Consider the following 144,179-nt stretch of genomic DNA (forward strand, 5'->3'; position numbering starts at 1 on the left):
ATCCTCTCTCTCTCTCTCTCTCTCTCTCTCTCTCTTTGAGATAAGTTCCCCGGCTATAAAAGATATCCCTCTAGATAAATGCTCCCCAGCCATAGAAGATAAGCCATAAAGAAGCATTATTGCATTGTTACTGATATTGTCTCTTGTAGAGATTCTCTCTATCTAGCTCATGCTGAACATTTATCACCTTATCTTATTCTTTGAAACACCTACTTTAATCAAAGGTCCTACAATGGACAATAATCATGGGAGTTGTTTCCCATTAATTCCTAAGACGTTTATTAAATGTCACTCTTACTTCCCTTTTCCTCTTGTGACCACCGTAGATTAAGAAAAAAATGTCACCTTGTTTTTCTCTGAAGGACACCTGTCCGGTTCAAAAGCCCCACATTAGTCAGACAGGTGTCATTTAAAAAGATGGGGTGTCACCATTTTTTGGTGCAATCACATTGCACCTGATCCCTAGAAAAAAAAAAGTTTTGGGATTTGTTAAATAACGAGTAAAATTCTCATGAAAATTTGAAATTTGTATTGTACTTCTCACGTTTTTATTGACGAGATATATGTGAAAATGAACAAGTTAAAGAATTAAGGGAAATATTTTTTGAAAACCTCTCTTGTTTTCATTGTCCATGTCGCCAAAATATCACCCATATTTTTTTTTTTGGAAAGGCAGACCCCTTCCAGTTATACAACTATACCATTGGGTTTTGAACCTGCAACGTCCCAACACAAGGTGACCTGCATTAGCTGCTCCTACCAGACAAGCGGAAACCCCGTTGGTCGGTCACCCAAGGAACCATAGACTAGATGGAGAGGTATCCTGCTAATAATTTGAGTGCTAGGTTAAATCTCTTTTTCATACAAAGCAGAAAAACCACCCTCAGAATCAGAGATCTGGTCGCGCTGAACTCACCTACGATACCTGAAGTCACTGTCCCAATAGTGTATGCCCATGGCACACTCCCTGACTTTTAGGGTGCCCCCATTGCTTTGCCTCATTGAAAGGAGGTGTTCTCAATATGGGGACTCAAACTTGGGGTAGGGGAATATTTCCCTATCACCGATCGAGCCTGAGACCATGTGAGTAGGGGTGTCAATAGGTCGGGTTTACTCGGACCAAACCCTATAGGGTCCGGGTATGGTAACAAATAAGAAGACCTGATTAAGACACGGGTTCGGAACCGAAGGTCCCATTAATACATGGACCCGAGTATAGTTTGTGAAATTTTATACCCTGAGCCCTACCCGAGTTCTCATTAAGACCCGCAAATTTTCAATGTAGAAATGATAAAACATATTATTTTACCAGGTCTTGTTCATGTAGTTCTTATTGGGTTCGGGTATGATTTCTCTTATAATAGACCTGATTAAACCCAGGTCCGCACCCGATACTATACCCAAAAATCTGGTCCAAGTATAGTTTCATCTGAGTCCGAACCAAACCCAATGGCATCCCTACATGTGAGCAACCCCATTGCTAGGTTAACTTTAAGACAAAGACAAAGGTTAGCGATCTTGTTCCATTCCTTTGTTCTAGCTGGTACAATGCCTCAGTAATGTTAGGAGTGGCAAAATCTGACCCGACCCGCCAACCGGCTTCTTAGCCGGGTTAGGGTTTGGCTTAAACGGGTTCATGTCGTAAACGGGTCGACCCGCCTAACCCATTTATTAAATAGGTCGTGTTCGTGTTAGGATATGCCAACCCACCAACCCGTTTGACCCGTTTAATAAACGGGTTAGGCGGGCGGGTCAACCCGTTTACACGAACCCGTCAACCCGCAACCCGTTTATATATATTAACTTTCTTTTATCGTGTCTATGTTATTGGGTCAACCCGTTTACACGAAATGTGCGCATGTGCGGTTATTGTGTCCATGTTATTGGGTCGACCCGTTTAATAAATGGGTCACTGTGTCGTGTCGACCCGACCCGTTTATTAAACGGGTTAACCGTGTCGTGTCGGGTTACCCATTTAAGAAATGGGTCGTGTTCGTGTTTGCCACATCCGACCCGTTTAATAAACAGGTCATGTTCGTGTTGAGGTATTCTAACCCGCCAACCCGACCCGATTGCCACCCCTAAGTAATGTCATAGGAAGAGGGCAGACATAAGAAATTAAATAGTTTAATACAACATTTTTTTATATGTTTGTTGGCAATATTAGACTTAAACCTATCTCTTAGCCAAGATTCCAAAATCTAGCTTTTTCGATCATTCATTGAGTTACAATGATTTAGTGTTATGGCACAGACAAGGCATTGGCCAACAAATTAAAGTGTGTAAACCGGGGGAAAAACGGATATAAGCTGTGCTTTGCTTTGTGCTCCATGATGCAATGTCACAATTAATTCACATCAGTGGATGAATATATATGAGAGGATCTGGATACAAGATTATTAGATTCGGTTTCTGATGGATCCAATTAAAGTATATAACCTAATAAATCCGACATGTTGGACTTTAAGTCGAACTTGGATGTGAGGGTGCTACAACTGAATCTGACTAAACGGATATCCAACCTGTACCCTGTCTGTTCTTCAGCAATGAAGTTAAAATATGATGTCAACTTTTATAAATGGCCCACGATCAGCCGGCATTACATGACCCACTTTTGAAAGCTACGGACACACCAGTGCGACAGCAGCGACAGTGGGGTTTGATCCAGTGCCTTCATCTCAGCATCCTCACAACCACCGCACTGGCCTCTCAGGCGACACCGCGGTGGTGATTGTGCTCGATATAGTTAATTTGAAGACACATCTATGGCTTGACAGAACATGTGAAAAGATCGTCACACTAGACCATTTGAGAGGAAAGTTTTTTTCATTAGAGCTCAATCCACTAACAACTTTGTATCCATGCTTGTGGTCTTCTCACTTCTTGAGTAGCGTACTTAATATGCTTTTATAAAAATTAGTGACATTGTGACTGTGTTTTCTCGGCCGCAATTGATTCTTCTTCTTCAAATAAAATTCTTTGTTTTTTCCTTTTGCCACTAAAGACTTTAAGTGCACTCAAAAGAGGAGCTCCAAAAAGAGTTGTTTGGCGGTTGGGTATGATTTTGCTGTTAAAAAGCTATAAGTGGGGAAGATTAATAGCAAGAACAATAAAAAGAAAAAGCAACTGTGCATCTTTTAATTCTTTGACAACCATTGTTTTAAACCACCGACTTGTTTCTTTTGCTTGAAGAGTCAGACATTGACTGTACTTTTCTTTTATTTCTGTTTTGACTTGCATCCAGCTTTCACGTTAGGGAGGTAAGAAGAATAATTAGTCTTATATATATGGATGGGAAAAGTGATAGCTGCCTATCACTTTTTGAACTTACTACCAGTTAATAGGTGTTTTGTGGTTATTTTTGGCAAATCCTACTCTGCAGATGTGTTTGACATGGTTGATGTGTCTCGATAAAAATATGATTTTTAAGTATTGAATATTTTTTAAAATTGTAAACCAATTTTTAAATCTTATGAAAACCCACCTGTATGTCAGAATTGGATGATCCAAGAGTCTATTCCTATAAAATCAAGCAGATCATTGTAGGGTGCGATTTTAAAACAAATAGGAAAAGCTCATTCAAAGCCCCGTAGAAGGCTGACGGTATGCTATGAAAGTGGTATGCAGCTACCACCTTTTCTCTCTCTCTCTCTCTCTCTCTCTCTCTCTCTCTATATATATATATATATATATATATATATATATATATATATTGTTCCTAAAATCGACCAGATGGTGTCTTTTTTTCCTTTTTACCTTTTCTCCTAGTTATTCTTCACAAAAACACTAGATTTTTCTCTGAAATGAAATGTAACAATTATATTATTTAAAATCATTTTTTAAGAAAAACCAGCCCTTCTTCTTTCTCGAAGATGAAAACTCGAAAAAAGCCTAACCCCCTGATGCCTTGACCACCCATCTCCGCCGCTGCGGGTTTTTCCAGCGTTGACCCGCCGGAGTGGAGGTGCTTATTTGGCCGGCAAAAGTGCGGGCTTCTGGCGATGACGCACTCCGACAGAGCTGCAGGCGATCTCCGGCGAAGTGTCGCCCCTCACGACGGGGCCCGATGCCCCTTTAGGTGGGCTGCCGCCTTTTACGGCGGGTCGAGCACCTCTAGCGAACCAGTGAGGCGTCGACCGACTGTCTCTCCCAAGCCCTGGGTTTCCTCCGCCCCTTTCCACTTTCTCTCTTAGAGCGATTTAGCCGCCACCCCTCCTCTTATCCTTTGATTGATGGCCCTACCACCTCTAGTGGTCGTGTTGCACCGTCGATGGAGGGTTCAGCGGCGCCACTGCAAGGGTGTCCGCCTCTTCGAATGGCCGGAATGAATTGGGCGTGCAGAGGGGGTTCTACTTTGTGGTAGCAACCGGCGTCAGATACGGCCCTACCACCACCGGCCAGATCCCTACGGGTGAGAGGTGACCGAGCAACAGAAGACTAAAAGTCCTCTGTGTTTTTTTTTTAATGTGCAGGGAAAACCCTTGTGGGGGCAGTGCACCGGTTCTTCTCCTCTCTCTTTTCTCTTTCCATTTTTGAATTTGAGATTGTAAAATTTTTATATCACGAAAATCGGACACGGTGGATCTGTGTCGCCGGACATGGCTCCACCGATTTTCGGTGATGGGTCTAGATGATCGCCGATTACCGAAAAACACAGGATATATATATATATATATATGAAAAACTTTACCCTGATAAACCAGTTTTCCCAAACAGTGATTTCTGATGATAATGCAAAACTGACCTTAATGGCTTCTTTTTCCTGTTTGAATTATTTGTTTTTCTTTTTTTTTTTTTGTGATGCGTGAGATATTGACTAGCGTGGACATGATTACCGATAGAGATCTGTCAAACCTGCTCTAATACTAATTTATGAATCTACAACTGCTAAAGCGTGGATTTGATGGGTTAAAGTGTCTGCAGTAACGGAATCGCCCAGGAGATCCAATTCCTCAACCGTCTTATACGGTGTGCTTTGTTTGTCTGTAAATCAGAGAACTCTGTTTCTCTTTGCACAGTTCTTTCCTTACATGTGAATTCATGCGTATTATTCTTCGTTTCTTTGAGCCTTAATCTGTAAGGGGTTGAATTTTGGGACAAATCTTTCGAAGAAATCCCTTCAGCCCAAGAAACACAACTCTTGAAGTTCATACATCTAGTTGTATGTAGTATGTAAATTAATTTAGTTTAACTTGTTTTATTATTAATTATCACATGTATAAACAGCCGTTTAAGAGAGACTGATTGATGAAATTGCCTCCCAACAGTACTCTTATGGCCAAACGACCTTTCAAGGTAGGTAGGTATTTACACACACAAAAAAAAAGAGAAAAAATTGTTCACTTCTAACATGGTACCACCACCAAGAGAAAGGAAAAGAAAATGATTGAGCATTTTCTAATGAAAGTTGCATGAAACATATGAACCCTTAGTTATTTTTATTCAATAAATGTTTGTGTCCACAAAAAGCATTGAAATGTTCAGTAATTTTTTTTTTAAAGATGCCATTGAAAAAAACAGAGGTAATGGAGGGATGTGTTGCATTTTCTGTCAAGTACCTTGCAAGTTACTTGGTCCGATTCATTTAGCTCGCATCGGGTCAATACGCGGTTCAACACCACATCCTACGAGACAATCCATTTACTTCATGGGGCATATCATACAAAGATTGTGAACAAAGAGCGTGAAATTTGTGAATCTAATATGAAAACAAGAACTTAACATGCAGAAATTGTTGGAAGATGCAGCCTCTCCAAAAATCAACTGAGCTATAAATCACATGGCTTTAATATACTCTCCAAGACTTGTTGCTTCAATGCATGAAGATGGTAAATAGAATTATGGCCTACATACAGTGTGTAGTAAGATAAGAATTGCTTCCTGCAACATAAAAAAAAACACTATTAAAAAAGGTTAAACACAACACAAATACAAAGAATTAGAAAAAAAAAGCATTGAATACTTATAAGGAGATAGTGACAAGTGATGTGAAAGATTGTTGACTAAAGTTATTGTTATAAACAGGAAGAAATGGAAAAACATGATTTATAAATGGATCCCATGCAGTTGGGATATGGCACGACGATGATGATGATGATGATGATGATGATGATACAATTTGCTCTTAGCCTATTGCATCAAAATAATCACATTCATGTGTTTGTGAAGGTAGGCGTGCTTTCCAAGATTTCATTATATTTATCCATTTAACTTGTGGATATATATAACCTCTCCAATGAAAACGGTCCCAAACTTACCCAACGAAAATTTTTAATTTTTTTTTTCAAAATTCCGACAGTACAGGTGTTTAGCATGATTGATTTACTAAAAATCAATACTTGAATCAAGAATTTTGGATAGAAAAAAAATGGTATTTGGAGCCTCAAAAAAGTATGAAAATTGTACGCCATTGATTTTTTATTTGTAAAAACCTATCCATGCATTGTAATTAAATGCTCCAAAAACTTATTGTCAGAATTTTGGAAAAAACAATAAAATAGCAATAAAACATCCATTGGTGGGTTTGGGAGGGTTTTCAATTATGTAGGTTTTCATTCCTCTCTCTCTCTCTCTCTCTCTCTCTCTCTCTCTCTCTATATATATATATATATATATATATATATATATATATATATATATATATATATCTGTGGCTTGATGTCTTTCTTCGGGCAGAGAGATGCCACGTTGACCATGGACCTAGTCAGTCTTTGCAGTGCAAAACTCTACCAGTACTCTCCCTTTGACCACTCAAAACAGTTTTACATTTGAGCTTTGGCCTCAGCAACTAATGTTTTTGTACAGTTGCATGATTTGTTTCAAACTCTAGACCTCCAACTTCAAGGCCTTAAGCTCCCACCCACCTAGCCTGATGTGCAGAGCCCCTGTTTGTACAGTTGCATGAATAGTTTGACAGAGTTGGCATGGACCAATTGGCTTAATTAATCTCCTGTAGGCGTGGTCAATACCAAAGCCCCATATTGGGAAGGACCATTTTAGTCAAAGTGTTCATCACTAGGTAACTTCGGTGGCTATAGATTTAATACCAAAGTGTTTATCACCGGGCAATTTCTTCATTCGAAAACATGTTATTGATGAAAAAGCATTGCAGTTTCTTTGGGAGCATTTGTGTCTGTCCTCGAACACAGATTGATCCAGCTTAGCCAAACAGTTTCAGATTTCCCATCTTGGCTGATGGAATCTCCAGGCTTATGATGATCATTTCTTCTCACCCAATAAATTTTCCTACCAATGGCGCTGTCAAGCAACCTTTATCCAAATCTGTTGGACCATCTTGCACTCAAGGAACAAGTGCCGATCACTCAAGGAACAAATGCCTACATACAAGGTGCTATCAGGAGATCAATTGCCCCAACATAGTCCACGAGATCTTGCAAGCTGCAACTTTGGTATGATGCACTTACCATCCGTATGACTGATTTTACTAATGGTTCTTCGTTAAATGCTCACAAATATGTCCAACCTATAGGGCACTCCATATTCCCATTGTGGCGCAATGCCATCAAAAATTAGGCCATCACACTTGCCAAGAGCTTGGTTAATCTTGCCCGTGCTTGTCCCGCGCTCAAGTTCGGCGCAGCTCATCCCAAGCACAAGCCGATCCCGAAACCTCATCAAATCGAGGCTAAACATCATCCCGAGCTCGGCTCAGAGCCGTTAAAGCCAGTATATCTGTAAATATACGGTGGCAAAGACCAGGATAAAACCATCACCATAAGCATTCCAACTTGGATAATCAGTTCCTGGCCCAGCGAAATAATTCCTCAATCCTCAACCAGTCAAGATTATAGACTGGCAGGCTCAGACCAAATCATTTACAAACCTAAGCGCACCATACACCTTTAATCAACAATAAAGAACGCCTTCTGCAAGAACGTACCAACCAAGTGCTACAAAGATATAGTCCCTAAATACACACACCAAGTAATGTTATCAAAGGCTTGATAAACCCAACCCCAATTAGTGGATCAATCAACCAACCAGCACACTGATCCCTGGAACATAAATTCGATGAAACCAAACCAAAGACGAATCACCGAATGGATCGAGCAAACCAAAACACTGGCTATAAAATATTCTAAAAGAAAATTGAAAGAAAAATAGTCCAATGCCACCAACAAAACCAAGTTGGAACAGCTTAACAAAGTCTATAGCCCACTCAATTTGTAAAAAAGAAACGTCTAATTTGTTAGTCGCTTTCTTAAAGCGAAGCCACCAAGTTCTTCAAGTTTGTATCCGTGGGCTGCCTCGCAACTACGTAACTGGTGGATCACCCAATCTCTTTTTTTTTAAAGAAAAATATTCATTCAAATGGAGCATGATAAAAACATACACCAAAGTTTCTCTAATGGCAACCACATAAACAATCGTTTTTCTTTTCCCTTGGTCTTTTTTTTTATTTCTATAATGGCAGCACGTCTAGATTCAAACAGAAAATATAAGATAACAGGACACCCAGAAACATAAAAATTTTCTAACTTTAAATTCAACCTCAAAAATCACAAAAGCACACAAAAACAAAAGCAGACGAAACAAGTAAGCTATTTAAAAGAAGCGCCCAACAAGCGTTCTTCAAAGATTCCACCAAACTACAAGCCAAGAACAAGATACAAGATCAACCAGTCCTATAATTTTTTTTCCTTTTCTGATATACAGCTAAAGGCACCATCGATCCTACATTCCTCCGTAGCCACAGAAATTAAAACAAGAACTGCAAAGGCGCACTAACTCTGCTAGGCATTCTTCAGAAGTGCAGAAGAGGAATCCCGTTCCCCGTGGACATCCATTTCCAAATTCACAATCTGTTTCATAGAAAACAACAATGAAGTACAAGTTACCAACAGCTTGTTCATGGCAACAAGTGGAAGAAACAACAAAACAGAAGGAAAAGGATAAGACCTGGATGAAGCAATCACCTTGTTTAACACTAAAACGCAGTCGTCAAAGGCTGCAGCGCACGGCATGTAACCATCATAACCAACCTGAATCCTAAAATGATGCGCTATGGACAAGCCACTACACCAAGGCAGAGAACCAAATCGTGATGAGCCAAGTGAAGAGGGAAAGAAGCAAAGGTATGGGCAGAAGAAGACGCAGTATCACAGAACATGTCAAAGGAGGCAGAATCCTTCCCAGCTTCCCCTTTCAAAAAAAGCGGGAAAGAAGGGGAAAGACGTGCGACCCGTTTGATGCTCTTCGAAACATTCAAAAGAGTTGGAGATTAGCAGAAGGTTTGAGAAAAGAAAAGAGAAGGAAATCACGGTTAAGAACGCCCATCACTTAAATGGTTGAAGCTAGGGAAGTGGTAAAGGGATAAAGGGAATACATTTAGCAAGTTGGATTACAAAGTAGTGGGGGCAAAAAAGAAGAAGAAAGAAAGGAAATAACCAAAACCAGAAAAGCTATGAAACATACAGAAACTTCGGTCATCTACTTGACTCCTACACAGTAAAATTAGCAAGAATATAACTCGAAAGATAAAATTTACTAACGCATGAACTGATACTAACTACTCTATGCTACAACTAACTACCTAATGGTTTCAACAACCCATGGCTAAATTGGCAAACAAGACATGATAGCACTATAGCTCGGTCGACAACCAGGTAACCCAAGTAAAGCCAGTAGATGATCATTATTGCCACATATACATCCTAAAGAGTAAAGACCATAACCAACCAACAGAGAAATCAACTCCTATGACCAAGAGGGGTTTATTTACAGAGTTAATGGAGTTCACTCGATGATTTAATCATCATGAAGATCAAGATGGAGAATGCGCCTCAAATCTTTCGTTGCAAAAGCAGTGTCCAGAAAAAAACCGCTCCCAGACAAAGAAGAATGAGGAACCCTAGTCGGAGATGGAGGGGCAGATTTCACATGTGTCTTTGGAATTTCGGATTCTGGACCCGGCAACTCAAGCGAGACACTGCGTTTCTGCCGCAGAGAAAATTTTGGCATGGGCAGTGAACTTGGTGGTGGAGAGTTGGAGTACGCTGGCCCAGCCCAGCGCTCTGAACTTGGTGAAGCAGGGAAAAACTCAGTTTCAGCAAGTGCCGATGAGAGTCCATCATCTTCATGCCTGCATTTAGATCCAATTGGGATTGGACTGCTGCGCCGGCTGCTCTTGACTCTTCTATTCTTGGACGATCTATCAGTTCCACGTGTTGGTGTATATGAGCATAGTGGTTCCATTACACCATATCTGCCATGTTCTGAACCAGAAGAACCACTACTGAATACAAATGGAGAAGAAAGGATGCCTGTTCCTGATTGATAACTTCGGCAATTTACAGGATTCTGGTTCTGAATCTCCTGTTGACGGACATGTCGTTGATGAACAAAAAGAACAAGGGTTTCCATTGAAAATGGAAAAGATTCAAGCGTCTCAAAATCTCCAAAAAGTGGCACACGGTCAGTGCAAGTGAATACACAAACAACAACTGCGAAATTATATATCTGGATGTTCTGGAAGCAAAGCTATCTTACACCAGATATCTGAGTCCAGGCATTCCCGTATTGTAGTCAAAGATAAAATAGAAATGGACAATTCAAGCAACCAGAAAGAAAATATGGATCAGAAACAGATTCACTTGTCCTCGTAAACCAAAACCAATTCCACCAAACCTTAACCATCAAACTGTACTATATTTCTGAATATCCTGAGCCCAACTGATTCCTTAGACTTTTTAATCTGTGCCTACTGAACCAGAAGTAAAATTTCATCGGCCAGAACCGCTTTTCCACTTTGGAGAAGCTCCTCAAAACGAGCCCCGTAATCTTTAAGAAAAAAGCTTGTTCAACTCGACATGCTTTCTTCAGTGCAAGATCAAACCAGAGCCACTTCCCTCTCTGTGACTGAAACAAAACAAAAAAACTGAATGAAAAATAACAGAGAGCAGGAGAAGATTAACATAGATCAAAGCCTTTCACCACAAAGTTGAACATAAAACGACGAAAGAGCATTCATTAACAAAATATGCTTATTCAAAAGATTTAAAAAGAAAATCTAGCACTTGCAGTTAACAAAAAAATCAGATATACATTATTCACGAGATTGTCATTAACTGAAAACGCTAAAATTTCTTTTTCAAAGAGTGGGGGCCGAAATCAAAGGACAAGCCTAAGGAATCTTAGTAAATGAATGCCATAACGAATGAACCACGAGAACTACATTTTTCACACACGAAATCCCTCAAACCTAAACATCTCTCGGGTCATATGCCAAGAAATACATCTAAACATCGAAATCTAATTACAAAAGAAAATCCAGAAATTCCTCACAAGAAAAATAAATAAATTTACTATAAACACCAAAAAATCAACCATAAGAAAACCGAAAAGATAAGATCTTCCAATATCTTCACCACTTGAGAGTAAACACTAACCTTCAGTCCGAAAACTTCCAGATCCGCTTTAAGAGAGAAATATTCCAACTTTCCGAGTCTCTCTTCTTCTAGATCTTCACAATCAATCCCTAATCCACCAAAAAAAAACCACAGATCATAAGATTCAACTCCGTTCCTCCCGATTCAAGCATCCAAACACCAGAAATCGAAAATATACCGGTAATTTCCTAGACCCAAGCCTAGAATGCTCTGAGAAAACACAGATGGAGAAGAAAATCTACTCGACACCTCTTTTCACGGAGAAAACAACGAGATCCCCAAATTCCAAGAGAAAATCACCGGAGTTACGGAAAACGTTAGAAGAAATGGAGCTTTCGGAGATATGCTAACGATTCCGTGATGGAACTCCCGTTATTTCCGACGGATTTCGCTTCTATACCGCCGTGGAAGCTCCACCAGAGAGAGAGAGAGAGAGAGGAAGAAGAAACAGAATCACACGGACTTGAAATGAGCACAAAACCGGATTTAAATATCGAACGGGACACTCTTTATCGGAGCCGCCCCTCAGCTGGCCCCTCAAACACAGAAAATGCTCTCCGTTTGGTTGTTAATTACTACAACACCCCTCATCACTCAGGGAATTTGGCCGTTTATTTACCTATATGACTAAAATGCCCTAATCCGAAGAATTTATTTTCATTTGCTTAAAATATGCGGATTATTTTTTGCCGAGAGTAGTCTTTTAAGGCTGTGTTTGGGAGGAGGTATTTTGAGGGTTATGAATGGAGTTGAGGAGGGAATTGGTTTCTAAGGAAAATTTTGATTCTGTTTTTTGTTTGGAAGCACTAGAAACTCAATTAGGCTATGTTTGAAAACCTGTGCTGAAGGGAGTTGAAAAAAATCGGGAAAATACAAAAGAGTTGGCGAAGTACAACTACTCGATTTAAAGGAAAATGATTAAAAAAAGTTGTGGACTCTTTTGTTTGAAAGTATAAACAACTGTTTCAAAGATACTACTCATGATTCTTCACCTTCTTTGAGAACCAGTAGCATAGTATTTGAGTAATAAAGAATGTAAAGAAATTCAATTATATAATTGACATTAAAAATTTGTTGACAAACAAGTAATATTTAAATCATTGTTTTATATAAAAAACAATTTTACATATAATATGAATTACAATTGAATTGAATCTTATGCACACAAAAATTAGACATACTTTTAAAGCTACTAAGTTTTACCCAATCAAAAATTGATGTGTTCAATTTTAATAAAAGTAAACTAATTGAAAAATACAAACTAAAATAATAACAACCATTAAAAAAATAAAATAGTTGATTGTTTATCATTTCAATCAACTATTTAATTTGTTAGGCCCACCCAAATATCAACCTTAAGCTTCCTAATAACAATGGCCAAAAAAGCTTATATCTACAAGCTATTGATGAATTGGATTAGATTTAAATCCAACCATATATCTGATTTCAAACAATGATTTAAATTCAGAACACTTTGAATATGTAGATCTAATCGATATAAAAAACAAACCTTAGGTTCCAATCAAAGATTTGAATAAATTCAATCCACTTTTTTCCCTGTTATTAAGAACCCAAAGAATTTAGATATGGTCATATACCCAATTGAATATGAGTTCATTAAGCTAGATTTGACAAAAAAAATATATGATTGCCAAAGAATTTAGATATGGGTCAGATATCCAATTGAATATGAGTTCATTCAGTTAGATTTGACAAAAAAAATTATCTGATTGATATTCATCCTAAATATGAATTTTATATAGAGATTCTAGGTCCAAATATAACTCCAAATCCAAACCGGATGCATCAATGTTATGGAGTCAATATTGTTTCTGATCCAAATCCAATGTATGTCCATTAAGTGGGATTTGGGTTACCTAAATCCAAATGAATACTAAACTACTAACATGAGAGAGGTGAATGTCTTTTGATAACTACCCAACTGAGGTGACCTAACTGCCCCCACCGAAATCCCTTCAAAGTAAGTAGTTATAAATATCTCCTCACTGTAAAAAGAGTTGAAAGAGGGTAAAAGTGATGATTTGTAACCTCTTGAATCTCAACCTAAATTCATGATTCCCAACATTCCTTCTCCCAAACATTCTCCAAATTTTTTTGGCATAGTTCAACTCAAATAACTGTCTCTTACACCTTACTTCCAAACACAGCCTTAAGGGTGTTGAGGCATTTTGCATTTATATGGACACATGTTTCATATAGACGCATAGGGAATTGATGTAGAATCCTTTTTGAACAAGTTGTAAATACCTCCTCATTCAAAAAATAGTTGAAACTAATAAAATCAAAGATTTGGGAGCTACTGATTCTTAGGAATCTTTCAAATTCATTCTGCCAAACACCAGGCAAATGCATTGTGAATGATTAACTACTTGTAACTGCTTCTACGCCCTCTCATTCCCTCTCATGCCACCCTCCCAAATACATCCTAAATTTCAAAAGCCTAATAGTTTGTAATTCCCCTAAGTTAATACTTAAGTTAAACACACTCAATTCTTAAATGTGAGTCTAAAAACTTTTAAGGTGTATTATAATCTAGTTTCTTTCATTATTTGGGAAGAAATTATTAACCATTATTAGTTAAAATACCAATTAAAGATCTCAACAACTGGGTCACTTCACAGCATAAATGATGAATTACAATGTTTCTAGAACACATAAATCACTACCTTAAGCTTATAAGAAAAGCTATCAAGTATATTATTAAGAACCTTGTTTAATTCTAGATCAAGCCTATAAAGGCCATTACTAGGGGTTTTTACTACTAATCATATACCATTTGTCACAACTCACAAGCCAATAAATTAAACAATGTATAGTTGGCTATCAATATCAAATATAAGGGTGCGAACGGGTCAGATTCAGCCAGATCTTAATCAAATCTGAATTTTAAACAACCGGAATATGGATTCAGATCTAAGGAGATAAGATTGAATCTGAATCCAAAATATATGTGGTAATATTGTATCTAAAAGAAAGAAAAAAAAAAGAAACTATTTTACATGTAAAAAATGCAATCTAGTCAGATTTTGATTCAAATCAACTCCATATTCGACTTAAAATGCTGATCTGAATCCGACCCAATTCTGAAAGTAAACCAATTGAACATATCCAAATTCGGTCCAAAAGCGCATTTGGATTTTAACTAAAGGATCCATACCTGGAAATAACGCATTGGACTCGGATAGAATATCCAAACATATCTGATTCATTTGCTGCCCTAATCAGATATCATCTATATATTGGCTACATTTCATGAAATTGTCTATAAATTAACATTTATTACTGATTTTTAATTAGTGTGCTAATATATTAAGTAATTATTTCAAACAAGAAAAAAAATTATGTGGTTAACGTTACTAACTTTTAATCGTGCAAATAAAACAACACATGGACCTACGTCTATTTAGATCATAACAGAAACTTAGAAAAAACCCGTTAAGTTCTAAATTCAATCCAATATCTAAACCTAAATTAATTAATTATCAATTAAAACCCTTAGAAAACTTGATTGGTAGCTAAATTTATATAAAATATGAGAAAAATCTCAAATAGATAAAATATTATTAAAACTAAGTGGGGGTTTAACTTTAAAGATCATTAACAAATTTTTTTTACTTGTATATTTTGTATCGAGTAGGTTTTTAGCTATCCATTATACATCGAGTTTTTTTCCTATATATAAGCCAATGTGGTTAAAACGGTTCACTAGGTGAGGTGAATCGGTTTCTTTTGAAAAAAAAAACAAAGAACAAAATGGAATACTTTTCAAATCAGAAGATTTTTTTACTAAAAAAAAGAAAAAAAACAGAATTTGGCCAATTCTAAACCGATTCTACTTCAAATTGACCGATTTTGGAGCGGGTTGAATCGACCCTTGATTTCGAGGGCTGATTTGATCAGACAGACCGATTTTGACAACATTGATATAAGCAATATTGTTGCTATGTCATACTTAAACTGTAAGACCCATAATCTTTTGAGAAAAATTTAGGTAAATAAACTTATGTTTTTGAAATATTTTTTGAAAAAGTTAAAGTAAACTAAGGGTTTGTGAAGAATGTAAGTCGAAAAATTTAATTTTGTGAATTGAAACCTACAGGGATTTGGATCTTGATCCAATACAAAAAATATCTGAAATCTATTAGCTATGGAAAATGGATCCAATTCCTGGATCTAGTTCATAGGTAAATCCTATATTTAATTAAAGGATATAGAAAAAACATTATATATGGGTCAAATTTTGGTAATTGAATCTGGATTTTGATAGGATCCAAATTAGATCTGGATCCTAAGATTTGAAATCCAAAATAATTTTCGGTATGAGTATGAATCGAATACATATATAGGACTTAATCCAACATGGACACCAAATATAATGATATAAAATAAAGTGAAAGTAGTATTAGATATCAAAATTTAATACATAAAATAGATTTAATAAGGTATGAAATAATTACATAGTATATACTTAGGAACATATATATTAACTAATAAAGTGAGTATACTTTAAAGAGAGGGGACGTTTCCAGTGGACCCCACTTGAATTAAAGAAAAGAAAAAAAATAAATAATAAAATATTAGATAAAATAAAGCCATTAAAAATAAGTTTTTAATGAGTAGAGGTTACACCTAAGTAGAAATGGTGGGCGGTAATGAGTAGGGGTTACACTAATTAGAAGTGGTGGGCTGGGCCAGACCTTCATTCACGTGAATTGGGGGAGTTACAAAGTATATATATAATGGCTTTTGAGTTCCTGAACCCCCAGCCCACTTCTCTCTCTCTCATTAACCCTCCCATACGTGAACACCATTTGAGCTTAAGTCCCTCTCCGTTACATTAGAAAAATGACTTTTGAAATATGAAACCCCCAATCTCCTCTTGTAACCCCCATCCCCTACCCCAATCTCTCACTTAATTCTCTTGTAATCCCCATCCCTCCCCTCCCTCTCTATATAAAGCTTATGTGAGCTCTCATTTCTCATACTCTTTCATATACGTCTCTCTCTATTTTAGTTGGATTCGAGGTCGACCGCTACATCGATTCGAGGTTTTTTGCTTTAAGGTAGGTACTCTGACTTAGTGTATGTGTATGAATTTAGGTTGTGAATGTCGATTTTTTTTTTCATGTTATAAGTTCCTAAAATATGTATTTTAATCAGCCATGTTAATGTTTGTCGTTTTTCCATATTGTAAATTTCTGGAACTTTCATTTTGATCAGCCATATTATTGTTTGACACAAAAAAAAAAGTTATTTTGTGTTTGTTGATTTTTCCCTTATTGTGAATTTCTAGAAATTTTATTTTGAACAACCATGTTATTGGTGGTTGTCGATTTTTCCATGTAGCATACATGGGTTACTGTGGGGAATAAAACTTTTAGTTGGTAGTTTTCTTTAAGATGACATGCGATATCGTTAATCGGTGGAGTATACATGCAATTAAATTCATTTTATTTGTGTAAGCATAGGCTATTTGATTAAAGAGATTTTTTATGTTTTTCGGGATTCTATGTGAATGCGCAAGAAAGAAAAAATAAATAAAAAAGAAACCGAATTGTGCTTGAATCATTTTTTATTAAGAGTTTAGGACGGGTTTTTTAAAACAAGATTAGCGAAATATAAACTACGTTTTTCTGAAAGAGTCCAACCAATGTTGGTTTGGTCTTATAAAAAAAATGTGTAAAACATGGTTATTTTTAAAATAATGATTTTTGTTAAATCGGACTTATAGATAAGAAAAAAAGTCACATATGATGCAACTTATGACCAACATTTAAAATTTGAGTTCTAGTAAACTCAAATTTGATTTCAAATATTCATTTTCAACTAGTGATTCAATGTGTGTGTATATATATATATAGATAGATAGATAGATAGATAAGCATTTTATGAACTACATAGTGACTTGCAATTTAAAATTTGGTTTTTTGTAAAAAATGATATCTATGTATAATGTCAAGCTTTTTAATCTGTGATTTTAAAGTATGGGTTTATGAAAAATGATATGATAAAATCAATAATTTAAACTATATATAACATGTTAAAGTTAATTTGGCTGAAAAATTAATCACGCTTAAATTTGGATTTTGTATATGTTATAAGTTTTAATGAAATTTGGTAACATTTGTCTTGCTTATGGGTTTTAAAGATGCACATTTTCATTAAGAGAAGATTAATGATTATGTTAGCTTCTTGTATATGATATGCATTTTTGACCTGTATGAATTGTTAAGGAATATTATAAATATTATTTGATGAATATGATACGAATATTGTGTGATGCGGACTTAGCACAAGAGCCGATCCATGATCCAAGATCCAACTGGATCTCGACACACGCAAAGGCTATCAAAATGCAGGCGAATCTGAGTATGACTCTGGAAAATAGAAATTCGGAATCCAAACACTCTGATTTGGCAAAGGTGGTCAAAATGAGAAAGTTGCGCGATGTGCACACCTTTCTAATGGACCTGAGAACACTGGAATCAGATCTGAGATATCCAATCCACGGATGAATGTCTGGACCAGTGAGACTGGTCTTTGACAGATTGACTTAATAAGGGAGGCAGACTATTTGAGAGGGACTTTGAGCCCTCTGATGAAAGAGTTTAAGAAAGCTCCGAACAGACAATTTGTAGATCGCTTTGTGATCTTTTCAGAATGTTGAAGATTGAAATTTTTGGACAACCCCACAGGATCCTACGTCTGTTTAAAGTTGAGAGATTTTTTGTCCTAATTGTTTTGAATAGCAGAACAGAGCAATCAACATGCAATTAAACAAACACAAATTTTTTGCCACCAGCAAATCAAATCACCAAAATCTTTGAATGTGAAAACCCTAAACAGTATGTCTACTTTGCAAGAAATCAAATAGATCCACAAAATATGTAGAATTGAGCAAAATATGCCAGATAGAACGAAATATAAATTCTAGATTTGAAGAAAATGAATTTAGTAGAGATTGGCAGACAGTTTTGACCAGCAAAGAATCAGATTCAACGAAACTGCTAAACATAAAAAAGGTAGATCCAGATGCTAGCTTTCCGACAAGCTAAGATTCAGACTTTTTTGGCCAGTTGTTTGTGAGAACACAGCAAAATACCAGCAGCTGTTGGACAGACCGATGTCTGGACAGGACTTGGGTCATGACCCAAAGTTAGATTCTTGACCAAATTTTTATCTGCTTTAAAATGCAGATTCTGGCCAAACGCACAACACGAAAGATGTAGCCTAGTGCCTTGGCTTTCCAACAAGAGAAAGAATGCATGAAACATACTAGTATTGAGGGAGATACAGTCCAAACTTTGAGACTATGTCCGACAGTCCAGAGTGATGAGAACGAAACGAATGCAAATCCGAGACTCGGCATGATGCAAACTCAAATCCGAACAAGACAATTTCATTAAGAGCTTAACAATGCAAGAAATGATTTTTATGTCACTTAAATAGATCAAAACATCAAATGCTTTCAACTAATCTTGGACAGGAACAACTAACATTCATAAGTTACTGAAACTACAATATTCAAAATGAGAGAAAAACAAGGTTAGAAGTTTGTTTATCTCCTTTGCAACCTCAAAACAAAAACCAGCTCGGCTTTAATGGCATGAATACGATCAAGCTGATGTCTTAACGTCTTAAACACGAGCACCAAGGTTTCCAAACCTTGATCACATGACCAGCAACACCCTCACATGCACAGTCGCACAAGGCTTTGCATCACCTTCTTCCTTGATAACGTCAACAGAAAACATGTCTAGGACTTTAGCAACTTAACTAAGCCAAATCAATCCAAATGGTAAACAACCAAACTTGTAGAGCATGATCTTAGCTTTCCAGCAAGCTAAAGATCATGCAATTTGGACCAGTATCTAGGGAGATACGGTCAAAATACAAGGAATATGTTCACCCTTCAAACAACCTCTTCTTATCTCTCATCACCATTTCGAATTTTCTTCACCACAAAATTAGCCAGCCAAAGGCCCTTTCACTATTTTTCTGCTGGGATTTACGGGGCTCAAAAGGAGCAAAGCTCCTCATTGGCCACATGAGAGGCAACCTCCCTTGAGGCCAATGAGGGAGCTCTTTTCAAAGAAACTTCACCAGTCGTTGCACCTCAAGTTGGCCCAATAGCACAACACACTTTTGAATTGATTGGACCAGCTATGTGGCACCTCAATTATGCCCAATGAGGATGGGCTGATGTGGCTGGTCAATGAAAGGTTGAATATCATTGACCCAGGTCCATATTGGTTCAGCTCTAGGGCACCAATATGGATCCAGGTGGTGGTATTGGATCTTGTTATAAGATCCAATACTCAAACTTGATCTTTACACACATATTACTTTGGATTCAACATTAAAATTATAAAAAATAAAAATAAAATTACCCAATTACCCCGTACACCCTCCAGTGCCATAAAAAGATCCTACGGGGTATTAAAACTATCTTGATCCATAAATCTGGTACTTAAGAAAAACAAAAAAATATATATTTAATATGATTCCTTAATATAACAAAATAGAATTGGAAAACAAAATTATAATCTCTGAGAAGATAAATGCAAAATATCTCAGAATTTGAAATGTGATATTCAACATGGATTTGCATTGACAGAGATCTAATTGGACCCAAATAGTCTTGCACGATTGGATCTGCCATGTATAGCATCCTGAATCGGATCTTGTGAATTGGATTTGGATCTAATTTGTCTCCAAAGCTCGGATCTTCAAAATGCTCTGCATCATTGTGCCTTATGAAATGATGCAATTATTTGAATAAAAAAAGTTAACTTGTGATGCATATTGTGTGACAACCAAATGTGTGATCAGTGCATGGTAGATATGAATTGTTTATAATGTTAAATGCATCATGATGAAATACATGCATGTTAATTGACAAATGCAAAGAAAGTATGTACTAAAGCATTGTTATGAGACATTTTAGGCATAATATTAAAATTGACTCACATGACAGTGAGAAATGCCATATGTGCTCAGGACATATGAAATGAAATTGTATTGTTTGTGCCCCAAAATGTGATAAGTTGAATGAAAATCATATGTACTTCTTCCCTGTGGAGGCCCTTGAAAGTTTGTAAATAATGTTAAGTATGTATGTCATAAGGATTAACTAATGAAGAAAGTGAATGTTAATTCTCATGTTGCTTATAATGAGAGAGTAAGCTGGTACGATTAGCTTCATGGGATGTTGTCAAGTACAGAGGGTTATTTTTCAGCTACGGAGATAGGGGATAGCTACCACTGGGGTCATAGGGTGGTAGTGAATAAGGGTTCAGCTGAATGAAATGACTGATATATCAGGTTGAGGGTGTTGAGATTTCTCTCTCGATAAGATTTGTCTCTCACCTAGGGCCGAAAAGGATATTCAAGGTCATAATAATAAGACACAAATTGTTTGAATGTATTCTTTGGTTGTGTCTTTTATCTAGATATTGTCTCTGTAGTACCCACAGAGATTGTTAACAAGAAGAACAAAAGTGTATAGAGCATTTTATCAAAATATAACATGCATTATTTAAGAAAAATCACCTAAATAAAAGAATTATAAGTCACTCATGTCATAGATGAATAATCTACTACATCGATAAGTCATGCATATTATACTTGATCATGCATAAGTATTGAATTTAGTTTTTCCATAGTTCTGTGATATATCAATGCAATAATATTTGTTTATGTGCAAAAAATGATATTTCATGTATGTCTGCTTTCATATACATGTACTTTGTCATTATATTCCTACGGAGGTGTTGTTATTGACCCCTACACAATTACATGCACTGAACGATCTATCGGGGCGATGATGGGGAGTTGTGACGAAGTTAGGAAGTCAAATCATTCCCTTTTTTAGAGACTAAATTTTTGAAACTTTTGTTATTTTGTTTTTATGAATTTTAGTATTGATTATTTGCATGTTGAATAATACTTCATGTGCTACAATGAAAGTTTAAATTGATATGTTTCTTTTTATAAAAATTCAGTACTAGTGTGATTGACTGACCCATAACTCGCCCAAGGTTTTTTATCTAAGAAGTTGAAAAATATTTTCGTTGATGAAAAAAATTCTTCAAAATTTGTGGGTTAAAAATCTTGAGGTGTTACACAAACCTATTTAAAAAAAGAGGATGACACCAATGACCGAGAAGTAATGCTTTAACCACATTTTATGAATATGAATCCTAAGAATAAATGTTTTATCAAGGTATGTTCGGAAGAGAGAAACTTTCATAGGAAAAAAAAGTTTTGCTTACTAGAGTTTTTAATATAAAAAGTTTTTTAAAAGGAAGTTTTTCGCTTGTTTGTGTAACATGAGAAAAGCAGAGTAAAAAATGTGAAAAAATGAGAGAGAGGAGGAGGGTGGTGGTGACGGTGGTGAGATGGGTGGTAGGGAGTGTAAAATTAAATTTTGTCTTGATAAAAAACATTTTTCCACCCTTTGTGAACTAAGGTTTCCAATCAAAAAGTGTATTTTTTAGAAAAACTCAGCAAAAAAAGTTTTATTTTTTGAAAAAGTAAAAAAATCTCTATCGTTTTTTTCATTTTGCATCACTTTTCTTACATTTTTTTTTGCTTCCGAATGTACTACTCTAAAGATTGATGGTCTCGAAGGAGCAGTTAGTGCAAGTTGGAATCCAAGATGGTATGGTTGCATAACTGGTCGGGGTCTGCCCAGATATTTGGGATTTCCCAGAGTTCTAAGCTTTTGTGTGAATTTTATTAAATTTTTGAAATATAAATTTAAATTAGATGGCTTATGTTGTCTTTGACTAGGAGAGATGGGGGGCCTGTCTGTCATTTGAAGAAAAGAGTAGAATTGCATCATTTTGCTTTGTCAGGTTTGTTTCTTTCTGCGGTGGAGTTGCTTTATTTATGTAAAAGCAAACCCGTACAGATAAAAGGGGGATGCCTTTCTTATTTCGGCCTCTGCCTGTAGGGATATTTTCGTCAATTTTGATATTATTCCGTCAGGCGGAAGGCGACAGCATCCACTCACGTTTAAGGGCAAAGTGGTAGTTATCGCTTCCATGGCGGATTCAAAGAGCTTATTAAATCCAGATAATTTATCGGGAACAGTAACCACAGTGAAAGGGTTCTGGATATCGCCTTCACCTGCAACGGACACGTGGTGGAGAGGAACTGGTAGAGGCAAGTCGGTTTCGAGCGGGTGTTGCGGTTGGTGACCCGAAATCGGCGGTTTCTCCGGTGGTGAGAGAGAGAGGGTTGGTGGTAATTAGGAATGGCGTAGTGATGTTTGATTGTAGGTACGTGTGCTCTTACCTGACAAAAATACCATTAATTAGACGGAAAAGAGTTTTCTTGTTTGAATAAAAAGACTCAAATGCCCTTGAGTTTTCTTGAGCTCTTTAGGTGGGCAACCGGCCAGGCCGGCCTGTCAGGTGCCGGCTTTTAGTCATTAATTTAAGTTTCGGTCTATTAGGGTATGTTTGATGCATCGTTTTCAGCGTGATTCAAAACGAAAATCTTGCAGGAAACGATGATTTTCATCAAACATTGAACGCAACGGACAGCGTTTTTCCGCATCTGCTGCATCCTTATGCTCTTTTCGTTCCATCCTCCCCCTGGAAGCAGATCAGGTCACGCTGAAAATGACATCGTGGCCATCCGATTTGCATTTTAAAAGGTCAAAAGTCAACAAAACCACGTGGCATTCATCCAAAATGCAAACAGATGGCCACGATGTCCGCATGAGCAAAAAGACTCATTTTCAGCATGACCTGATCTGCTTCCTCATCCGCCCTCTTGTTATTTTGTAACAGGGAAACACAACTTTTTTGATGGGCGTACCTGTTGCCTAAATTTTTTTTGACGGGCCTGTGAAGAGGTTGTTGTGAGGAAGAAGGCGTATAGGCGGGGCAGGAGTCTCCCTTCGGCTAGCCTGTGGCACAATTTGGGTGGGAAGAAATGCTCGATTCAATAGCAATATAGTTTTGATTTTGCCTACAATTTTTTCCTTAGGATTCCTCTAGGGTTCAATCCCTCCAAAGGCTTCCCCTCTTCACTTGCAAATTGATCCGTTGTGTCGAATGTGACTCGATGGTGCTGGCAAAGCAGGCGGACAACGACGATGGTGGGTCAAAGAGGTGCCATGTGAAGGAGAGCAAGGTCCATAGCAACAACGACAATAATGAAAAGACCATGATCATCAATTATAGTTACGATGAGGCATAGGCTCTCACGAAGGAGATTGAGGAGGAGTCTCAGATTGTGGGTGAGGTCCTCAGGATTAGAGCAGCGTTGGAGAGTCCTGATGAGTTTTAAGGATTAGTCCTTTTTTTGTTACATTGGTGAATTTTTTTTTGAGTTTTGGATGAATGGTTTTGGGCAATGAAGAAATTGGTGCTTGACTCTCCTTGTTTATTTATTAGTCTTGATGGTGTACATGTTTTGATCAATGGGTTTCTGCAAATGCACAGTGAATTGTTTTGTCTTTTACTGTTATTGATGGTCGGAGAGATGAATTTCTCTTTTTGGTTTCATTGTTTTAATTTGAAGGGATGAGTTGAAGTTTTTTAGCTTCAAACGACGTTGCAATTCTTGATTCATGATGTATGTTGTGTATAGTTTTTTTCTGTCAATTGGAAGGAAAATGAGACGGTGGGCTAAAATTGTTTTCTCTTGTGCACTTGTGATTGATGTTTTGCTTTATTTCTTGAGCATGGTACTCTCTGCAAAACTTTTTTGTGCTTAGAAGATGGTTGTTTTTGTTTTCTATCATAATTGAGTATTTTGTCATGATGTTGGTGTCTGATTTTCTATCTTGGTGTTTCTGTTTTGATAGTTTGATGCTTGTTCTACTCGTTGAGGAGACTGCAATTTGATGGAGCTCTATGTTGACACCTTGAAGGTGGACATAGCATGATCTTTTGGTCCTTTTCTTTCTATTAGTTTGCTTTGGCAAGCATGATTGAAGTGAAACTTTGGTGAATTCTGTGTCCTTTTCTCACGCCACAAAGATTGGAAGAGTTGTTAGCATATTGAAGAAGCATGGGTCTAAGTAGATACAAAATCTAGCAAAGACCATTATCGGGTAAAACCAGTTATTCTTTTCGTTTGAGATGCTTCTAATTATTCCCAGTAATTGGATCTATATCCAAACAAAAACCCATAATAAACTAGTTAAAACAAGTAAAATGGTGAATTGATCGGGTCATACAATCCAAAACAAAGTAATTTGATCCATTATTCATGACTGCCCAAGTTAACTCCACATCATCGTCAAACAACAGACATTTAGAACATAGCATTTGAGTATGATCCAATCAAACATTGGACTTGGAATAATTGTTACTGAACGAACAAAACCAATGTTTTGTTATGTTCTTTGTGTTCATTTTGTCCAACCCTGGATAAGCCATCAAACATACCCTTAAGTATCGTGCAAAAATGACTCGAGCTGGAATAGATGGTCATGGGTTATTTATTACTTTTTTAATAATATAAATTTTAAAAAATGAACTATTATATAATAACTTGAATAATTAATATTATTTAACTAATTAGTTGCATGAGAACTTATTATTTTGTTAATTATTAGTATTTACTTAATTAGTTGCACTAATTAAAAATTTATTGCATAAAAACTTTTTATTCTTTAGTTAACTCATAATTTCAGTCAAGCATTTATGCATTTTAAGATTGGGTCAAGCTGGGCCAGGCTATACCCAACCTGCTTCACATTAGCCCGATGAGCCAGGTCATGAGCTTCTCTTCAAACTTGAGCCTGTTATAAATCAGGTCAAAACTTGGCTTGTTAGTAAATGAGCTGGACAGTTGACTGGGTTGACCGCCCGATCAACTGTCCAATCAACCCGATCAATGGTTCGATAGGCCCAGTTCATTAGCTGGCCGAGCCGGCCCGATGCCCACCCCTAATAGACTTTCGTCTGTATAGTATTTTCTGATAATCGGGTTGGACTTTCTAGGACCATTTTTATCCGGTTTAGCCAAATCAGATGCCAAGAGTAGAAACCACAAAAAATAGCTCTTTTTCTTTCCTAGACTTAAGGCTGTGTTTGGAAGGAGGTATTGGGAGGGTTTTGAAAGGAGTTGGAAAGAATGAAATTACAATAATTCAAGATTTGAAGGAAAATGTGATTTCTGTATTTCGTTTGGAAGCACTAAGAACTCAATTTTAGGTACTAACGGGGGCTCCCCTGGCTGGAGCAGTTAGTTCACGTCACCATGGGACGTTGCAAGTTCGAAACCCAAAGGGTATGTCTGTATAACTGGTAGGGGCTGCCTAACCTAACCCCAGGTTTCTCTGTCGAAAAAAAAAAAAAAACTCAATTTTATGATTCCTGCTTTCAGTTCCTCTTCATTTCTTATCTTGTTTGAAAACAAAATTTTCACATGCATGTAACGTGGACTAGGCTAACAACTAGACTAACGTCTGGTTATCCATTTTCCTTGTTCATCTCAAATGACTAATCAGTCCTTTGGAATGAAGCTTAGCGAATTGGGTTGGGGCATTTTGGGTACTTTAAAAATTGGCATGCATGTCACAGGCACACCCGGACACACCATTTCGTAAGCATGTCCTTAATGACATGAGGGGACATGGTGACACGGACACGACAAGTATGGTATTATTTTAATAATTTTAATTATATTTTAATCTTTTTATATATGTTCAATAAAACATGATTTTAATTATTAAAAATCAAAATTTAGTTTTTTATTTAAAAAAAAATCTATGCCCCATTTTCTAAAAAAAAAATCAAACTTGTGAGTCACCATCAACTGTTCTCATGTCCACGATTTTTTGTGACAGTGTCTTACAATTCAACTAGATGACTACTATGAGTCCGGATCGGATGCAATATGATGGTACAAAAATTATGCATTAAGCACTCGATCACCCTCTGTCAGGTCTTGGGCCCCACACCTGATAGGCCCTACTCCCAAGATAGAGGGTAATCAGGTACTTAATGCACAAATATTTATGACTTCTCCTATTGACAAAAAAAAAAAATCTTTAATCATCCTACATAGGCATCTATGTAACACCAGCTAACAATATCTAGCATTTTATGTGAGTCCGGATCGGGTGCAATCATATGGCACAAACTCTACAACTGACAGGCCCTGTCTTTAAGATGGAGGGTGGATCAGGTGCTTGGTGCATAAATATTTGTGCATTCATATTGCACCTGATCTTTTCACATTTTATGTGATTTAATTCAAAGTTTCTTATTAGCCCAGTTTTGAACGAGGAATTGTAGCACCGGCTAACATCTACCATTTTTTAACGAGGAATTGTAAATACCTCCTTGTTCGTAAAATGATGAAATAAAGGACTGGGGTGCTCCTTGTTCCTAGCTGAAATCCATTCTCCCAAACAACAAGCAAATACGTTGTGAGCACCTAACTGCTCCTAATGCCCTATCATTCCAGCCTAATAGTAATTATGATCAATTTTTTCTTTGATAATTTGGAGGTTACATGGATTATACTTATTTTGTACAAATACCTCTACAATTTCTTATTATGAATATATTTCAGTACTAAAATATCTTGTGTTGGTAGTGAAATGAGATCCCCCAATAACGAAAGACAAGATATTTATGATACAATTGAAGATAAATGAGCTTCTCCTTGAGCTTTCAAAAAAATAAAGGTACATGAACAGTCATTTGATCTCCATCGAAGCATGCATTGAATCCCTTACAAACCATCACCTAACGTTCTATATCTAACTTTTAATAATATTGTGTAAAAATGGATACAGCCATGCTAAATATTTGACCAATTTGATCTAAAAAAAAGATTAATTCTTGAATCTGTTTGTATTAAAATCATGTTTATATATACATAAACATAGGGCAAAATTTGCTAATATTGTAATAAGAGCAGTGTTTGAAAGTGCTGAAGAGGTGATGGTAGCAGAGAAGAAAATGAGTGATGAGAGTGGAGTTGGGTAAATGGGGGTAAGTAGTATTTATTAACTCCTCATCTCCCCTCCCATCTCCTGCTCCCAAACAGAGCCTTATTATTTCTTTATTTAGATCCAACCCTATAGATATGGACCGTCCACATAGTTTCCTTAGTAAAAAGAGCTTGTTTTAAGTCACCATACATAGACAAGTTTTACAAAATAAAAAAAAATCATGTTAACGCAACTCTACCCAAATTGTGTTTCTATTAGACCAATAATGATAATCACATTCATCACATCAGATTAACTATCCAACCAATGACCGCTCCATATCCACATTCGGTTCATATTGGAGGGATATGAATGTGGATCAGCACCATGCTATGCCATACCCAACCAATTTCCATCTTAAGTGTTTCCTTTTGTTCTTTCAAGAATGAAGGGTTATACTAATCCCTTCTTATAAAACGGGTTGGATGCAGAGTTGTGCTGTTTTGCTACCTGACTCAAATGAAATCTGGATCTGACCGTATTGCAACTTAGTTGGATTCAGTTTACCATTCCAGATCAGATTGACTAAACAGGTTTAGTTTTAGAACTTTATATCTTAATTCGAATCAGAATCCACTTAACATCCAAAGCTGAACATGTGGAAGTGTATCCAATTAGTTTAATTAGTCGTTCGATCAAGATTTGATAACAACTTTTCCCTAGGATCTGTTGGGAGCCTGTCATCGGAGGAGTTGAGATGTAACCGAAGACACTTATATGGATAATTGATCGACGTATGGGAGGAGTTTGAGGGAGGAGAGATTTTCCGCTAGGAATCAGCCGACTCCAACTCCTCCAAAATACCCATTTGAACTCCTCTTAAAAAGAGGAGGTATTTGCAACTCCTTGAATCACAAAGATTGAGGTGGGTTCCTAAATTTCTGATGGTTCAAAAATTTTACCCAAGTAAATCCTATTTTCACCTATTTTACCTAGGATTTTACCTCAATAAATCTTATATTTTATGTTATATATATACATTATATATGTATACATATTATTTATGTGTATACACATAATATATATGCGTACATAATGTATATATATATATATATATTATAGAAATTATATATACATACGGGCTGAGCTGAGCCGCAACCCAGCCTACTTCGGGCAGAGCTTAGGGCTAATTTATAGGCCCTATCTCGACCCAAATACCATGCTACATGTTCCCAAACATGGTGAAGAATAAGTAGTTGCAAGCCTGAATCCATTTCTCTTGAATTCCAGTGGTTCTACTTCCTCCGACTCCTTGCAACTCCCTCCAACACAGGTTCCCAAACAGAGCCTTAGGCTATATTCGATTATATGAGAATCAGTCTTGCCTACATCCAAATCAAATGCAGCCTGCTTAAGCCCTTAGACATGAACTTGGATGCAGATCCATCCAGAAGTTCCCATATCAATAACTGACCCTTGTGCATATCCTTTTCCAATTAAATGGCGTGGATGTGGATCTCTCATCCTACCAATGTCTGACACGTTTTAAGCCTTGCATTATGGTCTGTAGGCAAATAAATGTTTACCTGGAATGAGTAATCCTTGCAAATTTACTCACCATTGCCAAAATAGGCTTCGATGGGACCACCTTAGTAATTTTTTTCCTGATATTTGTTACAACTTGGCCTTTGGTGCGTCAGGTCTCATATGTTAAGTTGGCCTGTGCATCTGCCAACAATCATTTTTTTGTGTGTGTGATGGGCTAGCTAAGGTTAGGCAGACCCCACCAATTATACAAGATACCGTTGGGTTTTGAACTTGCAACACCCCCAACACAAGGTGACGTGCACTAACAACTCCTACCAAACAAACCATCAGGGGGCTCAGCTTGTGTGGTAGGAGCAGCTAGTGCAAGTCAACTTGTATTGGGACGTTGCAGGTTCAAAACCCAATGATATAGTTGTATAATTCACTCGGTTGTCACCTTTTTTCGGCACCCTAAAATACAAGGCAAGTCATGAAAGAGTAAACATGACTTCATTGCATGTAAAGTATATCCAATTGACTAATTGACTCTAATTTGGTGTTACATTTTGTTTCCATCACACTCCAAAGTCGATTAGACTACATCTGATTTAGTCAGATTCAGAAATACTTAGATCTGAACTGAGTTAGACCCGTTGTCCTTGTATCACACTCCAAAGCCTCAAGAATCTCAATCTTTTCTTCGAACCCCAACTCCACCAAATTAACCTTTTTTGGTGTTCAAGATTCCCGGATCGGGTCTATTATGATTGTACAAATATTTGTGCATTAAGCACGTGGTCGCCCTCCATCAAGCCTTGGGCCCCACGACTTGACAGGCCCTGTCCCAAGATGGAGTGTGATGAAGTGCTTAATGCACAAATATTTGTGCAATCATATTGCACCAAGATTTCCTTTTTGCATTCAGCTGTCACAAGTGGAATACTGATGTAAATTGTGGGGCCCAAATTATGAGAAAACCAACTACGAATTATTTAAGAAAAACAAGAAATAAATTTGAAAATAAAAAAATTTAAAATAATTATAAATTAAATAACATAAATAACTGAATTTTTCTTATCTCCAAATCAAAACCAGTGCAGGAATGGAGTCTGGGATGGACTTACGAACCCGAAGTTTTTGTCTTCCTTTTAAGCAACCAAAATATCTCGATATCTTCATTTAAACAAGATCATTTCGACTATAACATGATGTTTACACACTTGTATTGGCCTTATCTCCGAAAAAACGTCAGACATTGTTGATATATTCAAGATAATTACGTATTTGCCTATTTTTATATTTTTTAATGTTTATTCTTCGTTACATGTTTTCCTGATCTTTAATTTTCTTTCTGATATTTTGTCAATAAAAACACGAAAAAACCAGAAAAAAATTCAATTCCTCACGTGAGATTGGTTGCCGTTATTTTTTCGTTTTTATCGTGTCACTATGCTGCTGTATAAATAAAAACGCTCTCCCCAGAAGCCTCTCTCTCTCTCTCTTGGTTCTTTCTTCCTCCCGTTCTGGTTCGATCGACCGAGAGAACAATGGGAGAGGTGATGTTGGAGCTCGAGCAAATTCTGGGATCGAGCAAGGTTAGGGCTCTCTCTCTCTCTCTACTTTGGAGTTGGATAGGGGTCAAAAGGAAGAAGTTGGCTCCGATACGGTGAAGAATGATAATTATACATTTTTTCGGAAATTTTGATTTCACATTTCTGATAAATCACTGAATTTTCTTCTGCTGGCATCCCTGTGATTACACTCTGTAACTCCGTTTTCTAATAATCGATAGCCGGAGAAAGAAGATGTAAAGCAAACCCTAGTTTCCCTTCTTCAATTTGTTCTCCGTTTTTAGTATGCAAACTTGGTTCTTACGAGTTCCCTTGTTGCTTATGTTGATCTTTTTCTCTCGGATTCGGGTCGAAATTTTTTGATTTTGTGGAAATATCTTGGTATTTAGTTTGCGGTTTTGGAATTTGAATCTACAGGTTTCAAGTTTCAAGTTTTTCCTTTTTTGGTGCAACAGAGAATGGTAAAGTTGTTATGTTTTTACTGGTAGGAACTCCTGCGCACTAATATCTTTTAAAGGGATTTATTTTGATATGGGGACCGCCCAATAAATATTTCAATGGATTGATAGTGTCTCATTCTTTTCGAGAAAGATAAGGAGAAGATTAGAACTTTAATTAACTTCTAATGTTTTGACGTTTACTGCACTACCATTGTCATGTTTAGCAGCAGTATCTAAATATTTTGTACTTCAAGTCTTCAATTTTTAGTTGCTAGTCATTGAACTGCTGAATGTGTAATATTAACGTAACTGACGCATAAACAATGTACTTGTGGGGTGTGTAAATGTGCCTCTTTCTTGTAACCATAAGGGCTGCTCTGCTTTTGGTTCTGAGAAATGCTGCGTGAGTTGTTTGAAATTTAACGTGATAGATTCCTTGAACATTGTAACGGATTTGCAGTGTTATTGGTGTTATTGTTGGATTCGTAGGATAAATTGACACAAGAAGAGGTGCATGTGTTTCAAACTTGCAAGGGAAAGGCAGTGAGAGACTTTACTTTTGGTGCTTGTTTTGCATCTGGGATCACTTGGGCAGGTAGCTAAAATAGATTACAGTTTATGCACTCAAAATTTTCACATTGTATAGGATTGTAATGTGTGTAGTGAAAATTCTTATGTTATTGGGCCTGTGTGTGCGTGTGCACACATATGTCTGTACACATTCATATATTATAGTGACAAACACAGGCAATATTTGAAAATACACTGATATTATCACAATACATTAGAAGAATGATTCAGAGGTAAATTATTGTGTTATTTCAAAAATATCACCATTTTAAAAATGTTGATATTATCATGGCATTTTGGTATACCTTTTTAGTTATATATGTACATAGTTTAAATGTGATTCTCTTTCTACTCTTTTTTTTTACATTTTATTTTTCTGCTCTATAGAGTATAGACATGCAATAAAATATTAAAAATCTAATAGGGCCTGATATATATAAATATATATATATATATATATATATATAGAGAGAGAGAGAGAGAGAGAGAGAGAGAGATAGAGAGAGAGAGAGAGAGAGAGAGAGAGAGAGAGACCATCCAAGCCATGGAAGGTTTAAACCTGTTGAAAAAATATTTCACTCAATGGGTAAAGCAATTAAGCTTGAACCAGGTGCACTCAAAGGCATGTGTTATATGTGATATCTTTCATGCGATATTTTCCCCATTTAGGATTAAGTTCTTGGTGCACTGAGTATTCTTGCAATTCCGCTCCCAAAATACAATCGAGCTTTCGCCTTCTCTCGAAAATCAGATCACACCCTGCATTTGGTGAGACCGAGTAACTCGACATATTCCACTTGGAAAAGCCTCTTGACTAGATAAAGTTTGACCTAGGCTCGACTATAGGCTAGACCCTAGGTTTAGCTTGGGAAGGGATCCTAGGCTCCAATTAGGAAAAGCCTTGAGCAAGTCAAGGTCTGAGCTTACTAGGGAAAGAGAGAAAGCTATAGTGAGAAAGAGAGAGAGAGAGTTGGGGTTTATAATTTTATATAGACCCCAGCCCAACAACCACCAGTAAAGGTCCATAAAGGGCATTCAAGGGGCCCAAATGGCCAACAATAATCGGCCTATGGCCAGCCTTGATGGACCAAACGACAAAGGAAATACATGGGTAAAGAGTCTAGGTTAGTTGGAGAACCAGGGCCATATTAGAGTCAAAACTATTCAAAACCAGGGTCGTGCGCGGTCTATGGTCAACAGGAAAGGGTGTTGATGGACCGTTTGACCATAATTTTCCCTTGCAAGGACGTTGGTCTGGTTCTGGTCAAGGTTCAAAACAAATCCAACATGAATTAAGATCGGGTCAAAGTTCATAAATAGGTCACTCAACGGTCGGTCTTAGACGCGGGGATTAAAATCGTCCCAAGTGTTAAAAAGAATGTTCAAAGACCAAACCAAATCGGACTGGATAAAACGGAACCAAGCCGAGCCTTACTGAATCCAAAACCGAAATTCGAATCCAAATCCAAGTCTAAGTCCAAGATCCAAAGTTCAAATTGATATGCCCCCCCGTAAGGAAATGAGAGCCTCCAGCGATGTTCATCAAATCACCAAAGTGAACATGCAAAAGAGCCACAACAAAGTCAACCAAAATACCAAAGTGAACACACAATAAGCCACAAATGGGCTCACACACAAAACCCACTAATGGGGTCAACACAAGAGGCTAAAAATAATATTTTATTGATATAAATCCATCCAAGAAGCATACATAAAAGTGGGAGTTTCACCCCTATATATACATAAGCAACAACCTCTATGGAGACTTTGGGAGAGGCCCCAACGGCTCTAAATAGAGTCGTTGGGCCTTTCCTAGCGTCTCTTGGTTTTGAATTTTGACTAGTCAACATAGTTGACTAGTTTGCTTCTAACAAAAAACAAAGATACTAAGTTTGCTTCTAACAAAAAACAAAGAGACTAACCCTAAAGAAACTAACCTAGGTACTAAACCTAGTTATATATATATATATATATATACATTTTTAACACCTCCAATGAGCCTTGCCCATAAGGGCAACACCCCACTATATAAGGCCAAGTGAAGTTCTCACACTCTTCAATGTGGTACTAAATTGTGGAAAGAATAAACAACCACTAACTGAGGTAAATGTAAGATAATATGTAAGAAACCTAGATGGTTTTAAGCCAATACTTCGACAATCCCCCATGTGGATCAAAACTATAGAAAGGACTCAAGAGGTTGTTCGCGAAGATCCGGTTTATAAATAAAAGGTACCTTTTGGGTTTGAACCTCCACATTAGTGTTACTTAGTCTTAGTCAATTTAGGAACCCAATAGCGTTAGCCTTGAATTGAAAATCCTAATTAACTTTTCAGACATTGTAACACACACTTTCACTTTAGGTGGTTGTGGTGTGTCTACCAGTATATAAAAGCCACACATTAAGGGTCATATGCTATATCTGAGTTTCATAGGTGCTCTAGAGACAAAGTCCAAGTCCTATGGAAGGCAACCTCCACCTCTACACTCACATAGTTAATAAGCCCATTTGGTGTAAACCTATTTGAAACACCTCAGTCGTAAGGCCTATGAATTTTATTAAGAGTTCAGTTTGAACTCAACCTCCTTATACAAGTTTCGAGCAAGTGACATTACATGAAAAAATTAAGTGCTCAATCAAATCACTTAGTGACATGTTCTTCCCATTGAACAATTAGACTTGGTTTGACCCAGGGTTACCGGAAGCGCCTAGCTAAAAGGGGAAGCGCGAAACCTCGCGCTTCCGAAGCGTGGGGGGAAGCGTCCCCCTTTTTTGGGAAGCGCGTTTCCCTTTAATGGGGGACGCGCTTCCCTTTAATGGGAAGCGCACTTCCCATCACGCTTCCCCCACGCTTCCCCCTCGCTTCCCCACGCTTCCCTTGTTTTTTTTCAAATTTTTTGTATTTTTTATTTTTTATTTTTATTTTTTTCGCTTCCCCCTCGCTTCCGAGACGCTTCCTAGGTCGCTTCCGAGACACTTCCCGAATCGCTCCTAAGTGGTCCCACGCTTCCCCGCTTCCTAAAATTTTAAAAGTGCCTCGCTTCCCGCTCCCGCTTCCCGTATCGCTTCCCGCTCCCGCTTCCTCAACTGGCAACCATGGTTTGACCCTTATCATGTGGTTGAGTTTCCATCAATTATGATTGTTTTTATAGACTTTAGCCTCATTCTCCTGATGCCTTAAAGACAAATTCTCGAGAAAGTCTCCACTAAGTTTTATCAAGATTTCACATATTCAATAGATATTAGTCTGTCACACAGACTCGACTTGGGAGACGACGCACCCGCATCGACACGCCCCGGCACGGGTGCTGCTTCGGACAAGGGGGGAAACTTGGTCAACAGGTGTCGGACTCGGTCAACACACCTGGACTGAGTCTGTCCATATTTTGGACTCGGTCAACTTTGACCGAGTCTATTTTTGTCCTTTTTTTAGGACAAAAAATGTATAAAAACTAAAAAAAATTTATCTTTTATATATATATATATATATATATATTTTAAAATATATATACTGTGCAGCTGCACAGTCTGTCTTTAGCAGAAATAGTCTTTAGCAGACTGTGCATAGCACAGTCTTTAGATATATTTAAAAAAAATATATATATGCATATATATACCCGTGTCCTCGTGTCCAAATTTTTTGAAATTGAGCTGCACCCGTGTCGCACCCGCACCCGCACCCATGTGACATAGATATTAGTCTTTTCTTGAGTAAATTGTTCACATAATTCTGCTTTAAGCTAACATGCCTAAAATTTCTACTATAAATATTATTTTTTCCTTTGTATATAGTTGTTTGACTATCGTAATGCATAGCTATCGGGGGTACTAGCTTATCTCCATTAAGAGATTTTTTAGCTACTCGACTACCATACTAACTGAAGCTAGTATTATTAACTCTGCTTTCATTGTAGAATGAGTTATTATAGTTGCTTCTTAGATCCCCAAGTAACTGCTTCAGATCCAAGGGTAATTTTTTAACCTCTTGTAGATAATAACGTATTGGAATCAAAATTTTAGTTTGCATAATTATACCCTTTAAGTGCAACATGTTCTTTTTTATAGAATATCTCATAATCTAGAGTTTCTCTTAAGTACTTCAGGATTCGATAAATGGTATCTCAATGCTCTTGTCCTGGATTACTTGTATATTGGCTTAACTTGCTTATGCAAAAAGCTTTGTCTGGTCTAGTTTCATTCATATCGTACATGATACTGCCAATACTTGCATATTCTAATTTAGATATACTTCTTCCAGTGTTAATCGATAGCGTAACACTAGGATCTAACGAAGTAACAACAAACTTACAATCATAATGGTTATATTTTCTTAAAATTTTCTCAATGTAGTGAGATTGAGTTAATGCATATTCATTTTCATGTCTAATCAACTTATTACCAAGTATAACATCAACTAAGCCCATATCTTTCATGTTAAATTTAGATAAAAAAATATTTGGTATTATTTATGCATTCTGCACTATTGCTCATAATTAATATATCATCTACATAAAAGGTAAATAATTATAACATGTCTATTCTCTACTTTACTACATATGCATTTATCAAAGTTATGAGTTTTAAATCCGTATGAAATGATCACTTCATCAAATTTCTCATGCCACTGATTAGGTGATTGTTTCAAACCATATAAAGATCTTAGTAGTTTACAAGCTTTCTTTTCTTGACCTAGTATAACATATCCTTCAGGTTTTCCATATACATCTCTCCCTCTACGACACCATTCAAAAATGTTGTTTTAACATCTATTTGATGGATTTTATGTTTAAAAATCGATGTTAAGGCAACCATAGTTCTAATATATGCAATCCTACTTCCAGGTGCATAGGTGCCAAAATAATCTAAGTCAACGTTTTTGTTTAAAACCTTTAGCTACAAGTATAGCTTTATACTTTTCAATAAAAGCATTGATTCGAAGTTTTCTCTTGAAAATCCATTTGCATCTCAAAGGTTTAAAACCAGAGGAGTAAGTCAACTAAAATCCAAGTTTTATTTTTTATGATAAAATTTAATTCACTCTCTATAGCCTCTTTCCAAGAAGGGCATCTAAAGAGGTCATAACTTTTGAAAAGAAAACTGGGTCTCTATCTATCATGTGAGAAAGAGGTTCCACCAATCGAAAGTTAAAAAACCAAAGTCATGACCAACTATGAAAAGAAGTAAAAAGAATGAAGAATGATATATGCTAAGATTATGTCTTGGTTCATTAGTAATGGAGATGTTAAAAAATGCTCTAGCCTTGCCAAATTCGAACAAGCAAATAAGGCTTGCGAGCTATGTCACACAGACTCGGCTAGGGGGTCGACGCACCCGCGTCGACACGCTCCAACACGGGACATACATGGTCAATGAAGATTTAGACTCGGTCAACGCACCGGGGTCGAGTCCGTTCACGTTTTGGACTCGGTCAACGTTGTCCGAGTCTATATTCGTCCATTTTTAGGGTAAAAAACTAAAAAAATGATTTATATATATATATATTTAAAAGGTGCACAGGCTGTGACTGTGCAGTGTAAAAGGTGCATAGGCTGTGATTGTGCACACAGCACAGTCTATATATATATATAGCCGAGTCCCCGTGTCCAAATTTTTTGAAATTGCGCTGCACCCGTGTTGCACCCGCACCCATGTGACATAGCTTGGGAGTATCTTAAGAGAATGTATTATCTTAAAGATATTGCACATGTGTGTAACGTGCAAGATAGAGTTCGGACTATGACCTAAGTGTTAAAATAGTGTATATATTTATACCTAATTGATATACATATATTTATATAATATACGTATATCAAGGGTATTTTGGTCATTTAATAATATGTAATTTAGTACAGTCCAATAGGGATTGTAAAGTCTTTTTAGTTTTATTTATTTTTTGTTTTTTTATTTGTATATTCAATAGACTGTCAAGGAGACAGTCCACCAATGGTCATTCCCTTCATTACATGTGAGGCTCTATACCCCTCTATGTAATACATGCTTTTCTAAAGCATTTTTTGTGCTAATACAAAATCTATTTTTCTATTGTGCTCTTGTGGAATTTGTGCTTTTGTGTATCTCTTTTATGAGATTGTCATCGGTCCATTAAAGACCATAGTATATTTGTGCACTATTGTTTCATTACATGGTATCAAAGCTAGGCTCTTGAAGTGGTGAAAGCTATATTGAGATTGCTCTCTTTGTGGTGGTGCTCTTCAACCTTTAGTCCTCAAACACAAGTCTTCTTTATTATATGAGAACGAGATTCTGCCTCCGTCATCTCCTGCAAGCTCAACAAAAACAACTATTTGATGTGGGCGACCACTATGAAAAATTGCATCAAAGGTAAAAAGATTTGGGGGTTTGTTAGTGGAACCACTAATAAACCTCAACTTAAATTGACAAAAGGAGAAGAAAATCAAGACAAAGCCCTATTCGAAGAAGAAAAAGAGAAGGCTTTGGGATCGCTACCAACATCATCAAATTTAAAAGGGCATGTGATGCATGGATTTTCATAAAGAGCATTTTTATTCAAAAAGATATGGCTAGGCTATATTATCTTCAAGACAATGTATGTAATACCAAACAAGGAGATAAAAGTGTAAGAGACTTTTATGGTATTTTATCTCCTATTTGCGATGAACTAGCTATGTTAGAACTAAAAATGTGAAGGTTTGGCTATTGAAATGAGAAAATTATAAGTTGAAAGAGAAAACCTTTTTTCTTTTCTTTATGGTCTCCGACTGAAATTTGAGCAAGTTAGGTCATCCTTACATCATAGGACCTCGACTCCTTCTATAAGTGTGGCTCTTGCTCAAATTTGCCAAGAAGAAACAAGACTTTGAATGTATAAGTCTAATGATGAGGTTTTTGCCGTATCAAGACCCAAAATTTTTGTAAAAACTTATAAACCACCTCACTTTGAAAGAAAATTCAATGGAGAAGGCCATAATGAGGGAGGATACAAAAGCAGATACAAGGGTAAAATTACTTGTCATCATTGTAAAGAACCGAGGCATATAAGACCAGATTGTCCCAAGCTCAAGAAAGTGGCCGCCGTAAGTGAAGAACCTCAATAATCAACGAAAGGGGGGCAACTTCAATGATTTAACAATTTCTCAAATAGCGAAGGACGTCTCACAAATTCTTAAAGCCACTTCTACATCCGGCGCCGCCATCTCATCTTCTTTTCCTATGGGTAAGTCTTCTTGGATTTTGAATTCGGGAGCCTCTTTTCACATGACTCATAATGAGTCTCTATTATCCGATTGCACTAATTCATATTTTTCATGTGTATCAACCATCGATAGTGTAACACTACAAATTCATCACAAAATTTTCAACCATTTTTGTTTTTTGTCGAAACACACGATAGATTTGGGCTCGTTACACACAAATAGCTGAACAAACCATCTTATTGAAAAATTCAAGTTCATAATTTAGGAATCAGTAGAATAAGTCTCAAAACATAACAAAACAACCCCAAAACCAAATCCCTAGAGCAACACACTCGTCGAGCCTTGTCCAACGCCTCGCCATCAATCAGAACCTGTAACATTTTCAACGGAGAGGTTAGCCTCTCAAAGTACGATAGTAAAGATCAAAGCATATGAAAACATGGCATTAGAGAAATCATTTGTATGTATAGAAATATGTTCAATTACAATTTCATTTTTTTCCATGTCCCTGGTCCACAAAAGTTAGGATTGACCATTAGTCAAAACCCAAGCCATCAATTCCAATAGTCACATACAGAGGACCGCGGTACCCACGGCCGTTGCTCCCACTAGGGCGATCCAATGATCGGGAGGTCCCCTAGTGAGCCTTTCAAATTGAGCTCAGTCAGTAGGGCTAGTCACCGGGCTTCCCCGTGTAACTATCCAGGTCCCCCTAGGACTACCGGGCTGGGTGGACCGAGGAGACGCCTTGCTCTCCCAAAAATACAACAAAAATCCCGGAGCCTGGTACCACCTACCCTCTCCGTAGGCAAACAGAAATCCTGACTTATTATACTCCCTCAGGAGGAGTTCCACTTCCCCATTTAGGGTACACGACATATGTACAACTTGGTCCAGGTACAAGGGATAAGGTGTTTTCACAAACACAAGAGATTTATAATAGAGAAACAAAAGTATAGCACACACACAAAAAAAAACACATTTTTTTTTTCGTGCACATTATCCAAACACCCCCATATAATTTGCCATTTGGGATTTTGTTTCAAATTTCCTACTTTATATCTGAACCAGAATGAATCGCTTTCAAATATACAAAACCTTTACCAGAGATTTGAAAACAACAACTTTGGTCATTTTAACATAGACTCATAAAAACCTAGTCAATCGGTCATAACTGAAAAAAAACTGCACTTTTCAAAAACCTTTAACAGTTTAAATCTGTCCAAAACAGAGTCTCTTGAAAAACTTCTAGAAAGGCTATGTTTGCTGAAAGTTAGAACTCAAACCCCTTCAACATCACTCAAGGAACCATTAATGAATATTTCGATGTTTCCAATGTGCCAAGGCATGCCATAAATTTCATCGGATTGTTGAGATTTGCATGTCGCAAGGTGACCTAAGTTGTATTCATGTTCCTACAGTCTAACAGAAACCAGGATGTCCTTAAAACCATACATGACTCAATCCGGTCTGTAAGCATGCTATCAACGTCCCTGCCATGCTAAATCATCTACCATCATATGCTATTGATATAATACCCAGCCATCTAATTAAGGTAATACAAAGTACGTGTATTCACTAATGTACTAGTGATACTTATAACTCACGGCTACACAGGAAATCTATACTCATCAAAACAGTTATGTCATAATCTGTCTAAACAAGATATCTCTTGATAACCTCTAAAAAAAGACTATATACAAATTTTTTTGTGTTATCTGAAATTTAGAAATTTCATTCTTTTCTTAGTTTCATATTCAAGTTTTCATTAAAAACTATATATATATAACCTGAATCTGGTCCGAAATCATGAAATCAAGCCTCTGTAGTGTTAACCATCCACCATCATATCTTATTAATACAGTACTAAGCCATCCCACAAAGTTAATAAAATGCTTGCCTTCACTAATGTAATAATAATAATAATATCTATATTTAATACATGTTTGCAACTGTAATGAAAAGAGGCGGAAGCACCAATAGAGCAAATGTCACTCTTAAAGAGTGACCACTAAAGCCAAGAAAACACCAAATGTGCACACACAAAACTCTCAAATATGGAAATGACTTAAAGTCATAAGTTGGATTTTATTGAAGAAGAGAAGAGAGAGGGGTATAAAACCCATACATGAGAAGGAGAACACCTCCTCTATTTATAGAGGAGGGAGGCTCTAAAGAAGAGACTACAAGGGGGCTCCCTTGTAGTCGTTGGGAGCTCCAACGGTCAGAAATATGACCGTTGGGGCCCCAACGACTACAAGAGTGGGGCCCCTTGTGGTCATCCTAAAGTGAAAAAATAAAAAGACAAAAAAGTAAAAAGCAAAAAGGAAAAAGGAAAAAGATAAAAAAGAAAAAGAAAGGTACAATGACAGAATTACAATAATACCCCTATCGGGTATTTCAATAAATTAGAATATGTATATATATACATATATGTATACATATACTTGTATATATACGAATGTATATATATAAGTATATATATATATATATATATATATATATTTTAACACGCCCCCTCAAACTTTACGGGGAGAAGACCGAAAGTTTGCTAAGGAGAAACATGAATCGTGGAGTTGGGAGCGCCTTGGTGAAGAAGTCAGCTAGTTGATGCTCTGAAGTAACAAATGGTAATGAGATAGTCCCTCTGAGGTATTCGTCTCGAACATAATGGCAGTCCATTTCAATATGCTTGGTCCGCTCATGAAAGGTGTGATTACTAGCAATGTAAATCGCACTTTTGTTGTCACAGCAGAGCTTGGTGGGAGTAGAAATGGGGACGCCCATGTCAGCAAGGAGACTTCTGAGCCATACGATTTCCATAGTTGTCATTGCCATGGCCCGATATTCAGCTTCAGTGGATGACAGTGAGACCTTCTGCTGTTTATTGCATCTCCACGAAATGAGGGATTCACCTAAAAAAATACAAAGACCGGTTATTGAGATACGATCATTGGGATTTCCTCCCCAGTCAGCATCAGTAAAAGCAGTTAAGTCAATAGAGGAGGAAGAGGATAAGAAGAGTCCTTTGGATATAGTATTTTTGATATATCTGACAATTCTCAATACGGCTGCCATATGAACTGAAGTAGGTGCATGTTGAAACTGGCTTACTGCATGAACCGCATGAGCAATGTCAGGACGTGTGATGGATAGATAGCTGAGAGATCCGATTAATTGACGGTAGGGGGTTGGATCCTCGAGAAGAACACCATCTTCAAGTCTTAGTTTTGCATTAATGACTTCAGGAGTCTCAACTTTCTTTTCATCAGATATTCCTGATTTGGCACAAATTTCAGCAACTAATTTCATCTGAGATAAGATGTATCCTCGTGGGGAATAAGCCACTTCAATCCCTAAAAAATATCTCAAATAACCAAGGTCAGACATATCAAAAGTTTCTTTTAACATGGTCTTTACATTATCTACTCCCTTTTTGTCATTCCCAGTGATGATCATATCATCAACATACAGCAGAAGCATAATAATGGAGTCACCTGTCCTTTTAACAAAAAGAGCAGTGTCAGTATAACAAGAAGAAAAACCTAAATTTATTAATACATTACTAAACCTATCATACCAAGCTTTGGGAGCTTGCTTAAGACCATATAAGGCCTTTTTTAATTTCAAAATTTTTCCATTTAAATCCATACCCGGAGGCGGTTCCATATACACTTCTTCATTTAAATTACCATTCAAAAAGACATTTTTGACATCTAGTTGAAAGATTGAGCATTTTTTAACTGCGGCTATAGCAATAAGAGCTCGAACACTAGTCATTCGAGCAACGGGGGCAAAAGTTTCATCATAATCTACCCCATACTCTTGGGCATATCCCTAGGCTACCAACCTAGCCTTATATCTTTCCAATGAACCATCACTCTTAGTTTTCACTTTAAAAACCCATCTACATCCAATGGGTTTCTTGTCATTGGGAGGATCAATGATTTCCCAAGTTTGTGCCTTTTTAAGGGCATTAAGTTCAAGTTGCATAACATCATTCCAATGAGCATATTGCTTAGCATCATTGTAATGAGATGGTTCATGAAAGGAGTGAAGAGCAAGTAGACATGCTCGAAAATTAGGCGAAAAAGAGTCATAAGAAACATATCTATTTGGTATTTTAGAAATCTGATTTGACCTTCTTTGAGAAATCTCTTCGATGGATTCATTTTGGGAAAATCTTTCAAGGGCACAAGGAGGATTCCTTTCATTCCTTCTAGAGTAGACTTGTATTTGTCTTGAAACATTTTGTTCTAAGTTTTGATCATCGCTTGGATGTTCAACAAGATCTTCACTAAGGGATTCATTAGGATCAATATGATCATCTTTAGGCAATAAGTCAAATAAGAATGAATAATCAATATTTTCATTTGGTTGGTGCGAAAAACCACTTTCCTCTTCAAGGAATGTGACATCTTTAAAGATATAAAGCTTGTTTTTAAGTATGTCAAAACATCGATATCCTTTTTGTTTTTCGCCATATCCCAAAAAAATGCATTCAATAGCCCTAGGGGAAAGTTTATCATTCTTGTGGGTTAAAACAAAACATTTACATCCAAAAATTCTTAGTCTTTTATAATCGGGAGACATATTGTAAAGTTTTTCAAATAGAGAAAGATTTTTCAAGGAGGACGAAGGAGTTCTATTGATAAGATATGAAGAGGTTAGAACCGCTTCGGCCCAAAAAGATTTTGGAATGTTTCTTGAGATTAATAACGTTCTTTTAGTCTCTATTATGTGCCTATGCTTTCTTTCCGCAAGGCCATTTTGTTGCGGAGTGTTGGGGCAAGAACGTTGGTGAAAAAATCCATTTTCTTTCAAATAGGTTTGAAAATCATTGGACATATATTCGCCTTCCGAATCGGATCTAAGAATAGATAGATTTACCAAAAATTGGTTTTTGACCATTGCATGAAATTCTTTAAAGAAGAAAAAAACTTCGGATTTACGACTTAGGAAGTAAATCCATGTGAATCGAGTAAAATCATCAATAAATACCACGTAATACGAAAAACCACCTTTAGACAAAATAGGGGAAGGTCTCCACACATCAGAATGAATAAGTTCAAATGGCCGAGTGGTAAAGTAACTTCTTTGTGGAAATGGAATAGCTTTAGATTTCCCAAAAATGCAATCTTTACAAGTCATGTGATTGTCTTTACAAGTATTGTTCAAAAACGGAAAAAGAGACATTTTTACAAAATTTGGATGGCCAAGTCTCTCATGCCATATTCCAATACTTTTGTCCTTTACAAGATTGCACGATGGCTTAGATGGAAGAGTCAAAAAATCCATAAAATAGAGGTCACCCCTTCTATGGCCTTGCCCAATCAGCTTCCCTGACTGGAGATCCTGCACGGTGCAATCCTTGGGTGAGAAAGAGACTTGGCATCCATGATCGGTAATTTGAGATACGAAAAAAAGGTTTAAATTTATTTTAGGAACGATTCTTACTTTGGGAACAAAAAAGTTTTTAAAATTAAGAGATCCAATACTTTCAATTTTTAATGATGTACCATCGGCCGTTGAAACACAAGAAGATATAGGTTCGGAAAAAATATTTGAAAGAGAATTTTTATGAGATGTCATATGAAAAGAAGCACCGGAGTCTAGTATCCACATACCTGGAGGAGATGAAGAGTAGGCAATGGTGGCCTCGGATGTTGAAGGAGAAGCCTTGAGTAGATGTTGGAGAACTTCGGAGATGTGATTTAGAGTTTCTTTGATATCTCCTTCTTTGGTGCTTTCTTCCTTCTTTGGGGAATCTTCTCCAACCGCGACAACTTTTCCTTTAAGCTTTGGGCAAACCGGTCTTATGTGCCCCGGTTCATTACAATAATGGCATATAATCCCCTTTCTAGGTCCATAGTTATTTTTGTTAAAGTGGGGAGGTCTATATGCTTTAACATTAGATCCGGGCCTAGTAACGGCCAAAACATCATCACTCTTAATGCTCAAACCAAGTCGAGTCTCTTCTTGACATATCTCGGCAAGGACATCTTCAATAGGTAGGGCTTTGCTTCTATGGAGAAGAGATGCCCTTGTTCAAATTCCGGGCGAAGTCCATGAAGGAATTGAAAAAAGTGCTTTTCAATTTGTTCCCTTCTTAGCTCAATATCTTGTGGAGCAACCCACTTAGGCTCAAGAAGAGCAAGCTCATCCCAAAGGGGGGTTAGAGAGCTAAAGTAGTCCCGGACACTCATGTCCATTTGTTTGGTAGAACGGATTTTCTCTTGACAAAAAAATTGTCGAGCAAGATCCTTTTGGGTATACATACCCTTAAGGAAAAACCAAGCCTCATTGGCCCTTCTAAATTTGGCAATATTAGCACAATTTTTAAGATCTACATTGTTCATAAACCATGCCAAAATTTTGGCGTGGTTACTTTCCCAATCCTCGATTTTGGATTGATGTTCATTAATGGCTTTGATGCGCTCATCGCCATCTAAAGCCTTCTCAATCTCATTTTCAATTTTGGTGAGAACAAGAGAGGGTTCGGGAGTAGTTCCCATAACAAAACCCCAAAGTTTCTTACCTCTTAGGTGATTTTCCATAGCGGAGGCCCACATGAGGTAGTTGGACCCATTTAGCTTAAAAGAGAGCTCCACTTTAGAGTCACGTTCCATCGGCACCGAATATTCTTCTCCTCTTCAAAAACTTTGAGAGGCACGCGTTCCAAGATGATAAAAGAGAAGCCCAATCACCAACCGAGCTCTGATACCATGTAATGAAAAGAGGCGGAAGCACCAATAGAGCAAATGTCACTCTTAAAGAGTGACCACTAAAGCCAAGAAAACACCAAATGTGCACACACAAAACTCTCAAATATGGAAATGACTTAAAGTCATAAGTTGGATTTTATTGAAGAAGAGAAGAGAGAGGGGTATAAAACCCATACATGAGAAGGAGAACACCTCCTCTATTTATAGAGGAGGGAGGCTCTAAAGAAGAGACTACAAGGGGGCTCCCTTGTAGTCGTTGGGAGCTCTAACGGTCAGAAATATGACCGTTGGGGCCCCAACGACTACAAGAGTGGGGCCCCTTGTGGTCATCCTAAAGTGAAAAAATAAAAAGACAAAAAAGTAAAAAGCAAAAAGGAAAAAGGAAAAAGATAAAAAAGAAAAAGAAAGGTACAATGACAGAATTACAATAATACCCCTATCAGGTATTTCAATAAATTAGAATATGTATATATATACATATATGTATACATATACTTGTATATATACGAATGTATATATATAAGTATATATATATATATATATATATTTTAATAGCAACCACTACTCTGTACAGATCTTTATTATTAGAATACCTACATGACTTCAAACACGGTAGTCTAACTGCACCTAACGTCAAACCAAGGTCTTATGTTCTTATTATTTTTTTTCTATGTTTAGTGACATTTGTACCAACTTAGACATATGTGTACAAAGTCACCATCATACTGAAAACACACCCTAACGTATGGTCTAGTATCCATTAACGTGTGGGTCAGACCTTTATTTTTCATTCTTTTGAAACCCAAATGCTTTAAATGCAGACTTACGTTTTAAAAAAATTAAGTAAATAACACAAAACCTTTCATTCATATACATGCTGCACATAGTCATAAACCTCAATCTAAACTGTCGTACCTTATTTTTTTTCTTCCAGATCGAGCTCCAGTTCTTCGATTCCCTATGCAAGAAGATGGCGCACAACCCGTTTTGTTGCACCAGCTCCTCTGTTGATCTCAGATTCTTTTTTTCCCCCTCTCTCCTTTCTTTCAAAGCTTGATTGAGGATGAAATCTATTTCCCCTTCTCTCCTTTTTTTTTCTGTTTCCACGTTACATCCTTTTCACCACTATCTCTCTCTTCCTTTATGATCACCTTTCCTTTACTTTGTTAATTCTATGAGTCAACCCAATCTTCCAGCCACCTCCTTTCCTTATGCTAGCCATCAATAAAATCTTATTTCATAAAATTTATTGTTGTAAAGAATATAAAATTTCCCTTGTTCTTAACTACAATAGCTCCCTTTCTAAATGTATTTTTTTCAAAACGTGTGCTACTTACCTCCTTAAAATTCAACCTTCTATATTCACCTACTTAAATTACGTTTCATTCAATCACTAACCAAATCCAGATTTAATTACTTATTTTTAATGGATCAAACAAGGAAGGAAAGGAATTTACTATTCCAATCATACTGGCCAGAATTATTATAATTATACAGATATATATATAGGTATATTTATTACACTCATAAACCTTAAAGACGATTTTACCCCTCAATGGTCGATCCATGTATATATATATATATATACATGTGAAAATTCCTAATATGGTTTATGTGAGTTTTACCTCTATCGAGATTCGAACTCCGAGCCTCACCTTTGCTTGTCTCGGTGGTCCACCAAATGGTTGCATCCACTCTTGCTGATAAAACTTCCTTATTAATATAATTAACTTAATTGAGATATAAGCTCACCAAGTCAAGGTCTAGCTCCATGCCTTAACTATCCTCTCAACATATCGTCGTAACAATTACGCCTCTGCTAAACAATGTACATAAGAACTTAACATTGACAATTAAATTCATAATGAAAATAAAGAAAACCACAATGAACATCGGGTTTTTACAGATAGTACTTCTTTAAAAGTTAAAAGTATAGGAAACCTCAAAAATATCTCAAAAAAAAATTGTTCCAAATGTGAGGGTTATTCTAAAAATTAGATTTAAACCTTTTTTCGGTATCTCAAATTTTTGATTATGGGTGTAAGGTATTCTTCTCATTTAAGGCTTATTGGGTGCAGGATCTCCAGTCAGGAAAGCTGATTGGGCAAGGCCATAGAAGAGGAGATCTTTACTATATGGATTTCTTATGTTTACCCGAAAACTCTTTTTGTAATCATATCAAAGACATTAATTTAGATCTTTGGCATAAAAGATTAGGACACCCAAGTATATCCAAATTATCTCATTTTTCATTTTTGATTTTTTTTTGTAAGGATAAATAATTTATATGTGAAGATTTTATACTTGAAAAAATGTAAATGATGCCTTTTGGATCTAGAACTTCCTTGACTAATGAAATCTTTGAATCATAGTGACAAACGTTTTTATCGACAATTTCTCGTTTTCCAAAAACTCGCAAGAAATTGAAAAAAATCTATAAATCTTGCATTTTGGCAAAATCTCGACAATAAAAAAATTAATTAAAAAATATAAAAAATATTGTTTATAAGAAAATATTAATAAAAATTATTTAAAAATAAAAATACATGATTTTTTGTGATAAATAGCCATTTAAAATATAAATATCATGTTTAAATTGCAGTATTTATGTTTTTTCATAAATCTCACGATATTTTGTGAATCTCGCGAGAAATTGCCGTTTTAAACTTTCAAGCAATTTCTCGCAATATTATCACGAGATTTTCATAAATCTCGCGGTATTTGTCATACTGCTTTGAATTAGTGCATTCAGATGTATGGGGTCTCTTTCCCGTTATGTCAAAAGGTGGTTATTCATATTATGTTACATTCATAGGTGATTTTAGTAGACACACTTGGATCTACTTAAACTCAAATCCCAAGTTTTTTCGTGTTTTAAAAATTTTCATCATCTAGTTAAAAATCAATTTAAAATAAATATTAATGTATTCCGCTCCGACTCAGGGGGGGAGAGTTCTTTTCAAATGAATTTAAATTCTATCTAAAAACTCATGGTATTTTACACCAAAGATCTTGTCCTAGGACCCCCCAATAAAATGGTATTTTCGAAATAAAGCACCGTCATATTATTGAAACTATTAAGACCCTACTCATTTAAAAAAAAATTCCAAAAAAAAATTGGGCCGAAGCCGCTCTCACCGCAGTATATCTAATAAATAAAATGTCTTCTCAAACTTTGGAAAACAAATCCCCTATTGAAAAGCTTTTTAAAATCTCTCCCGATTTGAAAATACTAAAGGTATTTGGATGTAAATATTTTGTGCTTCTTGAAAAATATAACAAACTCTGTCGTAATGCTATAAAATGTGTTTTTCTTGAATATGCCGAAAATAAAAAGGCTATCGATGCTATGATGCAACGAATAATAAACTCTTTCTAAAAATGTAATATTTCTTGAAAATGAAAATGGATTTGATGTTGAAAAACCTAAGGAAGAATCTGAGTATGCCTTCTTATTTGATTTGTTACCTAAATCAATAATAATGATATTGATAATTTTGAGTCTATTAATGAACCAAGTGAAGAAAGAGAACCAACTCATAATCTCTTACAATATTCTAAACGAGATAATGGGGAGTATACATGTGCTTTTGAAAGGTATAATCAACCAACAAATGTTGAAGAATCTAGTGTTAGAAGATCTGAATGGATACATAGGCCTCCAAATAGGTTTGTGTCTTATGAATCCTTTTTTCCATAGAAGAGGAGATCTTTACTATATGGATTTCTTATCTTTATCCGAAAACTCTTTTTGTAATCATATCAAAGACATTAATTTAGATCTTTGGCATAAAAGATTAGGATACCCAAGTATATCCAAATTATCTCATTTTTCATTTTTGAATTTTTTTTAAAGGATAAATAATTTGTATGTGAAGATTTTATACTTGAAAAAATGTAAATGATGCCTTTTGGATCTAGAACTTCCTTGACTAATGAAATCTTTGAATCATAGTGACAAACGTTTTTATCGGCAATTTTTCGTTTTCCAAAAACTCGCAAGAAATTGAAAAAAATCCATAAATCTTGCATTTTTGGCAAAATCTCGACAATAAAAAAATTAATTAAAAAATATAAAAAATATTGTTTATAAGAAAATATTAATAAAAATTATTTAAAAATAAAAATACATGATTTTTTCGTGATAAATAGCCATTTAAAATGTAAATATCATGTTTCAATCGCGGTATTTATGTTTTTTCATAAATCTCACGATATTTTGTGAATCTCGCGAGAAATTGCCGTTTTAAACTTTCGGGTAATTTCTCGCGATATTATCGCGAGATTTTCATAAATCTCGCGATATTTGTCACACTGCTTTGAATTAGTGCATTCAGATGTATGGGGTCTCTCTTACAATACTCTAGACGAGATAATGGGGAGTATACATGTGCTCCAAATAGGTTTGTGTCTTATGAATCCTTTTTTCCAAATTATAGAGTTTGCTTTCTAGCAATTCATTTATATCACGAACCATTTAACTACAAAGAAGCTAAAACCAGAAAAGAATGGGTAGAAGCTATTAAAATGGAATTATATGCATTACATAAGGCTCATACTTGGGCAGTACAACCTCTTCCCAACGGAAAGAAGTCAATAGGATGTAAATGGGTATTTAAAATCAAAACAAAGAGTGACGGGTCCCTAGAAAGATATAAAACAAGATTAGTTGCAAAAGGATATTATCAGGAATATGGAATAAATTATGAGGAAACATTTGTTCCAGTAGCTCGCATGACTACAATTAGGGCTCTAGTTGCCGTAGCTGTTAAATTATGTATCAACCTTGTAATCTCGTATATATATATTCATATATATATATACATATACATATGTACTATGTATATATGTATATGTATCTCTATCTGTATATATAAATATATTTATATATATTTCTTTTTTGTCTCATTGTCCACCCGAAAGGGTATTTTTGTAAATACCTATTTTACGCATATTCTATTTTGGAATATGATCCTAACTTTTTTAATTCCTTTATTTTTCTTTCTTTTCTTTTTATTTTTATTGTATTTTGTGCCACATAGGGAGGCTCCCCAACCCCAACGACTCTCTTGGGAGTCGCCTATGTGGCTCCTTGTTTGATTATAAATAGGGGCTTCTCTCCTCTTGTATTCTCATGGCTTTGAGTCAAAGTCCAAGCCTCTAATAAAGTTCGAATATTTATTCTTATGCCTTTGGTGCATTTGTGAGAGTTTGTGATTTTGTGCTTTTATGGACAAGTGTTCTAAGTGTTCTTATTGTGCATGTGTGCACATATTTGTTATCAAGAATATTAAGGTCTTGATCTTAGTATCTTGTTGAAGATACTTTCACATGGTATCAAAGCCTTGTTTGAAGAAGAAGAATCGTGTGTTTTTCCATTTTTGAGTGTCTCGAAAAACGTGCCTTCAAGCTATTGTTTTTTTTATAGTGGATCATCCTCTTCGGGCGATATTTTAGAAGCCTCCTTTATCAAGAAAGACTTGAGAAACCCTTGATGTACGTATTGTTTTTCATCATCTCTCCTCTCTAATGGGTGAAAAAGACTCCCATTTTTCTCTTGGGTTCAAACTCAACGGGTCCAACTATCATGTTTGGGCCGGAAATATGGAATCTCACATCAAAGGAAAAGGGCTTTGGGGCTATGTCCAAGGCTCGATTCCCGAACCGGAACCCAAGATAACCTCGCTAGAAAAATGAGAGATAAAAATTCTTGAAGGTGATGAAAGGACCAAGGCTCTTGAAGAATATACAAAAAAGCATGAAGAATGGAAAATAAGAAATTTTAAAATCCTCTCTTAGATTTTTTCGTCCGTAGAAACGAGAATTAATGCAAATATCATCAAGTTCAAAAAGGCTTCTCAAGCATGGGAATATCTTGAGAAAATGTACACCTCTAGGGACTTATCTCATAAGTACTATCTCCAAAAAAGGGCGCTAACGCTTCAACAAGGGAGAAGCCATAGAGCTCTCTTTTATTTGGGACGAGCTTGCTATGCTCGAACCTAAGTGGAGTGGAGAAGCCATAGAGCTCTGCCATAAACAATTGGAAGAAGAAAGATTTTTCAACTTTTTGAATGGGCTTAGGCCCGAATTTGAACAAATTCGATCTTCTCTTTTATCCGCTTTCACTTTCCCCTCTCTTGAAGATGTAATTATTAAACTTAGTGGGGAAGAGACTTGGATGGGTATAAGCAAGAGCAACCCTAGTGTTCTAGCTACACCTTCCAACAATGAAGAAAATGAAGGTGTTAATGCCGTCTCAAGACCGGGGAGCAATTTAAGGACTTACAAGCCCCCTCACTTCAAGAATCAAAACTCAAGTGGTCAAGGAGCAAAGAGGGACTATAGCAAGCTTACATGTCATTTTTGTAAAGAGCCGGGGCACATTAAACCTATTTGTCCAAAATGAAAGAAATTGCTTGCAACAACTATGACATCTCAACCGGAGGAACGACCTTCATCGTCAAATAGGTATCTTTCCCTTCAACAAATTGTAGAAGCTTTACAACCTCTTCTCAAAGGAGGGATTTCCGGAGCCGCTATGTCTACTTCCTCACCACCTGGTAAGACATCTTGGCTTCTAGATTCCGGTGCATCCTTTTACATGACCCCGAGTGCTTGTTCTCTTTCCGAGTTTTATAAAAATTCTCTTCCATCTTTTGTCTCAACGGCGGATGAAACACCTCTTGAAATTAAATGAATAGGTAATTTTGAAAAACAAGATTTCTTTATTCCAAAAATTTGTCTTATACAAAAACTAAATTTAAATTTACTTTCGGTTTCTCAACTCTCGGATCATAGTTGCGATATAAAATTTTCTTCTAACAAATGTTGGATACAGGATCACTGGTCCGAGAGATTGATTGGGGAAGGCTCTAGGAGATGAGACCTCTATTATGTTGATTTTCTTCAAGTTCCCAAGAATTAATTTTATAATGTTGCTCAAAACAAAGATATTCATGTATGGCATAAGAGACTGAGACATCCCAACATTGTTAAAATTTCTTTTTTCACAAAGATCTATGTTTACAACAAAACCCTTTGAAATTGTTCATTCTGATGTATGGGGTCCGGCTCCTGTGATATCTAAAGGAGGTTTCTCGTACTATGTGATTTTTGTGGACGATTACACTAGATTTTGTTGGATATATTTTTTTAAACATAAACATGAAGTGTTTTCAACTTTTAAAACTTTTCATATGATGGTTTTTAACCAATTCAATGGAAGTTTAAAAATTCTTAGATCCGACTCTGGTGGCGAATACCTTTCAAACGAATTCAAGAGTTATCTTGAAAGTTATGGTATCTTTCATCAAAAATCTTGTCCTAAAACCCCATAACAAAATGGGTTAGCTGAACGAAAGCATAGGCATATCATTGAAATAATAGAACCTTGCTCATTTCGCAAAATATTTCAAAAAAACTCTGGGCTGAGGCAGCCCTCGCATCCGTCTATCTCATAAATAGACTTCCATCAAAAAATTTGAACAAGATTTCCCCATTTGAAAAATTGTACGAGAAAGAACTTGATTATAGCAGGTTAAGGGTTTTTGGATGTAAATGTTTTGTTCTTACTGATAAAAACGACAAACTTTTCCCAAAGGCCATTCCTTGTGCCTTTCTTGGTTATTCCGAAACCCAAAAGGGTTTTCGATGTTATGATGTTAAAAATGACAAATTATATATTTCCAGAAATGTAAGTTTTTTGGAAAATCTTAATGGTTTCGAAAACCTTGAATCTAATGACAAAAACATAGATTGTTCTTTTTTATTTAATCTGTTAACTGAAAATGATGATACTAGTGATGATGAGTCAAATCAGAATGACTCAAGTGATAATGAAACCAGAGAAACCAATCTTGTGTCCTCTCTGTTTCCTCAACATGTCGATGAGGAACCTCCTAGGGATCCCATCATCTATACTCATAGAGATAAAAACACCTTCAGAAGTGCCCTTGAAAGCTATGATAATGCTAGTAAGACTGCTGCTCAAAGAGAGGAGAACCTTCGTATGACCGAAAGACATAGAAAAATGCCTTCTAGGTTCATCTCATTTGAATCTTTTTCACCTAAACATAGAGCATGTCTAAGCGCTATTCATTCTTACATAGAACCTAGAAACTTCGAGGAAGCACGAAAATGTCCTGAATGGATAGCCGCCATGGATAAGAAGAGCCAAAACATGAGAATTTCAAGACCTTCCTAGAGGAAAGAAAACAATAGGGTGCAGATGGGTATTTAAGGTTAAGACTAAGAGTGATGGATCCCTCGAAAGATATAAGGCTCGATTGGTTGCAAAGGGGTATAATCAAGAATATGGGATTGATTATGAGGAGACCTTTGCTTCAGTAGGTCGGATGATTACTGTCTGATGTCTTATAATTGTTGCCTCAATCAACAAATGAAACAAAATGGATGTTAAGAATGCCTTTTTAAATGGTGATCTAATTGAAGAAGTGTATATGGATGCTCCTCTTGGAATGGAGACTCCTAAAGGAAAGGTGCTTCGTCTTCGAAAAACACTTTATGGTTTGAAACAAGCCTCCAAGGCTTGGTATAATAGGTTTAATTCCGTAATGATAGAAATTGGTTTTTTATCCTGTTTTACTGATATTGCTTTGTTTGTTAGAAAATTCAATGCAGGTATTGTCATCTTACTGTTGTATGTGGATGGCATGCTCATAACTGGTAGTGATTCTGAAGGGGTTAAGAGCATAAAATCAATGTTGAAAGATAAGTTTGAAATGTCTGATATGAGTTTTCTGACTTATTTTTTGGGTATTGAAGTATCATACTCTCATAGAGGGTATTTCTTATCTCAAACTAAACTTGCTTCTGAGATCATTGACAAATCAGGTATTACAGATGAAAAGGTTTGTGAAACTTCTGCTATAGTAGGAGCTAAAATAAAGATTGATGATGGTGTTCTCCTTTCAGATCCTACTCCCTACAGACAACTTGTTGGTTCATTGATGTATCTGAATATCACTAGACCAAATATCTCTCATGCAGTCTATACTGCAAGCCAGTTTCAGCATGCACAAACTTTCGTTCACATGAGTGCCATCTTGCGAGTTGTAAGATACATAAAGAGTACTCTAAATAAGGGAGTTTTTCTGTCCTCTTCTTCTGATTTAAAATTAATTGCTTACACTGACACTGATTGGGGAGGTGACTCAAATAACCGTTACTCCACCACTGGTTTTTGTGTGTTCTTAGGAAGCTCACTGATTTCATGAAGATGTAAGAAGCAACAAAAAGTGTCCCTATCATCAACTGAAGCCGAATATCGTGTCATGACAACTACTACCATGAAAATTGTATGGATCCGTCAGCTGCTTGAAGACATGGGGATCACTATTGAAGGACCCACTAAGCTATGTTGTGATAACAAGAGTGCAATTTACATTGCCAAAAATCATACTTTCCACGAGCGGACTAAGCACATTGAAATGAACTGTCACTATGTTCGTGAAGCCTATCTAAAAGGAGTCATTGATCTACCTTATGTTATTTCAGAATATCAGTTGACAGACTTTTTCACTAAAGCCTTATGTGCACCTCGATTCAACTTTCTTCTTGGCAAACTTTCGGTCATCATGCTCTAAGTTTGAGGGGGGTGTTAAATTATGTATCAACCTTGTAATCTCCTATATATATATTCATATATATAAAGAGAGATACATATACATATGTACTATGTATATATGTATCTCTATCTATATATATAAATATATTTATATATATTTCTTTTTTGTCTCATTGTCCACCCGAAAAGGGTATTTCTATAAATACCTATTTTACACATATTCCATTTTGGAATATGATTGTAACTTTTTTAATTCCTTTATTTTTTTTCTTTTTCTTTTTCTTTCTTTCCTTTTTATTTTTATTGTATTTTGTGCCACATTGGGAGGCTCCCCAAAGAGTCGTTGGGGAGCCCCCTACGTGGCTCCTTGTTTGATTATAAACAGGGGCTTCTCCCCTCTTGTATTCTCATGGCTTTGAGTCAAAGCCCAAGCCTCTAATAAAGTTCGAATATTTATTCTTATGCCTTTGGTGCATTTGTGAGAGTTTGTGATTTTGTGCTTTTATGCACAAGTGTTCTAAGTGTTCTTATTGTGCATGTGTGCACATATTTGTTATCAAGAATATTAAGGTCTTGATCTTAGTATCTTGTTGAAGATACTTTCACAGTAGCATCCATTAGAAAATGACCTATATATCAGTTAGACGTTAAGAATGCTTTCTTAACTGAAAATTTAAATGAAGAAGTGTATATGGATCCTTCTCTTCGTCTGATTATTGAAAATGAAATGATTTTTCGCCTTTAAAAAGCTTTATATGGGCTTAAAATAAGCTCCTAAAGCATGGTATGATCGGTTTAGTGGAACTATGTTGAATCTTGGATTTAAATCCTATTATACTGACAGTGCTATTTTTGTATGATCTATATATACCTCACTTATCATTCTGCTTTTGTAAGTTGATGATATAATACTGGGAATGATCAGAAGGAAATTGAAGAAATTAAAATTATGCTTAAAAAATCTTTTGTTACGACTAACCTTGGTTTTTTGAGATATTTTTTAGGAATTGAAGTAGCATACTCGCCAAAAGGGTACATTGTCTCAAATCAAATTTGCAATAGATATTGTTGCGTGTTTAGGAATCACAGGCACAAAATATGTCGATACTTCTGAAGTGATAAATGCTAAAATGAGAGCTGAAGACGGAGTTTTATTAGATGATCAAACTCCTTATAAACAACTTATCGGATCATTAATGTGCCTATCTATTACCAGGCCAGACATTGCACATGCAGTATCATAACAACTCAAGTTTGTCAAATGTTTTTACGACTGATGGTACATCTCTTCAAATTGAAAGAATAAGGAATTAGGAATTTTAAAATTTTCAAAATAAAAAAGTTTTTTTATTCCAAAGATCTAACACATTCCTAAATTAAACCTAAATATTTTATCCATCTCTCAAATATCTGATTATGGTTGTAACATTTCTTTCTCTTCAAATGAATGTTTGGTGCAGAATCACCAATTAGGGAAGTTGATTGGACATGGCCATAGAGAAGGAGGGTTATACTATATGGATTTTTAGAAATACCCAAAGACGTTTTTTGTTGTAATGTTTAAAAATTAGATTCAAATGTATGGCATAAAAGATTAGGACATCCAAATGTATCAAAAATTCAATATTTTCTAAATTTGAAAAAAATTTATAATCTTAATGATTTTTCTTGTCAAGAATTGTTTTTGGAAAAATAAAGAAATTATAATTCAATGATAAAACTTTTGTTTCGTCTAAACTACTTGAGTTAGTTCATTCGGATGTTTGGAGTCCCGCACCTATATTATCTAAAGGTGGTTATGCATATTATGTCATATTTGTGGACTTGAATATACTTAAGCATAAATTTGAAGTCTTTTTCCCTTTCAAAAATATGTTGCGACAACAAGAGTGATATCTAAATTGCCGACAACAATACTTTTCACGAAAGGATGAAGCACATCAAGATGGACTACCATTATGTTCAAGAGGAATACCTTCAAAGGACCATTGATCCTCTCTTTGCTCTTAAGTTTCACTTCTTTTTAGGCACACTTTCGGTCATTATACCGTAAGTTTGAGGGAGAGTGTTAAATTGTTTATATATATTTGTGTATATGGTATAGTATATATGTATATGTACATGTATATCTATATATATATATATATATATATTAATATTATATATATATATTTATCATATATAAATATATATAATATATAATTAGGGACAAATCAAACTTCTTTTACGTATATAGAATCTCTTTTCTTAACAATGGTCTTGGATTTCTTATTTTTGTTCCTAAGTCCGAGTTTGAAACTTGGTTTGCGCTCAACCATGTTACGCTAGCACACACTTTTTTTACTTCATCTTTTTTATTTCGAGATCAAGTTTCCTTCTCGATTCTAAGACGTTGAAGAAGTTATTTTAAGGTAAACTCTTAATTCTTATGTTTTAATTTATTTCTATAATCTTTCCAAGATGGAAGCAATCTACCAATGATTTGATTTGATCAAGGTGCATACCTTCATCAAGGTGCATACCTTCATACTTGATTTGATTAGCCAAAATCTACAGCTCATGGACCTGAGGTAACAGTGGCTTATCATCGAATAATTTGAAATTCATAAACATATTAACCAAAAACTCTTAATTCTCACTCTCGTTGTCGGTTTCCTCTCGCTCTTTCCCGCTTGTAGGATCGCTTCTTGCGCTATGCCATTGACGAAGGAGGGCTGGTGCTTTGATACCACTTTGATGCAGCGTGGGAATCGACTTCGATGCACTTGGTTGCGGAAGGCAATGGCACGACTCTCACGGTTGTGCGATGTGCAGAAAATAAGAAGAATGTCCACCGAAAACAATGACACTTGTTTTTATTTCAATATGAATCTCAATCGAACAATAGGACGAACATAAACGAAATAAAGACAAACAATAGAAAGGAGTAAAAGCCAAAAGGAAAACTGCTCACAGAAAAAAATAGAAGGCTGCTGCAATGTTCAAGATTCTCTGCCCCACGCAACCTTAGAAGAGGGTTTTTAAAGACTGCTAGTGGGCCGGGTCTCGGGTCCAGTCTTGGACTTGAGTCATGACCCGCGTCGTCTTCATGCTGTTGCTGGATCTGTGACGTCCGGACCTGTGCTCGTCTGGAGTAGGTACGCAGGGGTACATCATCCTTGCGCCTTGGTATCGTTATCTGGGTCGGATCCACGACGTGGGTCCGATCCTCGATCTCATCGTGCAGGTCCGGCCCCCTGCTTGGGTCAGGCAGTGTGGATCTGGGTCGATCTTGCTCTGCATCAGTAAGGCAACTGAGCTTGAACCAAGTGCGCTCAGAGGCATGTGTTATACGCGCTATCTTTCAAGCGATAGTTGTCACACTTAGGATCAAGTCCTTGGTGTAATGGGTATTTGTGCAATTGTGCTCTCAGGATATAACAAAGCTTTTGCCTTCTCTCAAAGATCGGACCACACCCTGCACTGGGTGAGACCAAGTAACTTGACGTGGACCACCTTGAAAAGCCTATTGACTAGGTAAGGTTAGACCTAGGCTCGACTATTGGTTAGACCCTAGTCTTATTGGGGTAGGGACCTTAGGTTTAGCTTGGGGAGGGACCCTAGGCTCCAATTAGGCAAAGTCTTAACTAAGTCAAGGTCTGAGCTCACTAGTGAAAGAGAGATTATAGTGAGCTAGGGACCTCAAGAGAGCAAGGAGAGTGAGAGAGGAGAGGAGAATTGTGGGATGATGAGAATGGGAGAGGGTTGGGGTTTATATAGACCCCAACCCAACAACCACCAATAAAGGCCCATAAAGGGCATTCAAGGGATCCAAACAGTCACCAATAATGAGCTTGGGTTGGCCAATTGGCCAGCCTTGATGGTCCAAATGGCCATGGAGATGGGGGATAAAAGGTCTAAGGTCCACTGGACAACCAGGGCCATATTGGGATCAAAACAGAGTTACCAGAAATGCACATGTACTAAGGGAAGCGCGCTTCCTCGAGACGCGCTTCGGAAGTGCAACGCTTCCGACACGCCTGGGGAAGCACATGAAAAATATAGGAAGTGCGTCCCCCTTTAAAGGGAAGCACGTCCCCCTTTAAAGGGAAATGCACCCTCCTTTAAAGGGGGACGCATTTTTTAAAATGTCAACTTTGCCTTTTTTTAAAAAAAAATTTAACACGTGAAAAACAAAAAATTTAAAGATAATAGTTTTTGAATAAGGGCAAAATGGACATTTTCAAAAAATCGTAAAGATAAAAAAATGAAACTTAGGGTTTTTGTTTTTTTCATCTGACTCTCTCTCTCTCGTTTTCGGCCACCGGCGACCTCCTCCTCCATTGACATCCGATGATCGGCGACCTCCTCCTCCATTGACGTCCGACGACCTCCTCTGCCATTCATGTCTGACGACCGACAACCTCCTCCACCGACATCCAACGACCGACGACCTCCACCTACGTTCGACGATGTCTCTGTTCAGGTACGCTCTCTTCTCTCGATTCTCTCTCTGTCATTTCTCGTCCCTCCGTTGCTATTTGATTTGCTACCGAGTCTCGATCGAGCTCAATGCGTGTTTGGTTGGAAATGAATGGTTGTAATTTATGGGGTCGCTTTGATAGCGTGCGTTTACCAGGGATGATTTTATTGTGGGAGTTGTTCAGTTTAGATCATGGCTCTCAACGAAGTATCTGGAGATTATTTCTCGGCTTTTTTCTTGTTTAACCGATGGGTTTGATTGGGTTTCATCAGGTACGTTGGCGATGCTCTCAGTGTGCATTAGATATGTGAATTTTTAAGATTTCTTGGTGACATCGATCGATTCTTATCGGCCAAGCAGGATTTCTGCGTCAATCGTTCACAGGGAGTCACTTTGCTTGCTGCGATGCTTGGTTAATAGCAAAGTCACAAATCTCGTTATTGGTATTTTCTCGACGGCGAACGAAAATATTGTAATAAATTGAAGAAATTTATTTTTTTGGGGGGAAATCTATGTATATTTAAAACTTGAAAATGTATGAGAAAACATAATAAAAACATTAAAATATAAAAATGTAGATATCATGTTAATGATATTGCAACAAAAACCATGATATGTTCAAAATGTCTCATTTTTTGTGGGGGGGGGGGGGGGTTGTATTTGTTTTTGAAGATCTTGCGCTAAAATAGCGCGGCTTAAAAAATCCTGAGATATTTTTGTGAGTATGGTTAATAGAGATAAGTGCATTGGGGATTTGGGGGGTTACTAGTTAATTGTTTGACCCCACACTATTGTGTGTACTCAGTTGAGCTAAGATTGGGCTTGCTTAGGTGCAGTGTTTTCCCAATTTTGTTTTAATCAATTAACTAGGAGAAATGTCTAACTAAGAAATAATGTAGCCTAGGGAATTTGGATCATGTTGGTTGTGTTAATGTCTTCGTTACCCCATTCCCTTAGTCTAAAATATCCTAGTACGTGGGTGGAGGCTTAACCATATCTCTATGTAATCTTTGAGTTTATTAATTTCTCATTTTCTATGTTGCAGAGATCACAAGATTTACAACAATCACAACATCAAATAACAAGTCATTTCATTCTTTCGTTTAAAAAAGTACGTTTTTTAATCAATTTTTTTTATTTTCTTAATGCATTATTTAGTGCTTGCATGCATTTGTTAAATGGTTGCAACAAGAATGTGAATTATGATCTTGTCTTAATGTATTAATTTTTAAATGCTTGACAGTTGCAATATGATCATCCCGCGCTTCCCGCTTCCTAAAATTTTAGAAGTGCCTCGCTTCCGCTTCCCGTATCGCTTCCTGTTCCCGCTTCCTCGACTGGCAATTCTGGGTCAAAACCGTCCAAAACCAGGGATGTGGTCAACAATCAAACAGGTAAGGGTTGTTGATGGACCTTTTGACCATTATTGCCCCATGCAAAGACGTTGGACAGGTTCTAGTCAAAGTTCAAAATGGATCCAACATGAATTAAGACTGAGTCAAAGTTCATAAATAGGTTAGTCAACGGTCGGTCTTAGATGTGAGGATTAAGTCATTCCAAGTGTTAAAAAGAATGGTAAAAAACCAAACCAAACCAAACCGAGCCGAGCAGGGCCGAAACCAAAATCTTAATCCGAGTCCAAGTCTAAAGTCTAAAGTTCAAGATCCAAGATCCAAGGTTTAAAGTTCAAATTGATATGCTCCCATTGGGCCTTGCCCATAAGCGCAACACCCCACTATATAAGGCCAAGTGAAGTTCTCACACTCTTTAATGTGTGACTGAACTTGTAAAAAAGAATAAACACCCACTAACTCAGGTAAATGTAGGATAATGTGTAGGAAACCTGGATAGTTTTGAGCCAATACCCCAACAAAACCTTCCAAACCACTTTCAAAAATCAATTCTAGATGTATTCTTTTGCTAATCTAGTGCGCAGATGTGATCTACGTGGTCAAAAGCCTAAGAACCAACACTTGGATCAAGTTCTTTTGATGTGTAAATAGGATTTTATAATGTGCTAAAAGTCAACAATTGAGATTTTTGAAAATTTTTAGACTATAAAAGTCCTTTTTATGCAATAAAAAAGCTTGATCCAAGTGTTGGTTCTTAGATTTTTGACCATATAGATCACATATGTGAAGTTAGATTTGCAAAAAAAAAATATCTAGAATTGATTTTTGAAAGGTTTGGACCTTCCCTGTCTTGGACAGTCCCCCTTTTCTCTCTCTCTCTCTCTCATATATATATATAAACATCCAGTGCACCCAGAACCGTTCGATTGCACCAGATCAGATGGTCCTGAGCGCCTCTCTCTCTCTCTCTCCACATCCTCGACGCTTCAATGAGAACCCTCCTCCCCCCTGTCAGCCAACTAGCAGCCAGCCAGTGAGCTGACAGCCAAGAGGCTGGAGAGAGAGAGAGGGCTATGTCACATGGGTGCATCAGGGGGCCTGGCGCAATCATGTCTGGTGCGGCAGGTGCGGGTGCTAGTACTGCCCGTTTACAAAGTCCAAGGTGGGCCGGTTGGGTCCCAACCCTACCCAAAACTTTTTTTTAAGTTTCTAATGGTTGTTACCGTATTTTCCTTCATTTCATTTATTGTATGTATTATTGCTAGGTTTTATATTTTCATTTGATTGTATTTTAATATTTTCATTCCTAACCATTTTTACTGTTTGTATATAGTTGACTTCTATATTTTATTTCATTTTTTTGCTTTTAGTATATATATATATAGGGAGAGAGAGAGAGAGGGGTACCCCTATACCCACATTTTCTGAAATTGCCATGTAGTACCTCGAAACCCGCACCCCATACCCATGTGACATGGGAGATAGGCCGGCGGTCGTCCAGTGCTGCCTAGGAGAAAGCTAGCACGAGGGTGGACTACAATGGGTGAAAGAAAGAGGGCAGGCACAAGGATAGTTGGTGGTGGGACAGTTACATGGCTGAGAAGGGGAAGGCAGCTGCCAGCCATCCAGTCATCTAGCAGCCGGCTAGTGGCCTAGAGGGCAGTGAAAAGGAGTAGAGTTGTGGGGCACACAGTAGAGAAGTGGAGAGTGGGTCATGCGGCTGGTTGTAGAGAGAGAGAGAGAGAGAGAGAGAGAGACTCAGGAGTCAGGACTGTCTGATCTGGTACAATGGGATGGTCTTGGTGCGTTGGGCGGTCCCCCTTTCCTATATATATATATATATATATATATATGGTTTTATATTTAATATAGTCGATTGTAGGTACAATCTAGTTGGAATCTCACAACGCAAGTTGTTTTGACTCAATCTAACCTCGAATATGTGTTCAACATGCTCGATTTAAGGGAAACAACCCTTGGATCGTATTTTCTCGATTAAAAAACATGTTTTTTGAGTTGGGAATAATCGGCACATTTACAACTGTTGATTTTTGCATCACCAGAAAAGCCTGTACACAGGTTGGATTCAGGCAATTCAAAAGCTGGTTCCCACTAAAAACATGTAGATCGCATCCATGGGTCGCTTGGAACAACTTTTAACCATATATATATATATATATATATATATATATATATATATATATATATATATATATATATATATATATATATATAACCGATGCAACTTTCATGATGTAAATTTTTTCTTTTCAATCACCATGTACACACTTATTAGATAAGTCTTTGGTGTGGATGTGTACACCAAGAGTTTGGTAACTAGTAAAATTGGTGTGAATATGTATTCTATGAGACTGTTCATGCACTTTTAATCAGATAAACTATATAAATGGATTTATCGTGATTCATTTATCATAGAACATGATTTGGATCACTACATCTAAATATTAAAGCATATTTTTAGAAAGAGACAAAAATTGTTTAGATTGCACCAAAATACTGATAGTAAAAACATTTATTGATATCAAATTACTAGATGTGGACGTGATTTTGGCTAAATAAACCATGGTAACTAATAAAAATCATTCATATGGTACACACATCTACACTAGAGATTTATCCTGTACATGTGTATATGTCTGGTTGATAAATAGATCTAGTAACCATTTTTACTTCATAACTAATTTTTGGCCTGAGCCTGACCTTAATTCTGTGGATGTTGATCTGACTGACCTGGTGTTGGTGCCCGTAGGAGCATCAGGGCAAATGGATAATATAGGCACTTTACATGATCACTGCTGTAATTAGAAATATAGCTAAGTACTTTGGAAGAATAGCCAATAAAATCCATCATCCATGGAATTTGGTGAAGTCAAATTCCCTTTTTCAGATGTGGCACGTTCATATCAATGTTATCCTTGGTACATTCCAGTAACTTCTCTCTTGCCAAAATCTTTCCCTGTAGTGCATGTGCATGCATACATGCATCCATTTTTGCATGTGTGTGCGTGCACCTATGCATTATCCATGCACATATGCATGTCTCTCCGGACACTCATGCCACACACAAAGGCCTTGGCCCTGTTATTACTACATATTTAGCCCTTGTATGTTCTCATTATGTTTGGGTCTTGATGCTGGCAGGTCCTCTGTATATAGAATGGTTGATTCTTTTAGTTCATGGCTTCCTGGTTTTAGTGCATTCCATCTTGGTTGTTTGTTCCCATTGTATATTTTACTATTTTTTTCTCTGGCGTTTTCACTATGATTTGCTCTTCACACTGGCACATCTTTTGTTTATAGTGTTCTGGATAGATGAACTTTGACTTCTTGGCTGCCTTGATTTAATGCACTATTTTTTGTAGTTTGTTAAAGTGTAATTTCAATTTGACAGCAACACAGAGGCTTGCCTATGGGTATCGAATCAATTTATCTGGAGGTAATTGGTTATCCCTTAGCGTACACTCTAATCATGTTATTTTGAGCTGCTACTTTGCTGTGCTTGATGGTAGATGATGCAATTTTATCAAATTTGTTTGTTTGAATGGAAAACTTTCAAGGATAGTACTTACTGAAAAAGGTGAATAGTGTCTCGGGTCTGGATCCTCTCTCGTTTTCTCAATGCAGGTACCAAGGTGGAATTCTAAGACTTACCTCATCATTGCCATTTCAACTGTGGGTTACTCGTGAAAACTGAAAATCGTTCTAGCAAGATATCTAACTTCTCATTCTGGTATCATGATACAAGAATCATTTGGTGAAAAAAAGGAAAAGGTAGTGCACCATGTTTTGCAACCTGCATGAGATCCATCATATTGAACTACTCTCATCTTTGCTTAAGGATCATGTCTTCAGGAGTATGAAATATTGAAATTGTTTCCGTTTTGTTCTTTAGGATGTTAGTGTGCATCTTGATGCAATAGAATGTAATATTATGCCTCTCTCATATGTTCTTATCACTTAGGTTTCATCTCCTTTTGCCTTTTTTGGGAACATTAGTTATATTGTGTCTTTGGGTTTTTTTATTGTTTTCCGTTATTGGTAGCTAGACATGCATATATTTTTATATAAGAATGTATCCTTGCTATTTCAGTGGTCCCATCCATGTCTTGTGACAGCCTTTCTAACATGCAATTCTTTCTCATCTTTGATGGGCCCTTTCTACCTGTAGAGCTTTTCTTTTCTTTGTTACATTTTAAAGAGTATATTCATGTGTGGGTGGATGGATGTCTATGTTGTGTGCATGTGTGACTATGAAGCCTGAAAATAATAAAGCAAGATAACTCGAAGTGGCCTGGCAACTCCCAATTCTATCATGAGAGTTGTGCACCTACAATTCCAAGCTAGCAGCATCAGATTTTTGCCGTTATTGGTTGCAATTATCATTCTTCCTCCTCTAATCTTCACCGTGTCAAGCTTATAAGGCAATTTTGATAGGATGTTGTAATGTGGTTACAGGGAGGTTACATGGGAGAGCTATGCTCTTCTCCATGAACGATTAAAGCAGCATGCAGAAGAAAGATGCTTCCTCTCAAATTCATGATTTTTAGTCAATTCATCTTGCTCAATATTAATAAAGCATCCAAGTCAATATTGGCAAGGTTGGTGCATGTGGCCTGCAAATCCTTTAAGTTCACAGAAGACCTGCTTCAGTGAGCAAACACACTCATCCTTCCCCTCTGTCAAATGGTACAAGATTGAAAATTTTCAGAGTTCTCTTTTCCCAAGAGTAGGGGTTCTCTTCAGGCTAACCCCTTCAATCAAGCTTAATTCTTTCCATTGAATACAGATAAAGATAGCTAGAGTATCATCAGAAAGTAGGACCATATTAACCAAGTTTAACAGGTTGAACTGATTCTAAGGAATTGGCTAACCAGCCGTTTTTCTGGATCCAGCAAAAGTTGATCAGTCATCAAATTTGGAGAGACATTTGCATATCACTAGTTTATATGCTAAACCAAATGAACTACTTACAAATTAGAGTGGTCTTAGTCTGACCTGATCCAGCTTGAGTTGTATCTTATGGCACTGTCTGTTACATTAAACCCCACATGTGCCACATCCACCACCTTAAAAGAAAAGTCATAATGTAAATGGCTGCTTAAGTTTTCTGTTTTACTTGGTAATCATAGATCTGCTAAAGTTCTAAAGGGAGCTCCCAAAGCAACATAAAGGCATGATCCCTCCCTCCCGTTGTTGGATTGCTTAGACCCCTATTTGGCCCCACTTTTTCTATATAGTTTATTGTCTATGATCTTTCTATTATTGTCAAGATGCAGTGGAATGTCTCCAGGTTGAATTTTTTTTTGTGCTTGCAGCTGAAAAGGCATAAAGTGCAGCATGATCATGTGACACTAAACTTTAGACCTGCCATAATCATCAGATGACCCTGGCACATCTTTGGTTATTTTTAAATGTCTTTTTTGTACCTTTTATCTTTTCGTGCACGTCCTGTTTAGATTTAGGAGTCTTGATTGAATTTACCTTTTCAGAGAGAGTACAACGTAGATATTCATTAATCTACATGGCTGTTCCTATTTTCTTCTGATTGTAGGTGCTGCTCTTCTTTTTGGTTTCTGGAGATTTGACAGATGTCATCATTCATGCCTAGATCAAATTCTTGCACTAGAGGGAAGTCACATGCAGCGAGAGCTTGCAAAGCTGTATGTCATCTGGAGAGAGAGAGAGAGAGAGAGAGAGAGAGAGAGAGAGAGAGAGAGAGAGAGAGAGATTGTTATACTTTCTGAATCATGCACTGTAACTTGTTGCAGAATATTGACCAAGTATCAGAATGATCCATGGCGAATGCAGCTTGTTAAGAAGCATTTCTATTCTGAGAAAGTATTCAATGACAGCAGTCCTGAAAAGCCATTGTCAAGATGGCGCCAGCGCCATTTCTTTGGAGACAACACTGCTCCGCGACCTCGTGAGGACGAACAAGAGAAAGTTCATGAGAAAACCAACTCTAATCATGATGGCAGCAGTGAGCCAGAAAGCTTAAACGAAAAGTGCATTTACATACCAAAGGAGATCCCTGTAAGCATAACTGAGAACACTAATTGCTGTGTGATCACAATTTCAATTTGAAAACGGCCAAGAAGTCTCTCACCTTTTTTTGTCCATGGAAAGTAAACACTTGCTTTTGAACAGTTTCTCCATTTGACTTAAAAAAAAGTTCAATTCAACCATCACTGAAAAGTAGACCGCTGCCCCTGAAAAAAATGCTGGGAATTTTTTTCGCTAGGAGAGTTGCAAAACGTGCACAGAAAAATGTTCTTACCTATGAAAATTTCAGATTATTTGAGGTCATTTTTCTATGAGAATAAATCACATGTTCACAAGCCTTGTGAGAAAACTCTCACATGGGAAAATGGCTTTGCTACTTTTCCAACTGCCATGATTTCAAATCTGCTCTTAAATGAAAAAATTGTTATTAGTTCATCGAGCTCTAAGGACTATTGTGGTTCTGAATATAAATTGTTTGTGTACCAGAAAATCGAGGAGGATTTTGTTGCAAACCCTCTAGATTGCATTTTGGGGTATTCAGGTACCGAGGAGAGGGGCTCTGAAACTGTTAGCATTTCACCTAGAAGACGCAGTCGGGCTCACAGAAGACTTCACCGGAAGAATCATCTTGCTCAAAATGTATCATCGAGAGCTGAAATTGTAGAGTAAAAATTCAATAGAAAATGATTCATTAGTAAATTTTGCTGTAAAAAATAATTGCTTGCTTTGTTGGGGAAATTTAGAATGTTAAGTTTCCTAAAATTTTCTGACAGATTTCTCCTACAAAATATGATCTTCTAAAGCTTTAATTTACATTTAAAAGACGGAGAAGTGCACTGCAAGTATGATATATATATGGGTAAATATTGGCTACCCATCGAGCGTATCATACCCTTTAGTGAACAGGCCGTTCTGTGGATCAAGCCCTTATATTATTTATATGGTTTACAACAAACAACAACAACAACTACGCCTTCATCCCAAAACAATTGGGGTCAGCGATATGAACCAAAAAAGAAATTCATTTTGGGTCTTCCACATGAATCCTTTTCCTCCAATCATTTCTATCCAACGCCATGTCCTCGGTGAGGTTCAAAGCATTCATATCCTTTCCTATCATCTCCATCCAAGTCTTCCTAGGCCTACCCCGACCTCTTTTAACTAATATATTTTTCCATTTCTCCAACCTTCTAACTGGAGCATCATTAGGCCTTCGCCGAATATGTCCAAACCACCGTAAACGATTCTCTCGCATCTTATTTTCAATGGGTGCAACACCTACCTTCTTACGTATCTCTTCGTTCCGAATCTTATCTTTTATTGTATTTTCACACATCCATCTAAGCATCCGCATCTCAGCTACACTCATTTTTTGAATATGATGTCTCTTGGCAGCCCAACATTCCGTACCATATAGTAAAGCGGGTCTAATAGTCGTCCTATAAAACTTTTCCTTCAACCGCAATGGCATTCTACGATCGCACAGCACTCCAGTAGCACTTTTCCATTTCATCCACCCAACCTTTATCCTATGATTTACATCTCCATCAATTTCTCCATACTTTTGAATGATGGATCCCAAATATTTGAAATAATCATTCACCGGTATATCTTGCTCACCAAGCTTCACTACACTCCCATCACTACTTCGTTGCTTACTAAACCGACATTCCATATATTCAGTCTTACTCTTACTCAACTTAAAACCTCTAGCTTCCAATGTCTATCTCCATAATTCTAACTTAGCATTAACCCCAGCTCTAGACTCATCAATCAAAACAATATCATCAGCAAACAACATACACCACCGTACATTTTCTTGAATTGATCTCGTAAGCTCATCCATCACTATTGCAAATAGGAAAGGGCTTAAAGCAGATCCTTGATGTAACCCAACCGTTATCGGGAAATTGGTTGTCACCCCTCCACAAGTGCGGACATTGGTTACTACTCCTTCATACATATCTTTAATTATACTAATGTACTTGAGAGAAACACCTTTCTTCATCATTGTCCACCAGAGAACGTCCCTAGGTACTCTATCGTATGCCTTCTCTAAATCAATAAAAACCATATGCAAATCTTTGTTCCTCTCTCTATATCTTTCAATAAGTTGTCTAAGAAGATGTATAGCTTCCATAGTTGATCTTCCAGGCATAAAACCAAATTGATTCTCCGATATCATGACAACCTTCCTCAACCTAAACTCAATCACCCTCTCCCAAAGTTTCATAGTATGACTCATGAGTTTTATACCACGATAGTTTGTGCAATCTTGTATATCACCCTTATTCTTATATAAAGGCACCAAAGTACTCTTCCTCCACTCATTAGGCATCTTATTTGTTCGCCAAATCAAGTTAAAAAGATTTGTCAACCATTCTAAACCTTTCTCTCCCAAGCATTTCCAAGCCTCGATAGGTATACCATCTTGGCCAACTGCCCTTCTTGATTTCATTTTCTTCAAAGCCTCTGCAATTTCTTTCTTTTGAATCTTGCGCATGAAGTCACGATTTATCTCATGAAAAGGAATGGAGAAGTCTCCAAGATCTTGAGCCTGACTATCATTAAATAGCTTATCAAAATAATCTTTCCATCTCTCCTTAATCTCCTCATCTTTGACTAAAACCCTTTGCGTTTCATCTTTGATACATCTAACCATACCCAAATCCTTCGATTTCCTATCTCTCATCTTTGCAAGCCTATAAATATCCTTCTCGCCTTCTTTGGTATCCAACTTGTCATAAACCTCCTTATATACCTTAGCCCTCGCGTTTCGAACAACTTTTTTAGCTTCCTTCTTTGCTATCATATACTTCTCCAAATTCTCATTATCACGACTCTTACTTAGATTTCTATAACACTCTCTTTTAACCTTAATAGCTAATTTGACATCCTCGTTCCACCATGATGTATCCTTACCTAGTGGTGCACCGCCTTTAGACTCACCCAATACCTCCTTAGCTACTTTTCTCATACCACCCGCTATCTTATTCCACATTGATTCTGAATCCTCCTCGAGACACCAATCAACTTCCTTAACTACCTGCTCTACAAACATTCCTTGTTTAGCTCCTTTCAGTGCCCACCACTTAATTCTAGGATCTATCCTATGTCTATCCCTTTTGCGGCATTGTCTAATTCTAAGATCTAAAATTAAGACTCTATGTTGTGTAGCTACACTTTCTCCTGGTATAACCTTACAATCGATGCAACAACCCCTATCTCTCTTTCTAAGTAGGAAAAAATCTATCTGACTCGTATTAACCCCACTTTTAAATGTTACTAGGTGAGACTCCCTCTTCCTAAACCAAGTGTTTGCTAAGATCATATCATAGGACAAACAAAAATCTAAAATCCTTTCTCCACTTTCATTTCTTTCTCCTATACCATAGCCTCCATGGATATTCTCAAATCCATCCCTACTAATGCCTACATGTCCATTAAGGTCACCGCCGATGAAAAGCTTTTCTCCATAAGATGTCTCTTGTACTACTCCATCTAAATCTTCCCAAAATTGATGCTTAATGGAATCATCTAAACCTACTTGAGGTGCATAAACACTAATAATATTAATAATATCCGTACCTAATACTAATTTAATAAGTAAAATTCTATCACCCTTCCTACGGACCTCAACTACATTATCTATAAACTGACGACTCATAACAATCCTTACTCCATTCCTATTCATATTTATTCCTGTATACCAAATCTTATATCCCCAAGGTTCTATCACTTTAGCTTTCTCACCTACCCATTTGGTCTCTTGAAGACATAAAATATCAATCTTTCTCCTACACATAACATCTACTAACTCTACCAACTTACCAGTTAAAGACCCTATGTTCCAAGTGGCTAACCTAATTTTATGGTCTTGGACTAACTTCTTTACCCCCACCCGTCCAACAAAGTGAGGGAACCCTTGCCTATTTGACACCACACCCGGGCGCCGGTGTGACGCGTCGCTTCTGGGCGATGACCTAGCAACCCTTGCACATTTATCGCTGCCTCCGGGCCTAGAGAGTACAGCGCGTCGCTCAGTAGGGAACGCCCCAACGAAATTCTCATATTGGTTCATTTTCATAGGATATGACAAAGTTTTTATGCTGGCTGTCACAGGCCTACCGCAACCCTCCTCCTTTATCCGGGCTTGGGACCGGCAGTGTATAACTACACAGGCGGAGTTATATTATTTATATGGTTTGTTTAGTCAAAAACATGTTTTAGATCGTCCGATTGAATGTATAAGCATTTTTTGTAAGGCTTCAAATTCAATGATCTATATGTGTAAAAATGTCAGTTGAGAGTTTTTGCATCGAAACTACTATATCTTTTTTTTTAATTGCATCAAAACTACTTGATCAAAAGTGCATTCCCTGCAAAAGGACCATGCTGAACATATACCTTGGGGGTCAATTGATGAAATAAAACTTGCACGTATGAATTTTAGCTAGAGAGTACGGTACTCTAAAGTGTAGCCATGTCACCTTAGGAGGATCAAAAAGTAGATTCAAATCAGTAAGGAAATGCAGCTAGCTATGTTTGGCATTACCAGGATTGATCGTTTGCTTCAGTTAAAATGTTGACCCTATGCAATGCTTGCTTGTTGAGCAGTTTCCTACATGAATTGGTGGTAGTATCATGCTAATACAGAAACCGTTTTCACTTTGATAATAGCTTTACCATAATATTCGTCTGGTGATGTTTGGGATGTTTCATTAGAGCACCTGCAGCTGCATTTAGAATTTTTTCTCTTTTTCTCTTCAGCAGAGTTGGAAATAGATTTATATTCAGTTTTATCTGCAAGAGCTTCCAAAACAGAAATGAACACAGATTGACGGGGGTATAAAGGAGCATGTTTCTTATTTTACTTTGTAATTTCATATACAATTTACAAATGCTCCCCCCTGAACAACATTATCCCCTGTACAAGACCACAGCAGCTTTCTTCCTTGCCACTGATGCGCCACAAGAATTCCTCACGCACACACCAACAGGAGCTACATGAATTCCTTGTAAAGTTTTGACTCTACAAAAATTATCCGAAAACTTTTGTTCTTTCAGACTTATGGAGTAGAATTTACAGAGACCTCTTGCAGCAGATGTGAGCCCTGCGAGTCTTGATGATTCGGCACGACAAGTTGTTGCAAAGGCTTAAGGGCCGTTGTGAGCTGAGCAAATGAAGGGCGTAGATTTGGATCACTGCATTGAAAGTGAAAGTAATCAACAAAATGATAAATCAATACAATACAAGAATCATCAAAGACCTACTAGCATTGTGTCTATGCATTATATTCTCTTCTCAAATAGTTGACAGCAAAACCTGTAATCAAAGCACGGTCTGCAACTGCTTGGGCCAAGGCAAGGCTTGGCAGACTCTTCCAAGCAAGTGCAGCTTGGGCCCATGGTTGGTGGACCACGATAGAGGAACCCATTTTAAGCTTATATTTCTCATTCAGTAGTAGGAACTACTCAAGCAGATAAAATCCATAAGGGGCAATAGTTTTGTTATCAGATGGCAAGTATCCTTTAAAACCTTAGCCTGCAATAGATCATGGTCCATTGAGTAAAAGAAACACCTGCTTGATCATTATAGCAAGTACTGTAAGGCAATTTTGGTAAATACTGAGTTCAGGGTATTTAAACAGCCAAACATTTCCATAAGTATACCCTAAAACTGGCTGTAGTCCTGTGCCGAATAGATAGCAAAAGCAACACCATAGACAGGATCCATGTTCCAATCAAAACCCATATTAAACCTAAGCAGCAATTCAGTACCACCAGTTCAGACTCAATCATATGAAAATTCTGTGAATCTGGTTCCTAATCATATAAGAATTCCTAGAAGCAAAGCCTTCTCTTTTAGTCAACAGAAAAAAGAAAAAATAAGGTGTCAATATATAACACAGAGAGAGAGAAGGGAACAGCTGCCAACAGCTCTCCCTGCCAACCATGGTCAAAGTGCGCTGATGGATGATACACATTTTTTTTGTGCTAAAAGGCCCCTTAGCGGCAGATAGTGCATGCCACTAAAGGGTGATTTTGTGCACAGGGTGCTTTAGTGCCGTCCATCAACGCTGAAGTGTTGGCCAGGGTTGGCTGCCAACCTCGTTGGCAGCTACTCTCTCTCTCTCTCTGCCAACTGTGGCCAACACAAAGCGTGTCATCTATCGCGGGTGTGATGGATCACACACAATTTTTTTGCACTAAAAGACCCTTATATATATAGGGAAAATTCCATCGGGCATGTCGTCATTTGAGGATATTAGTCACTTGACTCAACTTAACTGAGATGTAACCTGAGTTAATGGTCAATGGCAAGAGTACAGGACTCTGTTTGACAGTTTTCAGAAACACAGAGATCCATATCAGGAAATTGTGAGGCTCCTTTTTGGGATTAGGGGCAAAAGGATGGTCCCTAAATGGAAGTTTCCTAATATATAATACTGATAGAAGTCTGCATTAGCTTTGTGGTCAATAAAGCCCAACTAGATTATTAACTTGTAAATTTAGGCCCTGTAATGGTAAGAAGCTAATCAGATCCACATCAGTTAAAGAGGCCTCCGAGCCTGACTGTTTGATCATGAATCCAAGAATGCTATTTGATCAGGCCAGATTCTATTCCAGCAAGATCTCACAAAAATCTGAAATATTTATAGCCTAGCCCTAACAAGACAATCATAAAAGACAATTTTCTCAATCCATGGGGTATTCAAATTTGATTCAATGAACTAAATCAAGGACAAGATACATACGTTTGCCAACATTCCCAGATTATCCTCGCAACCAAGGGATCCACTTCCTTGGAAATTTCAAGACGACGATTCTGGAATCCAACAGCACCAACCACTTGCATCGGGTTCATGCCACTCCATGGCATTCTCAAAGTTGCAAGCTCCCACAGTATGACACCAAAGCTATAAACATCACACCTGTTTAAAATCTAGTAAATTAGTGGTCACAAATAGCAGTACAATTCCTAGTCATATTCTTGAGGCAGCAAAACTATTGAGTCATATAATAAAAGAGTCTACTCCTCCGTGCTACATTGTCCATGGGACTCATTATTTAGCACATGTTTGTTTTGATCACAAGTTATTGATCTATGAAAGTTGTCTCTGAGAAAGTGATTTATATGATTCACATTCTCAGGCATGAACTTTCCGATGTTTGCCTTTAGGTTGTGAATTTGACGTGTGAAAATCTATCATGTCAGAATGTGTCATGTCATGTCATGCCACTGCATTATCATATTCACAGTTAAGCATCTAATGCGTGTGAAAGTTATTCACAGGGTTAAACTAGAGAAACTTTAACAAGTTTTGAGACTTCCAACATTCACATATGGAATCACATTCACGGGTTACATTTTTGTGTGTTTGCAATGTCCCTGTGAAAGTTCTGAAGTGATTAAAAATCACAAGAAACCTGTAAAAGTTGTAAAACCACAACCATTGCAAGCATGCCTAGATTACAAGGTCAACCTCGTTGTCTACTTTCATAAGTTTCAAGGCAAAAAGAGGCAAAAAAATCACAGTTGGCAATCACAATCACAACTACTACTTTTTCATGTTCCACTAACTTTGAGAAAGTATGGTGATTGAACCAAAGATCACAGGGCATTGCAAACATGCAATTAATGTGCAGGAGGTTCACCTGTGATACCTTTACTTGTATTTAATACTTTTCCCCTTATTTACCAGAATAATTCCACTGTAAACTGAAATCTTTTATAAGATTCATAATAAATAACATCACAAACTAAAATCAACTAAATACCATCAAATATGTATAGTTCAGAAAGGCATTACTAATTTCAAACTCACTTTTCATTGGATGGTTCATTGCGCAAAACCTCAGGCGCCATCCACTCAGGCTGAAACATCACAAAATGATATCAGATAAGACACTCTGCCCCACATCATGCATATTCATAATTTTGACAGGCAACTTAACAATCCATGGCTTATGCGCTCTAGTTCTTACAGTTCCAGCAGTAGATTTGGAAGATAAAAATGTGTGATGCTTCATTCGTGAAAGCCCAAAATCACAAACCTGCAAGACGGTAAGCATGGACATTTCAATGAATTAAATAATACTGAAACACTGCAATGATATGATTCAAGGCTTTGATAAAATATGAAGAATAAAAAACTCGTTGAGATCTGAGCGCGAGTTACACTCAAGATCAACATCCTACTACATCTGCTTGACAGGACAGTCTTCTGCACAAGAATGATTCAGCAAGTAGCTTATAGCCAGATCTTGTATCAGCAATGCTCATCAGTAAACAGCACCAATGTTTGAATCATACCAGTGTATTCCACTGCTTTTCATATGGTATTACGGACATAATAAATGAATAAAAAATATCAAACTGAAATGTGGTAAAAGAATGATGAAAATGAATAAAATTTCACATGACATTAAAATCTGTTGCCATCAGTACCTTAACATTCCAATTCTTGTCAACGAGCAAATTTGGTGATTTCAGGTCACGATGAACTATCGTTGGTACACTAGTATGCAAGCAATTCATCCCCTTTGCCTGTTGAATAGAAAAAAAATCACATCAGGCAACTGGGAACTTGTGAACTTTAGCACACAAAGCAGGTGAGACATAGGCCAAGACTTACCACATCAAGAGCCATTTTGATTCGGCGTTTCTCATCTATCTGACAATTAGGACGATGAAGAATCTTGTACAAGCTCCCTCTGGAAAAACAAGAAAACATGCCAAGCCAATAAAGTATATGTCATACCATCCTATGAAAAATAGTCATCCAACTTCCTCAGAAGTCAACAGTAGGAGAGTTGAGAAGACAATACTTTCAAGGATCATTCTCAGAAATAACATCAATATCAAATCCTGCATGCTTGCAAGTTGCATCATTACAAGGCATGGTCCAGGATAATGGCAACATCACATCAACAACATGATCTTTGACAGTTCTGAGGTTATGAACAATCAATTACCCATAATAATGCTAGAAAAGAAAAGGGCAATAATCTTATGTCAAGTTTCTTTCCCAAAAGGGTACGAACCAGTGTTGTGAAATGTGTTGAGGCGTAGCGAGGCACTCCACAAAAAACTGAGGCGAGGCGTAAGCCTCGAGGCATAAAGCGTAAGCCTTAATTTTTTTTTGAAAACTTTAAAATTTATAAAAAAATATCTAAAAATACAAATAAATAAAGAAATGCTTTATTGATGAAGTAACCAATAAGAAATAGAAAATCTCAAATAAGTACTAAAAACTATGAGATTAACGTATAAAAGTAACTAAGAAACTGATTATATAACTAAAAAATATAATGTCCTATGAAGCAACAACCAATAAGAAATAAAAAATCTCAAATTAACTGGAAAACTAATTATATAACTGAAAAATATAATGTCCTATGAAGCAGTAACTAAGAGAAGATTATATAACTAAGAAACTGTATAACTGAAACTTATTGTATAACTGGAATTCTTCTTCACTAAGAGAAGATTATATAACTAACTAAGAAACTGATTGTATAAATGATCTTCTTCTTCTTCTCACACCTCACGTTGGCGCCTTGAGGTGCAGAGGGCATCGCCTCAAGGCGAGGCACGTTTTTAATAACAATGGTAGGAACCATAAGTCAAGTTTCTTTCCATATTACAGGAATCAACTTCAACTTTTGCCCAAACTCTTTCTTTAATGAATGATATGATTTAAGATGGGATCCCTTGGGAAACATAACCTTCTTCCTCATGAACTAAAATAACTGTCACCAAAAGATGCATTTTGAAACCATTAATGGAAATTAGTGGTATATAGATGCTTTTGGATGTTGGAAGCACCAAAAAATGTAACTACAGTATAAGATGCTTTTGCCCATCAAAAAGACTATTGGATTCTACTTCATCTCATCAGCAGGCTATGTCACATAGGTACAGGCATGGGTGTGATGTGGGTACTTGGGGTAAGACACCAGAGTCTCTAAAAGTATGGTAAGGGGGTATATGTATATACCCTTTATGCACCTTAAAATGGATGAAAAGAGGCAGTGAATCAGGTCTGGATTGGAACAGATCCAAACTGGCCTCACCCATACCCAACGAAGTACCAGTACCAGTGTCGACACAGGTACATATGGGTCTGGCACCCTCTTTGAAGTACCCACATTACATCGTTGGCAGGAAATAACAGCCTGCCTCATGCTTTTACAAATCAAAGCAATGCCATGCCTTTCTTAAGAGGACATCTACGGCATCAATTTAGCATCTAAGAAAGGATGACAGAGGTAAGTTGGAGTGCAACCATACATGAGGTTTCCTTGTAACATCACCCTTTTCAATGGGGGCTCAATTTGTTTCCACTGACCATTAGATGCTACCATAACTCAAACAGTTAATGCAAATCAAATTAAATCTCAAACACACTGATGATCATCCTCAAATCATCATTTTCATGACATAATAGACTGCCACTCGGGGTATTTGCCATTTTACTCTTTCCTGTTCTATTGTGTTGATTTGGAATTGGAATGTTCACCATCAGTAGGGACTTGCATATAACAACAATGTTTCATTGATAATGATTGAGTGGCACTTTACATGGTAATGGTGCCTAAAGGACATTACATTTCACGGAAGAGCATTTAGGTATCTTCTGAAATTTTCACATTAAGAGAAAGGTCACGCTTAGAAATGCCATTGAATTTACCCAGGAAGGTAAAATGGATTTAACAAAAAAGCCACTGAATTTACCTAGGAAGAAACTCGGTGACAATAGAAAGGTTAGGAGGACGAGTTACAGCACCCATGAAAAGAACAACATTTGGATGGCGCAGCCTGCGCATGATTTTGATCTGACAAAAGAAACGCAGTCCCCTTATACTCTCAGTGGCAGCAAACTTGAGCAGTTTTTGCAAAATATAGTCAGAACCCTGCAAATTGCTTATGAAACGGGAAACATTGAACTTACTTCAGTCTTGAATTCCTGCAGTGCATCCCCAGAGAATTCCTGATCTAAGAACTTTTTTACAGCTACTTCCTGGCATTCAAAATCAAACCACCAGAAAACACTCAAAATAAGTGTTGATCATAATCATATTGAATTTAACCAATTGCATCATATTAAATTTAAAAAGTGAAACAAACAAGGATACCTGGATTACTCAGAAAAAAAACCAAAAAATAAGATCTGGAAAAGCTATCATATGTCTCAGAAAAATTTTCAACATAAATTCATGAGAATACACAAGAAAGCTGTGAAACACAAGGATATCTGGAAAAACTCATACATTCCAGAAAAAATTTCAACATAAATTTCAAGAGAATACATTAGAAAGTTGTGACAGACAGCATCTGACAGTCTTCAAACATAAGTGATAAGTTTGCTCTTCTACTGGCATCATTGGGTATCAAAGAAATCCAAATGTTCTGTTCCATATCTCACAACCCTCATAAAGAAGACTGGACGAAAATAAGAAATAAAAATGAAAGAGGCCACTATGATAAATACTTTTTCTGATATAAATTGAAAGGAATGAATAAAAGTTAAGTCCATAACCACGCAAAATACGGCCCAAGCCTACTCCAAAGTAAAACCTCATTTCCTGACGGCAACTCTACAACTATGTCAGAGGCCAAAATGAAGAGTCCATGTGACATAGCTCTACAATACAATTTTCTTCAAGTCCCTCATAAAGCAGCACATTGATATGCACAATTAACCAAAAGTCGCCACCAACATCATCACCAAGTAGTTGTGACAAACATATCCACTTTATTTGATGAGGTTGAACTAGATTGGAAGCCCAGGTCTCACTCAGTGATACTACTTTGGTTGCTTGTCCAACAGGTGCTCAACATGTGGATCAAGGTCAAAGCTCCATGATGGAGATGCACAATAACTACCTATCCAGTTGATAGAAAAGCAGCCAAAAAGTCCAAGGCTTTTGTTCTTCACAATAAGCCAATTTAGGATCCATTGCACAGGGTCAACATGAATAAGTAGAGGCCTAATTTCCTGATAGGGAAAGGAGCACCTGTCTAAGATAATGATAAAAACTAAAGACCCTAGCAATAGATTTTTTTCTATGATACACCCTCTATATCTTCAGCTATGAAGATATATTAAAAAATAGTTGCAAATCCATAGCCATATTTTCAGCTATGAAGTTTACAATCTCTGGCAATTCATAGCCAGTCTCATGGCAATCACTGCTGAAGAATAACATAGCATATTATCTGCTTATCAGAGGCTATGTCACATGGGTGCGGGTGCTACACGGGTGTGGCGCAATTTCAAAAATGTTGGACACGGGGACTCGACTATATATATATATAATCAATTTTTTTAGTTTTTTGCCCTAAAAAATAGATAAAATAGACTCGGTCAAAGTTGACCAAGTCCAAAATGTGGACAGACTCGGCCCTGGTGCATTGATCGAGTCCGACACTTGGTTGACCGTGTCCGCCCCATGTCTGAAGCCGCACCCGTGTCGAGGCGTGTCGACGTGGGTGCGTCGACCCCCTAGCCAAGTCCATGTGACATAGATCAGAGGTAAATAAGAAGATAGGCATTCTGAATTTCGGCTTCCTAAAGACAAAATCAACACCTAAGCAAGATAGTGATCAAAAAGCAAAAGGAACCATAAAAGATTGTTATACTATAACCTACATAACTATCCAACAAGCTATGTCACACGGACACTCTATTAGTCTATTTTGACTATCGTCCATATCCCTTTATATACAAGTTATATGGGAAATTTCATAAAATCGTTGTACCCTCCGCAGCGGCATCCATGTGACATAGCCAACGAGCCAATCTTTTTATATTCGGCATAAAAATTGAAAATGTAGTCCATGGCCAAAATCTGTTAATGATTGTTCATCTATGAAAATCTAGAACCCCTTCACAAGCTATCCAGTATTTTAGCTTCCTCAAAGTGAGTTATGAAGAGTACAACATAACATATTTGAAAGCACTATGTCAACATTTAAAGCTATATCTTAATATGTTTTAACTGCTAACTATAGGTATTTGACCATACTAAATGCTTCATACATGTGTTATGCCATACTCCAGGATGGAGATGCTTTGTTCTTGGGCCATCTTGTCTATGCCAAAAAAATTCTACCACGTATAATGAATCAAAATAACTCTTTATAACAATATTCAAAGATTAGCATAACACTAGAACTACATTACTAGGCCAATCTTGGAACTCTTGAAGAATATTCTGTCAAGCAAAAGATACCAAGAAGTTGCAAAGGAACACTATTTCCAAATTTTATACCATTTCCTATCTTTTACACCTAGTCTGTCTCATCACCTTAAAATACATTATATGAATGAAATGAATGTATCCAGGTGATGACTTGTTAATTGGATCCATTAGCTAATCTATCGGTTCTTGTGATGATGTTTTATCTCTTACATTGGATCCATTAACTAATCTACCGGTTCTTGTGATGATTTTTATCTCTTACATTGGATCCATTAGATCATCAACTTGTTCTTGTGATGACTTTTCTCTCTTATATATTGGTTTGTTTGTGATGCGGATGTGATCACTTGTTTGGTGTTAACAATGAATGAACAAATCAGATCCAGGGCACAATATGCCACAAGATTTGGCTAATGACGAAAAAGAAGAAAAGAAAAATGGAGATTTGAGGTAGGCCAAATGAAGTTCATTTCTTCATACGAACCATACGAACCTGCACTTATGAATAAAAAGGAAAAAGAACATCAAATAGAAATGATGAACTTACTGTGCCATTCCAATCAGCATGATAAACTTCTCCATATGAACCTACACAGAAAATAATGCATCACTAATTCTGAACCTCTAAACGGAAAAAAAAGAAAAAGATCTTGAGAAAGAAGGTTCAAACCAGAGTTACCGGAAGCGCCTAGCTAAAAGGGGAAGCGCGCTTCCCCGAAGCGCGCTTCGGAAGCGCGAAACGTCGCGCTTCCGAAGCGTGGGGGGAAGCGTCCCCCTTTTTTGGGAAGCGCGTTTCCCTTTAATGGGGGACGCGTTTCCCTTTAATGGGGGACGCGCTTCCCTTTAATGGGAAGCGCGCTTCCCATCACGCTTCCCCCACGCTTCCCCCTCGCTTCCCCCACGCTTCCCCCTCGCTTCCCCTGTTTTTTTCAATTTTTTTGTATTTTTTATTTTTTATTTTTATTTTTTTCGCTTCCCCCTCGCTTCTGAGACGCTTCCTAGGTCGCTTCCGAGACGCTTCCTAGGTCGCTTCCGAGACACTTCCCGAATCGCTCCTAAGTGGTCCCACGCTTCCCCGCTTCCTAAAATTTTGAAAGTGCCTCGCTTCCCGCTCCCGCTTCCCGTATCGCTTCCCGCTCCCGCTTCCTCAACTGGCAACCATGGTTCAAACCCATGGACAATTTAACCAATAATACTTTGTCCTTATAGATCACAGAACATTCGAATGGCTGAAATGTTGAACTTCCAAAGATAAGCACTATGTAGCACTTGAACAGAGGTTTCAACATAATTTCATCTTTTCTACATAATTTCATCCAACAGAATATTGATGACAAGATAGTTCTCATCAAAATGTCAACAATTGAGTTGGATAACAGCAGGCTCAAAAAGCCTGAATTGACAGGAAGATAAACATATACCACATGTTAGTTCATCCTAAAGTTCATAATCCTTTTACACTGGTTCAAAGGATAATATCAAATGTACGAATGTTGACTTTTGGTTGACTCCAAAGATTACATGTCATACATAACTGCTGCAAAAGGAAACAGGAAAAGGCCAACCTGCAGCACCGTGAACTCAAAATGGATGCGTGAGCCTCAGATTATCAGATCAGAAAAATCATTTTTTCTTTTGATAAGTTGGAACTGGAGAAGAAATACATGAGGACAGTTGAGACATGGAAGGCTAGATTTTGAAATATCTTTAGGGTTCTACTACTAACTCAATATGCATAGCCAAAATGATCCAAATGTTATTCAACAGTAATTCTCCAAATGTCAAAAGAGAGAAAAAAGAAAGAAAGAAAGAAAAATAAAAGAGCAGTACCTAAACCAATCCGTTCACCAATAACCAGGTCCTCCCATGGAATTTCACATTCAGCTACATCATCCAACATTGGATCTAACCTACTTGAACTAACATGGACTGCCGGGTTTAAAGACGTGTGTTCCTTCAAAGACATCTTGGGGCCAAGGGATCCATCATTGGTGCACCTCCTTTGATCATTCTCTGCACTGACATTTTTAGTAAAACCTATATATTCATGAACTTCAGTATTTTGTGGGGCCTCCCTCCCACAAGCCACATTATCATGATCTTCATTTTTTCCAGGTTGATCCTGGAAACCATCAATTGGACTAGAAAGTTTCCCCATTCCTGCAGGAGAGTAAAAAATAAGTAACCCACCTCATCAATTTGTCCACCACATAAGTACTAAAGAGACATAGTCTACAGAATAAAGAAGCATATCAATATCAGACAGTGTACCTGTCACATCATTTGTTTCATTTGCCTTCACACTTGAAACACCAGAAACCTTGGGTACATGAATGTTCAGAAACTCTGGCCTGATGTTCTCAGTGGAGGAATTGGACAGCGTTGGTGAAGGTGCATTAAAACCTTTGACAGCTAATGTTTTTCTTGGGAAAAGGTCTTCAACAAACTCTTGCTGTTTTGTCCTAGGAACCTCATTAGAACGTTGTTTCCATGCTGCAGGCACAGGTGGTCTTCCAGGACCAGAAGCAATGTTTTCTCTGCGCCTCTGAAATTCATTAACCTTGTTCTCGTTGACTTTATTCTGTGCAGACATTTTACCAGTGCCAAAAATTTGAAAAGGATTTAGATCTGCAAAAAGTTGTTTGGAGTCCACAGGCTCTTGAGGATATGGTGTTATGTTTAGCTTCTCTTTCATTTCATCATGAACAAGGGAAGTTTCTCCATTCCATGTTTGCTTGGAAGATGAAGCTGCAGCTGAAAACAATGAGATCTCATATGGCTGGTTTAGAAAACCATTCAAAAAGTGATCAGACTTTTTACCACGACTGATAGAGATAATACCACTACTTGTAGTGGAGTCTGGAGTTGCTGATACCATCTTTTCAGAAGCCTTGTTCCAATCTGAAGTCGTACTGTTCTTTGTGTTGCATTTTCCATTAGTTGCCTTGTAGTCCTTACCTGATGGCACTACTTTGGATATATCAAGACAAGACGTTTGGGTGGTCTTCGGAAGTGGATTTTTTCGCAATTGATAATCATCCATGTCTGCAGCAGGATCTTTTGTACTGAAAATATCAGCTGGAATTAAAGTTCCTGGGGCTCCCATGAGATCAACCAAAAACTCCCTACAGCAATAAAAGAAATAAATTGAAAACAAAAAAGAAAAAGAAGTGATAGAACTGCCTTAAAACAAGAAAAAATGCATACAATGACGAAAACTACATTTGAGATAACATAACAGAAACTGTGAACAACTTTTTATATTAAAACATTAAACAGATGGCTGATATTCTAGCTTAACAACGCAGACTTGACAATTAGAAAGGTAAGATTTTTCCTCCATATTGTGCACTCTAGTACTCAAATGTGTAAAAGACAAGTCTGAAGAGACATTCTTTATCCCAGTTGTTCAGCAGCTATGTGTTACTTCCCAATAGGGGCAGCACGTCAGATAGCAATCAACCTGATCTAACAGTGGATTGGATCCAGGTCAACCCAGATGAGATGCATCTACATTTGAATCCAAATTGAATGTGTTTTAAACCCCTTTTTTTATTAACATCAGCAATAGAATCATCATCATCATATAAACAAATAACTAAAGGTGCATCAGGTCCAGAACCAGGCCTGACAAGATTAAGTCCAAATGATTCAAAAAACTGGTCATATTCAATCAAAATCAATTGGTTGGTCAAGATCTGATAAGATAAAAAAAAAACATTCCACATCCTTCCAAAAGTCTAATTGAATCCAATCTATTCACCCTATTTCTAATTGCAGAAAACAACATAAAGAATATTTGTAACTATGGATAACAACAGAACTGATTGCCTTTAACTATGAAAAGCAACAGAACTGATTGCCTTACAGAGTTTTTATTTTTCAGAAAGATAGTTTTACAGAACTTTCATCATGGCCATTCTGTCTTCAGATCAGTCACCTGTATCATTCTAGGGAATTGACAAGGGATTTTCTCAGAGAGATTTTCAATAAATGGTTTTTCTCGGGAAAATATTGGCAGTTTTAAAATTTTTAAAAATATAAAAAATAACAACAAACAACAACAACTACGCCTTCATCCCAAAACAATTGGGGTCAGCAATATGAACCAAAAAAGAAATTCATTTTGGGTCTTCCACATGAATCCTTTTCCTCCAATCATTTCTATCCAATGCCATGTCCTCGGTGAGGTTCAAAGCATTCATATCCTTTCCTATCATCTCCATCCAAGTCTTCCTAGGCCTACCCCGACCTCTTTTAACTAATATATTTTCCCATTTCTCCAACCTTCTAACTGGAGCATCATTAGGCCTTCGCCGAATATGTCCAAACCACCGTAAACGATTCTCTCGCATCTTATTTTCAATGGGTGCAACACCTACCTTCTTACGTATCTCCTCGTTCCGAATCTTATCTTTTATTGCATTTCCACACATCCATCTAAGCATCCGCATCTCAGCTACACTCATTTTTTGAATATGATGTCTCTTGGCAGCCCAACATTCCGTATCATATAGTAAAGCGGGTCTAATAGTCGTCCTATAAAACTTTCCCTTCAACCGCAATGGCATTCTACGATCGCACCGCACTCCAGTTGCACTTTTTCATTTCATCCACCCAACCTTTATCCTATGATTTACATCTCCATCAATTTCTCCATACTTTTGAATGATGGATCCCAAATATTTGAAATAATCATTCACCAGTATTTCTTGCTCACCAAGCTTCACTACACTCCCATCACTACTTCGTTGCTTACTAAACCGACATTCCATATATTCAGTCTTACTCTTACTCAACTTAAAACCTCTAGCTTCCAATGTTTGTCTCCATAATTCTAACTTAGCATTAACCCCAGCTCTAGACTCATCAATCAAAACAATATCATCAGCAAACAACATACACCACGGTACATTTTCTTGAATTGATCTCGTAAGCTCATCCATCACTATCGCAAATAGGAAAGGGCTTAAAGCAGATCCTTGATGTAACCCAACCGTTATCGGAAAATTGGTTGTCACCCCTCCACAAGTGCGGACATTGGTTACTACTCCTTCATACATATCTTTAATTATACTAATGTACTTGAGAGAAACACCTTTCTTCATCATTGTCCACCAGAGAACGTCCCTAGGTACTCTATCGTATGCCTTCTCTAAATCAATAAAAACCATATGCAAATCTTTGTTCCTCTCTCTATATCTTACAATAAGTTGTCTAAGAAGATGTATAGCTTTCATAGTTGATCTTCCAGGCATAAAACCAAATTGATTCTCCGATATCATGACAACCTTCCTCAACCTAGACTCAATCACCCTCTCCCAAAGTTTCATAGTATGACTCATGAGTTTTATACCACGATAGTTTGTGCAATCTTATATATCACCCTTATTCTTATATAAAGGCACCAAAGTACTCTTCCTCCACTCATTAGGCATCTTATATGTTCGCCAAATCAAGTTAAAAAGATTTGTCAACCATTCTAAATCTTTCTCTCCCAAGCATTTTCAAGCCTCGATAGGTATACCATCTGGGCCAACTGCCCTTCTTGATTTCATTTTCTTCAAAGCCTCTGCAATTTCCTTGTAAAAGTATAAGCAAATAAGTTTTAAAAGTTTATAAATAAAAAAGACAAAAAATTAAAAAATTGGGCTGAAAATATATATAAATAAGAAAATTTTCAAAAATATCATAAAATGTTGTGATAATAACGTGATATTTTTCCGATATTATCAGCTGACCTGAAATTGCCAATAATATCTTGATATTTTCAAAATATCGGCGATACCGGTGACACTGCTTCAGATGAGCTCAATTTTAACAAAATTTATTTCTAGGAAGATGCAATGCTTAAATTCTTAACCATCTGAAAGAGAATCTAGACATAAGATGTTACTTTGTTATGGAACTTCATAATATAAATCTTTTCAGTCCTGAAGACAATTTGCTTTAAAATATGGCTACTGTTGAGAAGTGTAATATGAGTTTTGCACTTCTTATGTAATATGTGCTGCCCCTTCTTATGTACATGTCATTATTTATAAGGGTAATATTGTATTTTTGCCTCAGTTGTAGGGCTGTAGAGTCAACCATGTTTGTCCTGTAGTGCCATAGAGGGATAGACCCTCATATATTGTTGTAACCATTCATTTTGTATCTTAACAAAGTTCCCTTGTGATTTCCTCTCTATGCTCTCTCACTCTATTTCCTCTCTTTTTTTGCTTTGATAGCTACCATGAGTGATTTGTTTTCAACTTCCATTCACATTTGGTATAGAAAGCACAGAGACCATGCAAACAAGATAATGTTAGCCGAGTTAACAGAGTGTTTCTATTATTCTAGCTTTTAAGCAACATCTTGTCACCATGCTTTCAGCGTTTGGTGTTACTGTGAACATATTTATCTGTGAAGCACCCAATGATAAAAAATCAGAGGATATAAGATTTATTAGACATTGATAAATGCAGGCAACCAGCTTTTGCCATTAAGGCCTTGACTTCATGTAAGGAATAAGGCACAGAGCCAACTTATTAAATAGTACAGATGGAGTTGCAAGCATCACATAAAACTAAAAATAATAGAATAAACAGAGTAGAAATACTATCATGTAGACCATTTAAGAAACTAAATTTTTTCTAGAACTGTACTTAACAACATAATGTGAAGCAAGCACTAAATGTGGAGCAAGGAAGAAGACCTTTCATCTTCTGTTTTAATTATGTTAACTGCTCCATCATCAACACCAATATAGTGGCTGCCTTTAACTAATCGGCAAGGTAAACCAACAGAGTCTGCTATAACCTGCATCAATAAGAGATACAAAAACCTTTTCAAAAACGTCTATTTCTGCACTAGGACTGTTCATATCCAAAAGGAGGTAAAAGAAAATATTTTATATGCATCTAATTCATCAAATACATAAAATAGAGGAAACTTTTATATTAATAAGCCCCTGCAACAGCTTTTAGGTAAGAAAATCCAAGATTGAACACTACATCTCTGATGAAATTGAAGAAGGTCATCCACAAGTCAATCCAACCTTAGAACCAGAATATATCTAATCAATCAATAACATTGCAATGTTTTACCTTTCTTGTATACTTGTTCTAGATCAACTAGCAAAGAGACACTCCTGTTCCATCATTGCATGCATATTTTCAGTTGAATCTGAACATGAAGGCTCTGATCATGACAATCATATGATCTCATAATGCTTAAGAAAAATGTTGAAAAAACTAAGGAGTAAAGGGTCTTGCCAATGGCCTCAAGGAACTGTCAATCATGTGATACTCTCCTGAGTCAAAAGAAACCTTCTCACAAAGAAAAACAGATTCCATAAACCTACAAATCACACTGTGATGCATCTGTGGCCCTGTATTTGCTGGAAAAGGGAAAATATCAGGTTATATGAAAAGTTTTAGGCACGATGCTGAGTAGTTCAGCCACCTGAACTATATCTTCTCATATCTACCCAAACCAATGAGTTGCTTAGAAGTTCAGCTATTTGCTTATCACCAGTAGCCAGTGCCACCTTGGTTGTACCTACCTATCTTTAGTGTTCATTACCACTTTTATTTTCCCTGAGGGATTTCCAAAAACGTTGGGAATCTGGCATTCTGGCATTACGATTAACCAGTGTTATCAAAAAAGCGCCTTGAGGCGCGGCCCTCTGTGCCTCAAGGCGCAAAAATATATATATATATATATACAACAACAACAACAACAACAACGCCTTCATCCCAAAACAATTGGGGTCGGCGATATGAACCAAAAAAGAAAATCATTTTGGGTCTTCCACATGAATCCTTCTCCTCCAATCATTTCTATCCAATGCCATGTCCTCGGTGAGGTTCAAAGCATTCATATCCTTTCCTATCACCTCCATCCATGTCTTCCTAGGCCTACCCCGACCTCTTTTAACTAATATATTTTCCCATTTCTCCATCCTTCTAACTGGAGCATCATTAGGCCTTCGTCGAATATGTCCAAACCACCGTAAACGATTCTCTCTCATCTTATTTTCAATGGGTGCAACGCCTACCTTCTTACGTATCTCCTCGTTCCGAATCTTATCTTTTATTGTATTTCCACACATCCATCTAAGCATCCGCATCTCAGCTACACTCATTTTTTGAATATGATATATATTACAACATATATATATATTACAACAAGATTTCAGAGACATAATCAACAAAGTTTTTGTAGGTTAATCTCATATATTTTTCAGTTATTTCAGTTATGTAATAAGTTTATTAGTATATTACTATATTTTAACTTTTGTTGGTTAATCTCGTATATTTTTTAGTTATTTTAGACATGTAATTAGTTTCTTAATATATTTTAACTTTTGTTGGTTAATCTCATATATTTTTCAGTTATATAATCAGTTTTTTAGTTAATTTTATATGTTAATCTCATATTTTTTTAGAATAATCTCATATATTTTAACTTTTGTAGGTTAATCTCATATATTTTTCAGTTATTTCAGTTATGTAATCAGTTTCTTAGTATATTTTAACTTTTGTTGGTTAATCTCATATATTTTCCAGTTATGTAATCAGTTTTTAGTTACTTTTATATGTTAATCTCACATTTTTTAGAATAATCTCATATATTTTAACTTTTGTAGGTTAATCTTATATATTTTCCAGTTATTTCAGTTATGTAATCAGTTTCTTAGTATATTTTAACTTTTTTTGGTTAATCTCATATATTTTCCAGTTATGTAATCAGTTTTTTAGTTACTTTTATATGTTAATATCATATTTTTTAGAATAATCTCATATATTTTAACTTTTGTTGGTTAATCTCATATATTTTCCAGTTATGTAATTGGTTTCTTAGTATATTTTATCTTTTGTTGGTTAATCTCATATATTTTCCAGTTATGTAATCATTTTTTAGTTACTTTTATATGTTAATCTCATATTTTTTAGAATAATCTCATATATTTTCCAGTTATTTCAGTTATGTAATCAGTTTCTTAGTAAATTTAAACTTTTTTTGTTAATCTCATATATTTTCCAGTTATATAATCAGTTTTTAGTTACTTTTATATGTTAATCTCATATTTTTTAGTAATTATTTGAGATTTTCTATTTCTTATTGGTCGTTATTTCATCAATAAAGCATTTCTTTATTTATTTGTATTTTTAGATATTTTTTTATAATTTTTTTAAAGTTTTAAAAAATAATTTTGAGGCTTACGCTTTATGCCTCGCCTCGGTTTTTGGTGGAGCGCCTCGCTACACCTCAACGCTTTTCACAACACTGCGATTAACATTTTATATCAATCTTAGGAGATTTTGCTCCTTTCCTTTTTCTCAGACATCCAGAGAGTTGAAACGGAGAAGCCAAATGCTCATGATTCTTCTTATTTTGACACTAGAAGCTAATCTCAAAGAACCCAAATTTAGGACATTAGAAATTAAGATATGAACCTGAAAATCCAAAATCCACTGATAGTTACTACCTTAATATGCTTCTAGATGCATGTAGGTTCAGAATATGATTAAATAGAAAGGTAGCAGTATGATTTGATCATTGACATCATCTAAGACAATAACAATAAAATAAAAAGTTGCAAGCTAATCCACTATAGCAGTAGAATTGTGGTAATAGCTACATCATTGATAAACTTGCAGTAGCTACTCAAATTTGGCTGCAGCTGCAGTCACAAGCAGATGAATCTTCCTTGCCCAATAAAGTAATGTCAAATCTTTAAAATTTAAGTCCTTCCTAAAAAACAATCTTTAAAATTAAGCCAATATTAGTCTTAGAATTATCCAACGGCAGAAGGCAGACAGTATTTTAATTTAGAATTTTTGCAATTTCATAACCCCAGTTTCGCGGGGATAAAGAAACCATGTCCAGATAATTTTGTTTCTGGTGTCAAATTATATAACAATGTGCCATGCAATTATTTCAATAACAATGTCCTTTGTAAGCATAACAAAACAATCAGAGTGAAATGCTTATTAGGTCAACAGTCAACTTTGCAAATTTGAAAATAAACAAACTAAAGGCAGGAGTGTCATATATAAAACCTGACCTTAAATAGTAGAGCCCTGTGACGAGATAGGCCAACTTTCAAGCATCCAATAGGCAAGAAGCTTGTTTGCAGAGAAGACTGAAGCCTACTACTATTCTCAATCCACCTGGCTATTATATCGTTTGCATCTCTAACTGGGCCACCCATATGTTCAACGACAAGGTCAGCAATTTGTTGCACCAACCTGCTATTTACAACTCCACCTTCAACAGCATGGCAGTCCATGGAAATGCAACGTGAAATTTGTTCCAACTCCTCCAAAGCAGGATCAATGGCTCGATTAACAATAACAATTTCAAATCCTACATTTCCAACAGTACTTCGTAGGTCAACAAGAGAAGGCATTTTCCCTTTGCCTTCAGGATCTGCCGACATCCCAAGTATATCATAGAATCCATCCAACACTTTCTCCTCATAATCAAGCACATCATAGTCCTGGTAATCATACACTGACAAGTTAAGAACATCAACCAAAATATGCAGACATAAAAGGAATATAATAATACCAATGTATGACAAGCTGCACAATATCCAAGTAGTATATAATATATTTTGGGGGCTGGCATCCCTTCTAATCGAGAAGTTGGAAAAACAGGATCACCAGCTTAGTGGCAAAAACAATTATGCAGCTTTCCTAATCGTATCCATACCCAGTACCGCCGGGACTGCGTTTCAGCGGCGTCCTCGGCCCGCCACGACGCCGCCTGAGAGTGGCCAAGGCTCATGAGGGTGGCCGCGTGGATCTGGTCCTTGTCGGGGTCGTCCCGAAGATCGCTGTTCGATGCCGAGATCGCGAGGGCCAACTGATACTGGAATTCCTCCTCCGACGAGTAGAAGTCCCGCGCCGTCACCACCGCCGCTGCCGGGGCGATCTTCCGATCGTCTCCGCCACCGCCGGCGGGCGGAGAAGGGGCGGAGGACGACAAGGACGAAGGAGACGGGCTCGCGGGGACGGCGCCGGAGGTCCAGGAGGGGGACGTGCGATGATCGGAGCTGCACGATTGAGAGGACGCGGCCGCGGCGGAGTCGTTCGATCGGGGCGCCTCATGGCTGCCGCCAATATGCAGCTTCCTGAAAATGTGCTTCATCCTCGGCATTGCGGCAAAGACCGCGAAGGCCGCGTCCCTCTATTTATAGCTCTACCGGGCCTCCTAGTATGTCCTCGCCGTTGACTCTAATTCACGAAAATACCCTTACCCCCAACCAGAAGAAAACTCTTTGAATCTTCTAGTGAATAACAAAATTACCCTTTCAAAATGCAATAAAGACTGAGGAGTTTAGTTTGAAAGCATTGAGCACAAAGTTTGGAGGGAGTATAGAAATTCATGGTCCTCAGTTTCTTGCATAAAATTTGGAGAGTTACTATTGTAATTAATGTATATTTAATGTCGTTATTCATTTTTTCTATCTCAAAAAAAAATTAATGTAAATATCACTTGTTAAACTTGGCTAGTTTTGCCAGGAAGCATTGAATGTAGGCCTAGTGATTCATGACTTGTAAAAACTCATAAGCCAGAAGATCCTAACCTTTTTGCATAAAGTTTGAATTGGTGGAACTAATATGGTGAGCAATTGAAGCAAATGTGAAAATAAAAGAGAGTAGTACTATACAAAGGAAATTTACTGCTAACTTTGCTAGTCTAGTTATATGAATGAAACTCTGTTGACATAAATCTTACAAAATACAAAAAAAAAAAGGAGATTCTACACACAAATACATGAATAGATCTTAAATCTATGCCACTTGCTACTATATTTAGATTTGGAGATAGTGACAATGTAAAAGATGCTTTATGGATGTGAAGATTTCAGGTTTACATGGATTTGAGAAAGCTACCTTAATACTTAAGATATTATAACTTGAATTGATTAGAGTGCAAGATGGGGGTCTAAGTTTAAATTAACTATATCAAAGTTAGGGTTGAATGCAATATATTTAATGTGTGTTTAATTGTGAAATGATATTTTGTTTAAATATAGTACGGGCATGTAATGTCATTATGTAAGGCATGACATAATTCTAATTAATTCAAAAGTTTAGTATATTTTATGGTTTATAGTTAGCATTGCTTTACATCAAAAAGCAAAAATCTTGTGTTGGTTGTGTTCATTTAGTAAGTATTTAACTATAGAATCATTAATATTTATTTCTATTAGAATTATTAATGTCATAACTAATACAGTAAAAAATTTGTATCTAGATGGATTAAAGTTGGAATGTTGGATGCTCATGGGGTTTCTCTGCCACAACCTCATTTTTGAAGACTTCCAGGTGTACAAGAAAAATCGATATGAAGCAGAGCTAGAGCTACACACAATGAAACAAGGAAAGCCAACTCACCAAGGTTAAACTTTATAACGCTTTGCATATGATTGTGGCACATGACATTGCTATGTTTATTAAGCTCCCAAGTGGAGATCACTAAAGAAAACTACAAAAAAGCAAAAGTGGAGGTCTCGTCGAGGCTTTAATTTTATTTTGTTGTGTAAGATAATAACAAAATGATACAATTTCATTTGTTAACATTTTCTAAAAAAAAATAAATGCACATGTCAAAGGAAAAACACATATCATGTTTAATGTTGAGTAATATTACAAGGTAAATCGATTTTTTAATTTACCTTGCAATATTTCTAGATGATCTTATCATTCCTAAAAGATACAAGTACTAGGGATTGGGAAGCATACTCATTTAGATTTAATTTTAGCTTGTTATTTGAGATTGAGGCAAATGCTATAATTTTATTTAATTAATCTTTCCATATGAAGAAGCAAGTTTGTCAAAGCAAAACCACATTTCATGTTTGATTTTTTGTAATAAGAATTAAAAGATGTAGTTATTTTCTGATATTCCTTTATATCCTAAATATTGCTATGGACCAACATAACAAACAAGGAAAGCAAACTCATGAAGGTCTTAATTCAGAGACCTTCTAGACATTCCTAACCATGAAGCTAACTAACAAAGATAAGTCGTTTAATGTTATGCAATGAGAACTAAAGAATTGAGTTATTTTGTGATATTTCTAGATATTCTATACACTGATAGCCATGGAGCTATAACAAACAAGGAAATCAGTGTCATCGGCATTTCTAACTTTGACCTTGTTGTATATCATTGCAAATGCTACAATTTATTTTGTTGACCTCCTTGTACAAACAAGCTTGTTAAAATAGAACTACTTCATACTTAATCTTAAATAAGATATAAAAGACCGAGTTATCCAAGATGTTCTTAGATATTTCAACCATGGAGGTAGGTAACAAACAAGGAAAGCAAGTGCCAAATTTTAATTTATTCAACCTCTTCATGTATGTGGAGAAACAAGTTTATCCGAGCAAAACCACTTATTCTAAGATATTCCTAGATATTTCAGATATTCCTTATCGTGGATGTTCAACACACCCATGATTTTAAAGGAAACTCATGGGAATTCTAGTAATCTTACTGTCTCATAATTGCTAAGTTGCTTTTAATATAGTTATTTTGTCAAGCAACTATCTCCACATTTCTTTTGCATGACCAAAGCAAAAACAGTGTCAGTGAAGGGCCAAATACTGGCCTTTTCACACGGTGAAACCCATCCGCAGCCTCTGGAAGCAGAGTGTTTGAAATCGGTTAGGATGGAGGAAAAGTGGGTGCTGAAGAGCGCACAAATTGAGAAGCAACGGGCAGTCAAGGTTCGATTCCCATGAGAGTTCCCCCTCGCAAGCCAACCCTTAGCATAGCCCCTGAGAGCAGGGGTCCTAGTCTCGAAATTTTACGCTGTCGGCACGAAGACCATAGCTATGGCATGCTGAGCCAGCGTGATCAGGTCTTAGTGTGCCCAAGTGCAGGTTATAAATAAATAAAAAAATACTCCAGACCCCTGGCTCAATATATTTCTGGATCGTTGATTGGTCACGCGTGTCAATTTAGACGCTCGTGATTGGGCCGTCCGGAGATTCCCCATGGTCGCTGCTTTATCCATACAGCTCAGATAATCCCCACCTTCTGTGTTAAGGATTTGAAGGAAAAAAAGATGATAAGATGACCAAAATATCCCCATTGATAAATTTAAGCGACGAGCACGCTCCACTGGGAAAAAGGATGGATAGTGACGATAGGAAGCATAGTAACAAAGGACGGTCGATTTTAAAGTTGGATGTAACAAAAAACAACGGGAACTTGTTAAATGCACGATAAATTTCAAATTATCACATATTTTTGAAAGTCACAAGAAAATGTTGTCATTATTAATCTTAGATAATCTTATATCTCCAATCTTAAAAAACAATAATTCTAATTTATCACGATTTTTTCTTGCTGCAAAAATCGTGGGAATGAGTTAGGTATCCAACCCATTAGGGTGTACCCAAATACCCCTAAATAACAAGCACTTTGATTTGAGTTGGGTTTAGAGTTATGTTAGGTTGAAGAAATGGAATGCCAAGCCCCAAACGAGTCATGGCTGCTACCCTGCTAAGCATGGCAACTCCTACTAATCTTATTCTTATATATATATATATATATAGTCACTAGAATATGATAACCGGAAATATGAGAACTAATGTGTGAACCACGATTTTCAAAGATTTTTTATTCTTTTCTTTTGAATCAAACTCTACTGATGTTATATAACATGTTTGGTTTTATAAGAACCTACTCTTGAACTGTCCGATTTTGATGCATAAACAAGATTTTTTAAGGCTTTAAAATCAATAGCTCATAATCTTCATAAATATTTAAGTATTCAAAAATCATATTTTTCATCAAAAATACACAATCCAATGGTTGATTCCTAACAAATTCACTATGCCAAGCACATCCACATGTTTGGATTTGTAAAAAAAAGTGTTGAAAATGTTCATATTTTTAGTTCTTATATTCTAGTGATTATATATATATATATATATATATATATATATATATATATATATATATATATATATATATATATATATATATATATATATATATATATATATATATACACACACCATTAAACTGAATTCAACCTTATGAACATGATTGAAATACCTTTAAAAATAATAGCTTTTTTAAAAAATGCAAAGTTACTTATTTGGGCATTACAGGTCTTTTGAACATGAAAGAATTGCAAAGGCATACTTTTTCAAAAACAATAACTTTATAAGCTATCTAAGTTACCTTTTTTTACCTTAAAAAGCAACTTTGCATTTTCAAAAACATCATTTTAAATTTAATGTGTTTTAGTCATTTAATAAAGTTGAATCCATATAATAATGCTAAACCAACTGCTTAATCATTTCATATTATCCATGTACATATATATATATAGAGAGAGAGAGAGAGATGGTCAAATGGTGTATCCACTAGTCCTCACCTTCAAAAATCATATTTAGATATGTTTTTTTCACAAATCTATGATCTCTATAATCCAAAACCTACAATCCAGGTTTTTTGGTATATAGGTTCCAATCTCATGGACATCTCCCCTTGCGCAAGCCAAGGTGTGGCAACTACATGGGACAAAGGGTAAGCCCACAAAGTTTTACGCTGTCAAGACAATGACCATAATTACGGCAAATAGAGACAGCACAAGTAGGTGGTTTCTCCCTGTAAATATGAAAAAACTGGTCAAAGTAAACTTTCCAATTCTATGCGATGAACTTCCAAAGACACCAACAAAACATGCTACAAACCGATGATGTAACAAATTTTAGTGATATTTGGGAATAAGTCAAGATGGATTCATTCTTAAGTCCAAATCTATATCTCAAACATTGCTGATATTTTGAAAATGTCATCACATTTCCAAAGTCCAATATCATGCCAAAAAATACAATATTTTAAAAAAATATTGGAAAATTTTGAAAACATCATGCAATTTTTGTGATGCTTTATATATTGCTTATATGTTCTAATTACACTTTTATATATTTTTATATTTTTACAAATGCCTATATTTTCTCATTCTTTTTTTCAAAATATCACTAGATTTTTCCGAGAGCAATATTTGTGACATTAGCCTCGATCTATGTCTGCAAACCAGGTCATACCTTAACTGGATCCTTGATCCACAATCTACTGACGATCTTCATGTATATTGTGGGTCATGATTCAATTTATGCCATCTTTATCCACTCTTCACGTATTGGGCCAAAAAGCATATTTAAAGAACTTATCCCTTACTAATACGTGCATTATTAGAGAACAAAAAACACTAGCAGCCTCTCCTTTGGCAGATTCCAAATAAAAAACAGGAAGGTGATTATGTTTCTTGAAATTTGTAAAAAAATAAAAAAATAAAGTTTTATTTTACCTAGTAGCACATTTTTTTTAAAAATGTCTTAATCTACCCTTAAAAATAATCATATTTTTTGAAGAATGCCACTACATTTGGAAGGGAATTTGTCATTTTAATGAGTTAATTGCTGCTAACTTTAATATAAAGGGAAACATACTCACAAATCATTTTCACTTAATCTAAACCTATGGATGTACTTATTGTTGGTTATTTGTTACAAATTATGCTTTAAATTAAATCATTTTAACTAGAAATTTTGTTTTTTTTATCATCAAGTTTTAGAGCAACATGAGCTGTTATTTTTTTATAAAGCTCAAAACACATATGAACAGGAAAAACAATTCATATAATGTATGTTTTACGCTAAATAAGTAATTAATATATAATACATTTGTAAGTTCTGAACAAGCAAACACCATCGGGGACTCCGCTTGTCTGGTAGGAGCAGCTACTGCACGTCACCTTGTGTTGTGACGTTGCAGGTTCAAAACCCAATGTTATAGTTGTATAACTGGTAGGGGGTCTGCATAGCCCAGCTTGCTTTTCAAAAAAAAAAAAGCAAGGAGTTTGGTGCAGTGGAAGGGGACTTGGCCACTAGATGGGTTGTCAGGGTTTCAGTCCCATAAGCCAAACTCTTTGTATTAATAAGGGCAAGGTATAAAAGTCAGGGTAAGCCCTTGCTCAGCGGAAGTTATGCTACTTCCTGGGATAAAGGGGTGTGCCACATGTTTACATCATCAGGAAAGCAATTGTAAGTGTGGCATGCATGTTTAGCCAGTGCGACTAGGTCTCCGATCCCAATGATAGTTTTTCCATCCTTCGTGGAAAAAAAAACTTAGTTTTTTTTAAACTGTTTAAGATAGAAGGTATTTAAGGATTCATGTGGAAGACCCAGAATGATTTTCTTTTTTGGTTCATATCACCAACCCCAATTGTTTTGGGATGAAGGCGTAGTAGTAGTTGTTGTTGTATAGAAGGTATGACTAGGACCTGCCTATGTATACACACACATGCGAATGGATGGTAAGTCAGGGGCATAAGGAGCAGAATCTGACATTGCCCCAAGCTTTCCAACCTACCTGACCTATATATCGTTGTTGGATCCACTGGATTGACAGCGGATTGCATACTTTAGTGTGTCGTTGCACCTGATCCGCCTTCCATCTTCTGTTAGGCCCCACAGCTGACAGGATGCACACCAAAGATAGAGAGCGCATACTCAAAGTGTGCAATGTGATTGCACCAGATCCACCCTCAACTGGGCTGATCGTTGCCCAAACTTACAATGTCAAGACCCAGCCAAATCACATCTTTTTTTTCCAGCCGGCAAGCCTATGAAAATTCTAATCCGAGACCCCTCAATTATGATAGTGAGACCTAATCTCTCAGGATATGCGAAAAATTAGGCTCTTTTCAGATATAATCTCATATTAAATATTGTTATTTTTATTTTAATTTTATTAAATCCAATCAGATTGATCTTTCTAGAAGAAAAACACAATGTTTTAACCATTTTTTGCTGGATCCAATATTACCATGTAAACCTCTGAAACTAGTTTAGTTATGCTTCATTGGATCCAGTTCAGATTCACATTTGGGAGCATACTTGGATCTCATAAGGCCATTTGAGATCCAATTAATTAAATTGAATGGATTCAGTTTAGGATTGTGTGTGTCCATATATACAGAGAGAGAAAGAGAGGAGAGAGAGTAATGTGGGAGCACCTACTCCCACGTACTAGAAATCATAGTTGTAGGTTGCATCTTCTCAATCAATCGGACCTTATTGATGTATTCAACGTAATTTATTTGATAGGAATCATGCTTGGATCATGTTTTTTTAACATAAAAATATGATTTTTTAAGTCATGAAATTTTGATACACTGTAAGCCATTGATTTTTAAAGGTCTTAAAAAACCTACACTATAATCACACGATCAAAAATTTGTTTTCTACTAAATAATGCTTCTAGATTATATTTATACGGACTGATTGACAAAAAAAGTTCAATAAATTTGAAAATCTAATGCTTCTATTAGGTGAGAGTAGGTGCTCCCGGAGCACTCTATCACTAGTATAATATATATATATATATATATATATATATATATATATATATATATATATATATATATATATATATATATATATATATAAGAGATTTATGTGGCCTTGAACCTTTCCATTGATTGAAATGACGAAAGCACCTTTAAAAGAAGGTCATTAAAAATTTATTATTATTTGGACAAAAAAATCACTTTCAGTTTTTAAATTGAAATTACTAAGAAGCACCTTATCACTTTTGAAAATATACAACTTTTTGTTTCTCTTTAAAGCAAAAATCCATTCACTTATCTACAAAATAATTATCATTTAAAAAAATATTGTTATTTCAAAAGTATTTCCATCATTTCAAATATTAGTCGAGTGCTGCTAACATTAAAATAAAAATGTCTAACATTAGAAGGACCATAAAAAAATATTTAAAAATGGTTTGCATGCATATGGGGGGTTAAAAAATAGTAAGTTGAAACCCAGATCTTGTAAGGTTCTCTATGCGCAGATTCAATAATGTTGGTTAGTTCAGATCTGTTAATACTGACATCCAAACCGGATTGAAAATGCCTGAATCTCTATTTTTTCATGTGTAATAATAAACAAGAGTGGATTCCCAGGAGTTCTCATGTTTAGATCCATGGGAAACAGACTTCCTATGTAAAAGTACATTTCTATTTACATGATCAAGTCTTCCAAACAGTTCCTCATCTTCATATATGGACAAACAAGAAATCTTTCTAAGCACAAGAAAAGATTATGACATAACAAGTGATAACTCCAACTCCCTATTCAGGAATTCAAAGGGGGGCAAAGAAACACTTGGCTTGTTTATCATTATCATGAGAAGTTGTTAGAAAATTGAGTGGGCAGCCCGATTCATCTGGTCTAATCCGGATGGGCCCTGTGGTATCTCAGATGGTATGAAATACTATGTGGAGAGACCTGCTCTGTCTAAAACTCTATAATGGGTTGAGTTGAGATAGAGTCCTAAATACATTAAGTTGTGGTCCCCAAACCATATATTAAAATTCTTCCTCTTCAGACTCCCTATTGTCAGAAAGAGATTCAATCTCTCTCATCAGGTTTGGAGAAAGGAAAGGGCCAAATATACAGGTTTTAGAAGATCATACCTATCAACAATCAACCTGAGCGCTATGGATTCAGATATAGCTTCCGCTTTTGGTTTGATTTCTGTTTTTTATTTCAACGGTTTAGCAAGAACATGTTATCGATCCTGTTTTAGTTTTCGATGAATTTATGATCCAACAATTGGTATCAAAGCACATGTTCTCGTTGAATCATTGAAAATAAATGATTTCATATTTTTGTATATATTTTATGGTGACGATTCATTGTGATTACCGAATCATCACCGAGCGATATGGTTTGTCGGGCTGGAAGGGCCATCGAGTCCTTTTTGTTCGTTGTCAATAAGGGAGTAACCCTGTCCCATCTTGATTGACAGACCGCCGTTTGGTGGAGTAGGGGCTTGCCCCTGTTCAAACCACCAGACAACCGAACGATCGGTCCAATCGTCAGACGGGTGACTCCCTTCCTCGCATCACTTGATTGTACAACAGGAAGGGTTGTTGGGCCCTTCCCTTAGGTTATGTCTTTGGACAAGCAAGAGGGTTGATCGGCCCTCCCCCTTCCTATTAATCTGATCGTCGATCGTCGGATGGTTGTTGTCGCCGTCTTGATCTCCGACGTGGGTCGGCGAGGGCCACCGCACATCAGTCTGTAATCGACGGTGGTCTGAGCATATGGCTTGGCCCAGCCACCGTTGACGAGCATTAGGGGTCGGGTGTGTTCAAGGATGGTGCGACGGGCATCTAACTCGCCTCAGTCATCGTCGTCGGGTGCCTCATGACTGGAGGCAATCAAGTTTTTTTGGGGGTCCCGTTCATTGCCAAATTCAGTATCATCGTCAAACTGAGCCGGATCCGGCCATTGACAGACGATGGGAGGGGAACACTTCTTAAGATTTGTATTTGCCGACATTCGAGGTTGGATTTGACCATCGCCGGTTGCTTTTGGATCACCGACAAATCAAGATTGGTTTTCAGGTGTCGTCGGGATTAACTTCAACCCTCCACCACCGACAACCAGTGTTAGGAATCGGTCTTCGTCGAACTCGTTGGAGTTGACAGCACATGTGTTGGATTTGGCCATCGTTGGACACCTCGAGGATCGATGCTGCTTGGATAAGGTTTGGCCATGGCCGAAAGCCGCGTAGTCGGTAGAACTCGGCATCCTGTTTAGGCTCGACCTGTAACACCTGTAACAATCGATGGTCGGTTCGGACCTTGACCTATCCAGGCACTCGGGATCATTCGGCCATTAGATTGCAGGCCGAGTCAAACCGGGACTAGGTGGTTCGGCTGACCATCCCAAGCCTGATCAGTTGTGTGATGAGGGCTAACTAAGATAATTGCGATGCGTTGGTTTTGTTACCTACGCAAGGGGCGGTTCGAGGATATATTTTGGCCAATCCAGCCAGTTCAGTTTTTGCAAGCCGGTTCAATCGGGCCAGGGTCATTTTGGTGTGCATACACAAGATCGAGACCCTGGCCTACAAGGTGACTAGAACTGAGTCCGGTGACCAGTCGGGTCAAAGTGGCTCAGTCCCGTTCGGTCATGGGGCAGTTGACTGGTTCAGTCTCTATTTTGTTTTAGGGGACTGAACCGGGTCAAGGTGCACCATTATTTGGGTTGAGTCTGGATGGAATCAACTCGAAGGTGGAAGCCAGTACCTGGGTTTGGTCAGACCCGTGTGCGTGCCTTATAAAAAAAGGATTTTATATGGCTATTTGGAGCACTTTATGGGTCACTTTGGTAGGCCAATATTTAGTTACTTTTTGGCACATGCATATTATTGTGTTTGCTTTATCTTTCATATGCACTTATCGACATATTTGAACATGGTATTATTTCTGCTTCTGGGTACGATATTTTAAATTGAATTAATTGAATTAATATATAGCCAAAGTAACCTCTGTTGTGTAGGTTAGTTCATTTTAAAATATTGTGATGGCTACATGTTTATAGTTCATGCGAATAGTGATTGGTCCAAAGGAAGATTACTATTTGGCCGAGCTTAAATGTATACTTTTAGTAATGAATATTAGACAATCATTCAGTTTTTCATGTGAATAACAATTCGGTCCAAAGAAAGGCTCGTTGTTTGACAGGATTGACTGCCCATATTTTGATTACTGTATTGAGAGTACCACTTACAAGTTGACACTTTTGTCCAAAGACTAAGTGTCAATGTTGTGATGGGTTCACCATTGTTTGAATGTGTATATTTTATGTTATTGCATGTGAATATGAGTGATAATCGTGAGTTTGCCTGTTCTTTATTCAATTAATACATCTGCTTATATGATATCTGCCAACATTAATTTCATCCCTATTTTGAGTGGTTCAAATTTTAAGAACTAGAAATAAAATGTAATGATTGTGCTTGGTTATATGGATCTGAATCTTGCACTGCGAAAAGATCAACCACCAGCTCTTACAGATAAGAGTTCTGCTGAGGATAAAAAGAACTCTAAGTGGTGGGATCGATCTAATTGCATGAGTCTCATGATCATGAAACATGCGATTTTATAATCCTTCAGGGGTACTATATCCGAAGAGGCCAATGCCAAACATTTTCTTGAAGAAATTAAAAAATATTTTGCGAAAAATGAAAGGCTGAGACTAGTACTCTTCTTTTAAGTCTTGTCTCAATGAGGTATAAGGGCAAAAAAAACATTCGAGCGTACATCATGGAGATGTCTCATCTTGCTTCAAAACTCAAAGCACTAAAATTAGAGTTGTCTGAGGACTTACTCGTAAACTTGGTTTTGATATCCCTTCCTGCACAGTACAATCAGTTTAAGGTCAATTATAACTGCTAGAAAGAAAAATGAACTCTTAATGAGTTCATTTCACACTGTATGCAAGAAGATGATATGATGAAGCAAGAAAAGACTGAAATTGCTCATCTGAAAGTAACCTTTAAAGATAGATTTAAAAAAAAGAAAAGGATTAAGGAAGTTGTGGTTGACCCTTAATCGCAGAAGAAACAGAAAAGACATCAAGACCCAAAGTCTAGTTGTTTCTTTTGCAAATGGGAGGGTCATATGAAGAAGGATTATACCAAGTATCATGTTTGGCGTGAGAAGAAATGTACACTCCTCACTTTAGTTTGTTCTAAAGTTAATTTGACTTCTGTGCCCGAACATACTTGGTGGATGGATTCTGGTGCTACCACTCACATAAGTGTGTCTTTTCAGGGTTGCCTAAGTTGTCGACCGTCAATTGATGCTGAAAGATTCATCTATATGGGTGATGGCAAAACATTTGAAGTCGAGGCAATAGAGACATTTAGGTTGTCATTAAAGACTAAATTTTTTTACGTTTAAAAGAAACATTTATCGTGCCTTCTTTTATGCAAAATTTGGTTTCTATTTTCATTTTGGACAAATACGATTATTCTTGTTTATTTGAAAATAATAAAGTTAAATTGTTTCTTGATTCAAATCTTATTGAGACTAGTTCTTTATCTACGGTTGATAACCTTTATATGCTTGATACTATTGTCTTATTTAACGAAACCTTGCAAATAAGTTCTCATGGTACAAAATAAAAATTAACAAATGAGAATTCTACTTTGTTATGGCATAAGCGTTTAGGTCACATTTTTAAATAAAGAATTGAAAGGCTTGTGCTACATGAGATTCTTGGTTCTCTTGATGTCATTGACTTTCAGGTTTGTGTTGAGTGTATAAAAGTGAAATGAACAAACATAAGAAAATTAGGTGTCGAAAGGAGAACAAATGTCTTAGAACTAATTCATACTGATATTTGTGGATATTTTTCTATGACTTCTTGGAATGATCAATAATATTTTATTACGTTCATAGATGACTATTCTCGTTACGGGTACCTATATTTAATTCATGAAAAGTCTCAGTCCCTGGATGTATTCAAATCGTATAAGGCCGAAGTTGAAAACTAACTTGGCAAAAGAATTAAGGCCATCTGATCTGACCGTGGTAGTGAGTACTATGGCAGATATATGATGGATCAGGTGAACAACATCCAAGACTTTTTTGCTAAATTCCTAGAGGAATGTGGGATTGTCCCTCAACATACCATGTCAGACACCCCTAGCATGAATGGTGTTGTTGAGAGACGAAACATGATTCTTAAGGATATGATAAGTAGTATGATTTCTCATTCTACCTTATCAGAGTCCCTTTGGGGAGAAGCATTAAAGACTGCAACCTATGTTTTGAATAGGGTACCCTCTAAAGCAGTAATCAAGACCCCATATGAATTGTGGATAGGCCGAAAGCCTAGTTTAAAACATTTTCATATTTGGGGATGTTCAACTGAGGCTAGGCCTTACAGGCCATATGAAAAGAAACTGGATTCCAGAACGATTAGCTGTTATTTTGTTGGGTATTCTGAAAGGTCCAGTCGCTATAAGTTTTATGACCCTACAAATAAGTCCCTTTTCGAAACGGAAAACACTTGTTTATTTGAAAGTGTTGAGTTTGGAGGGAGTGATAAAGTAAAAGACATTTCCTTTGAAGAAGAGTCTATTTCTCTTCCTACATTTGTGGATGACAATGATCAAATTCTCATTCCTGACATTGTTCTCACAAATTCGGATCAAGGTAATGTTTCAGATCTTCCTACCCAAAATAAAGTTTTTACTCCTAAAGTCCAAACTCTAGAAATATCTTAAGAACCAGTGCCATTAAGAAAAATCCACTAGAGAGAAAAGGACAATTTTGGATGATTATATTATCTTTCTACAAGAACATGAGGGTGATACTGACCTAATGGAAAATGATCCAATCAACCTCCATCAAGCCACACAAATTTCTAACTCTCAAAAGTGGATTGAAGCAATGCATGAGGAGATTAAATCCATGAGTGACAATGATATGTGGGATCTTGTCCCATCACCTGAAGGTGTGAAACCCATTGGTTGCAATTGGATATTTAAAACCAAAAGGAATTCAAAGGATAATGTGGAAAAATATAAGGCTCGTCTTTTTGCAAAAGGGTTTACTCAAAGGGAAGGTATTGACTATATAGAGACTTTCTCTCCGGTTTCTATGAAATACTCTTTTAAGATCATGATAATACTTGTGGCTCATTATGACTTAGAGATACATCAAATGAATGTTAAGACTGCATTTCTTAATGGAGATATCGATGAAATAATATACATGGTCCAACCAGAATATTTTGTCTCAGGCGATGTCAAGAAAATGGTTTGCAAACTAAAGAAATCCATCTATGGACTTAAGCAAGCCTCCCGTCATGAGTGATATCATAAATTTCATCAAGTTGTCCTCTCGTTTGGTTTTGAGATGAACGTGGTTCATGAATGCATATATCATAAGTTCAATGAGAGTAAATTTATTTTATTAGTTTTGTATGTAGATGACATATTGCTTATCAGTAATGATATAGGCATACTGCACGAAACCAAGAGATTTCTGACAAAGAAATTTGAAATGAAAGATCTTGAGGACACCTCTTTTGTATTAGGGATCCAGATACATCGAGACCGTTCTTGGGGTATTCTTGGATTATCACAAAAGAGCTATATCGAAAGGATTCTGGAAAAATATGGCATGAAGGATTGCAAACCAGGGGATACTTCTGTTTCTAAAGGAGACAAGTTTAGTTTCGCTCAGTGCCCCAAACACCAGTCTGAAATTAAGGCTATATAACAGATTTCCTATGCATCAGTTGTAGGGAGTCTCATGTATGCTCAGGTATGTACGCGTCCAGATTTAGAGTACATTGTTGGGATGTTAGGCAGATATCTTAGTAACCCAAGTATGAATCATTGAAAAGTAACCAAACGGGTTATGCAGTATTTGTAAAGAACAAAAGGTTATATGCTCACATATAAGAAGTCAGATCAGTTGGAGATTATTGAGTACTCTGATTCTGATTTTGCGGGATGTCAAGATAGTCGCAGATCCATGTCAGACTATGTTTTTCTATTGGTCGGGGGAGCTATTTTCTAGAGGAGTGTCAAGCAGGCACTCATTGTTTCTTCCACCATGGCAACAAAATTTATGGCTTGTTATGAGTAATCCAACTATGGGATATGACTACATAATTTTGTCACAGGACTGCAGTTTTTGGACAATGTTGAAATACCACTCAAGTTATTTTGTGATAATAATTCAGCAGTACTATATTTCAATAACAATAGGAGTTCATCGAAGTCAAAGCATATTGACATTAAGTTCCTTATTGTTAAAGAAAGAGTGCAGAATGATCAGATATAGATAAAACATATTGGCACAAACTCCATGATTGCAGATTTGCTTACTAAAGGTTTGTCACCCAAGGTATTTCACGAGCATACTGCTCACATGGGTGTTTTATCATTTTATGATATGCTGATTTAGTGAGAGTTTATATTTGATCGTTCTATGATATAATAAAGTTGCTTTTACCACTTTCGTATAAAGTTAAGTTGCATTATGTACTTATTATGTTGTGATCTCACTTAAGTTTTCAGAAGGACCAGTTAAAAATAGACATGTTTGATCATATTGCATGTAATTTCCATGCTTCACATCCATACTGCTCACATGGGTGTTTTATCATTTTATGATATGCTGATTTAGTGAGAGTTTATATTTGATCGTTCTATGATATAATAAAGTTGCTTTTACCACTTTCATATAAAGTTAAAGTTAAGTTGCATTATGTACTTATTATGTTGTGATCTCACTTAAGTTTTTAGAAGGACCAGTTAAAAATAGACATGTTTGATCACATTGCATATAATTTCCATGCTTCACATCCATACTTGATCCATGCCATTTGGTTATGTCAATATACGTGATCATTGATGGGACCAATTATGTTATTTGTAATGAAGACCACTTTGATTCTATGTTGACATGATCAGTGGACCAGATTGATAGAGATATCAATCGATAAGACAATATTTTTGAGTTCATAAGGTTACAATGTGTGATTATAAGGTTACGTATGTGGCCGAAGTGGGTGATTGTTAAAAAATCGTGTGGGCCTACATATGTTGAACCACACATCGTAAGTCTGTTTTAGGTTCTGGCTTGGTTCATATGGTCTAATCCGGATGGGCCCTGTGGTATCTCAGATGGTATGAAACACTATATGGAGAGACATGTCCTGTTTAAAACTCTATAATGGGTTGAGTTGAGATAGAGTTCTAAATACATTATTAGGTTGTGGTCCCCAAACCTTATATTAAGGCCCTCCCTCTTCGGACTCCCCATTGTCAGAAAAAGATTCAATCTCTCTCACCAGGTTTAGAGAAAGGAAATGGTCAAATATACAGGTTCTGGAAGATCATACTCGTCAATGATCAACCAGAGCGCTATGAATTCAGGTATAGCTTCTGCTTTTGGTTTGATTTTTGTTTTTGATTTCAACGATTTAGCGAGAATGTGTTATCGATCATGTTTTAGTTTTCGATGGATTTATGATCCAACAATTATCACTTATAATAAGATTATTGGTTAAGATTTCATTAGCAAAAGTGCAATGACTAGGGTATATCCATCTCTTAGCATCTATGTCACATTCACACTCCACCTAGGGTCGTGTCATGGGTGACACGAGGCTGACGAAGTATAACACATGGACATTAATTTAATCAAATTATAGTAAAATTATATTTTTATATATTAAAAATAAAAAAATAGATTTTTATTGATTAAAATATTCAAACAATATGCTTAAACGCATCTTATTTTTCAAAAAAAAAAATAGAACATACGTGTCCAACTTGAGTCATGTATGAGGCTGTACCAATATCCTTGTGACATCGCTTAGCAGTCAGTATTTTTTTTTTTGTTCATTAAATGATGAAAGCTGACCGCATCATAAAATCAAAGGAAGGAAAATGACATTTGCAATGATACACTTGGGTTCTAGTGGGACAGGTCAATTTTTATCAGGAAAATTAATGAACAAATTCTTAGGTGCATGGGACACCCTTGGAGTTTTACGCTGTCAGGACAATGACCGTAAGTAGACAGGCAGAGCCAACTTGACTAGGTCTACGATTATGGGATGGTTTTTCCAAGTAAAAAAACAAATTAGGTGCATGGTACTGAGTAGTGAAAACCAGTTGTGACTTTTTTTCCCAATTGGGATGTTAGAGGGTACTAGCTAGGTCAGGTTAGCATTTAGAAATTTGGGAAGTTCTACATAAGGCAGAATGGATTCAAGTGGACCCAGATCCAGGTCCAGATTGGGCTGAACACAAAACAATATAGATACCATGTGGTGAACACTCCAATAGGGAAAGTTTTGGATCGTGCTATACTGATCATATAATGTTAATGGATCCCTACTGCTGGAGGATATCCAATCGACCTGAAAACTGTTACTGAACAAAGTAGTAAAAAGCCAAGGGTTATCTGTTTTGGTTGGACTCGACCTATGCTGTGTACCAGTCATGGATTCAGTATGATCCAAAGATCCGGAAGCTCTTGTACATCATCACTTTTTTCATAGATTCGAATAGTCAGGTTCCAATATGAGTGGTCAAAGGGACTAACAGGAAATCCAACTTCATCGGGTTCATTTGCATTAGTACGTGGAACGAACATGTGAATCATGGACCGTTGATCTCGAGAAACCTGGCAATCAGATCCGTCATTTCTTCCCAAGTAGGGGGAAAATTGGATAAGATATGGACCATACGATGGTTGATCCGAATTCAAATGTGAATCTTAAACAATAAGCCCAAACCCAAATTTGACCATAGATCCGCTGAAGTACAGTTTAATCTAGATTGGATTTTTTGTGATAAATTTCGTCATTTTTTGTAAAAAAATGGTTAAAAATGTAGATGTAAAAAGTATAGATGGAACGGATATGATTCATGCCCATACATAGATCCAACAGAAAACATCAACCCGAATCTGAATCCGAAAAAGGCCAACCAGATAAGTCCGAATCTGATCTGAACACACATTCAGATTTTATTTTGAGAGCCACATGGCACATCTGAACATAATGTGTCATATTCAGATTGGAGATGTGACCAAATCTGATCCATTTGTAATCTCTTATCACAACCCTCTTGTATCTGCATCAAAACGTGGGTCTACTATCTGATCATGTCAGCTCTTTCAATGAGGAGTGAGATCGGGTCCGTGGTCCGACCCGAATCTTTCATAATCAAATGTTCATATTATTTGCACTTTTTTCAGGAGGACAAATGTATTTTTCGATTTTAATATAATAACTAGATGTTTTTTTTTATAATAACTGATACATTAAGTCCTTTTTTTTCACTTAAGACATGGCTAAACTGCTTTTAAAATCGGAGACATAAAGTTGCCTTAGTTCGGCTTGCTGAAAGTAACGATCGTAGGATTTGAACCTTGCCCACACGTTTAGTGGCCTAGATAGCCTAAGTTAGGGGTGGGCAACGGTCGCGATGGGCCAAGCCAACCCAGCTCGCTATGGGTTGGGTTTGGGGGCTCAATAGGTACCGGGTTGAAACCCGGCCCGTTATATACGATGGGTCGGGCTCGGGTAGGCCCGTTGGTTCCCGGGATGGGCCTGAGTTATTTATGAATTTTTAATAATATAAAAAAATAAAAAAATGACTATTGTATAGTATTATTATTTACTTAATTAATTGCATGAGAACTAACTATTTATTAATTATTACTATTTACTTAATTATTTGTATTAATTAGGAATTAGTTGCATGAAAACTAGATATTCTCGTTAATCTATAATTTCAGTCAAGCATTTATGCATTTTAGGATTGGGCCAGGGCGGCCCGCTTCACATTGACACGGGCTTCTCTTCAAATAGGAGCCGGTTAAAAACAGGGCCAAAACCCGACCCGTTGACCGGGTCCAATAGGGGCCGGCCCGCCCGATACCCACCCCTAGGTTGCTTACCACCACGTCTCCTTGGGGACATACATTATTTTTTTTTTAAATAAGGAAAAGTAGGTGTTAAATGTAATAAGACAAAAATTAAAGGCAAATACCTGAAGATCTAGATGACCTGCAGGATTCCACCGTCTCTCTCTCTCTCTCTCTCTCTCTCTCTCTCTCTGCGCTTAAATCCTTGACTCCACCCCTCGGATTTCAATCCTCCTCTTCTTCCCCTTCTCGTAGATTCAAGTGTTTGCTCGATCGATTTCCATCTGGCCCCCGATTCAATCATTTCATACAAGAAGTTACCGATCATTTCGATTGCCGTCGCCTAATCGCGGGCGCTGCTGATCCAGAAAACCCTAATTTTTAGCTCCCCCAAAAATGATGCGAGTAGGGCTTCCATAGGGCTTTCCATCACCTTCTTTCCATCCTTTTTGGGGTCTCTTCTGTGAAAGCTTGATTGGTCTTCACGTGGTAAACACGGTTTCCGATCGATCGAGAAAAAAAATTCTTCCTTTAATTCTAGGAAAATTTCGCTGTGTTTTCTTTTCCCCTTCTCTTTTGATTAATATAATTAGGGTTTAGTTCGGAAATCTCATTTTCTCTACGCCTTTTTTTCAATATTTTTGTTGTTATTTTCATGTTTTTTAGATTTCCGTTGATTCGGAGTTGATTCCTAAGTAATATTTGCTATGTTTTTTTAAAAATTAAAGTTGGGTTTTTGTTGCCGTTTTGGAGTTAGGGTTTGATTCTATCGTTTCGGAGGGTTTTGATTTTTACTGATAAATCGCGTTGTTTTTTCCTTTGTTGATATTGCTGTAGTCGTTGTATTTAATCTGGTTAGCGTTTTAATAATTGGGTTTTGTTCGTTTGTTTCTTTTCACTCGTTCTGGCTGAGTACTTTTTGCATGATCTCTTGGTGGTTTCTGTGAATATATATATGCTGGCTTTGGATTTCCTTCTCATGATTTGATCATTTGTGGGACCGTGTTTGCCCTAACTTCTCGTTTCTTTCTTGTGTTTGGATTAGGGTTTTTTATTGTCAGGGTTTCCGGTACATTGGCTGAGGCCTTTATTTAGTTGGGGGGTAGGATTAGGGCCTTTTGGTTCTGCAGATGTAACCATTTGCAGCTTGTGTGCAGTGAGAAAACGAGGTCTTCCTTGTTAGGGTTTCTACTGGAACTTTGCTTCTTCTTTCTAGGGCTGAGTATTGATGATGTCTTTGTGAAAGAGTGTGGTTGTTGCTGAAAAGTTGGGTATTTTTCTGAACTGGGTATCTTAGAATAGGCCTCTCTTAAGAAATCGGGTATCTCTTATAAGGGTGTTTTGTTTTAGTTTTGGGGGTTTTCAACCACCTTGGTGATCATGAATGCTCCCCCTCCTCCGAAGAAACGGAATATTACGTTCCGTTATGATATCAATGCGACCCTCTCTGAAGCTGGGCTGCCTTCTTTCTCCATTGTGGGGAGTACGAAGAAGCTCCGTAAGCTCCCGCATATTTTCAACAGGGTTCTGGAGCTGCCCTTCAATTCGGAGGCCAATGTTTTGGTGCAAGAGAATCAAGATTGCTTCAGGTTCGTGTTGATCACGGATCAAATCACGGAGGACGTCCAAGCCCAATTGGTGGAAATCGTCCCTGGTGTTTCCAAAATTGTAGTCCATGGTCGGAACTTGCTCGAATTGCCCATGGATGAGCTAGAACTGGACCGGTGGAGGTTCAGGCTGCCCCCTTCTACGAGGCCGGAGCTTGCTAGTGCCGCTTATATAGCCGGGGAGTTAATTGTGACTGTTCCGAAGAGTGTAGAGCTTGCAGATGGTCTGACTGAAGGTGAAGAAGAAATTGATCCGAATGGAAGCGATGGTTCGCCTGGAACTCTGCCAGATACAGGCAGCCATGCTGGTTCTGGAAGTGGAGGTGCAGGAGCATTGGCTGATGGGTTGGCCAATTTGCAGGAGTTCGATTGCAAAATGAACACCACAAGCTCAAATGGCTCCTCTGTTCAGCACCTTGTTCTTGTACAGTAGCATCTAATTGCAGTTATGCCTTTCTTCTCCTTTGAGACTTGAAATTATGCTCATCTTAGGTTTGAAAACATCACATCAATGTATAACCATGTTTTTGAGCCTATGGATGGTCATTATTTGATGTGGTTTTGGTGTTTATAGCGAAGCTGTCCGGCTGTTTAGTACTGATTTCATGCTTGTTTCAACTGCAATGGTTTTCATGCTTGCAATTACCGCTGCTTTGCTTATGAATATATCTTAGCCTGAGTATTTTTGTGTTTCTCAATCCAGTATTAAGATATTGGTGACCTCAATTTCGACTTGAAAAAGCAAGCCACAAGTTGAACTCTGCCATGTAACCTCGCCTGAGTTTTCTTGTTTTTTATGAGTCCACTACGGATGTATTGCTGACCGCAATTTTCAGTCTAAAAAAAATCAATCCACAACTTAAATGCTGCCTTTAACAAAATCAGATGGTATTCTGAGATACAAAGAACAGTTGTAGGATGCTTTAGGGGTAGTTCTCTTACACCTCTACACTTGTGGCTAGCCATTTGTTTATTGATTCCGAATGCTACATTATGATTGCCATGCTCTTTTCCTTATATGTATAAGGACACAACTAATGATTAACCTTCATATTTTAAGGTTATCAGTCTCATGAAGTCGCTTCCATGGTTTTGATCACATCGACATGTTCCAGGTACCTTGTAAGGCTTGGTTATGCCCTAGAAGCCCATATGGTTCAACTGTCAACAGTCATGGTCCTTCACTATCATTAAGATCCTCTCTTTCTGCAATTGTGGTCTGAACCTTTTGCCCTGGATCTTCTGTTGGTCTTCTTTGTGTGTATTTCTGCAGGTAAACATCCCGTTATGTGCTTTGGTACGAGATATATGGAATAGTTGTTAGATATGACTCTCTCTCTCTCATTCATTTAATTCCTTCTGTATTCTCATCACGTGAATGGCTGCAGGGATGGCAGTGGGGCGGGGCGGGGGACAAGGTTTCCACCCCCGCCCCGCCTCAAAATTTTATCCTCCACCCCCGCCTCCATCCCCGTTTCATACCCTTCATCCCCGGTCCAAACGGGGATGAGGCGGGGCGGGGATTTTGCGGGGAAAAGTGGTCGGGGCGGGGATTAGGCGGGGCGGGGAAAAGTGCACGTCCACCCCCGCCCCGCCTCCGCGGCAGGGATGGATTTTATCCTCCACCCCTGCCTCCATCCCCGTTTCATACCCTTCATCCCCGGTCCAAACGGGGCGAGGCGGGGCGGGCCCCGCTTTTTCCCGGTCCACTGCCATCCCTAAATGGCTGAGTATTAGCAGCATGATATCAGAAAGTATTACCGTTCACGTGTGAATTGGTGGTTCATCCCAATGTTGTCAGTATCGGCCCTGAATCGTTGGACCCCGATTCAGCTGTAGGCGGATACTGATACTCAACTGAATCGTTCTATATCGCCCCAAAAATAAAAAAAACGTATAATGTGTCAATCATAACATGACACGCTTTAAAACCATTAAAATAAATTTAAAATAATATTAAAAAATATTGTTGGTATTTTTTTTACAATTATTAAAAAAATAGCCTATTCAGGCCTGCAGCGTATCGAATTTCTTGAGAATGGGTATCGGCGATACGCACCGATAACGATAGCATCGGTTCATCCTATTGGGAAACCTCAACATCTTGTACTGACTCGGCGGGGCAATTTGATGGTCCTGTTGCAACTTGCAACTCATCTAGACATGTTACCTGGATAATATTGTGCTGATAGTGCTTATTATCACCATAACTAAGGATACAACCCAAGTGAGTCCTAACACCGATCTGACTTTGAGGTGCTGTTTCCAGATCCAGACTCGTATGTGATTGGGTAATGCCATAAGAAAAACCATACCCGAGTCGTATAAGGATTACATGAACCAGACTTAATTCATACCTGGCAAAATGATATTCTGTTTTTTTTCATATATATTGAAAAATAATGGGTCTTTGTTGGAACTCGTCGTGTTGGACCCAGGTTTGGAAAAGAACGGGGCCGAGAGGAATCAAGTTAAAAAAAAAAATGAATGCCTCGATGGGCACACCCTCCTCTCTCTCTCTCTCCTGTGCGGTAGCCGGTGGCTGAGGGGGAGGCGAGGCCGGTCACCGGGGGTGAGGTGGCGGCGGGCCCGTGACTGGAAGGGGTCTAGCGGTGCATCGCCGATCTCACCTTCAAATTCACAGGTAAACCGAAAGGGAAAACGAGAGCGGAATTCGTTTTCTCCATTGTTTAAAGAGTACTACGATTCTGTTTCTTGAATTTTTTTTTACTTAAACCTTTTCGTTTTTTCTTGGAATTTACAAAATTTGCGGAGTTTTACTCTTCTGGTAAACGAAAAGCAGATCGCTTCTTTTTCTACTCCTTTTTGAATTTAGAGTTTTTTATGAGGCACCTTCATGAGACGAGCTTTCCATTCCATGAACTGGATACTTTATCCATTTTCCTTCCTTCTCCAAGAGTTCCGTTACTAGTTGAGACATACTTGGGTTTTTTCTATGTTATGATATTGTGTTCTAAACGTTTTTTTTAATATTATGGTATTTGAATCCAATTCTAGATTCATATTTGGTGCAAAAATTCATAATAAACTTGTTAAAACATGTAAAATAGTGTGTGAATTGGGTCATACCATCCAAAACAAAGTAATCTAACTCATTATTTATGACTGTTAAAGTTGTTTGCACATAGTTATCAAACAATGGACATTTGAAATACAAACAATCGTCGGATTTGGTACAGTTGTTATGGAACGAACAAAACCAGTGTTATATTTCATCTTTTTTGTTTATTTCGTCCAATTCTGGACAAGCCATCAAACATGCCGTATAAAAGCTGAACTGTGGTCGACTTCTTGTTCAATAGAAAATTTTCTCTATCTTCATTTAATACGCTATTTTACCATTTTTTTTGTTTCTTTTAGGTCTGGTGTTTGATCTTTTTGGTTTTTCCTGCTGAAGTAATCTCTTCCTGGCCATCTTCTTCCATAGTATGCAATGTTGCCCTTTTATTTGCTTTGATAGTACGTAATTGACACCACTTGGTGAAATGCACCAAGTTCTACAACTTTGTAGTAAGTTATGGTATATTTATTTTAACAAGAAATTATCATATTTCCAAATATATCACCTTCTTAAAGGTGTTTTAACCTTCACGCTTTTTTCTCTGAGTGCGACAATAAGCTAATGTTGCATTTCTGATTCGAACTCCACATATTCCTTTCTGATATGGATCTTAAAACTTAACGTGTATTGCTTAGATTTTAGCTTATATTATCGGATTTTTCCAGTGGGCTTTGATTCATATCCACATCAAGTCCCATCTGTTTGCACTTTTTACAGAGGGAGGATCAGGTGCAATGTGATTGCACACTTTCAGTGTGCTGCTGCACCTGATCGCCCTCCATTTTTTTTGGCTACATGTAAAAAGAAAAGATCAGGTGCAGTGTGATTGATTGCACACTTTTAGTGTGCGGCTCCACCTGATCACCCTCCACTTGGAGATGGGGCGTGTCAGTTGTGGGGCCAAAAAAAATGGAGGGAGATCAGGTGCAATGTGATTGCACACTTTCAGTGTGCTGCTGCACCTGATCGCCCTCCAATTTTTTTTGGCCCCACAACTGACAGGCCCCATCTCCAAGTGGAGGGTGATCAGGTGAATCCGCACACTAAGTGTGCAATCACACTGCACCTGATCTTTTTTCCTTTTTACATGTAAAATCCTTGTTTCCCAATCTCTTTTTTGCACCGTATCCAGACTACAACATAAAATTTGGATGAGGATGGGACTCTACTACATCGGATTTAGTTAGATTCTGGTCCTCCTGCTTAAAACTCGGATTATGGTTGGAATGATCCAACCCTTGTCCCACCTGTTTGCTAGGCTACAGTCAAATCCTAAGTTTCATATTTCATGGAATTCAGTGCTTAACGAACACTCATTCTCTTGTTCCATGGATTGTGTTTTCCTGTTTCATGAAACGTTCCACACAGACTTAATTTTCGTTGAAAAACGGGTCCTTTTTCTCGTGGAAGGAGATTTCAATGTTTAAACGGGAGTTTGTGGGGTCCGTGGAAATGCATGAGAATGCATGCGTTTCCATGGAAACCCCTAACTTTCTTTGGCACACAAACGTGACCCTAGGGTGGCAAGGAGCTCTCTTCTAAGGAACTCAAGTCCGACCCCCCCCCCCCCCACGGGAAGCGTTTTGACAGAAAACGAGGTCCTCTTTCCGCACATATAGGATCCCGTGTTTGTGTTGCCGTGGTGGGCCCCACGGAAATGCATGGGGTTGTGCGCATTTCTGTGGAAACAGTTTCCAACAAACAGGCCCTAAGTCAACAAAGGTAATGAGAAGAAGGGCTTTAGGGGAAATGACCTAAAAAGAAGATTAGAATATCATGGTTTCTTGCGAAACATAGAAACAAGTGGCGTGGTTTGTGTGGCATTGCTGATGATGTGATACCTAGCATACAGGAATCGATAATGGTAAAGAGATGAGGATGACATTATTTCGATGATGCTGATGACTACCATGAAAACGATGACTGGTTATCCACCTGCTAGATAAAGGAGAAAAGGAAAGGAGATTGCAGACCAGGTCAGTATCTTCTGTCAGGGGTCGTTAGATGCCGTTCATCCATGGAGATGGACGGCATCAAACGACCATGGGAGGATATCTTTTTTCAAAAGGCGACCATGGCAGGACATCTTATGTCTCAGATGAGCCCTGTGAAAATTTTCAGAGCAGTGGACGGCTGAAACAATATGCGAAAACTAGATAAACGCCACCTTTAATAAATGTTAAAATTGCAATAATTCAAAAACTTCACATAATATCAAATATTTAAACTGGTATCAAAAAAAAAAATTGCGATATACTTATCACAATATTTGCCACATCACTTTTTTTTTTTTAATTTATCGTGGGAGTTTCCCTCATCAAGAAATCCCCAAGTCTGACTAGTGCAAAAACTTTCTTTGAACAATCAACCGTTTGTTTCATATAATTTTATATGGAAAAACGCTGAGCTGACATCCTTTTTCTTTCCCTTCTCGGAACATACATCCAAGTGGACTCCAAATTTTCCTACCACCTTCCAAATCCTTCGAACTTCCTCCCATAATATCTTTCATGGAAAGGACATGCTGGCAGGATTTTTAAAAAGTTGTGCCACTTCCTGTGAAAAAGTATTTCTTTTCACTCTTGGTGTAAAAGGCCTGCTTTCGGTGTTTGTGATTACCTGAAGCTACGTTGCAGGGATCTTCGCTTCTAAGCCCGTGAATATATTTCACTGTTTCTTGATGCATGGATCATGCCAAGTACATTGCTACTAACCCCTTTCCATCAGTTCTAAGCAGCAGAAAGCGTGTTGTTGAGAAGGGGCCAAGATGAGCTTATGGCAACCGGGTGACCAGATGACCATAAGTGACTGCCGTGGGACTTGGAAGATGTCGTGAGCATTTAAGACAAGTCAAAGATGAAGATTGTAAAAGTCACTGTAAACTGGCTGATTCTGGTTGAATCAAAACATTGCCAGAAAAGTGTTATGAGCAAAAATGGTTTGAATTAACCGATCAATTCTCAGAAAGCAGAAACACCCACTCGAAGCCTGACATCAGCTAGTTAAGATGAAGATCCAGGCGTTTCTCCCAAATGTGAAAGCCCAAGATATGTAAAATGTGGTGCTTTTATTATGTCATGCATTTACTGAGGTACTGTTATATATCAGAAGCTTGGCTGACTCTAACCCCAGTTTACAGTCCTGATTCAGGGTGCCCCAATAAGCTAAACTTATAAAACTGACCATAGAAATGCACAGAAAGGAAGTAGCAAGCTATTTCAATCTATTACTAGCTTTAAATATACTCATACAAATCAATCAAATGCCACAACAGAAACGCCCTTTCACGGTGGAGCTCCCCAACTTGCCACTTCCAAACCATTACCTGCGCATGTACTAACAATCTTTAGCAGCTATCCATGCGAGAAAGATCGTGAACAACAACAATTCTGTATTTTACGACCAGAAGAAATGCTGCAGTTTATGAACATCTTTGAAATTCATGTGATGTCAATTGTGCCCTTGTTTAACAACTAATGCTTCAAATGCCTTTATGAGCAAAATCGTGATCATCCGTAAAAGAGCTTACCATCTGGATCAAAGAAGAAGGCCTGCCTAGTGCGACCATCAGGCTGGGTCATCTGAAAAAATTCAATTCCGTTTTCCTGTGGATTATAGCTCTTTCAATATTCTATCCAAATAAACTGTTTCCGAATAATTAAGCTCTCGTTGAGAGAACAACGCATAATCAATAAGCAAATATTCTAGATAAACACACTCCACAAGAGAAATGCACAATAACATGATAGTACCATTGGCACAAAGTAACCAACAAAATGGCATTTTATTATTCCAGTTGTATGACAAAGACACCTCATAGTCTCATAGATGACTATATCTCAAGAACAAGGAACAGACCTAAAACATGGGTCATGAATAACATCACTTTCCACTATGCAGATCTAGCTTTGCTGACCCATTAAAAGCTTGAGTAGGAACAACAGAATAATAGCAACTAAAAGCAATAAGAATACCACAATGGAACCACAGGCATTTATTTCTAAAACAAGCACGAGTAAACACAACTCAAAAATCTCATCATTCCTCACGTCCAACACATTCATCAGGCGTTCAAATATGATACAGACTGTACTTGCACTAAATCTGAATAAAGTATTCTATCCATCAACAACTGAAGAAGAAATGAGATAGACTTTAATCCAGAATTAGGAAAGTAATGATTCTTTCCTTAATGAAAGGATCCAGGACGTTGAGAGAGGGCCATCTCATCATCTGGAATCCTAAAGGGCGTGCATGAGAGTTCGACGCACTTCTCATGCACACATACATGGAAATTGAAATGCATGAGATTAAATTTGGAAACAAATTAAAGATATTTAATTTATTGTAATTAAGTAATAACATATATTCATGCATAACAGCCAGATGAGAAAAAGGAAAGGGGGGGTGTTTCAGATTCCAGTCCCTGATTGTTATAAAGGGATCTCTCTCATTCTCTAAAAGAGAGATATACACACAGAGAAAACAAGAAAAAAGAGAAAGATCACAATAGCTACATAGAGGCTGTGACTAGGTTCCGATCTTGGTGATCATAAGCGTCACAGCGTGCCCCACCTCGATCCGCCCTCATCTGATCACTGTATGCGGGTACCGACATTGGTATCAGAGTCCGGGTGCTGCTGCTCCGCTCCCTTGAAATTCTCCTTGGGTGATCGAAGTGCTCCTGTGCCTGAGCTTGTCTTTGGTGCAGGTACACAAAGATTTAATTTAAAAAAAAAAAAAAGAGGGGGATTAACGGGATCGGATTAGGATGCTGTGAAAATCCCCCTTCTCTGGAGGAGAAGAGGGCCAACAAAGGAAGAATCATCTGATCGGAAAACAGATCCAGCCTGCTAAGGCTCGGATCTGTCGATCGGAACTCAGATCCAGCCTACTGAGTCTCGGATCTGTCGATCGGCAGCCAGATCCAGCCATCTAAGGCTCGGGTTTATTGATTGAAGGTCAGATCGGCAGATCAAAGAGCGAATCTGCCGATCAAAGGCTAGGTCCGACTGGTCAGGGCACAGATCTGCAGATAAAAGGGCAGATTCGGCTGGTGTGGGGGCATAACCTGTCGGATGAGGTGCTGGGACACCAACCGAAGGTCGGCCGCCCCCTTTACCGACAATGTACAACAGAGGAGGGTCACTCCTCTGTCGGCAAAGGAGGAACAGAGAGAGAGAGAGAGAGGGAGAGGAAAGAGAGGAGGAGACATAGTGACCGAGGGGGCAGAGCTCGACCCTCCCACTCTGTTCTGATCTCAGGAAGACGGTGCAGCAGAGGGTTTCGACCCTCTGCTGTCTCTCTCTCTCTCCGGTTAAAAAAAATAACAATAAAGGGCAATTTGTACAGAAGAAAAATTCATAACTTGCACCAAAAGGAAATTGTTTCCATTACGGGAACCCATGGCATTTCAAGAGGAATTGCTCAAATTTGCAAAAGAAAGAGACAACAGCTAAGCCAAGAGGTAGTCGTGAGATTGTTTGCACTGTTTCTGAGTCGTTGGTGAGTGATGGAGACCTACCTGGATGGTGGATCGACTCAGGTTTGACTCGGCATGTTGCAAAAACCAATAAGGGGCTTGTGGAGGTGAAGGAGTTGAAGGCAAGAAACTAGAGGGTCTATATGAGGAACAACACTCAATGTAACGTCATGGGTATTAGGTCGTATAAGTTGTCTATTGATGGCAACAACCTTTTACTGACTAATGTTTTGTATGTGCTTTCCATGAGAAGAAATCTGGTCTGTTGTTGATTTTGTAAAAAAGAATTCTAAAGTTTGTTTTCAACTAGATAAGGTCACTTTTGGGAATCGTGGACAAGTGAAACTTATTGGACACTTGAACCTCACCATGGTTTATTTTGTCTTGATGTAATTGCTCCTACTATGAATAAAGTGAATGCTTACTGTGCCTTGAATGTTGATGCATATGCTTGACATTTAAGATTAGGCCATATAAATATTAAAAAAATAAAAAAGATAATAAGTCAAAGCATATTACCTACTCTTTAAAACATGGATTTTGACATATGTGATCCTTGTATAATTGGAAAGATGACTAAGAAAACGTTTCCAAAAGGCAATAGTGCCGGAGAGTTTTTTACTATAGTCCACTTGGGTATTTGTGGCCCTTTGACTGTTGAAACCTCAGATCATGGGGGATCATACCCGTATCAAATCCATTTGCAGCCCTCACTTGTAACGTATCACTGCTTCATCCTTGCATCTTTTCTTGATTGTAAGTCATTTCGGGGACCGAGGTTTGCACAGTGAGGGGGAGCTCCAGAGAGATATAGGAGAAGGGAATGGTAGATTGAAATTAATTCAGGGGGGATAACTTGATACTTTTATCGATGATCACCTGCAAAGGTAGGGGCTGGGTATATATCCGCCTCCCTTGGGTAGCCATTCTTTAGACTTAGACTTACTTTGTCCTTGAATTCTCAAACATGTTGAAAATCCAATGAGTTGTAGGCCTACTACTATTTCAGTGGCTCACATATCAAGAGCCCACTACGTAAGTGGTTCATAGTGTTGAGTCCCAATATGGTGAAACACCAAAGAGGGGGTGAATTGGGTGTTTAAAACTTTTGCTGCACACAATAAAAATTGCTAGAGATAGATAGAAAAAGACAATTCAAGACACAAATTATATAGAGATTCGACCAATCCCGGTCTACGTCCTCTCAGTCTCATGCTTAATCCACTAAATCCATTAGCTTAACAACACTAGCAACCAATACAATCGTTTTACACCTCTTGTGAAACAACAATGTGAACTTTTCCCATTCACAATAGCTCAACCTTAGAGCTTACAAAAAAAAAAGATTAAAAGCAAGTCACTCTTTTACAATACAAGATTTGTATACAATGTTAAATAAGAGTGAAATAAACCCAAGGCAAAATGCCTAATTATATTCAACATAATCAAAGAGATTTAAGATAGTTCGTTGTTGGAGATCGTTCAAGAGCTTGAATGCTTGAATGCTTGAAAGCTTTAAATCTTTTATGAACTTGATGGTGTATGTGATTATAACAACCTGAAATCACTCCTTCATCTTCATTTTATACCAAGGGATGTAATAGATCTGTTGGGGATGAAACACTGCTTTTACAACGGCTATACGACTGCTAAAATCCGACAGTTGCACCCTAGGGTCGACTCTTTTTGCCCGAGAGTCGACTCTTAAAACATAAGCTTACCACATGAGTCGACTCTTTCTTCTTGAGGGTTGACTCTTTTTCTCTAAGGGTTAACTCCTTATTTGGAGGGTCGACTCATTTAGTGCATAGTGAATCATGAGCATGAGTCAAGGGTGGAGCTTTTCTTCAAACTCAATGGTTTAAATTACTTAATGTGGGCGTCGGCAACGGAGAATCACCTTCGCGGGAAGAAACTTTGGGGCTTCATGATGGAGACCTCTCTTGAATCAACATTGAAGCTCACAAAAATCGAAGTGTTGAAAAAACTCTCAATGGAGAAGATTGTCTTAAAGCTATACATGATCACCAATTAAAGGTAGAAGATTGATAAAGCAACTACGCCAAAATTGGCGTGGTTCATGAACAATGTTGACATTAAAATTTGTGTCAATATTGCTAAGTTTAGGAGGGCCAACGAAGCTTGGTCCTTCCTTAAGGGTATGTATACCCAAAAGGATCTAGCTAGATAATTTTTTTGTCAAAAAAAATTTATATCCACCAAACAAGGGAACATGAGTGTCCGCGATTATTTTAGTGCCTTGTCTCCTCTTTGGGACGAATTTGCCCTTCTTGAGCCTAAATGGGTGGCTCCGGAAGACATTGAAATGAGAAGAGAACAAATTGAAAAAGAACACTTTTTTCAATTTCTTCATGGTCTTAGACCGGAATTCGAACAAGTAAGGCCATCTCTTCTTCATAGGAGCAAGGCATTGTCTATCGAAGATGAGGCCGAAGTATGTCAAGAGGAAACTCGTCTTGGCATGTCTTATAAAGATGATGTTTTGGTCGTTACTAGGCCGAAATCAAATGTAAAAGCCTATAGACCTCCTCATTTTGCCAAAAATAATGAAAATTGATCCAATTATAATAATAGATATAAAAAGGGAGTTACTTGTCACTATTGCAATGAACCGGGACATATTAGACAGGTTTGCCCAAAGCTAAAGGTAAAGTGGCTTCTGTTGGTGAAGAAGTACCAAAGAAAGAAGAAGTAAATAAAAATGAAGGAGATATTAAATAAACTCTTAACCAAATTTCAGAGGCACTCCAACATCTTCTCAAGACTTTCTCCACTTCGAGTGCCGCCATTGCTTCATCATCATCTCTTTCTGCTATTTGGATTCTAGACTCCAGTGTTTCTTTTCATATGACACCACATGAAAATGTTATTCCTAAAGTATATTACAAACCCTCCTCATCTTATGTTGCAACAGCCGATGAGACTTCTTTAAAAATCAAAAGCATTGGAACACTTGATTCAAAATATTCTCAAGATTTTTTTGTTCCTAAAATAACGGTGGTTCCAAAAATAAATTTAAATCTTTTTTTTGTCTCTCAAATTTTCAATCATGGTTGCAAAGTCTCTTTCTCATCCAAAAAATGCACTGTGCAGGATCTCCAGTTAGGGAAGCTGATTGAGCAAGGCTATAAGAGAGGTGATCTAGATTTTATGGATTTTTGACTCTTCCACCCAAGTCTTTTTGTAATTTTGCAAATTTAAAAAGCATTGATATTTGGCATAAGAGACTTAGCCACCCTAGCTTTTCAAAGATGTCTCCTTTCTCCTTTTTGGGAAATACATGTAATGAGAAAGACATTACTTGTAAAGATTATTTTTTTGAAAAAATGAAAGCAATTCCATTTCCTTAAAGAAACTTTGTGTCCTTTAGGCCATTTGAACTAGTCCATTCCAATGTACACTACAGGGTCCATCTCCTATTATATCCAAAGGAGGTTTCTCATATTATGTGATTTTTATTGATGACTTCACTAGATACACATGGGTCTACTTCCTAAATCGCAAATTGGATGTATGCTCTTTCTTTAAAGAATTTCATACAATGGTTAAAAATCAATTCTTAAGTAATTTCTCTATTCTAAGATCGGATTCGGGAGGAGAATATATGTCAAATGATTTTCAAAATTATTTAAGACAAAATGAAATTTGTCACCAAAGGTCTTGTCCTAAAACTCCACAAAAAAATGGCCTTGCGGAAAGAAAACATAGACATATAATAGAAACCAGTAGGACTCTTTTAATCTCAAAAAATATTCCAAAGATCTTTTGGGCTGAAGTCGTTCTAACATCAACTTACTAGATTAATAGAACCCTTTCAATATCATTGAACAATGTTTCTCCTTTTGAAAAACTTTATAAAATGATCCCAGATTTTAAAAGATTGAAAATTTTTTGTTGTAAGTGTTATGTCTTTACCTATAAAAATGATAAGCTTTCTCCAAAGGCTATTGAGTGTATTTTTTTAGAATATAGAGAAAATAAAAAAAAGATACAGATGTTTTGATCTCATAAATAACAAGCTTTATATTTCAAAGGTTGTTACCTTTCTTGAAAATGAAGATGGTTTTGAAAATAAAGAATCAAAAGAAAATATTGATTACTCCTTTTTATTTGATTTATTACCCCGAAATGATGAATCTAAACCTATTGAGATTCTTGATTCCCTTAACAATGATAATGGGCAATCTCTTAATAATGAAGATAATGGTTATATATCAAGTAATACACAAGTTTATGCTAGAAGGGAAGAAGGTACTCATCCTTGTCCTCTTGATAAGTATTCTCAAAACTCATCTTCAGAATAATCTTCTCATAGAAGATCGAATCGTGTTTCTAAAGCACCAAATAGATTTGTATCTTATAACTCTTTTTCTCCGAATTTTAGAGCATGCTTAATAGTCCTTCATTTCTTTTATGAATCATCTCATTATAATGATGTCAAACAATATCCCCATTGGAATGAAGCTATAAAATTTGAACTTAATGCACTTAAGAAAGCTTATACATGAGAAATAGTAGATCTTCCCCGAGGGAATAAACCTATAGGATGTAGATAGGCTTTTAAAGTAAAAACTAAAAGTGACAGGTCATTAAAGAGATATAAGGCTAGATTAGTGGCCAAAGGATATGCTCAAGAGTATGGGGTAGATTATGATGAGTCATTTGCCTCGGTTGCTCGAACGACAAGTGTCTAAGCTCTCATTGCTATTACATCTATAAAAAAGTGGCCTATTTATCAATTAGACGTTAAAATGCATTTTTAAATGAAGATCTTGGTGAAGAGGTTTATATGGATTCTCCTCCTGGCTTGAATTTGAATGGCAAAATTTTAAAATTAAAAAAGGCATTGTATGGTCTTAAACAAGCTCCTAAAGCTTGGTACGATAAATTCAGTAATGTTCTAATCAATTTGGGCTCCGTTTCTTGTTATACTGACACTGTTCTTTTTGTCAAGAAAACATGTGACTCTATTGTGATCCTTCTCATATATGTTGATGATATAATCATCATGGAAAATGACAAAGAAGTGAATGAAACTAAAACTATTTTAAAGAAAACTTTTGATATGTCTGACTTGAGTTTCTTGAGGTATTTTTTAGGTATTGATGTGGACTATTCACATAGAGGATACATATTCTCTCAAATGAAATTAGTCGTTGATATTTGTGCTAAGTCAGGGAGTTTAGATAAAAAGAAAGTAGAGATTCCAGAAGTTATAAATGCAAAATTAACACTAGAAGATGGTGTTTCTCTCAATGATCCTACTCCCTATCGGCAATTAATCAGATCTCTTATCTTTCCATCACCCGACCAGATATTTCAAAAGGGTTTTTCTTATCCTCTTCCTCTTCTGTTGACTTAAATGCTTATATTGATGTTGATTGGGGGGGTAATCCTAATGATCGAATCTCAACTACTGGTTTTTGTATTTTTTAGGAGATTCACTCATTTTATTGAGGTGCAAGAAACAACAAAAAGTATATATGTCATCCACTGAAGTTGAATATTACGTCATGACATCTACGACCCTTGAGATTGTGTGGCTTAGAAGTCTTCTTAGTGATATGAGGATTACCATCGCAACTCCCTCAAAGATGTGCAGTGACAACAAAAGTGCAATCTACATATCAAGTAACCATACATTTCATAAGCGCACCAAACATATTGAAATGGATTATCACTATATTCGTGATGAATATTTAAGAGGAACTATCACTTTGCCCTATGTCACTTCGGAATATCAGTTGGCAGACTTCTTCACCAAAGCTCTTCCTGTTCCTCGTTTTCTATTTCTCCTTAGCAAACTTTTCGTTCTCTCCCCGTAAAGTTTGAGGGGGCATGTTAAAAATATATATAAATATATCTTTTTATGCTTCGCCCAAAATACCCTATAGAGGTATTTTGGTCTTTTCTCATGTAATATAAGTTGTTATTTATAAACAACTTATTTCTTAGGTTTTCCTATTTTTATTTTTTACCTTTTATTTTTTTACTATTTTTATCCAAAATACCGTAAGAAGGTAGGTGTTGCACCCATTGAAAATAAGATGAGAAAGAATTGTTTACGGTGGTTTGGACATATTCGGCGAAGGCCTAATGATGCTCCAGTTAGAAGGATGGAGAAATGAAAAAATATATTAGTTAAAAGAGGTCGGGGTAGGCCTAGGAAGACTTGGATGGAGATGATAAGAAAGGATATGAATGCTTTGAACCTCACCGAGGACATGACATTGGTTAGAAATGATTGGAGGAGAAGGATTCATGTGGAAGACCCAGAATGATTTTCTTTTTTGGTTCATATCGCCAACCCCAATTGTTTTGGGATGAAGGCGTAGTTGTTGTTGTTGTTGTTTTTATTTTTTTCATTATTAGGACCCTTGGGGACCCCACAAGAATAGACGTTGGGGGTCCCCAATAGTCATAAATGTAACCGTTGGGGCTCCCCAACGTCTACTTGTGGGGAGCCCCAAGGCCCCCTTCTTTTCCTCCTTTTTGTGTATATAAGGGTGTGTTCCCCCTTCTAACGTATTATTTTTCTCTAATTCTCCCTCAATAATATTCATTTTATTTATGCCTTTGGGCATTACCCCTTTGTGGGTTTATGCATGTGCACATTAAGTGCTTGTGTAATTTTTTCGTTCTTATTCATTATTAGATCTACAAGTGTTCTCCACTTGTTATTGTATTTTCACTTATTTCATTATAGTTAGTAGTATGTATGCCATGTTGTGCATTAGACTAAACATTAGTTTTGTTGTGATTCTAGTGAGTAGATACCAAAGTAATCCTGACATGCAAGAAACAGGGTGGTGTGGCATTGCATACTCAAGCTGAATATATAGTTTGTAATATGGTTGTGACCTTCAGGGTCTGGATTGATTGCTTCTTGAGTGAGTTGAGACTGGATATCTCGAATGAACCGGTCCAAATATACTGTGATAATAAAGTTGCAATAAGCTTAATGAACTCTGGAGCTGATAGCTCTTAGAGTAAACATATTGAGGTAAAATATCGGTATGTTCATGATATGATAAAGAAGAATGAAATCTCAGTTAGTTATTTACCTTCGACAGACATGGTAGCCAATCCATTGACGAAGGCAGTTACTGAAGATGTCTTTGCAAGACATGTGAGTCAAATGGGACTCAGGTATGCATAAATTAATCATGACTGAATAGTTCACTTTGTGTGAAAGGAATCCGCAACATATGTGAATCAAATACGAAGTGGTAAATGTATAAATGCAAAAGCCCAAAAGAGTGGGAGTAAGCTTTGTAACATTGAATACCCCTAAATGGCTTATGGCCAAGTGAGAGATGTAAGGATTTAGTGGCCATAAGGTCATTACAAAAATCAGATTCTGGATCAAGGAAATGAGATAGGCCTTAATCCAGAATTAGGAAAAGTAATGATTCTTTCCTTAATGAAAGGATCCAGGACATTGAGAGAGGGCCATCTCATCGTCTGGAATCCTAAAGGGTGTGCATGAGAGTTCGACCCACCTCATGCACACATACATGAAAATTGAAATGCATGAGAATAAATTTGGAAACAAATTAAAGATATTTAATTTATTATAATTACATAATAACATATATTCATGCATAACAGTTGGATGAGAAAAAGGAAAGAGGGGGGTCGTTTCACCAAGATAGGGAAATGAATTCCAGCCCCTGATTGTTATAAGGAGATCTCTCTCGTTCTCTAAAAGAGAGATATACACAATGAGAAAACAAGGAAAAAAAGAAAGATCACAATACCTACAGAGAGGTTGTGACTAGGTTCCGATCTTGGAGATCACAAGCATCACAGCCTACCCTACCTCGATCCGCCATCATCCGATCATTGTACGCGGGTACCAACACATTTAGCCTATGAAAATTGTAACGGAACCCCCCTTCATATTTGGTCAATCTTTTGATTCTTTATTTGTAAAAGTGTCCTATTTTCTCATGCTTACACATTTAAAAGTAATGCATACATGTTTTATCACGAGAAATATTGAAGTTGAGCATGTGGTATAATATCACTACCAGCACCACCAACCCATCTACAACTTCTATAGAAACCTACAAAGGACATGTAAATGCAGGTGTAAAACCGGTAACCAATTCACCTAAAGGGCGTGCGCATGAGAGGCCCATCTCTCATGCACACATACATGGAAACTGAAATGCATGAGATTAAATTTGGAAACAAATTAAAGATATTTAATTTATTATAATTAAGTAGTAACGTATATTCATGCATAACATTGGGATGAGAAAAAAGAAAGAGGGGGACGTTTCACCAAGATAGGGAAACAAATTTCAGTCCCTGATTGTTATAAGGAGATCTCTCTCGTTCTCTAAAAGAGAAATGAGAAAACAAGAAAAAGAAAGAAAGATCACAATACCTACAGATAGGCTGTGACTAGGTTCCGATCTTGGAGATCATAAGCGTCACAGCCTGCCCCACCTCGATCAGCCCTCACGATCATTGTAAGCGGGTACCGACACATTTAACATATGAAAATTGTAACCCCCACCCCACCTTTTATATTTGGTCGATTTTTTTATTCTTTATTTGTTAAAGTATCCTATTTCTCATGCTTACACATTTAAAAGTAACGCATACATGTTTTATCACGAGAAATATTGAAGTTGAGCATGTGGTATAGTATCACAACTCTCTCTCTCCAGAGCATCTTCGCTGTAAGCTTTGCAAATTTACCAACAGAGACCACCACTATCAGCAGCACCAACCCACCTACAACTTCTATAGAATCCTACAAAGTACACGTAAATGCAGGCGCAAAACAGGTAATCAATTCACCTTGTAATACTTTGATAAGCACCTCTATTTTGTATATTAATCTCCACTACCGTCAGAGCTACAAAAAAACAGAAAATAAGTTCCCCAATTGAGCAACAGCCCGGGTTGCTCTAGTGGTAGCGGGCTTGGAGAGAAGGTTATGATCCCTTAGTCCCAGGTTCGACTTCCACTGGGTCTGCGGGTGCCTTTCACTGGAGGGGTCTGTAAGGGCTTGGGTGTCGGTGTTTCCATCCGGAGATTACCTGCTTCCATGGGAACTTAGCCATAAAAAAAAAAGTTCCTTTAACTGAGCAACAATAAGGCATTTCAATCATCGATACCATCACCCAGAACACAAAATTAGTCGTTTTCCCTCCTAATGCTTAATAATAGATCAAGTAAAACATTACAATAATAAAAGGGGCATTTTAAGAGAGAGAAGAAGAAGACATGCCTTGAGGCGTTGCACAAAGGAGCTGTAATCGGAAACCCCAAAGGCAACGTGGTGGCCTCTTGGGAGGTTGCTGGGGTCCCTGAACGCCTCGACGGAGCTCCACGGGCTCACTGGAAGCTTCGATCCCGGCTTCCTCTGTATGATGTGCAGCAGAAAGGATGGTTGCAGTTTCAGCCACACCACCTCAAACCCGTTGAATTTTGGGCTCTCAATTCTCTCAAAACCCAGAATCTGCACCTCCAAATATATCAATACAATCACACACACACAAATGAAAGCTCAAAAAGAACGAAAAGAGAAGAATAAACCAACCAACAGGAAAGGGAGAAACAAAAGAAAATACAAAGAAATGAGTACCTCCTCGTAGAATTTAGCAAGACGATGGATGTCATCCGATTCCCTCGCTATGTGGTTGAACTGAAGTCCTACTCCTAATTCCCCCATCTCTCTCTCTCTCTCTCTCTCTCTCTCTCTCTCTCTCTCTCTCCCTTTTTGGTAGTTACTGTTCTCTGATGCCGCAATGCGTAGATATTACAACAAGTGAATACACGGGACAACACGACATTTTGTGCGGAGCCGGTCCAGTGATCGAGCCCAAATACTTTACAAAGAACTCCAACCACGAAAAACACAGAAAATCGCTGCAAGCGTAGCGATTTTCTGTTTGTGTCTTACACAAAAAATCGCTCTGTGCATCGGCGATTTTCTGTGCTGTGTGTGGCCCGAATACTTTATACCTATTGATGAGCCCACGTGACAATGAAAAATTAGTATTTACGTTGGCCCTTTCCCTTGTAAAGTGGGGGCTCACCTGCGTAGGTGCATGCTATGTCACACGGATACTTCGTTTTGGTCCTTTATCATATTTTCTTATATACTAGTCATATTCAAAACTTCATAAAAATGATGGCTGCATCATTAAAATCCCAGCTGCAACAATGTTACGACATAGATGAATACCGGTGATGGTGGATTATTCACATTATCAGAATACTTGCATAGGAATCTAAGAAAAGACTATCATATATTATCTTTCACGTTCTTGGAACACTAGAGGCAGCCTTGGCATGGGCTAAAACGGCTGCTTTGCTTCGAGGTCGAATATGGTGATACGTCAAAACAAAAGTTTTTGGGTTTTAAAGACATCAGGGTGTTAGGTAAACGACTCAACGCGCTATCAATATATCTCATCATTGATATATCTAAGAAACAAAAACAAGAAGAGAAAGAAATCAATAACAAAGATTTTACATGGTTCAGCAAGAGTTGCCTACATCCACTGCCACACTAAGATCCTCTATTAAGATTGAGAAAACACACACAATTACAAAAGATAAGATGAATTACCTTCTTTAAACACAAAAGGTTTAGGACAACCTATTCATAATAAAATTACACAACCACCTTTAAAAAATTAAGAATTTATATCAAAGTAAGAATCAGGCTTCACACTCCTCCAACAGACGGTTATGGCCTCAGTCACCATCATTCATTGTGCAAACAGTCGGTTCCACCAACATAACCATACACACACATGTGGGAGACCGCTGCCCCAAATAAAAGTTGCTTGAGACTTACTTTCGCAGGTAATTTTTCTTTTCACCAATTAAAAACGTCCAATTTGAGTCATTTTACCATGAGAAAATGAATCCCCTGTTTGCAAATTTTTATGAATTGTTAAAGAAACAACAAACAAAATGAAATAAAATAATAAACCACAAAAAAAATAGAAAAGAAGAAGAGGAAGAAAACACCAATTATACATGGTTTAACACTCTGGCACAGGTCTACTGTGAAAAATACAATGGCAATACAAGATTTTTTCAAAACCCTGATACCTCAATGCACCTAAAGCTCTCTCACATATAGGGATGGTAGTGGACTTGGGGAAATAGGGCCCCGCCTCACCCCGCTTGGATAAGGAATAAAGGACAAGAAACGGGGAATGGACCAAGAATGAAGGTTAAAATAAAAACTCGTGCAGGAATGGAAGCAGGGATGAACTTACTCTTTAACAACATAAAACCTTTTATTGAATCTTTCCTCTCTCCTTTCTCTAATGAGCACCGTAAGCTCTCATTTTTCTCCTCTCCTTCCTCTAACGGCGGAAGGCAAAAGGTGGCAGTGGCAAAAAGGACCCGGAAGACAAGGCTTCACCCCGCCTAGCCCCGTTTAGATTGGAGATAGAGGACATGAAACTGGGAATGAACAGGGAATGGAAGTTAAAATCAAAACCTGTGCAAAGATGGAGGGCAAAATTTTGAGATGGAGCAGGGGTAAAGACCATGTCCCCCGCACCCACCCCGGTCAACCGCCATCCCTACTCACACACAACCAAAGAGAGGCAGCTCTTCATAAAATAAAGAAACCCTAACAGGTACAATTGGACCAAGATCTTTGCTAACCTCATTAAAAACTCTTTGAGATGACAATGCATTGAATTTTATCTGATATCCAACCAAATCCGACTTAGTTTAATCAGATTTGGTAAGCCAAAACAATATCCGATTATAATTGAATGCGTCTTCGGTTTTGTTACTGAATATGGCAGAATATGCAGATTTGATGGATACCTGAATCTGATTACATGTAAAAGAGAGAATTTGGCATGAGCTTTTCACCATCCAAGTCCCAATCTGAATGTGAATCCGTTTAAGCAACATCCGATTAATCGGATCTGATATTGACCACATCCCATCCGAATCCAACCTGCTAATATCCTTAAGAATTCCCATTGTATAGTGTTCCAAATGTTTCTCAGATTGGATCATGGATTGAAGCATGTCCAGAATTCAACACCCACAATAATGAAATAATTTCTCATCTGACAAAATAAATCTGTCTGTTGAGAAAATGTTTCATGTTTTAACTAAAGCCACCGATGTCAGTATCGGGATTTTTTTTTCTAGGAAGAGAAATCTGAGCATTCAAACGCACATAGGAAAAAAGGACTGATGGGATCGGAGGGAAAAGTGAAGGGTATTTTCCTTAATATTTATTATGCAAATCAGGTATGTGCATGTTATTCCAATTTTTACATCTTTGTCATATCTGGGACAAACCTGTACTTATGTTCTGTATCACAGAATATGCACAAGATCCTAAACCCCGTGTTGGGATCTTGATCCAGGGTGGCTATCCAAGGTGTTTCCCATATAAAGAACTGCAGAACCGACTAATAACATAAAATTACCTGGAAACAGAATGGAGACATAAAAAGGCCTAGCTGGGAAAAAGTAGAGTAACATGTCATTAGCTTTAAGGTATCTATACAAGTCAATCAAAACTCACAACACTAAACTCCTTGTCGTTGTGAAACTTCCCAACTCCCCACTACAAAACCGTTATCTGCATATTCACATGTACAAGCAAGCATGTTAACACTAATAATCTTTAATGGAGCAACTATAACTCCAGGCACCATGTGAAAATTTTCATGAACAACTCTGATATACTATTACTAAAAGATTGAAGAGATTTGAAGTTCACAAATCATGGTGACGACAAATCTACTACAATTAACAGATAGTTCAAATCATTTTGCAAGCCCAATTGAGTGGAATTACACAAAAGCTTACCATCGAGGTCGAAGAAGAAGACCTGCTTTGTGTGACCATCAGGTTGGGTATTCTCAAAAAGCTTTATACCTTTTCCTGCAGATTAAATTGCCCTTTCAACAATTATATTCAGATAAACTGCTTTGAATGTCAAAGAAATTCTTCTCCTGGAAAAAATAAGTAGAAATCTATGCATAACCATAATTAGATGTTCTAGTCTGCCGAAAGTGCCATTCTTCCTACAATGCCATCTCTCTCTCTCTCTGGGACTTTCTCGACGGGACCCATCATTAATACCATTCACCATCAACCCATTTGCCATCTTTGCTCCTAAAGAAAAGCAGCATATAAAAATGCAGGTGCAAGCAACGGCATCTACACCTATTCACCATGGAATGCTCTGATAAAACATTATATTTTGCTTATCAATTCCCACAATCATCAAAACTAGAAAAAGAAAACGATTATCCTCAACTCAAAAACACTGCATTTCAACCATCGGTACCATCCACCAGAAGACAAAACCAATAGTTCTCTGATCTCTCCCTCCAATGTCTAATCGATAAGCTAACAAAAAAATAGTGAAGAATGCAAATTTCAGTGTATTAAGAAAACTGACAATAATCCAACGAACAAATACACGAGAGAGAGAGAGAGATGCCTTCAGGCCTTGCACAAAGGAATCATAGTTCGAAACCGCAAAGGAGACGTGGTGCCCTCTTGGGAGGTTGCTCGGGTCCATGCACACCTCCGTGGAGCTCCACGGGCTCTCAGGGAGCCCTGATTCAGGTTTCCTCTGTATGATATGCAGAGAGAAAGATGGTGGTAGCTTCAGCCACACCACCTCAAACTCCCCAAATTCAGGAGTCTCAATCCTCTCAAACCTAAAAATCTACACCAAAGAGACACAATCCAAAGATACCCACATAAACACTAGGGAAGCAAAAACCCGAAAATAAATTCACATAAGAATGAGCAAAATAATGCATAAAAAAGGATAACCAAAAGAAGAAACACAAGAAATCCATACCTCCTGTTAGAATTGAGCAAGACGATCAACATCATTAGTCTCTCTCTCTCTCTCTCTCTCTCTCTCTCTCTCTCTCTCTCTCTCTCTCTCTCTCTCTCTCTCTCTCTCTCTCTCTCTCTCTCTCTCTCGGGGTTTTGTCTCTATAGCCAGCTTCCAACCATACACTTGTGCTGCTCATACTGGAGAACAGACATGTGCCTGTAACGTGTCAATTAGAGGGCAATCTTTTCCATTATAACCACATAAACTTACAAGAACGCCCAAGCACAAAGAATTTACCATCAAACTTCCACATTCCCGAAATGCTCCCAAGAAGTATGGCTCCCTCATCTGCATTGTCTAACTCTAAAGCATGGCTGCTTTTGCTTCTCTGAAACTGAACTCTACCACATGCACACGATTGTCACCCAGAAATGGTGATCTGAAAACAACCAAATTCTCTTGTTCACATGATATGACAAATCTATACATTGAACAAGGACAAAGTGGCCTTTTTTCTAACATTTTTTTTGTTAGACCACATCGGATAGTGATGCTCATTAAATTTAGTCAAGGACAAAGTGGCCTTTTTTTTATATTTTTTTTGAGGGAAGCCTTTTTTTTAATTAATCAGCAACACGGCAGAGTATTTATCAAGAAAAGATGGGGTTGATCCAAATCTTTCAGATGGTGTTTCTTCATTGTTGAAGGAGAAGTCAAATGGGAAACAGGAAGACAAACCATGAGCAGTGTAGTCATTTCATCCTGAAGCAGACCAGAGACTCCCTGCTCACACCGTTGGAATTCATGGGTTTCCTTACCGTTAAGATTCAAAAAGTTAGTTGCCTACAGTCAGGTAATAGCCCTCTCTCCAATCCAACTTCCTGAAGCAGCACCCCAAATCCCACTGATTTTGCAGGGGACTACTGTTAAACTACGAAGGGAAAGGAAGGGAACTTTGAGGGTGTCTCTATTTTGACAGTTCCTATTGAAAATTCAGTTCACCAGTAGTCCCTGCAAGAACACCATCCTTCCCTAAAGTGATGAAACCTATTGTTGTCCCTCAGGATGATCTCCCTCTGCACAATCCCAGACACGAACTTGAACACACTGTGGCAATCTCCACAGACGCGAAGGTTCTTCGTGATTCGAATCGGGATCCCCGGCTCTGTACTGATCAATCCGAACGCCAGCGCCAGCTTCTCACTGTGATACCAGAGCTGGCTTTCCTTCTCTTCCTCCTCCAGATCGAACAACACAAATTTCGTATCCGGCGCGTATCCGGCAGCTCTCATCTGTTCCTTCAATTTTGCCAACATGGTGTAGATCTCCGCAGTTCGTGGATGTGAGCGGTCCTTAACATGGAAGACATGCACACCATCCTTGGCACTGATCCAGCTGCACCCCGGTCCCTTCCTTATCCCACCATTTTTCATCTCCTCTCTTACCACTGTTGCATCCTGCCACCTGCCACTTGCAGCATATACATTATACAGAAGCACATGGTTTCCAGGGTCATGAGGGTCCAGATCAAACAGTTGTAGTGCTGCTTCAGCTCCCAGGTTAACATTCCCATGCACTCTGCATGCACCCAGGAGGGCTCCCCAGACAGAAGTAGTAGGTGGGATTGGCATTGTCTTGATAACATTATGAGCTCGATCAAGATGCCCAGCTCTGCCTAAGAGATCAACAACACAGGCATAGTGCTCGGTCCTCGCCCTGATTCCATATTTCTGATACATGGAATCAAAGAACGACAGTCCAGTACCCACCAACCCCCCATGGCTGCAAGCAGATAGCACGCACACAAGTGTGATGTAGTTGGGTGCAACACGCTCTTCCTGCATTAATTCGAACGTGCTGAGCGCCACATCGGCGTATCCGTGCTGAGAATAACCAGAGATCATGGCGTTCCAAGTAATGAGGTTCCTTTCAGGCATTTCGCCGAACACCTGATCGGCGTCGCCGATGCTGCCGCTTTTTCCATACATGTCCACAAGGGCACTGCCCACATACACATTTTCATCCAAACCAGACTTGAAAACAAGGCAGTGTATCCACCTCCCTTCCCTAAGGCCTGCTAACCTTGCACATCCACTCAATACACTCGAAACCATAAACTCTGTTGGCTTCATTCCTTCCCTGCGAGCACGGCAGAAGAGCCTCAAGGCCTCTTCTTCACACCCATTCTGCGCATAAGACGCCACCATCGAGCTCCATGACACCACATTCGCTTCCCGAATCGAATCGAACACCTTAACTGCCGACTCGACCAGCTGACACTTTCCATAGAAGTCCACCAGACCATTACCAACAGAAACATCCCTGTCGAACCCAACCTTGACTGCATAGCCGTGAGCCTGCATCCCCTGCAACGGAGCCGACGCATCTGAGCAGGCGTTAAGAAACCCGCAAAACGTAATCGAATTCGGACACTCGCCGATCCTCCTGAGCTCCCGAAACGCCCACATCGCATCCTCCTGGCGACCATTAACCACCGACCCCGAAATCAAAGCGTTCCATGAAGTAACATTCTTGTGAGGCATTTCTTCGAACACTTGGCAGGCATCTTCCAGACTGCTACACTTCGCATACATACCGTAAGTACTGCAACTAACGAAGACGTCGGAGTCCAAACCGAGCTTGATAGAGTAGCCGTGGAGCTGTTTTCCGGCGACCAAAGATCTGAGGCCGCTCGACGCCTTGATCAAACAAGGCAGAGTGAAGTCGTTGGGGAGGATTCCTTCGGCCTGCATCTCCCGGAAACTCTCCAGACCGGCGGAGAACCGGCCATTTTGGACGGCGCCAGCGATGAGGGCGGTCCAGGGGACGACGCCTCGATGGGACATGAGAGCGAGAACGGTGCGGGCGTCGGCGTGGAGGTCTGATTTGGAGTAGAAGTTGATGAGATGGGTGGCAAGGAAGAAGAGGTGGTGGTGGCCGCATTTGATGATGGTGGCGTGGGAGACCTGGCCGAGGGAGGGGCGTTGGGCGTCGAGGGCGGACTCGATGGAGAGAGCGAGGGCGCGGGGGTCGGTGTGGGGGAATTGGAGCTGCCGGCCTGCTCGTTGGAGGAGGATGGTGCTGCTGCGCATAGAGAGAGAGAGAGAGAGAGAGAGAGAGAGAGAGACTTTGTTCACTCGGCTTTTGGTTCAATGCGTTGCATGGACTATGTTTGCAAACTCATGAAGCATTTTCTTACATGGGAAAATAGACTATTTTCTTAGGTAAAAATGTTTTATCAAAAAGTTTGCAAAAGCTGCCTATCAAAAAAAAACACCAACGGGGCCTCGGCACGTCACCTTCTGTTGTGACGTTTCAAGTTCGAATCCCATGGTATATGGTATGATTGTATAACTGTGACCCAGCTATATCTGTCAAAAAAAAGAGTCGAAATGACCAAAAATGTTCACACGAGAAATTTTTTCTTTGTGAAAATATCTCACCCCAGTTTTTGGTGAACCAGTTTTCAACTACTCTGCCGAATGTGACGGCTGCAAATATATACCTTATGCAACTAGACGGGTTGGCATAGTGGGTTGTGACCTTGGCCGCTAGATGAGTGGTCAAGGTTTGATTCTCACGGCCATCCCCCCTTTGTGCAAGCCAATGCGCTGCACGGGCCTTGGAGGGGCACAACGACTGTAGGTATGGTAGGCTGGGCCTGCGTGACCAGGTCTTTATGCCGAGTACAGTTTCTTTGAGATAGGATAATCATCCTCATTAACCTATACAGCGTCAGCTTGCTTGGAGTCCATGCATTTGGCAAATCGAAACAGTAGACAGACTCCACTTGAATGGTTCTCGATTTGTTTACATTTTGTTTTATTTTTTCTCTAGTTCGTAAAACCCTTGAAGAGATCCCCTTCACCCACCAAGAAGTACCCACAGTTTCGACATTGCAGCAAGAGAATAGAATATTTGGGGGTTTCGAACTTGTGACGTCCCATCAACTTAATCACGTTCACAAGTTAACCCTACCAGACAAGCAGAGCGCTTGTGGGCGATGGGAGTTGGTAAAGCTTCTCCCCTCCCCTTCAAAGTCTCCCATAAAAAAACTGGGAGTCAACAGAAGTGAAATTTAACATGTAAAAAGCACACACAAAGTGCACGCAGTAACCCAGGAGTGAATTTGACATCTAAAAACAGCACACAAAAATTCCATTGCAGTAAATCCTTAGCAGGAGGGAAATGATAATGGGAAAATGTGACCAGCAGCACCATCTCACCACATACCTTTTATATCCAGTTCTCTCCAATGACCCTCCATTAAGGTTCAAGCATATCCTATATCACAGAAATCCACCTGATCTGACTGACCTACAAAGGATATAGCATCAAAATGGCAATTCTTTTAGACTGCAAATCAGGGATCGCTTGTGCTGTTAGGCACTAACATTTTGAGGCTTCTCCACTAAAAGGATATAGCATCAAAATGGCAATCCATCCACAGCAAAATATGGTCAGTCATTTAGTCATATCTGACAAATCATCTCATGTACCCATTCATGTGGAACAACAAAAAGGTGGACACAATAAGTTTACACATGCACAGGTGCACACATACATACACATACAGCAAAACACCAATACGAGGCCAGACTAGAGTACATCTCTTAAATGTTTCACATATTACATTATCAAACCCAATCCAGGTAAAGAATTTAATCTTTCCAACATCAGACCACAATAGCATGCTGAAAGAACAAGCAAAATCTTAATTTATAGCATATGCCTGTTGGCAAGAGTACTAAAAGCATCATACAATGAATAATCTTACTCAGATCTTTAGTAAGAAAATGCCCCAAGTGAAAGATTACCATCGTCATTTGAAGGATCACCATATCATGGAACTCTCAGTTTTAGCAGGATTTACAAATCATTTAGTACCTTATCAATTGAAAAGAAATACCCAAAAATCTAAAACATTGGCGACCGTCTGGGGATGCCTTTTCTTCTCATGGGAACTTTTCTCATTCGTCGAGAGCTTGTGTCACCATCATCAGATACTTCTGTCACCTTCGAACTGGCAACTGAAGATGAATCATTTGGCATGCAAATGCCTTTTTCTTGTTGAACCAATTCAGTCGGCACGGCCTCTACCTGCTAGAGCCCAATATCACCAAGTCATCAATTGGAATAATCAGAATTTGGGCATCGGAAAATCCAAACATGAATCAGATATCAGAATACAACACAATAGAAGTTGTCCAGGTTTCACTTATTTCTGCACTTTTTTCTCAACAAATATATGAAAAATTACATAAAAAAGAAGCAGCAGCTTTTGTAGACAAGATGATAGATGACCAAGTAATGCATAAATTTCTTGGAAAATGAAATATCCAATACAATTACCTTGAAACAATACAACAACAACAACAGCTACGCCTTCATCCCAAAACAATTGGGGTCGGCGATATGAACCAACAAAGAAAATCATTCTGGGTCTTCCACATGAATCCTTCTCCTTGAATCATTTCTATCCAATGTCATGTCCTCGGTGAGGTTCAAAGCATTCATATCCTTTCCTATCATCTCCATCCAAGTCTTCCCAGGCCTACCCCGACCTCTTTTAACTAATATATTTTCCCATTTCTCCATCCTTGTAACTGGAGCATCATTAGGCCTTCGCCGAATATGTCCAAACCACCGTAAACGATTCTCTCTCATCCTATTTTCAATGGGTGCAACGCCTACCTTCTTACGTATCTCCTCGTTCCGAATCTTATCTTTTATTTTATTTCCACACATCCATCTAAGCATACACATCTCAGCTACACTCATTTTTTTAATATGATGTCTCTTGGCAGCCCAACATTTCGTACCATATAGTAAAGCGGGCCTAATAGCCGTCCTATAAAGCTTTCCCTTCAACCGCAATGGCATTCTACGATCGCACTGTTAGAATACAGATCTGATCGGATATGGATCCAGTAGGATCCATATAGTCCACGTGAATGTTATATTGTAATGTACGTTACTAACATAGGGTAGTTTTGTCATTGTAATATGTTTTGTAAAACCTACTTAATCCTAATGAGGTTTAGTGCAGCCAACGTGAAGACTGAGAAGTTGCCGATTCCCAAATACGACTTCCTTCTTTTCTCTCTCTCCTCTCTCCTCTCTCCTCTCTCACAGGTTTCTTGATTCACATAGGAGTTCTTTCATGGTATCAGAGCAGCGACGTATCTGGGAGTAAGCTCTTCATCAGGATCGTGAACAGCTGCACTAATCTCTCGTGATCTGGTGCGTGAAGAAGATCTGTCAAGCCCGTGCTCCATCAACGTGAAAAACGACAGGTCACGTGATCCTCGTTCCTATTTTCCTTTCCTTTCTGTTGTTTCTGTCACTTCTATTTCTATTTCTATTTTCTTTTAAGATTCTCTCTGTCGCAGATCTGAAAGACTTTCAAATCTGCTATTATTTTCTCTCTGTCGCAGATCTGAAAGTTTTTCAGATCTGCTATTATTATTTTCTCTTTATCGCAGATCTGAAAGTTTTTTTTTCAGATATGCTACTCTATTCTCTCTGTCGCAGATCTGAAACCCTTTCAGATCTGCTATCGCTTTTCTTTCATTCCCTAAAATATTTTCGCAGATCTGGAACATAGGGAAGTATTCCATCCTCTCGCAGATCTGAAATCTCTTCAGATCTGCTATTCTATACTCTTTATTGCAGTTCTGTCGCAGTTCTGAAATATTTTCAGAACTGCTATCGTCTCTTTGTCGTCGCTTTTAAAAATTTTATCTGTCGCAGATCTGAAATCCTTTTTCAGATCTGCTATCAGCCTTTTTAACCTCATAAGACCGAGTGCTAGTCTGAAATCTGTCTATCCATAGACTCCATACCATAGTCTGAAATCTGTCTGTCCAGTCCACCTATTCTCATTTATCTTATATTAACACTCTGTCAGTCTTTCAGTTTTGTCTCAGCCACACTTATTTAATTCCTTTCAGTTTCAGCCACCAGTGTCTTTCGGTTGTCAAACAGTCTATCAATGGATACTTCAGGTAATTCGGGTCTTTCTTCCAACTTCCTGGGATAGTTTGTCTCGAAAAAGCTGACTACCAACAATTATCTGACTTGAAAACGGCAAATTGCTCCCTTTATTTGAAGTCAAGATCCTTCAGGCCACTTGAATGGCTCCACTACCATGCCTCCAGAATTTACCGCCAACGAAGCCAAAGAGGATGAAGGATTGCCGAATATTGTTCGCAATCCTGCATTTGTTACTTGGATGAAGCGCGATCAGGCCCTCGTCGCGTACATTACTTCGACATTGTCACAAGAAGTATTGATTTCCATTCCTCATGATTGCACATTTAAAGTTTTGTGGGAGAACTTAACTCAGACCTACTCTCAGATATCAGAGGCTAAAGTGTTGTTTCTTAAATGCGAGTTTCAGATGTTAAGAAAGGGTGCAATGAGCATTATTGAATTCTTAAATCAAGTCAAAAGCATCACAGATCAATTAGCCATGGTTGGATATCCAGTGACAGATAAAGAAAAGGTGCAGCAGACACTGAATGCCTTGGGATCAGAGTATCATGTTCTTGTGACCTCTTTATTATGCCTGCCTACGTTACTCAGTTTTGAGGAATTACATGCCAAACTGTTTCAGTACGAGATGACTCTAAAAAGCATGACTGATACTTCAACAGGACAATCATCTACACATGAGGTTCTTGCCACAAGAATAATGGTTGATCGTCCACGAGGAGGACATGGCAAAGGCAGAGGAACTCCCATCCAGGGTGGACGTGGGTTACTACCTACACCAAATTCCACGGTCAGTTTTTCAAAGAATGTTCCCACATGCTATCAGTGTAATAAACGAGGCCACATCAAAGCCAACTGCTGGTTCAACCCACAAAACCGGAATAGAGCTCAAAACAATAGAAATGTTGTTACATCAGGAACTGCAGGTACATTTCGAGTCAGTGATGATGCTAAGGATCTTCTCTTATCTGCAATGGCAAACTTGAACCTGAAACAGAATGATGATGGAATATGGTATGTTGATTCTAGAGCAGCAACTCATGTCACTGGCAATGCAGGTAAGTTCTCTACTTTGGTTCCCTATCTTGGTAAATCTAATATTGTAACTGGAGATGGGACTCACTACCCTATTTCAAACATAGGCAACGTTCTCATTCCTTTGTCCAAGTCATCTAATGTTGTTCATGCACCAAATATAAAGAAAAATATTGTCTTTGTTTCTAAACTTGTTGACTCTACCCATTCATCTGTGGAATTTACTTCTACTTTTGTTTTTTTCAAGGATCTTCAAACGAAGGAGATGTTCGCTAAATGAGAGTGACGTGGAAACATGTATGTCTTCAATGAAGATCCAGCCTCCAGTGTCTTGAAGCCCAAGTCTGATCATGTCTCCAAAAACGTCCTAAGTATATCCAAATGTAATAAGCCAAATCTCTGGCATTCTCGTCTTGGTCATTGTAGTCAAGGTTTTATTGAAAAGTTAGTGTCCAATGGTTTTCTTTCAGAGTCTATTTCACCTTCTTTGAAGGATAAAATGTGTATCGGTTGTCAAGTTTGCAATAGTCATGTACTTCCTTTCCATCAAGTAAATAAAAGAGCCTCTAAGCCTTTTGAGATAATATGTTCTGATGTTTGGGGTCTAGTCCCCAATCCTTCCTCTTATGGAAGTAAATATTATGTGTCGTTTATTGACAGTTTCTCTCGTTTTACCTGAATATTCTTCATGAAACACAAATCAGAGGTCTTTTGTATTTTCCGTCACTTTCATGCCCATGTTAAAAAACAATTCTCTCAAGGTATCCAAATTCTCCAATGTGATGGTGGTGGTGAGTATTCCTCCAAAGAATTTTTAGATTTTCTTCAAGATAATGGGATACATCGTAGAGTTTCTTGCCCATACACTCCACAACAAAATGGAATTGTTGAACGTAAACACAGGCATATTGTGGAAAGTGCAATGAGTATGATGCATGGTAGTAACTTGTCCATCAGTCTTTGGACAGAAGCTTTTCACACTGCCACTCATGTGATAAATCGTCTTCCTATGCCCATCCTTGAAAATCAATCTCCCTATTATGCTCTCTTTGGTGTACACCCCGATTATGATAAGTTACGAGTTTTTGGATGCACATGCTATGTACATATTGACAAATCTATGAGAACTAAATTTCAGGACAAAGCCTCTATATGCCAATTTGTAGGTTATGCAGATGAACACAAGGGGTACAGGTGCTATGATCCTGCCAATAAGAAGGTCAGAATTTCTAGAAATGTTGTTTTTGATGAAAATAGCTTCCTGGAGAATAAAGCTAACCATAGTCGTGAACACGGTGACACAACAGATAGTCGGTATGATCCATGGCTCAGTGCTGAGCTTATTTCACAAGCTACTGAACATACCACTTTGGACCCTGAAAGCATACACGATGAGACGGCTTCAGAGATACAAAGGAAATGTCTACACCAGAAGACCCAAAGAGCAAACAGATGCACTTGTTGGAGAACACGTGGCATTATCCAGCAACAGAGAGGCGCTAAGAAGATCAAGCAGGATAAGGCATTCTATTGAAAAATGGGTGAGTTATGATAACTTCTCTATGGATTTGCAAATCTTTCTATCCAAGATTGAAAAACATGAGGAGCCACTTGGGTTTTGTCAAGTTGTTTAATCTAACAAATAGATTGAAGCAATGAATGAGGAGATAGAGGCACTTCATGAGTGTTGAACATGGGAGATAGTTGGTCGTCCCCCAGATAAAAATGTTGTTGGCTCGAAATGAGTGTATAAGATTAAGTATAAACCGGATGGTAGTATTGAACGATACAAGGCACATCTCGTTGCCAAAGGCTTCACCCAAGAATATGGTCAAGATTACGATGAGACCTTCAGCCCAGTGGTGAAAATGAGAACTATTCATATTATCCTTGGCCTGGCTATTGAACATGGGTGGAACCTTAGTCAGCTCGATGTCAAAAATGCATTTCTTCATGGGGATTCGAAGGAAGAGGTCTACATGGAGCAGCCTCAAGGTTATGCAGAGGGAGACCCAAAAGAATATGTGTGTAAATTAACTAGAGCATTGTATGGTTTAAAGCAAGCCTCCAGGTCCTGGTTTGAAAGCTTCTCTTTAGAAATTCAGAACCACGGTTTCATTTGTTCCCAACTTGATCACTCTTTATTCATATACAGGGATGAAACTACTGTGGTTTTCTGACTTATATATGTTGATGATATAGTGATCACTGGGAATGCTCCAGACCATATTCAACAGATTTAAGTTTTACTAAGTATGCGATTCAAGATTAAAGACCTTGGAGAACTAAGATATTTCCTTGGTGTAGAGGTGGACAGACAAGATGGAAAAATGGCATTAACTCAACACAAATACACTCTTGATCTTTTGGCCAAAGCAGGAATGACAGATTGCAAACCTGTGCCTACACCCAGTGTTGTAAATAAAAAACTTAGCATTTGTGATGGTGAGTTATATCCTGATGCAAGCAAGTATCGCAGTTTAGTGGGCATGTTACAGTATCTTACTTTTACTAGACCAAACATTGTATATTCTGTGAATCAAGTATCTCAGTTCATGCATGAACCAAAAACTGGTCACATGGATGCTGTCAAACGTATTCTTTGATATCTAAAAGGCACGATAGGTGATGGACTCATATATGCTCAATCTTCATGGGTAACACCGAGACATGACATATTGGCCTATACAGATGCGGATTGGGCAGGGGATCCAGACGAAAGAAGGTCTGTTTCAGGATACTGTGTTTTCATTGGAAGCAACCTTATCTCATGGAGTAGCAGAAAAACAGAAAGTTGTGACAAGATCTATCACAAAGCAGAATATAGATCTATGGCAGCTACCACAGCAGAAGT

At 37.6% G+C, this 144,179-nt stretch overlaps 5 protein-coding genes and 1 long non-coding RNA gene across 12 annotated transcripts; 2 read left to right on the forward strand and 4 right to left on the reverse strand.

The window, feature by feature from the left end:
• Positions 1-8,391: 8,391 nt before the first annotated feature.
• LOC149830662 (uncharacterized) lies at positions 8,392-11,868 on the reverse strand. Its single transcript, XR_016433909.1, has 4 exons — positions 11,587-11,868; positions 11,409-11,497; positions 8,937-10,878; positions 8,392-8,822 (listed from the first exon to the last, which is right to left on the reverse strand). It is a non-coding gene; the product is annotated as an uncharacterized LOC149830662 (long non-coding RNA).
• An 18,496-nt stretch (positions 11,869-30,364) lies between these two features.
• On the forward strand, positions 30,365-67,474 carry LOC149830663 (uncharacterized). The gene is made up of 6 exons (XM_090016663.1): positions 30,365-30,461; positions 31,367-31,472; positions 64,164-64,208; positions 66,324-66,432; positions 66,541-66,805; positions 67,262-67,474. The coding sequence occupies exons 1-6, from the start codon at positions 30,414-30,416 to the stop codon at positions 67,442-67,444; spliced, it is 756 nt and encodes a 251-aa protein (XP_089872789.1). The 5' UTR covers positions 30,365-30,413; the 3' UTR covers positions 67,445-67,474.
• Positions 67,475-71,612: 4,138 nt separating this feature from the next.
• On the reverse strand, positions 71,613-91,246 carry LOC149830664 (serine/threonine-protein kinase EDR1-like). Of its 7 annotated transcripts, none has more exons than XM_090016668.1 (15): positions 90,692-91,246; positions 90,042-90,476; positions 86,685-86,788; positions 82,829-83,112; positions 82,259-82,741; positions 81,818-82,147; positions 80,535-80,575; positions 77,734-77,802; positions 77,517-77,617; positions 75,415-75,493; positions 75,228-75,326; positions 74,765-74,833; positions 74,605-74,654; positions 73,534-73,710; positions 71,613-71,980 (listed from the first exon to the last, which is right to left on the reverse strand). In XM_090016668.1, exons 1-15 carry the CDS (start codon positions 91,136-91,138, stop codon positions 71,845-71,847), a joined length of 2,904 nt encoding a protein of 967 aa, XP_089872794.1. In that variant the 5' UTR covers positions 91,139-91,246; the 3' UTR covers positions 71,613-71,844. The 7 variants fall into 7 exon arrangements, 6 of the variants coding, with proteins under 6 accessions (XP_089872794.1, XP_089872793.1, XP_089872791.1 ...); XM_090016667.1 differs by having other exon boundaries at positions 82,259-82,735; positions 82,808-83,112; positions 90,692-91,139; XM_090016665.1 differs by having other exon boundaries at positions 82,808-83,112; positions 90,692-91,139.
• Positions 91,247-109,420: 18,174 nt separating this feature from the next.
• On the forward strand, positions 109,421-111,535 carry LOC149830665 (uncharacterized). The gene has a single exon (XM_090016670.1). It carries the CDS (start codon positions 110,667-110,669, stop codon positions 111,324-111,326), a length of 660 nt encoding a protein of 219 aa, XP_089872796.1. The 5' UTR covers positions 109,421-110,666; the 3' UTR covers positions 111,327-111,535.
• A 5,595-nt stretch (positions 111,536-117,130) lies between these two features.
• On the reverse strand, positions 117,131-129,295 carry LOC149830666 (Lactoylglutathione lyase / glyoxalase I family protein). The gene is made up of 4 exons (XM_090016671.1): positions 129,083-129,295; positions 128,726-128,956; positions 117,505-117,580; positions 117,131-117,300 (listed from the first exon to the last, which is right to left on the reverse strand). Exons 1-4 carry the CDS (start codon positions 129,167-129,169, stop codon positions 117,260-117,262), a joined length of 435 nt encoding a protein of 144 aa, XP_089872797.1. The 5' UTR covers positions 129,170-129,295; the 3' UTR covers positions 117,131-117,259.
• A 2,406-nt stretch (positions 129,296-131,701) lies between these two features.
• On the reverse strand, positions 131,702-136,386 carry LOI1 (Pentatricopeptide repeat (PPR) superfamily protein). Its single transcript, XM_090015513.1, has 3 exons — positions 133,313-136,386; positions 132,304-133,174; positions 131,702-132,073 (listed from the first exon to the last, which is right to left on the reverse strand). Exon 1 carries the CDS (start codon positions 136,384-136,386, stop codon positions 134,293-134,295), a length of 2,094 nt encoding a protein of 697 aa, XP_089871639.1. The 3' UTR covers positions 131,702-132,073; positions 132,304-133,174; positions 133,313-134,292.
• Positions 136,387-144,179: the final 7,793 nt, after the last annotated feature.

This window comes from Nuphar pumila, chromosome 8 (assembly GCF_984573655.1).
Source record: "Nuphar pumila chromosome 8, dmNupPumi1.hap1.1, whole genome shotgun sequence".
NCBI lineage: Eukaryota > Viridiplantae > Streptophyta > Magnoliopsida > Nymphaeales > Nymphaeaceae > Nuphar > Nuphar pumila.

Excerpts from the sequence above, each read along its gene's own strand:
- LOC149830664 (XM_090016664.1), bottom strand. The coding sequence starts at position 91,138 with ATGCCGAGGATGAAGCACATTTTCAGGAAGCTGCATATTGGCGGCAGC. Across the intron at positions 80,576-81,817 it reads TGGTGAACGGATTGGTTTAG|GTTCATATGGAGAAGTTTAT; the intron begins GTACTGCTCTTT and ends TTTTCTGTGTAG. Across the intron at positions 74,655-74,764 it reads CCAAATCTACTGCTGGAACT|CCTGAGTGGATGGCGCCTGA; the intron begins GTAAGAACTAGA and ends GTGATGTTTCAG.
- LOI1 (XM_090015513.1), bottom strand. The coding sequence starts at position 136,386 with ATGCGCAGCAGCACCATCCTCCTCCAACGAGCAGGCCGGCAGCTCCAA.
- LOC149830665 (XM_090016670.1), top strand. The coding sequence starts at position 110,667 with ATGAATGCTCCCCCTCCTCCGAAGAAACGGAATATTACGTTCCGTTAT.
- LOC149830663 (XM_090016663.1), top strand. The coding sequence starts at position 30,414 with ATGGGAGAGGTGATGTTGGAGCTCGAGCAAATTCTGGGATCGAGCAAG. Across the intron at positions 30,462-31,366 it reads AAATTCTGGGATCGAGCAAG|GATAAATTGACACAAGAAGA; the intron begins GTTAGGGCTCTC and ends TTGGATTCGTAG. Across the intron at positions 64,209-66,323 it reads TCGAATCAATTTATCTGGAG|GTGCTGCTCTTCTTTTTGGT; the intron begins GTAATTGGTTAT and ends TTCTGATTGTAG.
- LOC149830666 (XM_090016671.1), bottom strand. The coding sequence starts at position 129,169 with ATGGGGGAATTAGGAGTAGGACTTCAGTTCAACCACATAGCGAGGGAA. Across the intron at positions 128,957-129,082 it reads TTGCTAAATTCTACGAGGAG|ATTCTGGGTTTTGAGAGAAT; the intron begins GTACTCATTTCT and ends TTGGAGGTGCAG. Across the intron at positions 117,581-128,725 it reads CCTTTGTGCAACGCCTCAAG|GAAAACGGAATTGAATTTTT; the intron begins GCATGTCTTCTT and ends TATAATCCACAG.